The sequence below is a fragment of the Fringilla coelebs genome (genome assembly GCF_963513975.1).
Source record: "Fringilla coelebs genome assembly, chromosome: 1".
NCBI classification, from domain to species: Eukaryota; Metazoa; Chordata; class Aves; order Passeriformes; family Fringillidae; genus Fringilla; species Fringilla coelebs.
Window position 1 is genome coordinate 93,609,264 of NC_140028.1, and position 144,179 is coordinate 93,753,442.

Consider the following 144,179-nt stretch of genomic DNA (forward strand, 5'->3'; position numbering starts at 1 on the left):
GCTTTCCAGTGCTTTGGCCTGTTGGATCATACATAGCAGAGTTTGTATCAGTAAGAAGTTATGTCATCTTATTTCCAACAATTCTGTTGTCTTAGCAGCCAGAAAAACAGATGAGCAAAGGAAAACAAATAGATCAACCCAGCAGCTTTTCCCTTTTTTATGAGGAGTGTGAAATGTCAGCTGTGTAGGACTTTCTGCACATTCATTAAATGTAAATTTTTGGCAGATATCCTTTAGAATGCTTCCCTAGTTTTTGCATTCCAACATGCAGAGCCAACATAATCTGCCCTTAACTTCCAGCAATAGTGTGCACTGGTTTCCTACCTTCCTGAGGTATTGTCTGTGCTGTCTGGTATTTACAAATATTAAGTATCACTGACATCCTAGAGATTAAATTAGTGTTGCACATACTGCCACCTGCTGAGGTTAACCAAAACTAGAGCTAAAATACTCTGTTTAGAGTAGATTTCAGCTTTTTCAAGTATGAATAGGGACAACATTTGCAGACAGGTGTGGTTACCCTTTAACTGAAAACATCTGATGTAGGCTTCAGTCTACATATACATGCTGTCCATGACTACTGAGGAACTTTTTCATTGAATTACTTCCTTGTGAGGTCAGTCACCTTTATGCAAGGTGTGTATAAGCCATCCTTCAGATTCTGTACATGTCAATCCACTTGGAACAAAGGCTCATCTATGTATGTTAATGTATGCATGTATGTACACACAAACATACAATTGCACAGGTCATCTGCTGCAGGAAAGAAAAGGAGTTGTAATAAATATACTGTTGTTATAAATATTCTGATAATATGATTGATTTAATCATATAAAAGAATTCTGAATACAAGTAGAAAATAGCAAAGTATAAGGTATAGCAATGTTAGGAGTGCTGTGTTTAAAATATGCAGCCATAGAAACTTCACCAAGAAGTCACTGGATTTCTTGTGTTCCAGAAACTACAGAGACCATCATGCAAACCAGATACGCTGCTTGGAAACCCCATACCCTTCCCATCTTGATTTGAATGTCAAGGATTCCTTTCAGTAGAGCTCAGCAGAGATGATCAATGATCGTCTTAGAGTAGGAATATTATTGTAAAGGTTAAATTTAAGAGCAGATGTATTACGCATAGTACATAAAACAACTTATGTAATGATGACTTGGCAAAAAAAGCGTATAAAATGGATGAATTTTGTTTACTAAATTTTGTTTACTAAGCGGAACATGTTTGGAGGAGTAATCCTGTGTGTTCCCAGGGCTAAAAAAAAAAAAAAAGTGTCTGCTTATTCACATCAAATTTGGTGTTGGGTAAGTTTCTTTTGTCCTGTTTGGTGACACCCTTGTTTTTGAAACTCTGACCGGTGTTTAGATTTTTGCCTTCCTCTTGGAGCAGCCACGCATCATTTCATTAATCACTTCCTTTTTTACTTCCCTGCTGAGGATTAATGAGTACTCTAAGTACATTCTGATAACGTGTTCCGCTGCAGGGTTTGGATGCAGGCTTTGCCTCCAGGCTGGCTCACACACTTCAGCAGGACTAGCCAAAGGACTCCTACTACCTGCATTGCATTTTTGCACATGAAAGCCGCAGTTTCAAAAGAATATACAACAGTGGAAGCTGGTGCGCTGCTAATGAAACTTTTACATCTCAACCACCTTGACTGACTCTATCTTAGATACAGAAGTAGGGCAAGGAAATTTAATTCCAAGACATTTGCTGGAGACAAATCTGTACTTCACTTGGAAAAAATCCCCGTCAGAAGTGGCAGAATGCGGCAGGGAAAATCCCAGCCCCAGTAAGGTGTGCTCACATTATGAGCACTGCTGGAGCTAGGATTTTAAGAACACATGTCTTTGGGAACAGTTATCCATTTAATTGGACCTACTTCATTAGAGGAGCTCACGTGAGCTTTATGGGGTGCCTGGGTTTTTTTTTTCCCATTCTCACAAATCTTCATGTACAGTGGGATTGAACACAGGCTGGGTGAGGTGGTGAGAAGGATCATGGCTCTGTGCATATACATGTGAAAAATGCCAATCACTTGTTTTTAAAATTTTAAAAGTTTAATAGTAATAAAAGGGTTATAAAAATAGAAATATAGTTAGAGTATTAATAATTTTGACGATTTTGAATTAGGACAATATGGACAATAGAAACAAAGAGTACAGACATCCGGGTACCTTTTTCTGGGCAGCACAAGCCCGAAAAAGGACACACGTTAACACAGGATTAACCCTTAAAAACAACAGCCTGTTGCATATTCACACATCTCATACATGATGCATAAATTCCATTCAAACACAGGATCCTGTCTGGTCATCGTCAGCTTCTTCCTCTTAATCCTAACGGCGTCGCCTGTCCGACCGAGGCGGGAAGAAGTTCATTTCTTCTGATAAGGGAGCAATAAATTCTCTTTCTCTGAAAGATTTACGTGTCCTGTGGCTGCTATTTCACTAGGAATCCTTTCTTTAAAAAAAAAAAAAAAAGTATCCTACGTAGCATAGTTTCTATTTTAACATTTTGCTATAACCTAAAACCATATTTAACAGAATTAACATATTTAAGAGAATTAATACAGCATTACTTTCTAACACAACACATATAATATTCACTTTAATATTTGCGAAAAGCCAATCATAAAATCCGCATTTTTCACATACACAACTGGACGCCAGGACGCCACCGAGATTATCTCAGAGCGTTTAGAAATACAGAAGCGGGTCGGCAGGACGCACCGCTCTGCAGCCAGCGAGGCACCACGTCCCGCCGTGGCCGCTCTCCCCGCCGGCCGCGCCGGGGCTGCCGTCACCCCGCCGGGCTCCTCCTCCCCCGTCACGGCCCGGGCTCCTCCCTCGCCGCGGCTGCGCGCCGGGAGCGGTGCCGGGCCGAGGGGCCGAGCGGGGTCGATGCTGCGCGGGGCCGCGCTGCTCCCCCGCGCCCTGGGCGCCGGCGGCTGCTGCTGCTGCTGCGCGGCCCGCGGCTGGCCGGGCGGCAGCTCCCGCCCGCGGGCCGCCCCGGGGCTGCCGCCGGGCCGCGCCTGGCACCGGCCCGCGGCGGTGCCGCCGGGCGCCCGCGGACTGCGCTGGGCCGGTGAGCGTCGTGTCGGGCCCCGGGACACGGGGGCGGGGGCAGCTGCGCTGCGGGCGGCCGGGCCGCGCGCGTCGGGATCGGGATCGGGATCGGGATCGGGTTCGGGGGGGCCTTGTCGTGACCGGCGCTTCCTGACGTGTGTGCCGGAGCCTGAGAGCGGGGCGCCGCGCAGCTCAGTGCCAAGGGCGGTGTGCTGGAAGTAGAGCTGTGTTCTCTCTCCGCAGGTAAACTTTACCAACTTGTCCCCACTGAGACCTCCCAAGCCACCCTAGCCAGCGTGTCTCCTGTTTTTGCCGTGGTACGTACCTGCTGGCATTTCCGCCAGCGAGGGCAGCCGGTGCAAGATGATGGTGCTTTTCCGTGTTGTTTGTTTGGTTGTTTTTTAATCTTAAGGCGTCATAAAAACAGATGGATTTGTGTCTCGGAGAACGTCCCTAAGTTCTAAATTGTTGTTTTGAGCTACTCTGATTTGAGACTGCTTTTCTAAAGCCCAGCATCTGCTGGAAGTTCTCTGGCTCTAATTGTGAAAGCAAGTCAACTCTTGGAAGTGCTGCAGTCAGAAGTTTGTTCTTAAGTTTATCAAGGCTTGCTAATACCTTATTAGTCTTGTATCTTTATAGCTGCAATTCTAAGCAAACATAGAATTTGGTGAAAACAAGCTCTCTCTCTATGTTGTCTTTTTAAAGACAACTGAAGGCTGTTTGCAAGCTGCTTGGTTTGCACATTATGGTTTTCTTTTAAATATGTATATTGTGAAAAATCTCATCATTAGTGCCAGTGAAGGAACATGCGGTCTCCTTGTTGATAATGAAAAGCAGTCATTCTGCTTTTCAACAAGGTGCTGTGTAACTGCCTTGTAGCTCTACTGGAGTGAATGCTTATGTAGACTTAATTCACTGAAAGTCTAAAAGTTTAAAAGTCAGTAATGTTGGATTAAGCTACACTGTTTATGAGGAAAAACAACTTCATTATTAATTCAGAATAGCAGTCTTTCCAAGAAAATAATTTTACTAGGAAATGCAAGCATTAAGTGAATAATATGAGTGACAGATGCTAAGACAAGAAGTATTTAGGTGCAGGCTACAAGCTAAATAGTATGTCTTTGCAATACTTGATGTGGGCACAATGCCTAACCGTACAGTCTGTGATAATCTTTACTTTTTAAGTTTTATTTGTAAATTTTTCAGAGTGTTACAGAGCAAATAGCTGAATTTTCAATGCCAGATATAAGATGCCTTGCTGGTCTCCTCTCCGTGAGATCCAGTGATGCCAGGTTTAGACTGGACATTAGGAAGCAATTATTTACCTAGAGGGTGGTCAGACTCTGGAATAGGCTTCCTAGAGAGGTGGTCAGTATCCCAAGCCTGTCAGCATTTGAGGCATTTGGACAGCATCCTTAATATCAGGCTTTGACTTCTGGTCAGCCCTGAACTGGTCAAGCAGCTGGACTCTGATCATTGTAGGTCTCTTCCAACAGAAATAGTCTCTTCTAAGTCTGATCCTCTGTAAATCACCTCAGCAAGGTTTGTGTAGGAGCACGGTCATGCAGATGACACTGGTCACAAACACAGTGAAATGTGGTTTATTCATGCAATTATTTTGCTTAATTGTGAATAGAGAGCATAAAAGTTCCTTTCTCTTCATAGTGTTTTCCATTTGGCTTCTAGGGAAGTGCAAATAATTTTAGAAATTGCTTTCTCTTCATAGTGTTTTCCATTTGGCTTCTCGGGAAGTGCAAATAATTTTAGAAATTGATTTCTTGTTTTATAGTGGTTCTGTGAACTTATTTTTTTTTTCCATTCCTCCAGATGAAGTTTGACAAAGAGGGAAATACTACCTATTTTGGTAAGTTTTCATTGTGGTTTTGTTTGGGTTTGTTTGAGCTTTTTCCTTGTCCAGTACAGAAAAGCCCAATTGAAATCTACTTGGTTAAAAAAATTATGTTTCAGCTATTTCACTGTGTTTATGTTTGAGATGTTGCAGCATTTCTTCTGTTTTGCTGCCTTCCATTGGGCCTTCATAGCATCTCTATTGTTACAGTTTTTGTACATTAAGTAATATTTTGAAAATAATATATTACCATCTCTCAGGAAGGTAATTTTTGCTTTGCCTTTTTTTTTTCTGACCACCCTGCTACTTTTCTCGCCTTGTCTGACCATGTAGGATTACATGTGCTTTCTCAAAGGAGTCACTTGTTTCTGATGTGAAATTATTGTCATGGCCAACTTTTTCATTTATATCTAGAATTTTTCCACTTAAAATACAGTCTTTTAAATGCTGTAGAAAATAACTTGGATTGAGACGTCAATAGGAGGAAAACCTTTAAGAATAGCTGGGTTGTTTTGTTGTGGGACTTGGTAACACACTTAGGATGTAATTTTGGAACATACATGCTCGTCCTCTAAATGTCTTCATCTAAAAATATTTTCATGATAGAAAAGAAGAAAACAGAATTGTACCAGGAGTTGGGTCTTCAAGCTCGAGATCTAAGATTTCAACATGTGATGAGCATCGCAACCAGGAACAACAAGATCATAATGAGAATGGAGGTAATGGTTTCCCTATAGCTGAGTGTAAACCCTCTCTCATCCTTGCACTTTGATTTTCTTGCACAGCCAGAAAACAGCAGCTTTCTGTGACATGCAGTCCAGCAGTAAATGTTTCTTTGGAGCTCTGCCTAACAATCAGCTGTACACATTAGTGAGCATTTTCCTTGTTGAACACTGGAGAAACATTACTAACATTGTCACAGAAGTAAAGGCTGGTGCAGAGCCTCTTCTCAATCCCTGGCACAATGCTGTGTCTGAGTTTCTTTGCAGTTAGCATGAGATTTTGTTATTTTCTTACCTGAAATGACATTTGAAGATTGGTTTTATCAAAGCCCAAATCATCAAATGTGCTGCAGTGTTACAAAAAATCTTCAGTGAGTTTTTTTTCAGACTCCTTACATGTACTGTCTTTTTCAGTTCTTGAAGGCTGTCATAACACCAGAGTTTCTTCTGATACTAGATTATCGTAATTTAAGTCTGGAACACTGGCTCCTCAATGAACTAGCATCTCAGCTGGCTGGGGAAGGTCAACTAGTCACATATTCCCTGCCCTTTGAATTCCGAGCCATAGAAGCAATTCTGCAGTACTGGGTGAGCTATCTCATTTTTTAAAAAATGTTTGGGAAGTTCTTGCTACACAGAAAGGGCAGTATGACTTTAGTCTTGTGTTAGTGTTTACATGTATATATTTTTAAATGTATTCTGCATTTCCACTTTCTCTTTTTTTGTTTTGATCCCTTAGTTCTTACGGTTTTGTTGTGTGCGTGTGTTTTCATTCCCTTTCCAATAAAGGAAATTTTCATTCCCTTATCCAAATAAATATTTGGATATGATGGCTTCACTACCATTTGAATAATGAAAAACCAAGTCAGAATTTCTTTCTAGAGATATGTTGTAGTTGGAATGAAAATCACACAAAATTGCTGAGGTTTTGGCCTCTTAATCAGGGGTCAGATGAGATTTCTAGCTATCATTAGAAAGCTGTGCTTGCTAATTCTAATATAACATTTATAGACAATAGTGTTTTAGCTTTATTAGCCTTATTGGTGTGGTTGTCACTGGGTTTCTGTTCACTTTCTATGAAATACTATATTGTGCACTGGCTTTGTGTTTATGGGGTATCCATATAGGAAGTATTTCCCAGGCACTGGAAAGCAGGTTGTATTAAATACCTATTACTGTGAATTCTGTGTTGAGAGACAGGAGTCAGTTGCCCAAATCATTCTAAATGAATTATTTTAATTCTTATGAAGGATCATGTTGTTATCTAGATCAGCAAACTGCAGGAAAGACTTAACACTTTGCAGCCTCAGATCCTTGAGACACTGGAAGCCCTAGTGGATCCCAAGCTTTTATCCGTGGATAGGAGTAAACTACGCATTCTTCTGCAAAATGGCAAGAGGTAACTAAGAATAAGATGTGAAGACACTAGAAGATGATCATAGAAAATGGCACGCATTAAAGTGTTAGAAAAATGGTATCTGATATTAATTTCCTTAATTACTGTAGTGCTGGATTGTGCACCTTATTTGGAAGCATAAAAGTCAATATATGAATTATCTGGTGATACAGTGGGAAAGGGAAAGAAATTCTGAAGAGTCAGAAATAGTTTCATGATTCTTAAATAGCATCTGACAAAACAAAATAATACCTAAGAGAATCAAACAGTGGGAAAATGTGAACCTTAAAAAACCTTCCCTTTAATGTAAACCTTTGTAAATCTACCTACATCTGTGCTTTGAGGTTGCTTGTACAGTGCTACCTTCATGTATTGGCCTCTCTCATATGATAGTGCAAACATGTGCTTGCTATGTGCTCAAAGAGTGCTTGTTTTTTTGGCTTACAAATACTTCCAGAAACACATCTGGATGCCATTTAGTGTGTGTCTGTACCTCACTGGTCTCCAGAGAGATCACTGCCACAGCTAAATGTGTGGTTTGTAGAGCATGTTTTGAGGAGCTCTTACAACCCTGCAAGGAAGTCTTCCCTGGCCACTCTGGCTGGCAAACTCATGTAGAGATTACCTTTGGGTACTGGTGCCACTGGCTATTATTTGACCTTTTGCCTGTTCTTCTTTCAGCTTATCAGAACTGGAAACAGATGTTAAAGTTTTCAAAGAAACAATTCTGGAGATCTTAGATGAAGAAGAAGTAATAGAAGAACTCTGTCTGTCTAAATGGACTGATCCACAAGTATTGTATGTATAGTTTGAAACCACATACATTTTTTGAACAGTGTATTTTGTTTGAGGAGAAGTTGAAGACTAAACTGGATGTTTACTGCTAAAAATCAGAAAGAAAAAGTCTTTCTAATTTTTTTAAACTCTAATGCTTGCTACTTCAGAAACGATTGTAGTTGCCATTTTGGAGAGGAGCTCCATTGTTACACAGTTACAAAGAGTTCTTGACATAACAGGCTGGATCATCTAGTATGTGATGGGACAGGAGCAGGATGGCAGAAAAAGCAAATGTTATTTTTCTATATAAATCAGCACATTCTGGGAGCAATTTCTTCAGTTTCACCAAAATATGGCAGGTTTTAAAGCTTGTCTTGAGTAGGTCAGATTCCACACTTCCTTTACTAGAAATTTTCTGAATGCCTTGCTCCTAGTTTTTTGCTCAGCAGCAGAACCTGAAAGAAAGAGGCCTTGGAGTAACCTTGGGCACCTGAAGAACAGCATTCCAGGAGATGTATGTGCAGAGACAATCCTATTGCACTCTGGGGTTCTGGTGCAGGACAGCACACAGCAACAGCAATGCACTGGTCACTTTAGTAAAAACTAAAAAACAGAAAGATATTGTATACAATTTCCAAATGTTTTGGGCTGAATTGTATTTAAATCTTGGGCATAGAGATATGTTTTATATATAAGCAGACAACAGAAGTTACCTTCCAGGCTACTTTGTGAAGTTGCTGAATGATGCTTTTGCCTGACTGCAGTGCCTGTACATTTTATCCTGTTCACATGGTGTGTGGGTTTGAAGTCTTGCCCTGCAGAGCTTAATCTAAATGTGCAGCAGAAACTCAGTGTTCCAGAAGTGGGACATGGTTTGCATTTCTAAGGCATCTTCTGGAGCAGTATCAGAGGTGGCTCTAAATTCCAGCTGCTCCTGAGTCAGCAGCTGGTCCTTTTCCTGGTTTTGCTCACAGCCTTCCTTTAGATTTAATACAGTCTGCTGGCAAAGCCTTTGTTGCCTCATGGTAGACAGTGTGTAAGGGATCTAAGAAAGATCCCAATGGCACCTTATGCTTGTGTCAAGAGAAACACACAGTCATCCCTTCTTTCAGACACCAGTACACAAAGGTAGGAGAGGTAGTAGGGGGTTGTGTGAAGAGCTGTGCTGCAGGATGCAGTGAGGCAGTCTGTGCACAAGGCACACCAGGAAACACAAGCCATGACAACACATTTGGAGGCACACTGGCCATGTGTGAACAGCTCTTTTTGGATCCAGGATTGATACAACTGATAGGTGGTATTTGGTGAAGTCAAATTTGAGTTCATCCTAAAAGGATGTTGAGGAGCCCAGTTAGGCAGATGGGTGCCATCAGAAATCTTTTGCAGCAGAATGGTGAACTTAGGTCAGAGAGATGAGGCAGACCTGTTAACTTTGTGTGAATGAATGCCAGAATGTAGAAGAGTCATGAGACAGATGGAGATTAGTTGATGAAAGCACATCCAGTGGCACTTATTTTCATGTCTTTATGGCTGTCTTTATTTTGTATATCCCCAGAGGAGCTGATGTAAATGTAAAGATCCTCATCAAGTATGACCTTGAGCTGAATCTGTAATACTGCAGATAGTGCTCTAAGACTTTCAAGTCTGCAGCTCCTCTCATCTCCATGCAGTGAAAACCTCAAGGTTTGGAGGGCTTTCAAATCAGGTTGGCTAACTCAGTTTCTGCCCCAGAAAGAGAGAAACTATGCGCTCTGTTAAAGGTCCTCAGGGAGCTTACATGAGTTGATTTGTAAGACATACCACTTATTTTCATGGAAGACCATTTCAGAGATGTTCCTTTAGCAGTCAGTAATGCCAGGAGGAGATTCATTAAAAACTTCAGTCTCTCTAGAGAAATGAGATCATACCACAAAACAAAAAAAATAGGAACAATCTTCCTGGCTTTGCTGCTTAGTTTCCAAGCTCTTAAAGACCTCAGATGCTTCAGGTTCATCTACACAATGCCAGAAACATGTATTTCAGAGGAAGACTGCTGCTTCAGCAGTAGCACTCTGAAATAAGATGAAAGTCTTTCAAAATTCACTTCAGAGAGGAGCATCTTTCATTAAGATAGTCACTCCTTGGCTGCCTCAGGATTGAAGAATGCTTTGCAGCAATTGCTGTGGACAGCTTACATGCTTTATTACTAAACCATTTTAATATAACCTAAACCATCTCCATCACTGTGTAATTGTTTGTGGATTGAGTTTGTGTATTATTGTTGGGAGTTTTTCACTACACTGTTACCAGCTCTCACCACTTGAGGGCACCAAAAAGTTCTGTCAAAATAGTTAACATTTTATAATAATTTAGTAATATTTAAAATGTTTGTAACTTTTAATCTTTGTAATATCCGAAAAAAATTAAAATTTGTGGTGGTGTGCATACTTTGAGCACATCAAATGTTAACTTCACTACTTAAAATAACTGATTGCCTCTGCTGAGGTGCTGATAAATATAGAAGTATTTCTTTTATTTTATGCTGTTGGAACTGATGGAAATTCCTCACCAGAAGGTTGGATTTTGTGGTGTAGTCTCTAACAGCATTCTTGTTCCCCACAATTCTTACATGCCTTAACATACCAGTAATACACTTCTATACAACATGTATGTATATACATACCTGTATATATAACCAGCAAAATATAAATTGTTGCTCACAGTGAGGAGAGTACATCTGGGATTGACCATGCAGAGGAAATGGAGCTGCTGTTGGAGAATTATTACAGACAAGCAGAAGATCTTTTAAATGAAGCTCGTGAACTCAGAGTACTGATTGACGACTCAGAAAGTATCATCTTTATCAACCTGGACAGGTTAGCTACCATCTGTTAGATTACCAAAATCTGGAATTTAGATTTTCTTGGCCTAGACTCTCTCAAATTTTACTACAAGGAAAGTTGGAGAATTCTGTCTTAGTGAGGGTTGAACAGACTTGTAGTCACAGCAGCTGTATTGTGCTTTTCTAGTTGTGAACTGGATAAAGCAAGGCAAGAAGACAGCCTAATGAGTGTGTGTAATTAGTATGTAACTCTGTAGCCAGGCATCAGTCTTCTCTAGCAGTAAAACCTAGCTTCTCCTAGACCCTTCAGGGGAGCTATCCAATACAGGAAATGTCTGCAAATTGAGAAACACATTAAAATTCTGTTCAGAAAAGATAACTAGTCAGAATCTGACTAGGCTACTCAGGTTTTCAATACAAGTTAAATTATTACTCTGTAGAGTGATACAAAAATTAATAGCTTGGGAGTAAGTTTCTCTTTCTCTCTGTATGCTACATTTTTCACATTTAGTCAGATTTCTTACTGAAAAAGAGTTGTAGCTTGCATTTGCATGAACATGCCACTCTGAGGTTAGTGTTTAATATTCTTTCTCCTCTGCACTGAGGAGTTACCTGTAGAAACACTTTGTGATGCTGTATCAGGAAACCACAAAAATCTTTGAAATTCACCCAAAAGGACTGAAGTTTGTGGTCTGCAGCATTTAGCAACTCCATTTTTTGTAAAATGTATTAATTTGCAAGGTAACAAAAAATTTTTGTCCATTGTGTATACAGACGTAGAAATTGTAGCCAGATGGTGGTGCGAGGTTACAAATTTCAGCAGAAATTTCCTGTTACTCTGTATATACACCTCTGAGAAGTGAGCAATACTGGAAAGCCTGATGATGGTTAAGCAGAACCTGCCGCCTTTAGAGGTGTCCAGATGTAGCAATGTCAAAATGATAGTTTCTTTGTACTGTTGTTTCATGATCATTGCAACTGAGTTACATAATTTCAGCATTACTTCCTCTCTTTCACTACTCTTTTTTAGTGCATTTTATATGGAATTTAAGAATTTAGGCAGCAAATAAATTTTTGGGTTCCCCTTACAGATGTTTCTCCCTTCTTTAGCCACCGTAATGTGATGATGAGGCTGAACTTGCAGCTGACCATGGGGACTTTCTCTGTCTCTCTCTTTGGACTCATAGGAGTTGCATTTGGTATGAACTTGGAGTCATCCCTTGAAGAGGTAAGGAACAAGTCCTGCGTTTATCATAAAATGTGCATCCTGCTCTTGCAGCTTATTTCATATTTGGTACAACTTCATTCTTTCCATGGATAAAGCTCCAGTGAGTCATGTGCTCATACAGTCACTTCTCTTGTAAGCAAATTACTTCATGGAAAACTGCACAGTATTGTATTGTGGCCTTTTTTCTGTGTCATGTCCATGGAAAAGAAATGGGAAAACAAATTTTTGGTTGTATAAGTAGTTGATTATAAAGTAGTATTAAAGTTTTGTTAATGATCGTCTATTCTGACAAGAGCAGCTTTGTGTTCCAGATACAAGTGTTACAAGTGTATCTGTTGAGCAGCCAGGGCATTTCCAGCACATCAGAGGAAGTGCTCTACTGTCAGTAATTGTTTATACCTAAACTGGGGAGATAGGGGTACCAGCTGTGGGGGGGGGGGGGGGGGGGGGGGGGGGTGCAACTTTAAAACTGCACATGCTGCCTTTAGACTTCTCCCTTTTCAAATCAGTTAAATATAAGGATTGAACTTTCAAACTTCCCAGTGAAGGAAGGAAAACTGCATGGAACAGTAACAGAATACAGTACAGTGATCCTAAATAAAATGCTTTGCTGTGAAACAGCCCTTTTTCTAAGGAAGGGTTTGGCTGTTGATGGTGAAGAGTTTACTGCTTCCTCTTCTAAAGGAAGAAAACACTGGTGGGGAGTGAGAGATTATCTTTGGGTAATCCCTTTTCTGGAGAGATAATTGGATGACTAATGAGAGTGTCCTGTTGGTAGGACCCCAGGATATTTTGGTTGGTGACAGGGATTATGTTTCTGGGAAGTGGACTGATCTGGCGGCGCTTACTTTCCTTCCTTGGGCGGCACCTGGATCCTCCGCTACCTCCTCACGTACGTATGGCTGGCTGGGGCTCCTGCCTCACACTCTGCTTGTACACTCCGTTCCTAAGGCAGAAAATGAGTGGCTTAGATCTTAGGGTAGGCCACAAAGCATGGCAAAATTCAGCTCAGCGTCTGCTCCATGACAGAAAAGGTGCTTGCTCCCTAGCTGGACTGAAGGAGATGGGCAGCCCCAGCACTGGCCAGAAGTGAAGCTGCAGGCTGTTCCATGAGAAGTGATGTATTTACTTTCACCTGGAAGCCCAAGGAGAGCTGGGGCTAATGGTAGAAGCAGTCCTCATCCTCCTACCCACATAATAACTCTGGATCCGTAGTCCCTGACTTGTAAAAGAGTAAGTAGAGCTAAAAGGATGATGAGGATGAGCACTAGCTGTAGCCTCTCTTTGGAGAATGATGCCGTGGTTGTGATGTCCTGACTCTCAGTCTGAAGTTTGTAATAGTCTCTTACATATGCACCAGTTATCTTTGTCATTGAGGGTACCGAACTATAGGAAGATTTCCAAAGAGAGCATGCTCAGATTAGCATGTTTGGGTCATTTTCCCTATTGACTACACTTGCCAGGACTTGTGGAACTGTGTTGTCTACCTCATCTCTGCACTGTAATATTTATAGCAGACGTATCAGTAAAGTCAAAAGTTAAGTTGCTACAAGTAACAAAGAGAGGCTCAGATAAATTCCCCTTCTTCCCTCTCCTCTTTTGCTACTAAGAATCAGCTGGCAGTAGTTGTGGATTCTTGACTATGGCTACAGTTTTCTAGAATATCCTGAAGTGTAGTTCAAAATGAAGTCCAGCACATACTGACTGACTTGGAGAAAGATATTGGGAGGTATTAGGGAGGGAGAAGCCAAAGACACTGTTCTGAAAATAAGGAGAGCAAAATCAGGGTTCAAGCATCTGTGGAGCCTTCCTTCTGCCACATGTAAAGCAGCTTCTCGTGTAATTAGGCTGTTTTGTTTCTTGCCTAGGTTCCTGCAGCTTTGAAAAAATCCCAGCCAGCAGCTGGAAGAGTGGACATGAAGACCAATCTTAAAGGAGAAACATTTGGGCTGAGCAGAAGCACGTTAACAAACCAGTAGGAACAGCAGGAATGAAGAGACTTTTGTTGTTACAGGGTGGACTTTGGACTCTTTTCCTTGTATTTGTTCTTCCTTACTGAAAAGTGCAAGAATTTCTAAACTTGCTAATTTAATATATATTTTGTGCCAAAAACCTACAATGAAATTTTTAATGCTCACGCACATAAGGAGAGAAACACGAGGGCAAATAGCAAAATGCTTTCTGTAGTAGTTTCACCTCCACCCCGTGTATGTGCCTGTAGTTTTCTGTATCACATACATGTACTTACTTTTTGGGCATTTTCATTTGTAGTGTTTCTGTCAAATGCTGCTTTGCTTAATGGCCTTTCTTACAAAGAACAGAATTTTTGGCTTAAAGAAGGAAGCAGTCAGGACAGAACGAGAATTATTGATCTGAACTGCAGATTAGGAATCTGACTTCAAAGAAAAACCCATCCCAAGAGTGACTTCTTGAATGGATTTTTAAGGCCCTATTTAATTGCAGAGAACAGGTTTTCTAAAGCAAAAAGCATACCTGCTTCTCTTGTGAAGCATGACTTCTAGATTGGCGGCAATGGGAAAAAAGGAGCAATAAAAGGCTTTGAAATGTAGCTGCTAATCTTGTATATTCATTAACAATTAATTTTAGGCTCCAAACAGCAGTTCTAGGCACAGGGCAAGCGGGCCTATGGATAATGCCCACTTGAGTTTTCCATCTCACACTGTTTCAACATACATTGATACAGCTGCAGTTTAACACGTCCTTGTGTTGCTGTAATTCAAATTCTGGTAAAAATCATCAGACAGGTTGTTGGTTTTTCTTAAGGTGGGCTGTGCTTTCTCTCTTACCTCCAAGACAAAGCATGGACTACCCTGCACCACAGTAAGTAGCCAGGTTAGTTAAAGGTGTGGAAGCCTGATGTCCTGTGATAGGCTGAAGGAAGGAATAAAAGCCTTAAGGCAACTATTTCTGTTTGTTCTTAGGACTTCTCTTTGAAGGTGCAGTTCTCCACTGGTTTCTCTCAGGTTGTAGAGGGAGCATGAAATGTGTCTAAATCACGTCACACTGTCCATTTCTTCTTTGGGATTTTTAATCTATCTGTAACACAGTGAGCAGCTCCTTAGGCGCTACCATGTAAATCATTGTACTGGCAGGGTTGAAAAGACAGCAGCTGTAGCTGTGAACATTCTTCTCAGGACTAATGAGTAAAAGATGGAAATAAAAAGGTTCATAAATTAAAGTTGTCCAGGCCTGTGATTCTGGTTTGGTTTAAGTCAGTTGTATGTGGTTACTTTCCAACAGTTCTGTACGTGACTTTTAAGTACAGATCCTAATGGCATGGGAAGGTGAGAAGGATAATGGGGCTTGTAATGCTTCTGAGTTTTTTAGCTGATTTTTTTCTAGCCTTTAAGCTTAGCAGGTAAAGTAGTAAAAAAATTACCCAACTGAGCAGTCCAATTGTAGAAAACAGTTGCAAAAAACCTTGGCTGATAAACCCCAGGAATCTCAGTATGTGAAGGGAGATAGATGCTGGTATTTCCAAATGAGCTGTAGTTTCTTTAGGCCAGAGGTGATACTGGTGCAGCTGTTAGGGAAGCTTTCTCATTATTTTTTTTACAGGGAGGCTTCTGTGAACTACTTTTGACTCTTTACCTGTACATTACTGACTGAGAGCACAATAAAAACATAGAGCGAAAGACATGTCTTCTACAAGACTGCTTTTTATCTTTAGAAATATGCAAATGTTTGAAGTTTTTCTTTAAATTCAAGTAATCAAAATGCAGTCAAGTGCAATAAAATTATGTGGAGGTCATACATAGAAAAAAGCCAGTGGAGAGTGTACGCTCAGAATGGAATTGCTACAGAACATACTGGTTTTGTCAATTTTGATTTGAAGAGAAAATTTTTATTCTGGCCTTAAAAGGACACTGCTTGTTTTGCCTCATACCACAGTTAACAGATTTGTAACATAAGTACTGCAATCCCAGTTGTAGCCAGTTACTTTTTTTCACAAAGTTCAGATTTAACTTCTTTTTTAAAGTGTTCTGCAATTTGGGCAATTCCTCAAAACAGATGCCAGAATGCATTGTAAATCAAGCTAATGTTCATCTTGCCTTTTTTGATTTGTTTAGAACAACATCCTTGAGAGAGAATTCCTAGGAAGGTAGGTTGAGGTGTTTTAGAGTATGACGTTTAGAATTCTGTGCAATTTTATTTAAAATAAAAATAATGCCTTGCCTTTGTGAAGGAGGCAAGAGAGAGAAAACACACATATGTGTCTACAGACTAGCATTGGTAATAATTGTATCAACACATTCTGCTGCTCAAGTTGTTTAATAGATAATTGATGCACACTGTTAAACCTGCATCATACAAAATTAGTGTTAATTAGTTAAAGACAATACTGTTAACAATAAAAGCCATTAACAACTCTATGTTACCATGGTCATGGAATTTTACACAAAAGCAGAAAGGATGTCAAGAGTAATCAGCCAAATTGCATTTTCTCAAACTTTATCAGTCTTGCTTGTTCTTTTTTTCCTGGGAGAGCTGAGCTGCACTACACCCTCAATGCACACCTCAAGACTTGAGAGAGAGAAGAGAGAGATCAGCGTCCACATTTCTGTCAGTATTAAAGCTGTCCCGGCTCCATGCTTATTATTTTGTCAGTAAGTTTCCATAACTTAGAATCCTTAGCACGATATGTAAGAATTGTAAATGCTGTGCTGCAGTTTCCCAGTTTTGTCAAGAAGATACTCAGATCTGGCCAGTAAAGAAGGTGGCCAGTGAACATTCCTTATACAGCCAAATACTACTACCAAAAATGCAGCTGCTTGCTCATTTCAACCTCTAAAACGTTTTCAGACCAGCTTGCTTGTTCTAGATAAGCGATGCTGCTGCCCACCACAATTCACCAAAAGCTTGCTGACACAGTATGTTGGTTTGTGTGGGCTCAGGAAAGTAGCACAAATACTACAGAGGTTCTTCACTAGAAGACCAGGTGTGCCCTGGTCTTTAAGGCTACTGTGAACTTCTAGAGTGAGTACACAAAAAGCCTTCCACCAAGTCGAGCTTTCGCAGAACTTCTCTCTGCTGCCACTACAACTTCTTTCTGCAGGGATAAAGAGCAAAGGTTAGCAAAAGGCAACTGCAGGTGCATGGCTGCCTTAAGCTTCCCTCGTGGATTTTGATCATCTCATTAGTGTCATATAGAAATGTGATGGGAAATGAGAGAGCAGCCCACCTCATCGGAGTAGCAGTTAAGAAGATAGTTTGGCAAAACAGACTATTTAATTTGGGGAACTGGAGCAAGCTGGAACCAAATGAAATGAGTCTCTTGCCCATATAAACTGTTTCTCAGGACTAAGACCAGTAGGGATGAAGGGGGAGTGTGGACTAGATGGTACTATAGCAAGAGAAAGCAACTGCTTGGAGAATGGCCTCACTTGCACTTAGCAGTGCCTGTGTTTCAGGTGTTGGATTAATCTAGCTGAGAAGAATTTCCAGGTGTTTCTCCACTGCATGTTTTAACACAAGAAGTCAAACACCATTTGTTGAAGACCTCCTCAGCCTGATACTGTGGCTTCCTCTGTACTGACACAGAGAACCCCAGTCCTCATGGAGGTGATATTAGAGTGAGCAGAACATTGGACCTCAGCCAAACAAGCACAAAGTAACCTACCAGCTGAAAAAAAAGACTCCTCAGTGCATCATACAAATGTAGCAATTGGTGTTTGGTAAAAAAATGGGCATCTGAGGGAAGCAAAGAGAAACAGGCACACAAACACATCCTAAAACAGTCAGGCAGGAGCTGGACCTCTGTGCTTAGAAACACATGACATATGAACAGCGTTCACTGCAGGTGATAGCCAGGACAGCAAGCCTGTAAAGACTAATTGAGAGGGATGGTCTTGGGTGCCTGGTTTGCTCCACAGCTGAGCATCCACTTTGCATACGGCTTGGCATGAAGCTGGGAAGCACCTATGCTGCATTTCCCATGGAACCTTTCAGCATACTCTTAAGCAGCTTCGAATTCAGGCTGCTTTAAAGTGATCCAAATTTTTTAATTTAGGTGCCAAAATTTTAGCAACTCCATAGCTCATCAATCTATAAAATGGGTTTAATTATTGGTTCAGAGAGTAACTTAACTGTGTAAAGAACTTAAGACTTGAAAATATGTAAAATACATGTGAGGTGTTAGCTAGTATATGCAAGTGAGGTAGAAGGATGATGTGAAACAACCAACCACAGTAATTTTTCTCACCTTTCTTTCAGATTTCACAGTGGTAATGGAACTCCCAAATCTTGATAGTTCCTGTAAAATAACATTGCTGGTTATCATGCTGCTAGGTTTTTTTAAGTAGGACTTTTTAGTTTCTCTCAGTAATTTGTTTTCTGGTTACTTACCTCAGGAGAAATCAGGACATACTGTGCCTAAAGAAGAAAAAAAAAGAGGAAATAAAAAGTCAGTGGAAGAGAGTAGGAGACCAGTATGATAACCCTGGCTCCTAAACAGCAAAGTAATTTCAGAACAAACAGGAGGAACCTGACAGTTTTGCCTGGATTCAGAAGCCTGAGAAAACCTTTTGTTTTCTGGAACGAAGGCAGAACACACTTGGTATTTGAACTGGGTGTAATTAATTAGTTGTCATTCTAAACTTATGTCCAGAATTAATTTTCATGTACTCTTACCCAGTCCTCAGGACAAGGAGATGTCCATGATGTGCAGTGGCCTGTCACATTCCCTGAGGATGCCTGTCTGCCATTGAAAATATAAACACGGCCAGCAGCCCCACCAGACAGGATTGAGGTGACACCGTTAGTTCTCAGTGGGGATGCCACAATCATTTCATCTGCACATATTTCAAAGAGGATATAAGACAGCAGAAGTGAATTAATGGTAGACCAAAACATAGGAGAGCTGGCATTTACATACTTCTAGATGTCAAAATTCCTATTAATGATGGCAACTAAAATGTTTCAATTTCTGATTGAGTTGTTTGGGATTTTAGAGAGGCCTCCTTCTAAGGCACAATGGAATACCAGTACAATTCAATTGAGCTGTGTATAGCACTTGTATGAATATGAGGGTGACCAATTTTCCCATTGCCCAAAGTCAAACACTTCACTTCTGGTTTAGAGTCATCAAGCTTTACCTAGCCCATCGCTATCCAGATCACTTAGGTAAATGTCTCCTCCGAAACGAGAAAACCTCCTGTCCCCACTGAATGCACTGAGCAGAGAAGGCTTGGTGCTGTTTGACAGGTCATATACCAGAGCCAGTCCAGCTTGATGCAGCACTGAGGACATAAATAAAATCCTAGACAGGCTGTCTGGAAAAAAAAAAAAAACCCAAACAAAAACCAGATACTGAGCATCAGACCTATGAACTCAGGTTTAATACTTAAAATTATAGGTAATACTGGCTTTACATAAAATGGACAATTAATATAATGTATCAAATGACATCAACAATTATATGGGATTAACACTAATTAGCATAAGAAAAAAACTTTTAGTCATAGTACCAGGGGAGAAATCCATTCAAGTTAGACTTCAGCAGTTTGACATCCTCAATTCCTTGCTGTCTACTGCCACAGTGTTGTTTCAAGTCCGAGAAATATGCAGTCTACTAGAAAATCACTGTTACATAAATAATGCAAAGTAGTAATGCTGTTAAGCCTATTTCAAGGAAGGAAGAAGACGCACTGAAGATGAGGGACAGTAAAGGGGACTCTACATATAAGGCATATACAGGTGATTGCAGTGATTTCTATTTTTTTTTTAATTACATAGAAATTTAAAGGTCCCTTTTCCCTTGAACATTTTATCTCTACTCAAGTCATGCAGAAACAGACATCCTAAAGCAGAAATGGTCTCCAGTTTTCAGGACATACCTGCAGTAGGTGCACCCACCACCAAAACTTTCCTTGCATTCCCAGCCACAGACAGCACACCACTGGCCAGAGACAAACCCATTCTGCCCATCTCCTGTTAGATTTTTAAAACACCTATGTCATTTCTACAGAAAGTCACCGAACTTCAAATTATTCACAAATTATTCCCATCTAAAGAAGCAGCCCTACCTTGTCTCCAGTTATCTCAAACCAGCGCTCTGTACTTGGTGGGTTATACCCGTACACCTTCCCAACACTCTGTCTGACATCCGGCAAGAGGGGATTGCAGCTGCAATTACAATGCAAAATAAATTTGTATCTAACAACATATTATTGTACATGTTCTCCCCTTTTACTTTGGAATAATAATGCCTAAAATATTCTAGAACTCTACTTTAGTAATCCCATACTTGTTCTAACTAATTACACATTACTTAGAGTGTAGACTTGGTCTGTCTATCCACTTTTTTATCATCCAATACATTTTCATGTTTAATGTGCTTTTAAAAATGCTATCTCGAAGTAAGAGCTATCCATATTGTTATTAAAGGCACATTTACCCATCAGCATTTTTGTGACCCCTCTCCTCCCTCCTCAAGGAAACCCAAGAAATTCTTAGGTGTCTTTAAATAACAAAGACGTGCTCTAGACAGGGTCTAAAAATCCTTGTCTTCATAAAGAAGGGTGAAGACATAAAACTATTAATTTAATAAAAATATTCTAAGCAGAACAAAAAGGAAACTTCCTAAAAATCTGGAAGTCTAATCTATTGCAAATCTTAAACCTTGCAGAAGTAGAGCTGAGTGGAGAAGACAGCAAGCTGTCACATGCAACACACCTAGAACAAGTCTTCCATGTAGGGCTACCAATCAGCAGTAATGTCATATTCTCCAGCTGGCAGCTGGCAAGTGAAAATCCAAACCAAGCATAGTTTTCTTCCCCCTGCACCATCCAGTTGGCATCCTGTACTGACAGAAGTCCTGAGAACCAGAAAAAATTATGAGTTAAATCTTGCTGTGCCCTGACATTGAAAAACCGATTTGCAGCCCTCCACTGATTGATCCTATGACAACAAGTTTCTCTGTGCAAAGTTACACTGTTCATGACATGGCATCAGTAGTTGTTGACTTTGCTTGCTCGCCGTGCAGCTCTACTGGCTGGTGAAAGCTTTCATTTGACACAGCCTGTTTCTCAATCCTTCCAATAGCCCACATAAAGTACATGAAAGCTACCACTCAAGCCTGCCCTAAATTACTTACTGTTTAACAGAACTTGTAATTCTTCAAGGGTGCTGGGTGGGAGAGCTTCAGACCATCCTGGCTATAATTTAAATAAGTAATTCTACGCTTTCATTTTACAAAAATGTCAGTTAGCAGTGTTTTCAAACCCATGTTCTTGTGGTTTCTAATTTTACATTAATTAGAACAAGCTGCAAAAATTAAGCAATATTGTAATAAAATCTCAATTACATGATGCTGCCCTAGCTTTATTTTTTAGTTCCATAGATGACATTTCCTCCCTCATTCACTAGAAACCTCATCACCTGTGTTCATTAACTGTATTCACTTGTAGCATTCCTCTTTAGCCACATGAAGGAACATACAGAATGATAAATATTCATTTGTTGAGGTTCATTTGCAATTTTCCCAGAAAGAGCAGTGAGCCTATCCTAGACTCACAATAGACGGTTGAATCCATTTCTTTAGTAAAGTTCCCAACACAGTTTGCCACAACTGTTCTTATATCCAAACTGGGACATTGCAGTCCGGATGGACAGAAAACCAGGTGGGAAAAAACTGGTAGAGATTATCCCTCTGACAAGAGCAGAGAACCATGTGATGTTCTCTGAATGCCTGCAACAAGAGGAGTGCCTTCAGGGATCAATTTTTCGACTCATCCTGTTGGACACTTTATTATAAAATATTTAGACAAGGCAACAAGATGCCCTTTTTTGAAGCTGGCAGATAACAGGAGATTACAGGGGGGTAATCTCATTCAGAGGCACCTAGGCAGGCTGGAGTAACAGGCTGACAGGAACCTCACAAAATTCAGTGAGGACAAATGCAAAGCCTGACTCTGGGAAAGGAGATGCCCTTGCACTGATACAGCTGGGGACAGACTGGCTGAGGAGCTGCCATGTGGAAAAGGCCCTGGAGATCCTGGTGGGCAGAGACTGAGTGTGAATCTCTGACAACAGACAGCCACAGTGCCTCAGACAATGCAAGCAAGAGCATGGCAAAGAGACTGAGAGAAGTGGTTGTTCCCTAGATCACACCTATAATATGTTGCTCCCTAACAGGAAAGATGTTGATAAACTGGAGCAAGTTTAGTAGGGATATTCCATGCTTTCTGTGCCTGTAAGGTCACTATGCATGGTGGGAGGACAATAGACAATGAACATAAACTGAAACAAGAAAGGTTCATACTGGCTCATAGTTTTTTCCCCTATGAGGACTGCCAAGAAGTAGAACAGCTGCCCGGAGTGTCTCTGCAATTTCTACCACTGGAGGTTTTAAGATGGAGCTGCACAAAGGCCTGAGCAATTTGGTCTGGCTTCACAGCTTGAGTAGGAGGGAAACCCTCTGAGATCACTTCAAATCTGAATTATGCCATGATTAATAAGAAACAAATAACCAGTCACATAAGCTATGGGAGGGTTAATTTACTCAATAAATATTACCTTGGTGACTCCTGTTGAAATGAGAGTAAAATGCAACCACAAATCCTCTCTGCTTCCCACCACCGGGTGCATATGGAGAACCCACAACCAGATCAGCATTTCCATTCCCATCAACATCAGCTGCCAGGAGGGACCAACCAAGATTACAGTAGGAATACTGCAATAAACAGTTAGTTTAAGCCTGAAATAGAACTGAAACCATCAATTCTGTAGCAAAATAGAGCAACTTAGTTCTAAAGACCTAAACTTGCTCTTGATCAAATTACCCTCCCACTCCCTGGCTTCAATTTTGTTTTCTGAGGTTTTTTGTTTGGTTTGGGTCCGGGTTTTTTGGTGGCTTTTATTGGTTTTGAGAGCTAATGCACCTTTCTAGTCATCCTGCTGCCTTCCTTGACTGGGGTATAAATTTCTTTCCCAAATAAAACCAATCCAACCAAGCACCTGCTTGCTCCATCCCCATCAGTCTAAATTTCCTTGCAATGATAAAGTTGAATTTTAACATTCTTTTTTTAAGCCCATAAGCTCTTTTCCCCTTTATCTCACCTCCTGCCTGTGTAGCCCTGTGCTAACCTGGCTAACAGTGTAGTATAAACAGGACATTGCATTATCAATATACCTGACAAGTAATGGTAATGTTTGGCTGAGGTGCCAAGCCTCTTCCCTCAGTTCCAAAGTAGACATACACAGCGCCCTGAACAGCAGAAAAAGAAAATAAGGCGTGAGAGCACCTGCATGTCAGTATCAAGTATGAAATGCAAGGTCAATCACCACAAGTGGAACAGTTCTGCAAGGGCTATTCATACAACTTTGTTTTCCCTCTCAGAGCTTTCCCATAATACTTTTGTTCCCACTTCAAACCTAAGAATATCCATGGGTAATTGGTACTGTTGTAGCCAAGCAACAAAGTAGAGAAGTACATGTTCATCATGCTGTGTGTAAGGAACAAGGGCAGCATAGTGTATTTGTGCTCATAATACACATGTTCAGATGGTTCAAATTTTGACAATTATTATTTAATGCGATGGCACAATAGATGCACACAATTTTCCAAATGGTGAGTCTAAATAAAAGCGACTTAAAATCTTATTTAGACAGCTAAATTAGTATCTAAAATTCTGAATAGTTTAAAGCTTAATGAATATAGTCTAAATCAAAACATTTTGCCTCTCAGTTTGCATGGCCTAAAAATATTCAGGGACCATTATATGGGCTTATCTCATAAGCTGCAAGTCATTAAACCTCTGAAACTTGATTATTTTAGCAAGTCTGTCTGTGTTCATACCACATTTTAGATATCATTTGTTGGCCTTGTGACAGGATTCATATGACAAAATTCATTGACACATGAGGCTCATTCCAGACTCTCTGTTCCTAAGCAAAAAGGGTACGTTTGTATTTCATTAATGGCTCCTTACATTTCCAGCACGTCAGTGCTGCAAAGTGACAATCTGGTTTAGATTTCTAATGTGCAAAAAGGCCACTGAAAGAGAACTACAGGTAGCTGTCATTGCTGTAGTCAAAGTAAACACAAAGTTTATAAACTTCTGTTTAAATTACAATGTCACCTTGAGCAACAACAGGAATTCTCCTTTTAATTTCAATGTTTAAAAATTATGTATAAATAAAAACATTCAGTTTGGAGAATTAAAAAAAACCCCAGCAACTCAACAAACCCATGTTTGTAGCTTACTTTGTAAGTAAGAAACTGAGATCCCACAGAAGGTGCTCCAATTGCCAGATCTGGCACTCCATCCTTATTGAAGTCCAGGACTGCCAAGGCCGAACCAAATCTTCCGGAAGGCTAAAAGAAAAGGGATGGCTCTCACGTTTTCCAGTCAAAACCATGAAAACCAAATGTACATTTGCACAGGGAATAACTGGCAACAGATGACAAATGTCTATCCCAACAATTCTTTTTCTTCTAAGTAATAACCCCCACGAGAACACAATTCAAAGTCAACTGAGTTAAAATTAAGGACAACTGAATATAATATGGTGCTGCTTTGCTATTTCCTCTTCTGAGTCCTGTGCACCATTGATGTCAAGTTTATGGTCTTTCCTGTTGACAGCATTATGACTGGGAACCACTAAAACACTCTGTAAGAAGAGAGAAGCTGCTACTCCACAGTTTATAACCACAGAAACAAATTAAAAGTAAAAGTATCTCATTTCTCCTTATTAACTTCTTTATGAATAAAGGTATTTCCTACAGAGGATCATATTTAACACCCAAAAGGGTCATTCGCTCTTACTCCTTGGTTACAAACCAGCCACCATCATGTCTAAGAGTTTTCTCTTTTTTTTTTCAATACTCTTACTACAGACAAAATTATTTGGGGAGAAGTTATCAATTAATGAAGAAATGTAGACTCAAAGGAATTAAAACATATAAAATTAAGAATTTTATATTAAAAAGGACAGGAAACATTTCTTAAATGCAGGCACCAGAATTAGCTATACTTTGACTTACAGAGACACAACCTGAATTTTATTAAGGGCACTTTATAGTCTAATACTCACTTATCTGGTACAGTAATGGAATTGAACCTAAAGATCACCATCACTTAAAGTGTTCCTGGGACTTTAATAATGATTATTTTTCTTGAAAAGCATATGACATCATATGACATCAGGAGGAGTGTTTCATGAATAATACTCATACACATTAATGATACTATTGCTCATTCAAAATTCACCAATTTTCAGGCTAAAAAAAATTAAGTGACAAATTTTTGCCTTGACCCCTTACCTGATGACCCTGTAGTACCTGGTCAGCTTTCCCATCCAGATCCATGTCCTCTGCTGGCAAACCTGACTGGTTGCCATAGACCACATACACCCTTCCTATCTGAACCTGGCCCATGGTGCTGTACCCTGGTGCTCCAGCCACCAGATCTTCATATCCATCCTGGTTTAGGTCAGCTGAGATCAGTGCCCTGTACAACAAGGGAGTATACAAAATCAGCATTAGTTTCCAGACTACCACAACATTAGTGGAAAAAAACCCCATAAATCAGATAAACCAGGACTTGTGTTTCCCCATATTTATTTGTAAAGATCTATACAGCATTTTAAATATTATATATTTATTTGTGTTTTCTTGAATTAAGCAAAACCAGAAGAATCATCCTCCCTCAATGCATCTGAAATCTGCAGGAAGTGCTTTTTACTGACATTCGGCACCTGAGAGCAATCAGAGCAAGGAGCATTAAAAAGGGCTGTTTGCATATGACAAAGAATACAAAAAAAAAAAAAAAGGTAAATATCTTTTAAACTGAACATCTGATTTAATCAATGGACTTAGGAGATAAGCAAAAGGATCCCAGGTCTCAGTAACATGCTGGAGTTTATAGAGAAACTATGGAAAGAACTAATTACTGTTAATTTAGCCAGTGTGAAGTAAACTCAAGAATTAAATCCAAATTTTGAGATAGCATAAGGGAAGTTAAATAAGCAGCAATGCAAATTTGTTTTATTACTCTTCCTTGTTGCAGGTCAAGGAAGAACCTCATAGGCAAGGAGAGAGAATATGCCTCTCTCTGTCCTGAATCTATCTTTGAACTCCCTACTAGTGTAGAGTATTTCCAAGAGGTCTTGCTAGACATCATCAACCATCAACTCATGACAGATGATTAATTTTGCACAAACATTATTCAACATCGAAAAGTGGGTAGCAACATTTTTTTACTGTTCAGAACTAGAGACAATGGTAGTTCTAATGTTGGTTCCTTCCATTCTGACCTTGATCAGCACCTGAAAGAAAAATCTTATACATTAATTTGCTGTTCTGGTCGTACAACATAAGACATTCCCTCAGATTTGTACCTTGTACCAATTGATTTGTACTGTCACCTTAGGAGAGTAACCAAAGGATCAACAATAATATTTTGGTAGATACTCAATATTTTCAGAAATTAAGAGGAAAGTGGGATGAAAAAAATTACCAACCATCCAAGCCTAGCATACGGTGAAGTCAGAAAATATGAAGCTGCTGGCTTGGATATGTGCTTAGAAGATTTCTGATGTGTAGCTCCTAATGCTCTCCAGACATTGGTTTTAAAAGCATGGTTTATCAAGTGGAGGGATTTCTGAAATAAAAATAATAAAGGGACACAACAGTGGTTAAAACTCCAGAGGCTGAAAGTCCAGAATGTTTTGGGACACCTCAAAAATCAAGTTGCCAACAATGGAAATCACCACACGGATTTAAGAGGAGTCTGACTCAGATCATAAGCACCATTTTAGAAAGACAAAAATCTGTATGCTTTAAAGGGAGCACTACTAATCATTCACTGCTATGCTTTGCTGGGAGTTCTTAACCCAAAAAAAGCCATCATATGTCTGTAAAATGCAAATACTAAATATATATTTTGTAGTTTCTGGCATTGCAGGATTTGTTCTAACTTTGCTATACAATGAGCAGAGTTTAAAAATCGAGTATTTATGATGTACACATATACATTAACGATGGTACTGGGATGTCCATGAAGTCAAAGACCATCCAGACACCCTGCTCCTTCATGCAGCATTTCAGACAGAAAAAAAACCAGTATTATATAGAGATGACTTTTACCTGACACATCTGTTACTTCTCACTTACTGTTGCCCAAGGCTGTATGTCAAATCGAACTCCTCTCTCTGTATAGTTTATATTCTTCTCAAGTGTTTCTGAAAGCAAAGAAGTTGTATTCTTGTGATGTTCATGTTTTGATTGTTTGTTTCTGCTAAAATAAAGAAGGCAGTGATAAGAATTAATATAACTGAAATAAAGACTCGAGGTAAAAGCCTCTCTTAGATTCTGCGCAGTTCCTTTATACAAAACTTAGTTATTCATGCTAAGAGAATCTCAAATTCATACACAAAAAGATCACCCAAAATATCTCTAATTTTCAGTAGCTCACTGTCCACCTTAGCAGAAGACACTCCTTTCATCACTGAAGCTTAAACCATCAGAGCTATACTTACATGTTGCTGTCCTTGTGCTCCTTTGTGCAGTTTATGAACAGAGGGTTCTCAGGCAGGTAGCAGTCACTAAAGAAGAATACAGAGAATGCACTTTAAAGATTTTAACCCAATGGAAATGAAACTAAAAATACAACTTTTATACTTACTGAATCCTCTGTTAGAAGCCATCAGTTTTCTCAAGAAAATCAAAATCAGAGCATCATCATTACCCTTAGAAACCCCATGATGTTTATTTGGTGACCTTGATTAGATTCTGTATGAATATCATGTCTTTATAGAGCTCTTGAAGGAAACTTTTTGCAACATGCATGCATATGAATCTAAAGCACTTTTAATCAAAGTGTTACAAAGAACATAACAGATTGTGCCATTCTGTATTTCAAGCATAATTTCCCAAAATAGCAACAGTGGTGTTTTCCATATGAATGGATGGATTAATTGCCACCATTGGTCTTCTAAAGAAGAAAGGTTGTATTTGTTATAGAGCTGTTCTAGGTTAAACTTCTATAAGAATATGAAATTGTGAATAGAAGCCTGAGCTTAAACAGTAGAATATATACTCCTAGTCTTTCTAGTCTTTCATCCTAGTCTATTTCTAATCCTTTCTAATCCTTCAGAGTCTGAAGGTAATATCTGACCTCTCCTCAAAAGGGACATCTTTGCTGAGTGATGGCAGCAGCCAAAAGGTGCAGACTCAGATTGCCAGTCCAGGCAGAACCTCAGGGCATGGCTATGCAACATTTAAGCAAACCCTTGCATATGTCTTAAAGAATGCCCCATGTTTTCCCTGGTAAGTATCACCCGGGCATGCCAGAGGCACGCTAGGGCAAAGGAGCGTGAGCACATAAAAAATACAAATGCAAGGCCTGCATAATCCTGTGCACCCAGGTAAAAGGCAGACATGGAAATCCCCTTGTCCAAGTGAGGATCTAAATCTCAGCACCTAGTCTAGGAAAGATCCTGCCTTAAGAAGAACAGTTAAGTGAGTGTCAGCACTTGACTAATGCATTTCATAGTTAAGGACACACACTATACCTGGTTCCATTCTCTAGCATATGGCTCGTCAGCTCAAAAATGTTGTTGGTCCAGAATGCCATGTCATCCACTCCCCCAAGGAAATATTCGTGGAACTTGTCCACCAGAAATGGAGATTTACTAGCAATTGTTGGAAGAAGCTAAGGGACAGGACACATACTCAGTAAGATGGATCACATCGTCTCCATGCTAATTTTTATAAAGAAAACAGAAAACCAACCTTGCCAACAAGAAGCCTTTCTCCATACCTGAAAAAAATCAGAAATGAAACTTGCTTAATTTAGTATTTAACAGTTTAAATAATTATTTTCAAAAGTCCTATATGGTAAATACTATGCAAGTCATATTTCCGTGTTGATTGTTAATATATTTTTAAAGTTGTAATGTAAAACAATACAATCTTTATTGCCCTTAATTTTGAAGGATTCACAGTTTTTGTAGATGTTGAGTGACTATTGGTAATTAACTGAAATACAGGATACAGCTAAGCTGTTCAGGATATTCAAAAGCAGACACTGCCAGATATCCAAAGTCTTTAATGAATTATTCTTGGACTTGAAGGGATCTACATAAGTGTAGATAAGAGACTCCTTCAGTACATGATAATTTTACTGCTAACTCACTACAGTGCAATGGTACTTGAAGACACAGCTGTTCTCAAATAAATAGACATAAATACGTTAAATGTATAAATGCATGAAACAGCCAAGATTCACCATCTGTGGTGTAATAATTTAGCAGTTATTATGTAGTACAAATTTGAATCCTAGTCATTAAAAAAATTCAGATGTTCTGTGATTTTGGGGTCTAGGAGGGAGTCTTCATTGCTGACATAAATACGTAAGGTGTTTAAAATATGATTATCATATTTCCCCTACATATGTTTCACTTACAAAAGCTCAGGCAGACATATTCAACTTACAGTTCAAAAAACAGCAGGTAAGTACATTCAGCAATTGTGCTTTCAGTTATTATCTCTTTTCCATAAAATTCCTTATAGATAGCAGCTAGGTCTTTGACAGGTACATACCTGAAAACAAAAGGAATGTATTACAACAATAGATGGTTCACATCACCTGATAAAATATTGCAGTTCTTGTAATAACAACAGATAATAAAACATTCCAAACTTCAAAAGACTACATAAGGTCATGAAGATCTACAAATACCAGGATTGCACAGGCAACTGTGAGGAAAAAAATAGTGGATATCTAAGTCTTCTGCTCATTTTTATGCTTTTAAAACTGAATTCAACATCCTCAACTTCCCAAAGTTTAAATATATCTCACTGAGATTGTCACTTAACTGAGTTATTTAACTAGCTGCTAGGACATTCCAGCAAAAGGTTTTCACTAGTTATTTTACATATAACTACTTATAACTTAAGACATAAATAATTTAATCTTTTTTGCTGCATTCCTGTACATAAAACTCTCTTCTGTCCTTCCAGTTTTTATGTCAAAGAGCATAAATATGCATATAAGGAATACCAAACTCATAACATTTAAAAGAGTTCCAAGGGGTTTTTTGAAAGAAAAATAAAGGACAGCATCTTTAAAAAACATATTAATACAGAATTATGTGATATTATAGGTAATTTTATTAAATATGATTATACAAAAACTCCCATTTAATATGAAAGAAGGCAACCTCATTATCTTACCAGCTCGATGCCAGGTAACTGAAGTCCAGCTCAAACTGACTCACTACATCTCCTCCTGAGGATGAAAGAATGAAAAACACGCCACACAGTCCAACAAACAAAACCTGTTAGGTATCTGTAATGGGTAACAGTGTGCATGAAGCTATGTATGGCTCTTCTACATGCATTTATATGGCAGATCTTCCAGCTGCATATTTAGAATGCACAAATGGTTCACCTGAAAGTATGCTGCACATTTTATACCTCCGGAGAATAATGTACAATTTAAAATCACAGTAGTGACTCCATCCATATCTTAGCATCCTTTGGTCTGCATTTTGGCTTTAATCCAAATGTCCATATGCCTTATCACATCTCCTGAAACCTGAGGACAGGTACAGCAGGACTTTGCAAGCCATGGGGGAGGGCAAGCATACAGTGTCCATATGCCATCCTTAACTCCTGCATTGCACAGGACAAGAGCCAGAATCAACCACCATGGTTTTGAAGAGGACTTATTCCAATACAAGGATATATGATTGGCAAACAGAAACATTACCAAAATCTCCAACACTGTGAGCTTCTGAGTATGAACCACGAAAATCAATCTGAAGAAAGAGAAAAACAAGAGAACTGCCTGTTTCTTTTCATATGAGCAGAAACAAACTCTCCAAGCAACACTAATGGTTACAGGCCCCAAACCTGACCAACTTCACTCTTATGAAGTTTGTGACATTGTGTTTCTACAAAAATCTTCCTGAAACAGGGCTCCAGCTTTTCTCTTTCCTCCCCACCACAGTCCAAAGCAAAGCTATCCATTCCAATAAATCCAGTTGTATGAATAAATAAAATGATACAGGCTTACTTCTCCCATGGCCTTTAGAAATCCTTGGTCGATGCCCAGGCTATGCCAACTAACATCTGCCACCATATGTGAAGCAATTCCAAACAGGAAAGCCACCAGCTTCTCTGTAGCCTACACAACAACAATCCATTTGTCTGTCATTTTATTCCTGTCTTTAACAAAATGTTAGCATTTTCTGTATATGCATTAAACAAGGATACAGGTGAGAAGCTGGTCCAAGAGTTTATCAAGACAAAGTGCTGACCGCTCATTGCTTGACGCTGTGGTCAACTTTTGTAACTTGAGAAGATTTAAGCAGTTTATACAGCCCCAGGCCATAGAATTACATAGTTGATATGAGGGTAATTTGCATACTTCAAGTTAAATGTGTACCAAACTGTTTTCTGGACCAAGGATAAACACTTCCACTTCCAAGGACTGAACTCCCTCTGCCGCCATGGTTGTTGTGTGGGCAGACAGAGGAGAGAAATACATTCCTCTGCATGCTCACTTTTGACAAATTGTTCTTCATTTCCTCCTACATAGCTTACAGACCATTAACAAGAGTAAATCCAGACTAAGTTCAAGATTTCACAAGTAAGAAATCTAAAACATGTCTGGTTTTCAAACGGCAAACCCAAACCAGATCTCACAGGAATGCAAGACCACCAATTATATTTAAAAGTTTGGACCTATGAAATATATGCGCCAGACCACAGTGGAAATAACTGACAGACTTTATATGGAAACTGTAAGTTTTTTGTATGGTAAAGATTGAAACATTAAAGATTAAAATTTCAAGTGTTACTATATAAGCAGAGACTTTAATATAAAAATGTTGGGTTTTTCTACACCTCACAAATGATGAAATTACAACTAGTGGAAGTGAAGAAAACAATTGAAAACAAAGTCAATCAAGCAAAAGTTAATCAATTTTCTTACCTCTTCCCAAGGTTGAGGATAATTCCTTCTGATGTAGTCAATACTTGCTTTGAGAAATGGTGACCAGTGAGTGTCTTCAGACACATCATGGAACATTCCTATTGCAATAAAATTATCTCAGTATTTGATTTATTCTTTGGGGAAAAATTAAATAGAAAAAACCCCCCATTTTTCTCCATTAAAAACCCCACAGACTTTTGTTCAATTTCATGTCAGACAGATAATACATTTTGCACTCCAGTTCATGAAAAGAGCCAAAAGTTACTTACTTTTATCTGATTCATACTAACAAAACAGATACTAGATTTACCTTCTATGATTTTGGTTTGAAGCATCTGAAAATTTTGTGCCTGCTCCTTTTCTCTGTGCCTGTGAGTAGGTACAGTTGCCTGTGAGTAAGAAAAGCTGCCTCCCAAGCAGAGAGGATAAAGAGAGCTGACAGAGAACCTGTTGACTAAAATAATGCATCCACTTGTATGGCAGAAAAGCTGTAGGGAATGGCAGCCAACTCAAAATGTTATGTTTTCTGGCAGGTATCCACAGGGCAGAGACAGGCTATGTCATCATTATCACCCCAATCAGTTTCAACTAGGCTAACTAGCCAAGATACAGTCAGAATAGGAGGGGAAAAAGGGAGGAAAGCATAAATAGGTTTCATTTAGAAGAATCATTTATTGCTCTTGCCTGAATTTAGGCAGAAAGATTGTGTAGGATCTAACAGATCTACATAAAGCTAAGTGCAAAGGGATGTTGACATAGAGAGATCAAGCAGCACACAATGTTAAATTCTCTAAGGGGGAAGAAGGTAGGTGGGAGACTGTTCAGACCATCAGTACTCTTGGAGGAAGAGTGCGTGTTTGTTGACACAGCAATGTGAACCTGCACAATGTCAGGGTAGATTAAACACGGAGAGAGCAGACCTTGGGGGGAAATTCAGTTACCTTTTGGCCTCCTGACATATTACAGTGCAGCTAAACTAGATAAAAGAAAGATGGTTCTTGCTTAGCAAAACCAGAGTAGCCTTCTACATCTAAGCTTGTCTCCTGCCCAAAGAGGCAGTCTGGATGTCTTTGTTCTTGATCTTGTCACACTCAGTTAAAACAGCTCAGGTCTGAAGAGGTACCTATTTCTTCCATATTGACTAAGGAAATTGCTAACAAGTGGTCCAACTCTAACAAGGCAAGATGGACTCCAAGGTTAGTGAAGGAATGAAGATTGGATACTGCAGATAGAGAAGCTCTGACCTGGTATAAGACAGGTCAAAGCAGTTAGAAGGGAAAGATGAGGTAGATAGATAAAAGCAAGCTGAAGTAGGAACTGAAAAAAACCCCAGGAGAACATCAGTCATGAAAACAAGGAAAGCAAGACTGAAGTTTGGGACAAGAAGTTAGCAGAGCCAGGCAGAAAACCGGGATGAGTGACCCAATGAGTGACAGAAGATAAAACCATTATTAAATGCCAGAGAGGTGATTTGGATGTGAACTGAGCCCATCAGGATATGAAGCAGCCTGTAGTTAGCATAACCAACAGGCAGCATCAACAACCTCTGTCTGAGAAAAATGAGAACTTTGGCTGCAACTGTGTGATTTGGCTCTAAACCAAACAAAGATCCTAACTACCCCTCAAATTCCGTGGAATTTGCATGGCCCACTAAAATAAGCTACTTCCAACACTTTAAACTTGCACTAATATCTCAATAATATTGAAGCCAGTAAGGCCAGATATCTTCACACAAAGATATCTTGCCTTACTGGCTGCCCTGCCTCTGGTATCTGCCCTGTCTCTGGTATCTACCTAAACACCCTAATAGCTTAATAATAGGCTCTTTATCCCATTTGCTAACTGCTCAGATTTACCCTTTCAGTAGCAAACATCCTACAGCAAGGCCTGGCTGGCTCTTTTATATCTCCAATGTTGTTGAAGAAGCTGCTTATGATCAAGAGCTGACCTTTCAGAGCTGAGAAATCAGGGGACCACTTGCAAGTCAAGACATACTTTTTACAGCTATTGCAAGAGGTGCTAATTTTATACTGCAGTCTTTTGATCTGCAAGCAGCAAAATTAAGACTGACATTAATTTCCAACAGTAAGAGTAAAAGGCAAAAGACTGCACTCTGGAAAAAAAAAAGGCTTTGAACTAGGATGTTATTAACACTTGCCCATCCACCCCCAGCAAGTCCCACACTATTTTGTTGCTGCGGGATTTTTAGATTGTCCTATCCTCTTTTTTACTTATCTGATAGAAACTAATAATTTTTAATGCAGAAATAGCTTTAGGCCTTCCCTAAGATTTATAAAAAAACATCATTTTGTCCTCTCTGTACTTAGTAATCTGACCTAATTTAGTCAAACAGCATCCTTCTATCAAATTGTCCTACCCACTAAATAGTTAAATTTACCCAAGAGTTACTTTCTAAAACATTTTCAAATGTGTTACTTCATTATAAATTTCTACAAAAAGGCTCTAACAAAAATGGTGGATAGTTTTTGCAGGAAAGCATTTTTGGCCATACTTTATTTCTCACAATGTAACCATCTTCAACCCACTAAATTCTGTAAGATTTCCACATAAAAATGTAGTTGTTATAACATTGGACTTATAAAGCTTCTCTTACCACGTTTGCAGATTGAAGGATAAAAGGCATCAGGATAAATGCTTCCAGCCTGAAAAGCATCTTGGTGATTTAGTAACAACTGGGGAAAGGATGGGGGGGAAAGGAATCAGAATGCTATTGCACAGCACAAAATTACATTTTACTGCCAACATCAAAGATACATTCTAAATGGCCAGCAAAATACAACTAGTATATTGGTAAAATACACCATGTAGTGCACAAAACCTTGCTGTCATTTGTTGTCCTTAGGTTTATTAAATCTGCTTTCCCAAAGACCTCTACTGATTCTTCTAATACAGCTGCTCACAAAGAAGATAGGAAAACATGCAAGAAACCACACAAAGTATATATATACACACACTGGTATAATTGCTATATTTCTGTATTAATATTTGGAAACAGTCAAATTATTTTGAATAAAAAAGGTAAAAAATACATTCTGGGCACAATATTGATGCACACATTACTGAGAATAACAAAGAAAGGCAAGAAGACAGAAAGAAAAGCATTCAGAAGAAAGCTGTACAAAATTAAGGAATAATATATTTCCTACCTTTCTATAATTAACACTTCCTTCATGCTTAGTGAAAAATTCCAGAGCTCTATGTGCTGAAAAACAATATATTGAAGTGTTGATTTACAGGTACTGTGTCCAGGCCCACATTTTGGTAGAAGCAGTAGCAGAACCAGAAGACACCCCATTTTCACACCTAAGCCAAGCACAAAGTGCATGAAACACCATTTCTCACAGAGCTGTGAGAAGGTGTGTTTTCTCACCTGGGGAGGGAGTTACTAAGGAAGTGCTCTCTCTGTGGCACATTTTCAGTCTCCCTCTAATCCCTATTTCCCTAGCTGACCAACCAAGTTGATCACAGGGAAATGAGCACCACATGTCCAGAAATGAGCTACAGCAGTGATCTGACTGGACCACACACAGCACATGTAAAGTTTTAGCTGTATTCAAGCTTCATTGTTACCCTTAACAGTGAAAAAGGTATGTTGGGAATCAATGTGAGTGTTTACAACTTGATTAACTTTTAACATGCATGGAAAGTCACAAAAATCTAAAGGTAAATAAGCAGGGTAAATAATGCTACTTATTCACTGAATTGGCCGATATTCTTACTGCCAAAATCTTTATTTAGCTGGCATAAAAAGTGAATGAAATGAAATTACATCCTTTTCATTAATGAGGTCTCGTAATTAATATTAGATCCCAGGAATAACCTATCAACACTATTCTAAAAGTACTTAACATTTCCTCTAAAGCTATTTTCAAAGATTAATTTGTTCCTTATCAAATAAATCACATCACAAAAAAGCCCCAAAAAACCAAACAACAAAACAAACAAACAAAAACTCTCCCGACCAAATCCAAAACAATCCATTACTATTCTGGAATAAGATCTAGACAAAACTGTGTGGGTTTGAATGATCTTTCACTTTGAATTTTACCCAATAATCTAAATCATCCTTATACAAGTAAGATACCTTAAAGACCAGACTTGCACCAGAAGAGAAACAGCAACAGAATAGTAAGTAATACTCTAAAATTTTCAGGCTCAGACATTTCTACACACATCTCTGATTCCAGTGTGGGAGAGCCTCAGTTTGACAGTTTGCTTTTTCTGCCTCACACCTCCCCTGCACTTCTCTCACTACTCAAGTGGGCCCAGGTTCTACAACTCCACCTTCACAAGGAATTTTATGCCAGATCCTCCAGTCCCACAGAGCCTCACAGTCTGACAGGAACCCCCAGGGCAACGAGCTTCCCCACTAGGACCTGCCTCCAGGCACGGCCGTGCAAGTAGGACACAGCACAGCTCTGCCAAGCACACTGAACACCATCAACATTCTGAACAGGCAGAGCTTTTCACCATTTTAAAAGTACATTCAAAACTCTGTCCAGGATTTCTTTGGTGCTGGCTTTGAGTAAGAGGAATTCCTTTCTATAGTTTGTTGTTTCGTTTTTCGGTTTGTTTTTGTATTTTTGTTCTTGTTTTTTTTGTTAGTTTGCTTGCTTGTTTTTGTTTTGCTAGAGTACTCAGTGTTTGAATTTTGGAAATGTTTTCATCTTATCATCATAGACTTTTATGTGAAAAACAACAAGAGCACTCATTTTAGCAGCATCAGAGCTGATCACAGTTTAATGTAATTTTTTGACACGCAGACAAAACCTGTTGTACACTATAACCTGATAGTTCAGTGTACTCACAACTCCTCAGGCAACCAACATCGTTATATTATATGAACACAAGTTTTCTGCAACATGCTCCCTTGATTAGGAAAAGAAAAAAAAAAAAAGACTGTTTGGGACAGATCTGTAAACTTCTCTTTGCAGATTTTTTTTTTTTCAAACACACTCTATTCTGGCAAATCTGTTATTTTAAGTCCTCAGAAGCTCAGTACTCAGTAATTAGAGCCCTGAGCTTGCAGAGTGGTGTGCACTTGCCTAACCTCAGGCAGCGTGGCTTCTCCTACAGATTATTATGGGTTTCTTGACACATTGTTAGGAAAAGCAAATTGTTCCAGGATGCTGACCATGGGTACAACACTCAGTAAGGTAACACACTCCAGTCTCAAACACCATGAATAATCCCAGTCTTTAAATTGTTCAAAGTAGCATGTATTGTATTCAGTACTTAAAGTCTGAGAAAATTACCTGAATAAAGGCAACATTCTACATTTTACCATCTGTTTGAGCAATGGATTTAGAAACAAAACCAGAAGAACAAACAACATAAACTGTCAATTATTATGAGTTACTCAGAATAACCTCACACTGCTCGTGTTTGTGCTCGCAAAACAGCGGAAGAAACCAGATTTTAAAAATAGCACAGGCAAACAAGAAATTCAAAACAGAAATATTTCTCCATTTTGATGTTCACTCAGTTCTCTCCTTCATTCTCTACAAATCTAGGCTGTTTTGGCTACAGAGAGTAACGTATCAGAAAGAGACACAGAACAAAACTTTTATGCTGTTAGTTACAGACAGAAACACACTACAGAATTTTATCTATTTGTGCAGGTATGGCATAATGAATACAGAGTGATTTAAAAATAAAGTTACTTCAAAGAACTTGTGCAATTATTTAATTTTAATATAACAATCTCACAAATTGCCTAAAGCATTCCTTTTCTTTCTCCAAACCAAACTCTGTCTGCGTAGGACTCACAGACAAAAACATTCCAGTTACATAATGCCTGTGTCTTAGGAGACGGAAAAATACGCAACCCAAGTCAACTCAAGCATTTTACTTATAAAACCAGGAAAATTTCTAACTACAAAAATTAAATTGCTCACTTATTCTATCTGTTATTCACATTTTTAAAATTATGTAAACTGCTTGTTACTTTAACATTATTTCCTCCCTCTGCTTTCCAGCTGAATCTGAATTTACTTCTCTTCACAAGAAATTCAAAACACAAGACAATCCATTTTGAAAATGTCTTACCTATTTCAACATGTGTTGAAATTCCACATGGGATACATCTCTGACAGAAATGGTAGAGTATAACCAGCGAGACAGACCAAATCTTCAGACCAACCATGATGCTGGCTCCAACTGTGGTTTTCAGAAGCCTGGAGCAGTAGCACTGTGACCTTTGAAATGTAGGTTACGGAGCATGCCTTTTCTTTCACACATATTGCTGACACAGCAAGCAAATGACTGCCAAATTTGAAAGGCTATTTTATACCAATGCTTTCTTTTACTGCAAATAAAGTGATTTTTATAGAGAAAGAAATAGACTGTGGATATTCTCCCCACTTGAACTCTGTAATATCTCTGGGATTTGATCAGTGCAATCCGTGCATCACTGCACAGCCGCAGTGAGATTTTTGTCAAATTCAACAGCATGGCAAAGAGCATCCTCTGAGCTCGTCCAGCTCATGGAGTGCTTGCCTTACAGCAACTACATCCCATTGCACAAAAGAAATTAAAGCCAATTGCCAAAGCAGTGTTAATAGAAAAACACTAGCTCCTGAGCAGCAGGTGATACAAATTCATAACCTTTGGTGAGCTGACAGGATGTTGCGCACTTAAGTCTGGGTCTTACGGTCAGTATTGAAAGCCCAGCTGAAATGTGGGAGACTCACAGAAGTACCCCTGCCAAGTGCACTGCTATGAACTCCTGGCTGCAGAGGCCGGACGCCCTGCGCTTCCCAGCCACCCTTCATGCACATGCCACAGCCACACCAGTCCCCAGCGACACGGTGGCACTGGCCAGGGTCTTTGCGTGGCCCTTGTGCCACAGACTGTCATGGGACCCAGGGGCCCAAGGCTCCCAGGAGCCCAGTGTTCCTGCGGTTAAGCACAAGTTAGCCTGGAGGAGACGGAGAACCCCGAGAACTTATCACAATCTGCAACTTCCTCACGAAGGGGAGGGGCAGACACTGATCTCTGCGGTGATCAGTGACAGGACCCGAGGGAACGGCATGAAGCTGTGTCAGCGGTGGTTTGGGTTGGGAATTAGGGGAAGGTTTGGTGCTTTGGCACTGGAACAGGCTCCCCGAGGAAGCGGTCAGACCACCAAGCCTGACAGAATCCAAGAACCATTTGGACGACGCCCTCGGGCCCATGGTGTGACACCTGGTGCGTGTTGTACAGGGCAGGAGTTGGATGCGACGATCCCTGTGCGTTCCTGCCAACACAGGGCACTCTGTGACTCTAGGCCTCCTCTCTCCCTACGAGGCGGGGGTCTCGGTGGGGCGCGGAACAGGAGGCTCCGGGAAGCAGAAGCCCCCTCCCGCCCCCAGCTCCCCCGGCTACTCTCCCACCCCTGCCCGGGCACACCGGGCGCCCCTGGCCGGGTGCCACGGGCCCCCCCGAGACGCCGCTCCTGGCCCAGCCCCTCGGCAGCAGCTCCTCCTCCGGGGCGGCGCGGGCGGGCCGTGCGGGGCTGTGCCGGGCCCACCGCCTGTCGCCGCAGCGCGGCCATGGCCACCCTCCTGCCGCGGGGCGCCGCCGCCGCCCGCCGCCGCCTCCTGCTGCGCCCCGCGCCGCCGGCCCGGGGGCCGGCGCGGGCCCCCAGCCGGGCCCTGTCCGCCGCCCTGCTGCGCCGGGGCGGCCTGGTGGGCGGCCGATGGGTGGAGACGGCCGCCGCTTTCCCCGTGCAGGACCCGGCCAGCGGCGAGGAGCTGGGCCGGGTGTCCGACTGCGGGGCGGCCGAGGCGCGGGCGGCTGTGCGGGCCGCGCACGAAGCCGGTGCCGCCTGGGGCCGCCTGCCCGCCAAGGTGAGCGGCCGCGGGAGGTGGCGGCGAGGGGGCCCCGGGGCGGTCCGGTCCGGTCCGGTCCGGTCGGGTCCCCCGGGGCCTCGCCTCCCCGTCCCTGCGTGCGGCGGCCACGGCAGCCTTGTCTCTCCCTCCTCCCAGGAGAGGAGCGCCCGCCTCCGCAGATGGTACGAGCTGATGATGGAGAACAAGGAGGAGCTGGCGCGGATCATCACAGCCGAGAACGTGAGTGGGGCGGCGGGGGTGGGCACGGGCAATGCTCCGTGCTGGCACTCGCGCTGGGAAACCCAACACAGACAGGCGAACAGGGACACAAGTAAAAGTGACAGCCGTCAAGCCTCTCCCTGCGCGCTTCACCAGTTTGGCCATCCTGTCCTTTTTAATAACTTTGGGCATATTGTGCACTCACATTGCTCTGCTAGGTCAGTGGCTGACGTTTCAAACGTTCCTCCTCCAGACATACATAAAGTGAGTTGGTTTGATAACCGTAGTACCTAATCAGAGGAAACCAAACCCATGTTGTGCTTCTTAGCATGCAAAAGCGTACATCCACCTAAACCATGGTCCCCGTGGCAGAAATGTTTGTGATTGGGAAAAATCATGCAAGTCTCCAAGTTGGATTCATATAGTCTGTATCACTGAGTAGTCTGGGAGCTCACAAACTGGTGTCCTTTTAGACAAAACCTTGCTGGAAGATACTTCAGCAGCTCCTCTGTTGTGTCACAGCTGCTAATGGTCCTGTAGTCCACTGGATCAGACCTGGGGGTGGTCCAAAGCAGTACACCCAAAACAAATAACCCTGGAATAAACTTGTAACTGTGTTGCCATGATTTGTGTCTTTCTTCAGAGTGGTAATAGCTGCTAACTTAGAGTTTGTAAATAAATGCATACTACATTTGCTGTTTCTCTTCCCTGTCCTAGGCAGGTATGAATCCAGGCACAGCATACAAATTATTGGCTATACAATGATGGGATATTGAATCCACACAACTATTGCTGCTGCAATCATAAAATCCTTGCTGGAGATCAGAGTGCATGTCAGAGGGAGGGGATCATGAAGTACTCTGAAAAGAAGAGAAACTCCAAAATTACTTGAATTTGTTTGTATTGCTTCCGTTTGCTGCTTACAATGTATCTTCAATCTGATTTAATCAAAGGGGAAGCCTCTGAAAGAAGCACAGGGTGAAATCACATATTCAGCCTCGTTTCTGGAGTGGTTTGCGGAGGAGGCTCGACGGATCTATGGTGATGTTATTCCAGCATCTGCAAAGGACAGAAGAGTCCTGGTGCTGAAGCAGCCAGTAGGAGTGGCAGCCATTATAACCCCAGTAAGCATAGCTGAACTCTTCTGAGTCACATGAAGGTTTTCAGCTCAGCCCCCAGTTCAAAATGCCACTTACTTCTGCAAACGCAGGAGGCAAAATTTTCCCAACTTTGACTGTACTATTTTCTCTCTTCCTAGTGGAATTTTCCCAGCGCTATGATTACCCGGAAGGTTGGTGCAGCTCTGGCAGCTGGCTGTACAGTCGTGGTGAAACCTGCAGAGGACACACCTTTATCAGCATTAGCTCTTGGGGAGGTGAGCTTTCAGTACTAAGCTTTACCTCAACAATGGACTGATACTGGAAACAGAGAATCAGATGGGCTTGGAAGGTAGCTCTGGCCAGTTTCATGTGTGAAGAAAGGGCAAACTGACTTGATGCGGGTATTTTAGTTTATTGAGAATCTTTGCAAACTGCTTCTAATATGGTCTAGAGTCTCAAAGTGTATCGGGCCATTTTGATACTCAAAATATCCTTATATCTTTAATTTAGTTCTTCTGAACACAGACAGCTTAAACTGGAGCAAAGGTGCTCTCTCAAGCACCTGTGGTACCTGTTCCTGGTTGTGCTGAGTCCTTTTGTCTTCCATTGACTTACAGACTTTTCTTCAAAACAGTGAACAATCATTAAGTGACTATTCCTCTTACAAAATGCTCTAATTATGCAAATTCTGTTTTTCTTTTGTTGCAGCTTGCAAACCAGGCTGGAATCCCAGCAGGAGTGTATAATGTTGTCCCTTGCTCCAGACAACAGACAGCAGCTGTAGGGGAAGTTTTATGCACTGATCCATTGGTATCCAAAATATCTTTTACTGGCTCTACAGCAACAGGAAAGGTACATACGTGGACAAAATATCCTTGAAGATTTTTACTGTGATTATGACTAGAAAGGTAGGGGGAAAGCGTGTGCCTTTATACAGAGCCTGCTTTTCTGGCTACTGTACACAGATTGCCCAAATAATTGTGTACCTCTTGAGATACTGCTTATATGTTTTAGCATCAGTACTTCACAGAAGAATGCCTGTCTGTAATTCTTGATAACTGCCATTTATTAAACCATAATGTGAGCAGTCCTGTACACAATGTTCTTGGTTTATATTGTAAGGTGACAACATACTAATAAGAGCACTGAAACTGAGTTTTAAAGGTGCCATTCAAGAATGGCTTCAGCAGTTGAGAGAAAGTATTAGAGGAGTGAGGCCTGGAATCTCTGCTATCAACTGTAGTCAATAAGCAATCTTGTCACCATCTCTAATTGAATCACTAAAACTGCAGAGTGTGGCTCAAAATGACAGTTCTCTAGGATGGCTGTATGCAGAATGAAGCAAAAGTCTGGTATCAAGGCAAATCATAATACCAAATTCTGTTAGATCTTGGAAAACTTTCATAAGAGTAGTCAAGATTTTATTACCAAAAGAAAACAAACAAAAAAAGGTTGACAATATTAGTGTATAAAAGCTTAACCTGATCTGAAGTTGATCAAAATCTTTCTCTCCATTAGTCCTTGATCAGAATTTCATCTTTAAGGATTTTAATGGATGAAAGTTGCTTTTGTCACAGGAGATGGTCTAACATTGTAGAGAAGATGCCGATTATGTCCTTTCCAGAGTTAATTTTTCACTCCCTTGCATCCATGATTCCACTGTTCACATCTGTTGGAGGTACAGATGTGTGTGTCTCTTCTTTGCCTACAGATCTTGCTGAAACATGCAGCTGGCACTGTCAAGAGAGTTTCCATGGAGCTTGGAGGACATGCTCCTTTTATTGTGTTCGACAGCGCCAATGTGGACCGGGCTGTCGCAGGAGCCCTTGCTTCTAAGTATAGAAACTCAGGACAGGTGAGAATTTTTGTCCTTGTTTCTAGACAATGAAGAGCTGTACATAAAGTTTAAGCTGTAAATAAGCTATTTTATGTAAAAGGAAAGCACAGAACACTTCATTGCAAAGAGAAAGGTGCTGCACTCACAAATGGTTCTGGGCACTAAAGCAAATTACCAGCAAGTCTAAATAGCAACACTGAAATCTCATATATTTTTGTCAGAGCAAAGGGGTAGCATAAATAAATCGACCATTGAAAGCACTTACAAACAACTTTCAGGAAGAAAACAAACTCAAACTCAGATAATAAAGGAGTAAGAAAAAAAGACCCCCAACCACTAAGTGTGATTTGAGTTTTTGCTGCTCAGTCCAGCATTCTGCAGTTTAATTAGAAGGAATTTCATGCAGCTTCTGGACCTTGGTTAATCCATGTATCTGAGTCCACAGAACTCACAAAACATTTCCCCAGTATAAGCAACTTGGCAGTGTGACATATTTCACACACCCACTGACAGCTTGTTGAAATTGTATTTCTAAAGTGAAATGGGTGGTGAAAGAAATGGCACAGCTGGGTAACAGCTCAGGATGAGGGAGGAGAGGCAGGGGACATCAGTGTAGTAACCTGATTCTGTGGCCTGAAGGCCAGAATGAATTAATAGATGGATTAAATACAATATAAACTAATGGGGTTTTGTCTTACCTTGTTTGTTTTCAGACTTGTGTTTGCACAAACCGTTTCCTGGTGCAAAAGGGAATTCATGATGAATTTGTGGAAAAGTTTGCTAAAGCTATAGACAAAGAACTACATGTTGGAAATGGATTTGATGCAAAAACTACCCAAGGACCACTAATAAATGAAAAAGCAGTGGAGAAGGTATAAGTAAATATTTAATTTTTAACATTCTGATTTTCTTTTTATGATCCATAAAATAACTTTACATTTATGTTTTACCTTTTTTCCCTTGTTTTATTAGAGCATATTTGCAGTGTGGCTGGAAGTGTGTTCTGTCCCCCAAGTCCATGTGTACATATAGACAGATGTGGACAGTTCATGTATCTTCCCTCTGTTTCCTTTAAGGGAGAGGCCTCCTTTAGGAGAAACTGATTCCTCCTGATTACTCTCTAGCTGTTCTCAAGTCCATTCACTGAAATTGGATACACTGTGAGAGCTGTACAGTGATCCTGCAGTTCTGAAGCACTGTGATTGACAATTTCCTTTGAGGAACAGTGTTTCTTTTTGGCAAAAGCTAGGCAGAATAATTTCTCATGGTTAAAAATACCAGAACTCTGAACGTTATAATTACTTGAAACTTTGTGTGCATGGTTTGGGTCTTCTGTTTTGGGTGACCTGCAACTCCAGGAATACTTATTATTTTAAAAAATCCTAATAAATCACATATTTTATAATACTTCACTCTTCCTAAGGTTAAAGATTTTTGAGTCAAGTCGCCCATACTTTGTAAGATATTACAGTTCAGTTGCATGCCAGTTTGGTTGAATCCATTATACATGAATGCTGCCAGATTCTTTATAAAAGAATGGGAAAATATTCAGTTATTTGGGAGACAAAGGATATAGTCCTTGAATTTCCTTCCTTCACGTCTTCCTTTCTTACATCACAAAAGTGTAGTATGTGTATCAGGTACAACTATATGTACAAATAAACACTGTATATAGTCACTTTCTGTAATTTCAAAGGACAGTATTCTAGGTGGGGATTGCTACTTTAGTTTTCTTATTGCTTTGTTGTCTTTAGATTAATTGTAACTATAGGGGGTAGGTAGAATCATAGATGTAGGAAAATGTTCTCTCCAGTTCCATCTTGAGAGTTGTTTCTCTTTCCATGGCATACATTTCATTTCCATAGTGCTTGATCACTCCTAGAAGATTCAGTTTTTAGTCCTGCAAAGATTTTTTCTCACGTTAGGTGTAGGCTTTTAATTTCTACAGAAGAGTGGGCTGGGGACCACATTCATAATTTATCCCTTTGAAATTATGTCAGACTGAGAGAAACAAGAACTGAAGAGAAATTAGATAATATTGCAAATGATCCTCTGCAAGGTGTAAGCCTCTCTTAAAATTTTTTCTTAAATATAGGGAGAGTATTATTTCTTCAGTGGGAAATAGAGTATTGCTCATTCTTAAATGCTAACTTTAACTTTTTTATGCATATCTCAGGTAGAGAAACACATTAAGGATGCAGTTTCTCAAGGAGCATCTATTGTGACTGGAGGGAAACGACACAGCTTGGGGAAGAATTTCTTTGAGCCAACATTACTTACTAACGTTACAACAAAAATGCTTTGCACCCAAGAGGAGACATTTGGCCCTTTAGCACCAGTTATAAGGTGAGATTATTAATTCCACAGATTAAAATTAACAATTAAAAAACAATGAAAGATTATTTTGAATAAACAAAATTTGAAAGACAAAAAAATATTTTTGTATGATCACACAAGTCTTGTAAAAATACTGGGGTACACATGTGAAAACATACTTTGGAAATGTAGCCTGTTTGTTTTTTTTTCCTGACCTGATCTTAGCATCTCTGCAACATTTTGAAAATTAAAGTATCTCAATGGTTAAGCAAGGCTAGATAGCAGCAAAACCTTCATTGGCTTCATGATCTGTGGTATGTAAGAGGAGATGGCACTTTTGAGTTTGCCATGTGATTTGCTAGTCCTAAGCTATTCTGACAGAGGATGAATTGGAGCTGTCTGTTCTCCTTAAAGCCTTCCCTGCCTTTGTGCAGACCAGTTGGATATGATTGAAGAACATACAGTTATCTCTCAGACTTGAGAGTGCTGTGTAGTTGGGGAAATAGGTGAAGTAAATGTCTTGGTACCAGCTAGCTACCTCAGGGGGATAAAGGCAATCTTAACTACTTAACTGCAGTTTAAATTCAGAGAAGAGGTAGACACTTCAGTGTTTAAAAATGAAAGTTAAATTGGCTTTTTAATGTACACTTTTGGGAAAAATAAATTGACATTTTAATTCCTGATAAGACTGCTTCTTGTCACTAAGTCAGCAAGACAGCAGGTGAACTGCAGGCCTCATCTTTATTTTTTCTCTTTCTATTGACAGGTTTGAGACTGAAGCAGAAGCTGTTGCTATAGCAAATGCCGCTAATGTGGGTTTAGCAGGTATGCTTCTCTGTCAGATACATGTATTCCTGCAGTTTTGTGAGCTTTAGTGCTGTGGAGTGATGATTTTGAATGTCATTAAGTCTCTTTTTCAGTCTTCTGCAATTGTTCTTACTGATTTTCACTCCTGTATCTCTGTGTCTGCATGACAGGATATTTCTACTCCCAAGATCCAGCTCAGATCTGGAGAGTTGCAGAACAGCTGGAAGTTGGAATGGTTGGTGTTAATGAAGGCATAATCTCATCAGCAGAGTGTCCTTTTGGTGGGGTAAAGGAGTCTGGTTTAGGGCGAGAAGGCTCAAAATATGGCATTGATGAATACTTAGAAATAAAATATGTCTGCTTTGGAGGATTATAAAAGCCTTCAAACAGCACAATCCCCACAATTTGGGAAACAGTGCTGTTGTTTTTATAAGCTTCTTGAGCCAGAAATATGTATGAATGCAACTTCTACCTTCATTAGAAGTAATCAGCCCTGTCCTGTGTGTGTGTATAGACATATCTACGGTATTCTGTGCTGCCAAATGTTTTTACACAGTCTTTGTTTATACATCCAGTTTTTCAGCAATGTGATCACAATGTCCATTATTTTTAGTAAAGAGTAGGGATGTACATTTACTGTTCTTGGATTATCCCTGTGTAACTGGGAGACCTTTGAGACTTGTGCATAATGAAAACTGATTGTGACCTATAGCAAGGGAAACTAGACCACCAATTTTTACTACCTTTAGTATTTCAGTGTGGATAAGGGAGGCTTTGGGATGGCATTCTCCCTTTAGAATTTTGTGTACTCACACTTTCTAATGTGGTTATGTGACCTCCTTTAGAAGCAAGTGTGTGGTTTGGGGTTTTTTTTTTGTTCGTTTGTTTGGTTTTGGTGGTTTTTTGTTTGGTTGGTTTTTGGCTTGGTTGGTTTTTTGGGGGTTTTTGTTTATTTGTTTTTTGTTTTTTTTAAAATTGTGGCAGATATCTGCTTCTTACGAAAGGTGAGGAATTGTTTTGAGCTATATCTAGGCATCCACACAGGCTAACAGACAGCTTTTTCAGCACTGTTAATGCTGACTGCAGGGCTGCTTTAGGTTTTTGAGCAAAAAGGTGTACTTTGAGCTTAACAGCTTGCATATCTAGGATGAAATATAGCCCTTGTATGATGCCTGTTAGCCCCAGCAGTCCTGGGAACAGTACAGTCCAGGACAAAGAATTGCTGGCTTAGTGAGAAACAGGAGGAAGATAAGATACTCACAGGAACAACTTGCAGAATTATAAGGGGAGACTGTAAGGGCAGTGGGAAGAAAGCACAAGTGGTGATATGTTGATACAAATAAACTCCCTCTCTTCCATAAAAAGACCGTGATTCTCCTTGGGTAGAAGTACAGTCCCTGATGTAAATATTGCTCAGTGTCTAAAGGAACATAACTCACCCCCTTCAAAGAACAGGAGCAGATATCCATCCGTGTGGGCTTTGTGTCTTGAATTAGATTTGTGGCTACACAGGTGAAGGTCCATTAGGGAGGAAGGTTTAAAAACCTTTGAACATGGCTCATTTGTGACCTAGTAAAGAGTTGAATAGTGGTGGTTAGAGGTGAGGCTTTGACCTTTGGCTTGACCTCAGTATTCTGTCATCTTCAAAAGATGATGTAAGGCTTCCTTAGTATGACATAAACAATGTTGTTAAAAACATTTTAATGGCAGTCAAACAAAGCACTTTAAATGTGCAATGTTAATTTGGTGAATAAATCAGAATGGCAGAAGTGGAATAAATTTTGTTTCTTGTGTTCATTTTTAAAAATATATAAAAGAAGGCAACATAATTCTTCTTTTTATAAAGTAATGAATGTACCCTTTGAAATGAAATATTTTAAAATATTTTATCCTATCAGGCAAAGAGGTACCAGGTAACACAAGACTTGGAGAGGGAGGGGGAGAGCAAGCTGGAACAGAGTTTCACAGGGTTTTTGTTTAAAGCGCACATAAAGTAGCATTGACTGCTACTCCTTATTTTTAAATATTTTTTATGGTTGTATTTGTGTAGCAGTTGAGACCAGATGGGTCTGGAGCACATTATCTGTCAGTACTGTGTGCATCATGCCAACTGAAGGGCAGTTAAAGGGTATTTACTGCCCCTCCAGTAATTCCCAATGCACCAAACCCACATATTTGTGGTAGTGAGGACTTTAATACTGTTATCTGTGCTTGTCAAAAACACAAGAAGGATGGCCTCTGGTTGCAAGAAACTTTCCTATACCCAACTTTTGCGATAACACTGTTGAGTGCACAGGCTGCCTGAATTTGGGGAATATAGTGTTGTGGGAGAAAGCTGCTTGCCAGCCTTGGCTACCAAAGTGTTTAGTATTAGTTGGAAAAAACAACTGTGTAAAAGAAGGTCATGCCTAGGTTCCCAGCTTCCACAACCCAGTGATGCAGTCTTAGTTACAGGTACTGTACACAGGTAGAACATCTGCCACTGAAATTCAGTTGTATGTGCCTGTAAACTGTATAAGGTCAAAATTAAAATCATCTTACTTACAGCTGTATGACAGTGTAGTATTTAATGTGAGTGTACTTCTTGGGGACAGTGCAGTTGGAGGATAAATTATTTAACCCTTGCTCTCTTCACTACAAGTTACTGATGATGCATTGGTACATTTAAAATCTTAATGTCTTTTTAATGTGCTTTTCAGATAATAACACTTCTAATGAGTGTTTACTTTTTTTTTTTTTGCAAATAATACCTTTTACAATGCCTGATAACAAGCACAAACTATAATTAAAGATAATGTTTGTAAGAAACTTAAGAAATACTTTTGTCTAGATTGGATTGTGGTTGGATTCCAGCATAATATCCTCGTGTCAGTAAAGTCTACATCAGTTAAGCACAGAATAATCAAAGTTATCTTCATAGCAAAAGCTGGGATTGTTCAACAAAAGACTTACTTGAATTCTCACACCTCAGTTGTGTTGATTGCACTTGTGATAGTTTAGCAATTCCTGGATATTAAAACTGTGATTAAAAAAATGTTTTCAGTTAATAAATAACTTCTGTGAAAGCATCAGATTTTGTGGTTTATTACGTTATTCAGTGCTGAATTGACAAATTGAGAGAAGCCAGCCACATTAAGTTCAATCTCTCAGATTTGCAGAGATTTTCTCCTGACAGCTTTATCACTGTAAAAGACACCACTTCTTTGCATCCACATGTTCATATAGTGTAAGATTTTGGTACCCCCAATTACAGTCCCTTGAATCTAAATCAGATAGATGAGACTACTTGGACACAGTAATCTGCCATCAGTCATTTTGTATGCCAGTCTTTTATGCTGAGTCAAACATTTTTATCATGAAACAGATGAGAATGTCTTCCCTGCTTTTGTAATGTGATTACTTGCACAATTCTTTATTTCATTCATTAAGATTTAAAATAGAGTTTTGGGAGCTCTTCTACTTCTATTATTTAATACAGTCTTGAAGCCTGAGAAACTGTTTAAATTTCCAACTTGACACCGTCATGGCCAAGTTCCAGTTTATTTTCTTAAGTTACTCTTTAAACAGCTGTTTCACAAACATCCACACACCCCCCCCCCCCACACCCCCACTGTCTGACTTGTCTGTACAATAAGCTCTCAAGAAACTATGTTTATGTGTTCGACTAAATATTAACAACTTTGCTATCTTAAAGATTTAAGTATGGTGTTCAGAAGTTCTAAGTTACATTTTAGCACTTGTTTAAAGGGTTTCTAGGTCAAAACTTCCTGCTTAGGTCCTTCCAGCAAGAACCATGAGAAGTTGGTGGTTTAGTCACTTCACCAGTGAGTGCCAAAGCTGCTTAGCACAACTGGCTGAAGTTGTGTTGGAATCATGCCCATGATCTTCTGCTGCACCACTTATTCACAGAGGTGGGGGAAGGCTACTGCTGTTATCAAATGTTCAGTGCAATAACAAAGGGGCAGATTCCATCCTTCAACAAAGGACACACATATTTCATCAGCTCATTTAGCTGCCAGTCCAGTGGTAATGTTTTGTGCCACCCAGGCTGTGGCACTGTGTATCCAAACAGACTTAAACACTTGCTTTCATGCTGTGTGATTTTTTCCTTACAGAAAGACACTTGTATCTCATAGCACCTTTTATTATCACTATTTGGCACAAACTTAATACACAATGATGGAAGAATTTTTCTTTTCCAGTTCAGAAACAAGCAGCATAACCTACCCCTCTACCAGCATATTTTGGGTTGTATTGCACACCTGTATCTCTGATTACTCCTGAGCAGCTGACTCAAGTATGGACTGTTACAGAGTTAAGCCACAACACCTGTGAAACCACCACACTTGGCATGACAGCTGGTAATTACTTACACACAGCCAATTAAACCACCTAAGGACCAGCACCATGTGAAAATTTGTGAAGTGCAGTAAATAATTTTTTTCCTGCTCTCTGATCTACTGAATTATGTCACCTTCCTAGTAAAAGATGCTTCTGCCAGTAGGAAGGGAAGGAATCAGCTACTGCATTGCTTTTATGTTTGAGTATGGACAAGCTATGGAAGACAACATATGTCTATTAACCTGGCCTGACTGCGGGATCCAACACAGAATACCATGCTTAAAAGAGTACCTGACAAGTTTCTAAAAGGAAAGACAAAACTTTATTAATAGTTACAGAAATGTAGTAATTTCAGCTCAGAAATGGTTCCAGTTACAATACAATAGCATTTGCAATAAATAACATTTTCTAGAAACAAATTCCTAATATAAATTCTGTAACAGCTCACCCATCCACCCACAGGGAGAAGTGCTTTCATACTGAGACAAAATACAGATGTGCAGCTCATCTGCACTTGATTCATAGCCTGTACAAAAACCATTTGCCTTTGTTGCCTCCTTCTTAAAATTTTATTTCTAAATTTTTTATTTCCCTCCTTTGCCTTGGGGAGGTAAGGATATAAAACGTTCGTGAAATGGGTTTTTCTTTGCTGCAGAAGTATAGGATTAGTATTCAAGTTAGGGATCCCTGATAAGCAATAACTGACATTAAGAAACTTAATTCACCTGGATCCCATTTCCCTTCTCCTGGAGGAACATTTTCCTCTCTCAAAACTCACCTAAATGTCAGAAGACTACACTTACTGTTCTTTTATTACTACCACCCTGAAGCTCCACCTGACTACTGCCCATTACTGGTATAATGGGGGACAAAATTAGTTTCACTTGAGGTGAGCAGGAATAGAACAGGAATAAAAGCAGGAATAGAACATTTCCTTAGGACCTCAATTATTTCAAGAACATCAAAGTATCTGAGGAAAGTTTGCACCAGCACAGAGAACACATGCATGGACTCACTGTCTCACTTTTAAGTTCCTTGCATGTCTGTGAACTTCTGATTGCCCAAAGGAGACAAAGGAAAGGAAAACTGATACTGTATAAGCAAACAGCTGACAGCACGAAACAGATGCTTGAACAGTACTTTTATCTGATGCATCTGACAGAGGGAGAGTAAGACTTTACTAAAAAGACAGAATTGATAATTTATTCTTACACACAAAACAAGAATAACCTTTTTTCACCTATGTAAATAAACAATTGTCTGTAATTAGACATACTGCATTTTGCTTTGTTTTTTTCTACTTAATATGACAGGTTGAACCACAGGACAGAGAATTTGGATGTGGATCTCAACAGATTTGCCAAGGTAAACTTCCATACTGCAGTATTATTCTAGTTAGGAAAATAAAATCCACAAGACAATTATCTGTTTGCAGCCATGGCAGTTTCATGCTGTCTATGTACTGCATTGAATACTACAATTGGATACTGAACCTGTTTAATACTTAGGAAGTTTTTCCAAAATACAGTCCTTCCTTAAGATGCAAACAAAGGCAGTCCTTTTACATAGCTGGACAATCCCTTGTGCGTGTAAAATCAAGATGCAAATGAAAATCCAGTGCTTAGACTTCAAGGCAATGAGGCACTGTAAGTATCACCACCACTGCCTGCCTTCAACAAGAGGCAGTACCTTAGCAGTGCCAAACTGAACTATTCTTTATTTTCAGTAGACTGTAAGCCACACAGGACAAGCTCTATCTGATCTCCTCTGCTTTTCAGTGCAGAAGAGTCTTGTGGGAAGTTTACAAACCAGCTGCCAGTACTCTTTCTGTATGTGAAGGAAAACAGTGTGCAGAAGTAAACATGAGGACTGAGAACCTGTTTGGAATCTATAGTAATCTGAACCAAAGGGTTAGAATCCAAATTCTGCCATTGTGTTTGCGCCATTACAGCCAGTTTTCTGACCCTTCATTCAAGGTATGAACTGACATTCTGCAAGAAAGCAGTAGTTCTAGAAGTAACAATTACACTGAATCAAGATACAAGGCTTGCTGTAGTCCCTCCTAAATTCCTGACACAAGCATATTTGCCCAAGTGACACAAACGTGATACCACAAATTCACAGAGCCAGAAATTATTGCTTTCAGCTTCTGTGCAAGTGCCACATATTAAAAGCAAGCCTGCTCTTATGGTACAAGGAATAACTTCTCCTTACAAGCAGGCGGAATCAATCAAACTAGAATCAGAAGCAGCTGAAAATTTTTAACTATATTCAACTTTGAAAACACAGCTAAAATACTGCTAGCAACAAAGATGTTCAAGTATCATCAGAGAATTGAATTTACCAAGCAACATCCACTTGCTAGGGCCTTATACAATGAGAAATTGGTCTAATATTTCTTATTTGTTGGAGTGAGAAACACTTAGCCAAATCATGCATATGTTCTCATGGCCCATTACAAGAGATCCAAAGATCTGGGCCCACCTGCACCTGTGGGCAGGAGAATAGTCCTGGAAATTCTGCAGCATTAAGGAATGCAGGTTTATGATTCCTGGAGTTGTTTTACTAGAGAAACAATTCCTCATTTTGGTGGGGTTTATATGTTTGTTTGTTTTATAAAAAAAGATATTTCAATACCTCCAAGGAAGAACATCCTAAAGTTTCAGCACTGGCTTTAAAAACATAAAATAAACCCAAAAGACATAAGTCACTAATTGCACAAAACTGACAGGTGCTGCAGACTGCACTGACATGTCCTAGAAGGCAAGCTTATAGATAAAGGCACACTGGAGACAGTATTTAGCAGAAGCATCAATGGCAGCACAGCACGTACGAACTTGAAATTATTTAGGCAAATTATTTCCTTGTTTAAAAATGCATGTTTTCAAGAGAATAATTCCTGCTAGAACATTCTGTCTAGTTATCCATAATGGATTAAGCCCAACATTTGGATTTCAAAGGAAAGAAATAAATTACTGTTTTGAGTGGGCTTTAAATTTTTTCAGGAATGCTTTAAAGTGAACGCTGCTTTTATTATGTTAACACATCTGGAGCAGGAACTGAAATACTTTAGAAGCTGACCTTGCTTTTGTTGACCAAGATATTTAAAAATACATATATACATACACACTCACACTCTCAAGAAGAGGGAGAGTGTGATAGATTTGTTTCAAGAAATAGCCTAAACTCCCCATACACAGAGTTGAAACTTGGTTTCTGAATGAAGCAAATCATACCATTCATACTGCACTGCTTATGGGGAAAACATAGACAACACCTGTATTAGCCCTTTTTAGCTCTTCACAGCCTCTCCCACCCCACAATGACTCCTGCAGCCACACAAAGATCTCCAGAAAAATGCAGGACTGGACACAGGGTAAATACTCCTCAGTGCTGAATTAGTAGCCTTAGGGACTGTTGGTGACTGCACTCGATAATCAAAAGTATGAAACAAGTTATGAGCACGCTATGTTGCTGCAACTTTTGACCACTGATTTCTTCCAGCCTAGACAGTTCTGCGTGCTGCCCAAGTCCATTAACAAGAGAAGCACAGAAGCCACAGTGTTCAACCAGCTACTCTGTTGTGTCAGACTTCAAAAAAATGATGGAGAAAGCCCCAAAATCCTCAACTAAATTATTCCTCATGATGGAAATGGGCTATGCACCCTCCCTGACCCTTCTACAATCCTCCCCTTGATCTCTATACTGCTCCATCCTCTGATAATGGGTTCTCTACCACTGGATTAAAAAAATCCAAAGCAACAAAACAAACTCCCAAAACATTAAAAAAAAAGTCCTCCTCAAAAATGCTCCCTCCTCAAAGAGGAATGCTTTCTCCATCAAAACACATCTTTATCTCAGCCCTAGACTTCAGTACATCAGTAGAGTACCCCCAGGAAAAGCTGATGTCATGGCTAAACAGTACCACTGATACAGATGCTCCCACAAGTGAGGCCTGAGTCAAGCCTTCAGTTAGGGATTTCAAAAGCAGTACTGGGAACATGATTTCAAAGCCTAACAAGCAGACTGTGGAGAAATTACACAGACTGTGAACAAGAATGTCAGAACTGCAATACACCTACCCTTGCCAAAGACCAAAAAAGATCACTTTAGTCCAATACATCCAGTCACTCAATAGCCAAAGAGGAAAAAATCAAACAATCTCAAGTTCAAGCTAAAACATTGCTCAATACCGATTACCACAACAAGAAAGTACAATGAACCTCCTGCTCCACACAGGGTTTTTGCCACAAACATTTCACTGCACAAGTGCCCAGCACATCCTTTAACTGAGCACTTGATGCTGACAGATGAAAACTCACCTCAGCTGAGCATTCAGTCTTAAAAGGTCCAGAGCTCTTCATAGTGATCTAAAAAGGTTGTTTGGGATGCTCAAAATGCTTCTCAAGGTGCATCACACCAAGTCCTTCCTGCTAGTTTCCTGGATGGACATGGCAGAGCCAAAGCAATTTGATCATTACAGAAGCAACCTAAGGCTGGATTTCCCTGCAGACATCACACCTCCTATGTGAATACAGGGAACGTTGCATCCCAGAGGACACCATACACCATGTTACATTATAGCTGATCCAGTGCAACTGCTCCAGTTTTTAACTTTCCCTGAAAACAAGAATGTTTCACCCAATGAACACTACCCTAGAAAAGGAAATCCCAAACTACAGATGGATAAAAACATTGCACTAAAAATGCCCTTTGTGTTTCCATCCTAAACTAAAAATTAAGACGGAGCTTGTGGCCATATATTGCTCTCTATAATTGTAAGGGACTTCATCTATATTGGCTTTTGCCGTTGCAAATCACACCACTTCTCAAAGAGAGCATTAGGAGCACATATGAATCTGTATGCCATTGTTAGTTACCATAGTTTGTAGCAGAACAGCCCTGGCTAGTTTTGTAGCAGTGATATGGAAACAAAGGCCTTCTGAAGTTGAAACGTTCAGCACAGAACATGCAAGAAATAAGATGTGCTTTTTCTTGTTCCTATAATGGTGACAAAAGGAGTTAGCTGACCATCTAATCCTTTCTCCCTCCTTCTGCCTTCCCCTACCTGTGCTAAAAATTTACCCTCCAATCTGCAATTAGTTGATATTTTAGGAAGATTTTAGTTCTGGAAAAAACAGAAGCGGGCCAACATGTTTCAGATGTGTCGCAGCAGTGTGTTCTGTGCTTTTACCCTCATTCAGTTATCTGTCTTTGGAGCTGTAGTTGAAGGAAACTCCATTTCTGACGGACCCATTTATAAGTGTTCTAGAATTCTCTCTTTCAATCTTTTCTCTGCTGAAGATAGTGTCCTGATCACTGTCAAACTCTGACTCAGAGACCATCAGACTGGAGTTGTGTTCTGTACTTCTGTGTTTTATACCTGACAATAAAAAAGCAAAACAAACTCATTAGAAGGCTTGGATTTTTAGTAGTGTATTACCATCCTCTCCCCTGCTGTGATATGAAAGGTAAGTGAAAACATTCTCTGAAGTGCAATGTAACAGCATACACCAATACAAAAACTGACTTTAGAAGTATCATATACCATTTCAGATCTCTTATGACTTCATTGCAGGACCATTAGTTTACGACTCTGAAATGTGAATATATGCATTTAAATTCAAATGTAGTTAAACAACTAGATTATCTTAGTACATACCCAATATATTTTTAATATCTTGAATCTGGAATCAGTCTTTCAACTCAATGACCTTATTAACATAAGTGGCAATGAAAAGTCATGATTTCTACAGAAACATTATCTCTGTCTTTCTAGGACAGCAATTTCTCAGAATGATTTTGTTTCCTTGGATTCCAACACTTCCCTTGCTAAAAACTGAAAGTCAGGTAAATTAAAAGACATGTAAACAGCAGCTGAAATCTACTGATTTTTAACAGGGATGGATAGGTCAGGAGGGAACTGTTGTGCAGCCACAAAACCAGCTCCAAATTAAAGCATGTGCAGAGGAGGAAGGCTTACATGGAGAAAATCTGTGGGGCAATTTAATGTTCTAAATTAGATAAACTCTGAAGCTCAGAGGCTGAGTCCAAGGCTTTATTAAAGAAATTAACTGATTCTCCCCCAGCCACTTCACTGTCTGTCTCTGCCATTCCCAGACTTGTAGGTCTGCTTCTGGGCTCCTCCTGCCTACAGGTATCAATGCAGACACACTGGCTGGGTGAGCTCCCAGGCTGCCATACAGCACGTACCATATTTGGGCCGTAGCTCCATTCTCTCCTGTTCGTCTATGTTATCTAGGATGGTATATTTTGTTTTCTTTCTTATCTTTGTTCTCTTCCTGCTAAAAAGATAGTAACCAAGAAGACATTTAATTCTCATGTACACACAGAAATCTGCCCCCTCCTTCCTTTTCATGTACATACCCCAATATACAGAATGTAATTGCACTTTCTCACCTCCACTTAAAAATATTGCTAGCTTGTACCTGAATAAGGCAGTTTTACAATATGGACAAGACAGTGTTGCTAATTTTCACTGATATAAAAAGATGAAGAAAGCAAGGCAGATTGATTTGATCTCCTAAGCCACAGTTAGTTCAATTTCAGCATAGTAACTGCACACATGGAAGATGAATATTCATGTGCCCCCACAGTTCACAGTGGAGAAGCTACCTTACTGCTAAGCCAGCATTACAACAACAGCCAGCCTTGGCCTTCCCTCCACGAGCTTCTGTAGAATTCCTCTGGCAACTCAAAGTTTTTAAAAACTCCAAATCTCCAGCCAAATCTTGAGTCTACACTGTCTTTTTCACGTAGTTTCCACAAGGCAAAGGGAATCTCTTGACATTCTGTCCCATGCTGTAATTCTCTCATCTTTTTCACGTGGATCTGTATCAACCAGCCCTCACTCTCAGGCACAAGCCATGTGAGGACAAAGGACAGAAGCAGCTGAACTTACAAAAAAATCCCTCAAACAATCATCCAATATGCACAAGCCTGTGAGGCTCCACCCCACACTGTGGGAGTGGAATGGGACACACTTTACTATTTAAAATTTTCTATTAACAGCGCTGTTCCCTCAACCATAAAAATAAAACTGGTATCAACTCCTACACATCCTTTACATACTGCAAAGACACCCTAGAAAAAGATGAAAACCCAGAAAGATTTTGATGGCATTTTATTTTTGCTAACACCTGAACAAGCTATCTATTTGTTGAGCTGTTTGAGCTGCAGCAAAAACACTTGCTCTAGCGACAGAACTTGCAGGGGCTTGTCACTTGAAAGAGAATTTCTTATCAGCTCACTAGGAAAGACTGGAGGGGAGGCAGGGAGGGAAACAACATTCAGTACTATGAATGCTCCTGTTTAAGGAAAGAGGAAGCAAGAAGTCTGCATGACTGAGATCACTAGAGTACTCCTTGCCTGTAAGCCACATGTAGCTTGGGCACCAACCCTTCTTGTCCAAAGCATAAAACAGATTGGGAGCAGATCCTTTCCCATGGCCTAGAACATTCTTACATCAGTGATCTTCAGGGTGTGCCTTTTGTTTTTTTAGCATGGAGTACCTGCAGGACTCAGTAGGAGACTGAAGATCTGCAGCATACTCTCAGCATTTTAACATCAATTATCACTTAATATGAAGCACACTGCAACATTAACTTTTTTGTTTTCATAATGCAGAAGAGCAGGGACACACAAATGGATACTCCTTTTTTTTCAAAAGTGTGTCTACAGAAACAGCTACAGGAAGCTCCTCACATGTCCAAAATGAGCTCAGTGGTTTAGTGCTATGGACTGGACTAAAACATGGCAGTTGTGTGCAATTTTTGTGTATACCCCATCAAAAAGAAACACAAATCATGTACCTTTTACAGCAGCAGATGCAGAACCAGGCAAGCCCTACCATGACCACAATCAAAATAAAAACAGATACAGTCACATAGAGTATACTCCACTCTGAAAAAAGAAACACAACAGGGCTTTGTAAGGTCATATGAATAGAATAATTTCTAATACAACTCCAATAAAATCACCAATCCTGAGGAATGGGGAGTGGCAACAGGAATGTAGGAAAACTCAGCACCAACATATTCTTAGATGAATTCCTAAAAATCTTTAAGCTTTAAGGTTAGAAGTGCACATTAGATATACTATTAGATATTAGATACTCTCAAATACCTTTTACCATCCCAAGACATCTGAAGTCTATGTGGGAACTGACAGTCCTGCAAAGGGTCATGGTTATCACCTCAGTTATCATTCCCTAACTGAAAAAAAAGAGGTGGTCTGAGTCTGGCACTTTAGTAGTGTTTCAGAAGAGGAGCTGATTAGATGTAGATCCTTCTAGCTGCACATTTATATTTATAAATCCAGGTAAACAGGAAAGGACACAGAGAGATGTGCAACCATCTGAACTCCAATATGTGTATACTCACAGTTGTCAGTGTTATCAGGTTCTAAAGGTCAGCATTGGTCAGTCCAGAAGACTGATGTCTTTGCTTAGATCAGATCATATTCTGGCACAGAAGCATCAATCACCCACTCAGAGAAATTGAAATTGTTGCCTCTTTTCCAGCTTTGCAACAGTCCTACTCAAAAGCTTTGCAATGCCCATGATATTCAAGAAACCCTCCAACTGGCTCCAAATTGTTGCAAAATCTCCCTCCCATTACCAAGCTTTCATCAAATAGTGATTTTCTTCAAAATTTAGGCTACTACTGTCAAGATATCATTTCAAGAAATTATCCAAATATCTATCGATAGAAAGGTACTGTTGAGCTGGAAAACACAGACTGTTTTAGTCTCCCCTCAGCATCTCCCCATTCAGAGAACAAATAATCAACAGTCTCACATGACAAGCTACTCTTGAAAGACATCCCCCAACACCAAACTCACCACAATTACTCTCTCCATCATTTAGATAACGATGAATCAAGTTTTCCATCCACAGCTGGTAGCAAATGCAGCGCTTTGTTATGGGGTCACAGTGCCCATGTCCAGAGCATTTCAAAAGACAGGCTAAGAACAGAACCAAACACAGGGTCTGTTGTATAAATGGACAACTTGTCATACATCCTCTTAATGTTAGACCAGATTGGTGGCAAAGCATCTGCCTCATTACACTGTGATATGTTTTGAAACTCCCTTTCCTGTGGGTTTATGTGTAAATAGATCTACAGTCTAGCAGACTGCTAGCTGTGCAGAGAAAGAATGTAATCAGAGTATATTTATAACAGAAAAACAACCTTTTCAACCAGTAAATAAAGACAGAATTTACTACACAATCAGTGACTATTTTATCACCAAAGCTTGCTTACTTTGTTTACTTGTTTACTTGCTTACTTGAATTGTTATGTCCCAATTTTAAATTATGGAGAAGTTATGACTGTAATACCTAAGGATCATAAAGGGTTGGCATTACTAGTGAAGCTTAAAATAAGCTTAGACTTTCAAGCTTTTTTTTTGGGCAAAACAAAGAGTTCATTATAGGAAACCCCAGTGGCCTGTGTATATTGCAAAGATTGGAAGACTAGGTGGTAACACAGCTATCACCCATTTTGCCTGATACAGGCAGACAAGAACAAGTTAGGTTACAAGCCTATTTACTGAACACTAAAAGACCTGAAGGAAACATATCTATTTTATGGCTATATTAAGATTTGCACATCTTCTAAGAAAAGGTATCTTTACCCTCATATCCTCATAATACTTAAATACACCTTTAAGGTATCTTTATCCTCATTCCACAGGCCTTCTGATGCAGACCAGATTAAGATGTGCTTTTGCCTGCTGAAGCAGATGACGTCTTTTAAGAGTGACTGACACCAGTCTACCTACCACAAATCATGAAGCATTTTAAGTATTGTCCTCAACATCATCTTTTGTAAAGCTACACCCACGGAGCCTAGACACCAGATGGCAGACAGAAAGACTTCATGCAGTGCTCCCAGGTGCTGTGTTAGCCAAATGCCTGCAAAGTTCTGAGATGGGCAAGCACAACCCAAAACATACCAGCCGTGTCAACTCGCAGGACTTTAAACAGCAGGAAGTCAGCCTTCTGTTTCAAAAGCTGCACATGCAGAGTCCGTGAGACATCTGATGCCTTGATCACCGTGGAAGGATGCCCATTCTGCACGTAGAACACAACTGCAGTGCTGCAGAAAGAACAGCTAAGGTCAGGACTGCTGTCACAGGCCACTTTTGTCAGGAATTCAGCAATAAAGTATAAAGGCATATAGTGTTTAGTCTTTTTTGCTTCTGGAAACTCACAATCACCACTGATAAAGATTAGAGAACTCTGTCTGTGGAGCACTCAACTGATCTTCATTCTGAGCTGGGAACACCAGCTGTTCTTGGGATTCTCAGTTTCACAGAAGACAGATGAGGATAACAACAAATATAACTCCCTCCTTGGTCTTCCTGACTTTTGCTTCAACTATGTATACATTTGCTTTCTCCACTGTCATATAAAGCCTGTCACAAAACACTCTGAAGCAATTTCACTAAATTTAGGAAACTGAATTTAATAGGAGAAAAAGCTCAGAAGCAAGGGATCCAGAGAACTTCTTGTGGAAGCCCTCCTACCCTGTCATCCACAACTTGTAAGTTGGGTGGTGTTGATCTCACCCTGTATCAAACACTTCAGGGATATTTTAATCTGAAAAGCTGTGATTAAAAATATCATAGCTATAAATGATAGACTTTCCACACTGTGTTTTTAAATTTTAAGAAGCTCCCCAAAAGCTAAACAAACATGAAAATGGGTTTTAAATTACAAAGTGGTTGACAACAAGTAATTTAAAGCTAACTCATGTAAACAGGTTCTACCAATCTACTAAACATGTACCAAGTTTCTCAGGGTACACACAGCCATCTCTAGCATTCTACACCACGTGGAGGGAGCATTTCTTCTTCACGGCAAAATATTGCATTTAAGAGAATCCACTGTGGAGTTTTCTGTGCAAAAAATGGATTTTCATCACCAGTTACCTGGGAAAATGTTTATAAAATATTAAGAATATCAAAACCATGGAGAAGAAGTAGAAAAAAAAGGGGAAATAAAGTAGGTTTGATTAAACAGAGCTGGAACATTATTTTGAAATACAATACATGCTTCACTATGAGAAAGTCTGTTTATCTCACTCCATCAAACATTTGGAAAAAACAGCAGCAAAGACACTGAAATATATATGCATGCACTTTCTTTAAAGGAAAAGAAAAAAATTGTACAGAAGAAATGGGATTTTTTGAAATAAAACATGTCTGTAGTTCTGAGCCTCTACAGAGTTTACCTCATCAATTTTCTACCACAGAAGAAATTCACCTTTTAAAGTACATTCTGTTGAGAAGTAGAGCATTTTCTGTCATCTTAGAAAAGATTATTTTTATTTATAACACTATTTATAATTACAAGCAGTGAGAGAGGCAAAGCAAATCACAAGTCTTTCTGGCACAACAGGACATCTTTGTACCTTATATCTGAATAGGCTTGTATCTTCTGGACTTTGATATCTGAATCCAAAACATTCAGCAGTACAGCCAGCTGTCTCACCAGAGTGTCCTTCTGCTGCTCACTTAGCTGTCCCACTCCAACCTGCAGGATCAGCTCCACCAGACCACTCCTTTTGGGATCTGACAGAAGAAGAACATGTTGTTCCTTCAGAGCCTGAAAAGTATTTCAGTACCAACATGCAGTACTTGAAAGTATTTATTAACACTATAGTTTTCTGCATAAGACCCATTTCACTGATAAGCCAACATCTTTTGTGTTCTTAGAGAAGTACTCAGCTTATTTTGTCATATTATCTATGAAACAAACCTGGTGGGTCCTAAGATAGTAACCCATCTTATCAATAGAAATAAAGTACTTCAGGGTGCACCTTCAGCATTTACACATTTCCATGCAGAAGAGCAACTTCTGCTCTCCTAAATGCTGCCATCCTAAAGTCAGAGGTAAGCACTAGATGAGTCCAATTATCAAGTTCCCTGCTAGTAATCTACTGCTGACAACTCTGGAAAAGGGAGCCAAAGATGGACTCATATTGTAGCACGCAAGCGAGTGAGCAAGTCTAAATGAGGATGGTAAATTTGAGAAATATCAGATATGTTTACCCTGCCTACCCTCACAAACTGAGATTTCTGTTACATGGTGTTTCAACTTCTTGAGTGCCTTGCAAACAAAACAAACTTCACAGATATCTCGTGAGAATCATAATCCAATTACTATGACTACATTCAACAGTAAACTGAGGAACAAAAACAAAATCATTGCCCAGAAGCCAGATAAACTAGGTATCTCTGACAGATACCTGAAACTTCAACTTCCATAATTTAGCTATTTCACCTGCATTTATAACCCCCTGAAATTCTTGGAGGAATTTTTTGGTCTTTCAGGATGAAAGGAGAAAAACAAACAAAGCCACACTTTCAACCATTAAACAGCAGCATTTGTACTTAAACTTAATGGTCAGCTCCCATCTCTTTCTATTGGCCAAACTAATTAACAACCAGAAATAGAAACAAAAAACCTACAATTAATGAGAAGCAACAAAAGCCTAATGAAAATATTAACTAGTAAGTATAATTTTTATCTATTTATGGTCCTAACTGTGGCAACTGTAGTAGTTAAGAATCCCTATGTCACCTTTTAACACAGTTAGGCCAAGTCACAGAACAGTAAGAAGGCAGAAAGAGAGAGATCTGTTTGCTCTGTGTTTTAACTTGAGAGATTCTCATCAACATCTGAATAAATAAGTGAAGAGGAGAACAAAGATGTGGTATTCACAACATGTTGATGACCTTTTAATTGTCATACCAGGCCGCACTTCAACAGTTGCTGAATCAACATCTGAGTCTCCCTTAGCATCTGTCACTTTCAAGTGGAAAATGTAGGTTCCTTCCACAAGGTTAGTTAGCTGCAGTACTGCCTCGTGGTCTGAGCCATGGATCACATCCTGCAAAAACAAGGTCCAGAAGAATTACACCCTCAGAGAAAGATGTCATTTGCAGGTTTCATTATCAAGACAGCTATCTGGTGTGATGCTGTGTGTTCTTGCTTTGACTTTTGGGACAAATGTGACCTACCCACAGTTTACAGCAGAGTAATGAAATCTGAAAGTTAATGAAGATGTCTGCACACTATGGATATTTTCATTAAAAATACCCAAAGACAGAACAGCTAACAATGTGAAGAACTCATCTTCTTGAAAATCCAAGACAGTTACATTATTATTTCTCAATTTTATTCTGTTATCCTTAGTTCTGCTTCCTTAACTCCTAATTTCTTCTCCTTGGAGTTCATGCATTTTCAACTATCAACTCTGCCAGCTATATTTAAGCTAAACCTCTTCAGTTCTTCCAGACTCATGTGAATTTCTTCTAGAAGTCTTTTTTATGACTTTGCTTCTTCTCCTCTCCCAGTACTTGCTGATTTACTGATCTTGCTGATCTTCCTGAGACCAAAGAGCTGTCCACAACACTTTTTGCAAATAGGGAAAAAATTATCCCAGTTTTATTAGCTGACACAAAACTGAAGTTTATCCTCAAGTATTTCTGCTGTCTGCCCCACTACCCTGCCCTAACCTTCCAGGCTAATTGTCTGCCAGGCTAATTGTCTGCCTACACATGCAATGCCAAACACCATTTTTACCTTAAACTTTACCTCATATGCTACCAGGCAGGATTCCTTAACTTTATTGCTACTTGTTCTCTCAGACCCTTCCTCCTTTGGAATATCTGGATTTCAGATTTTATTTTTCTCTCAAACACATTAGCTTCATACTATCACCAATTACTCTTCATTGCTGCAGTCCTTAGTTACTATATTCTCCAGCTGTACTGAAAAAATATCACCAGCCTCTTGAACCACAGCATTACAGAGAGCAGAAGAGACAAACCACAAACAGGCAGCACACCTGAGAGCATCTTATGGGTCATACCTGCTCTCCCTGCTGCAGTTACATGCATAACAAAAGCCAAATTATGTTACAACCTTCAAGAAACTTACCCCAGCTGCTGGGCTTTGACCATCCCGAATCCACAAATATGACACAATCCCCTGGTCATCAGCAGACCCTGAGCCATCCAAGGTAACAGAGTTGTTTGGAAGCACTAGAACGTGCTTCCCACCAGCATGTGCCCGGGGTGGACTGTTGTTTTCTAGCCATAAAAATAGTGGAGATGGATTTGCTTTCAAAACATGTGACATGCCATTGCCAATACACCCACACTGCAATTCTTTACCTGACGATTACAGACAATAACAACAGAACCTCATATCAAAGCTACAAGGAAAGGATGAGTGGGCATACAATATCTGGCTCTGAGGACATTGCAGTTGAGGAGAAAGATCTTTTTCAAAAAGCATTGTGGGATATTCTATTCATAGTCCCACAATAACTTAAGCATCAGATCTTTTCACTCTAGCAAAAAGATTTTCTGCCTACTTAGAAACACAGCACAGAGTGAGATCACCATGCTGGGACCTTTTCATCTGGAAAATCACTTATTACCCAATAGAAGGTTGTGCAAGATCTTGTATCTTCAAAACACCTGTATTTAGACAAAATGCAATCAGGAAACTTAAGAGTAAGTCTAATTCCCAAATGTTTTTTGCTCACCACTAGCAGTGAAACTAAGGCATGCATTGGGCATATGGTGAAAAAAAACCAAAGAAAGATGAACATGTTCTCTTTTCAGAAACTAGACATCACTGATTTTTTTCAGAACACAACTAGTAAGCGGGGTCTCAAGGAAGCTGTGGGGCTGAGTGAAATACCTCACTGTACACAAATAGTTGGACATAAATAATTCAGTCCTAGGCAGATCTCAAGGGTGTTGTCTGTTAAGAACACAGGGTTGTGCCTCTTTCAAGTAAAATCGGTTGACTAAACTTGGCTATTGGAAAACTGTGTATTTTTAATATCAAACCCACGCCTGTAGACAGAACTTAATGTGGCCACACTTCACAGCACAAACAAGACCATGGACACATTAGGGCCACATACTTCTAACTGAACACGAACTGAAACTCTGAAAAAGTTCAAGCAATGATGCACATGAGCAAAACAAAGTTCAGCTTCTTCTCCAAGGCGCACATGGGTCACAGCAATGCCACTCCCAAGTATAAGTTGGGCAGAGACTGGATTGGGAGTAGTCAGCATAATGCCTCTAAGCCTTGAAGAGAAGGATTTGGGGTGTAGATTGACAAGAAGCTCAGCATGACCCAGCAATGTGCACTTGCAGTCCAGAAAGCCAACTGCATCCTTGGGCTTGCTGAAGTCAATGCATCTCTGGAAGTGTCCAAGGCCAGACTGGATGGGACTTTGAGCTACCTGGTCTAGTGGAAGGTGTCCCAGCCTATGGCAGGAGGTTTGGAACAAGATGATTTTAAGGTCCCTCCAAACCCAAACCCCTCTATGATACTGTGACTATCCTAAAGCCTCTTCTACAGCATGCATGTTGGGAAAAAAACCCACAAAATGTAAAATACCACACACTACAGCAACTGTTTCTCTGTATAATTAAAAAAACCCAAACAAAACCAACAATCCCAACAAAACCAAACCCACCACAAACACACACCACCAAAAAACCAAACCCCCCAAAAAACAAAACAACACTACAAACAACCCAGGTCTTTTAATATTAAATTTTTAAGTGGGACTTGGTTCACTGAGATGTCACTTCTTGGATGTTACTTTAAAATCCACAGTAAAACTGCTTTTCTGCTCAAAGCTTAATTTCAAAGATAAAATAAAAACATATCTTCTTAATGATGTAGACATACAATTGTCAAAAAATATTATTTTGGAGCATGTTGATTATAACTAATTTTGCATATATCGAATATTGAAACAGCTTGCAACAAAGGAAATTAATTCTTCAAAGGAAATTAATTAATACTACTTCACTACAAAAGAGCAGTTTTCTTAAACACATTTGAAATATAAAAAAAAATATGTTACACCTTTCTGTTCTGATTTCCTTCACATTCCGTCAGTGCCTGAATGAAGTGTCCAGCTGCCCACCATGCCCTAAGAGGCAGCAGCCAGGCTTACCTTCCTTCACAGTAATGGAGAGCACAGATGCACTGCTCAAGCCCTGCTGGTCTTTCACAGTCAGCCTGAAGTGATAGGTACCAACCTGGAGACCAGTCACAGTTGCTATGGCCTTGTCAGCATTTTCCATCTGTACAGAGCTTGGCCCACTGAAACAAAACATGTCACAAAAATAACTGTGCCCAGCCAGCCAAACTGTGAGCTTAGCAGCATTATTGCTCAGGCCTTTTGATTTTGTGTGTTATAGATCTACTGCTGCTGAAAGAAGGCTAAAGAACTATTTGAGACATGAGTTTAGTTTAGAGAATTCATTAAGGCCTTTTCTCAAGACAGTCAAAGCACCCAAGCACACATCCCCACCTATCAGAAGAGTAGAAAACACCTCCTAGAAGTTCAACCTCACCACAGTTCTATCTCATGAGAGCATGAAAACAGAACTATAACTAATGGCTATTTCATGCAAATTATATTGCTCTAGGAGCCACTCACACACAACCTGTACTGTCTGCCAGCATAACTCTTCCTGTACCAGGTACAACAGCTGCAGGAGCTAAAATACCTTTCACTTTTATTAGGGATCAGTTAGGTTTGCACATAAACATCCAGTTATAAGCTTTAGTATGATATTTTCAATTATCATTCAAAGTGATTTAGTCACCTGCTACTGGAAGTTCAGGGCAAAGTAACTGACACTTTATTTTCAATAAACAAGTGACCTAGAAACCCTAGTTCTGAGCACAAATGGAAAAACTTGGTATATTACAGGATGCAACCCAAACCTGCTGCTTGCTTTTTAACAGGAGACACAAAAGTTCCTATCATTTTCTCTTAAATTTTATAAAAGTAGGCCACAAAATGAAACATTGCAAAACATAGGCAGAGACTGTCTGAGCTTTTCAAGTTCAGTTTAAAATTGCTATTTCTTATACTATTACTTACCCATGTGGATTTGTCCTGAAAATGCTTTTCAAAATAATTCACGATTCATCCTTCAACAGGATTGGATAAGAGGCTCTAGACTCAATCATTTTCACTTTGGTCTCTATTTTACTGAGGATAAGTAAAATCTTTGGATACCTGATATTTTCCCAGTGATAGAAGACAATGCCTTGGTCATCTTGGCTTTTGCTTCCATCCAGTGTAGTGCTTTCTACTGGGAAGGTCAACTCCTTGTCAGGGCCAGCCACTGCTACTGGAGGACTGTTATTTTCTGCAAAATTAGTATTTAGCACATGACATTTTCGAGGTAGTCACTGGAAATGCTTGCCAATCAGATTTTTCATAGGGTATTTTAATAGAAATTTGATATATTGGCTCAAAAGGTACAAACCACAAGTATGACATGCACAAGCCAGCAGGTGGGAGGTGAGGTACGCTCTGCAGCAAGCAAAATCCCACAGCAAGTACTTCCCTTTTTCATAATCCTATCTAATGGCACAGTCACACTCCCAAAAATCTTGCTGCATGCTCAATGCATTATATGAAATGTCAAAAAACGTGAGTGGTGGGGTATTCTCCTGGTTCTGCCAGTCCACCCCTTTCAAAACCTCCCACACAAATGTGATTCTTTGCCCTCAGAGAAGATACTGACCCATTCTATCTGCTGCTCAAGGCCACTAAGTCAATGCCAATTGAGAGCCTTTGAGAATTTATTGAAGAAACATAACCTTTTACTCTGTTTTCAGCCTCTGCTTTTGTGACATGCTAAAACTGGCAACACTACCGTTTTTCTGCATATTCATTTACCCTTGAGCCTGACTTCAGCAATAGCATCTTTCCAATTCCACACTATAACGGGTTCCAAAAGGCACCACCACATACCACACTTCCAATGACTGCTGTAAAGTTGCCCCAGAAGGGACAATCTACAAAGGATGCATATTAAGCAGCAAAAGGAAGATAGAACATTTCCCCATGGTGGAATGTGAGACCTGCACAGGGGCAGAAGAGGCTACTGTGGATGTAAAAGGCCAACATAATGTGAAAAAAAAAAAGGCATTTAAATAAAAATCGCATGAGGCCCAGATCATTTTGGCTTATTCATCATTTGGCTTCCAATCCTAAATAAACATGTGAAAGATGCAGTTTTTGAAAAGTCCTTGGTTGACACTTCTTCCTGGGAAACACAAGGCAATTTGTTTAAGTGAATTCAAATCACACAAGGACTCTTGCAGGAGAATTGCAAAACAATAAGAAAACTGAGCAAAGCACTGATTGATGCTCTGAGCAGCTTTCAAAACAGACTCTGTAGGACATTAAACTCAAGAGCTAAAATTTAGGTTTTAGAAGCAGATTCAAACAGACCTCTGTTGCCTTACATAACCAGGCTGGTGTGAGCCCTCAGGATCATCACCTGGATTTTGCTTGATTGTGCATTAGATTCTACACTTAACTGCCTGCTTTGGCAGACAATGGAGGTGGACAAGTCACTGTTCCAGGGGTACCAGGCACCTGGGCTGCCATGTCAGTGGTACAATGTGGGAGAGGAGGTGCTGGAGACCAGAGCCAAGGCAGCAGGCTGGTCCAGCCCTGAGGGAGCCAGACGTGCCTGCAGTGACTTACCAGGCTGCACGATCAGCGTCACCTCGGCCGTGGAGCGCTGCCGCGCAGAGTCTGTCACAGTCAGCTGGAAGGTGTAATCTCCCTCCTGCATTGCAGAGAGCTGCAGGTACGGCGTCCGCACTCCCTGCGCAGCGCCGCCAAGGACAGGGCACGGGAATAAACAGAAAGGGTTGTGGGTAGGGAAAGGTCTTACAGAGCAAATGTAAGGAAAAAGAAATGCTTAAAGTCATAAATATACTGTTTGAGCAAGGAGACTATGCACCTTGCAGATAGAGAGGAGGCTTAAAATTTGGCACACAGACAGAGATAATGTGTTTACTATTCCAACTCTTCCTACCAACCCAGAGAAATATCTGCAGGCAATAAATCCTATTTTCTTCTGTTGGTATTACCACTGCATACACCACATCTCCACAATAATAATTGTGAAAAACATGGAACACTACCATTCTCAATTAAGAAAATTAACATTTGTGAAAATTCCTACAGCTTATTCCATTTCCTTAGGGATATTTTAAAAACAAACATAATGACATCATTTAGTACTTATAAAAACTGTTAAATGCAAAACCAAGCTTGACTTGAACCCAGACAAGCAGGGTTATGGAAGAACCCCTCATATTAAACAAGACAACTCTGTTCTGAGTTTACTCTCCCAGCAGCATTTTGCTGATACCTGTAGAAGTCATAAAATGACTGGGCCCAGCTATAGGTCCTTTCACTAATAAAAGCAACATTTGTGGCATCTCTCATATGAGGAATACCAAATCATAACACAAATAGGTTTGGCTTTCTTTTTTTTTTTTTTTTGGATAAAGATGACAGTAAGAACAGAGACTTGATAAATGATTAACTAACCAGCAGAGGTACTTGTTCCATTGCACTCCAACAGTGGACATCATATAATACACCACAGACCAGCATCCTCTGGCATGGTCGAAAAAAGGGCCATGAAGATGGGTCAGAGGGCTGGAGCACCTCTCCAAAAAAAGGCTAAGAAAGTTGGGGTTGTTCAGCCTGGAGAAAAGAAAGCTCTGGAGAGACCTCATTGCAGTCTTCCAGAATCTAGAGGGCTTCTAAAAGGAGGGAGAGGGACTTTTAATATGGGCATATAGTGACAAGACAAGAAGGAATAGTTTCAAAGAAAGAAGGCAGGCATAGATTATATATTATAGAAATTATTTACTCAGAAGGTGGTGAAGCACTGGCACAGGTTGCCCAGAGAAGCTGTGGATACTCCATCCCTGGAACTGCTTAAGGCCAAACTGGATGGGGCCCCTAAACAATCTGGTCTAGTGAGTGACATCCCTGCCCATGGCAAGGTGTTGGAACAAGGTGATCTTCAATGTCCCTTCCAACCCAAACCATTCTATGATTCTATGATCCTCAGCTTCAGGCACATGAAAAAAACTAGTCTGTTGAAAAGACACTGTAACATGCACTTGCATTTCCGCATTAAATACCCAGTGAATCCATTGGATCATTCAAGCAGTCATTCCCTTCCTTCAGAAAGGTTGCTTTAAGATTGAACAGCTCTCAAAAACTACAAGTTCAGTTTGCTTGGGTGCTTTTGGAAAGTTTTTGTCTTGGTGAATGATCAGAGAAGTCATCACGCTGTAAGTCCTTCCATAATTTTAAATTTCCTCTACACAGTAGTCTTGCATTAATAATATGACTTCTTTCCTGAATAGATCTACAGCGATCTCTTTTCAGTTCTGAAGGTCTAAAGCATTTGCCAACATGGCAGAAATCAAGTCTCATAAAAAATGGCTCCTGAGTTTCAGCTGGATCCATTACATTCATTATCTCAACCGCCTACAGAGCTGTAAGAATCTCCAACTTAACAAATGCAAGCCAATGAAAATATTTATTAACTTCTCAGATTAAAAAAAAAACCCTAAACAACAACAGAAACAGTCATGAAAATAAGAGAATAAATGCTCCTAAGCCCTCACTGGAAACCCATGTTTTAGTGAGGATAAAAATCCACCACAGAGCATGGCTGCATAAACACCATCAAAAGGTCTTGTCATCTTTCACTCAGAAAATGAAGTTTCTATTTGAGTTCTACTCTCACAGGGAGAAAGTGTTTCAAGAAAACTCTGACTATCCCCACATTCTCCTATAACCAGCTTTCAGCCTGCCCAGAGCCTCAAAAGATGGGAGTATGTGAAACAGCTTCTAGGGTTCAAGGACCGACAACATGATCTTGAAGCCTTTCCAAACCACCAGGGAACAAGCAAGTTTGTTTGGCCCCAAATAATTTAAAAAAATGAAAAGGAATTAAAAGCAGTATCTAAAATAAGAGCTGAATACATGTGAAAGAAAAACAAAAAAATAATAACATAACTCGAGGTATTTCAGTGCTTCTGAGCAGTTACTTAGGTATGTGTTTGCTCATGTTAGAGGCAAAGATAAAAGGGCTTTTCCATCCTGTGAAAGCAGAAATACACATACCTGCATTGCTACAACCTTGCCTTTGCTTTTGGGACTAAGTGACCACTCATAGCTGACAATTTCATGGTCATCACTGCTCTGGTTTCCATTCAGAGTGATGAAGTTTTGGGGCAAAGTGACTGCCTGATTTGGTCCTGCATTAGCAATAGGTGGGTAATCCACTGGCTTGTTGACAGTCAGAGATGCAATGGTAGAGTTGGCTGCTCCATCTGAATCAATTACTGTGAGTCTACAACAGGAAAAACAGTATCTGTTAAGATGAAGTTCTGCCAACTTCTAAATTGAAATATTAACCTTTTTCTGGCACTTCTCCAACCACCACGTAAACAAAAGCCAATGATTATATGATATGAACTTCTGCTTCAGACACACATATCCCTCAACTAAGGCAGGAAAGAAATTCAGAAAACTTTACAAAGACAACTTTCAACATTTGAAAAAAAGCCTATATATTCTGAATCCCTTTACCTGCTGTCAACGGCAACTTCACCATTCAATACAAACTCTTTTAGAAATGTACTCAGTAAAAACCAGGGATTTTATTCATCACCTATAGTGAAATAGTACAGAGAAACCTGTAAAACTACTCTGAATGTTCAGAAGCTCTGCTTACAGAACAGCAGCATATCCTCACTTCTTATTTCTTTGCGGCACATCATTACTAATTCTAACAGAACTTAATGTCAAGTTGCAAAACAAAAAATGTACAGGGTTTTAAAAAGCCTCAGATATTACTGCCTCTCAGAAGCACAAAATAATCTTAAAATGAGACTACTGCAGGAATTTCAAAGGTGACCAACTAAACTGTAATCCACCTCTGTTATCAAAACTGCATACAGCTGACCACATGGAAGGGAACCTGAGCAGGAACAAAATTAGTGCCCATTACCTCAGACATTAAGGAACACGTACATTTTGCAAGGGGTGCACATCCATGTGTATCAAGGGCACTGGACTTTTTTGCTCAGGTAAGTCAGTCTCCCTCAAAGGTGCAGAGATGCAACAATCGACTTCTTAATTCCCTAGGGTTTGGAATACACTTGCTTGTAAGCCAGACTCTGCCCTTTTTAACATGGAAAAAAATTAATACTCATTTCTGCTACTGTCTGATATGGAACAATTCCAATGAAAAATAAAGAATTAAGAAGCAGAAGCTGTAAAACTTTTGGTGGAACTTATGTGAAGCACCATAGTTAATGTATATGCAGGCTGGCTTCAGCAATCTGCTGATGATAGATAATACATTGACTGATAGGCAAGCCACTGACAGCCAAAGAACCCAACCTGGGTCAGTGGGAAGTCTGCTTCTCTGTAGACTGGGCTTTAACTTAAGCAGTTTAGAAAAAGGACTGATTTTTACTAAAGCACCTTGAACCACAAACATTGCTTCCACTATCTGGGCAGCCCCCAGCTTTAACAATGCATAAATAGAGGAAATCAGTAGCAAGGTAAATGCTTTTATAAAGAACAGAATGACTCATAGTAAAACCAGTGCATAACAATGCCTTGTGAGGACCAGTCTGCCAATAATATTCTGTCTGCCACCACCCTTCAGTGGATGATTTTCACAGCCTGACTCATAGTTTCATTCAGGGCACTAGCCAACTTCTAGGCTAGGAAAAAAAATTAGTCTGTCACAGTTGTTATTGCTGGAAGTGGAGACATAATTAATTTATGATACCTTCCTTTCTGAAGTTTTGAGTTATAAAGGATCACTGCAAGCATTTTAAGCATTTCTTGATAAAACCACTCCATATGTTTCTCCACTGTGCAAAATGAAGAGTAACAGCATGCAGAAGAAAAATTAAGTTTTTTTGTTTGAGGAGATACATGTGAGCACAGAAAAAATGGAAACTTAGCTGATATCACAGATAAGCCCCCAAGAAAATAATCATGCAGGTACCTGAAGGTGTAGTTTCCAGGAACAAGGTTAGACAAGTGCAAGACAGGTGTGTCAGCAGATGCCTTCTGCTCTCGCAGGGGACCTTTAATTTCCTCCCAGTGGTAACTCACTATCTTCACATCATCTATGCTTTCTACATCCATTACAGAAAAACACATCAGTTTCTTGTAGCAACTGCTGGAATGAATATTTAAGTAATTCCTTTGTTCATCCCTAACTGGTTTTCTACAATTGTCTCTACAAGTGTAATTGAACAAGCTTCATTAACCACAGAGTCATACCAAGTTACCTTTGGTATGATTTATCTAAACAATTCTTCATACACGTGAATTAAATAAAAAAATCAGTCTCAGACTCTACACATTCTGACTAGTCTGCATTCAGCAATTATGAATATAGTTACAACACCTCATCACACCCTATCTGACTCTGCTATGGCCCCAGCTGTACTGGCACAGACACCCTCTGAGCAGGACAGGAAAAAGCTGTAAGAGTAGCTGCTGTCTGGATGCAGCAGTCTCTGACACACTGCATATCTATCTCCACATGCAAGGTTTTGTTTTATAACTTTTTAATTTATTAAAATAATTTATAACTGGACACATATTCCCAAAATAAGTCATTATTCAGGGAACTTCTGAAAAGAGTGAGAATAAGAAATTTCACTTGAAATTGACAAACAATAGTGTTGTAACTGCATATTAAAAATATAGGATATAAGCACAGGATTCAGTACATACGACTGCCATCAATGAAGGTAGAAGTTGTAGGCAAGGAAACTTCTTGCACTTTGGGTGAAGCAACAGCAACAGGTGGCTGATTAATTCTGACTGCTGTGAGAAAGATGGGGGCGGAGGGGGGGAAAGGGGAAATAAAAAAAGATTAGTGAAAGCCCAGGCAAAATTAATGTTAAGTCAACAGATCAAAAGTCCCCAGTGATTAAATTTAGGACACACAGCTTTGCAGCATCTGCTGTCCTTTCTGGACAAGGCAAAGAAGAGGTTACTGATGAGCAGTGTGCTGACACAGCAGTGTTCCACTGCAGTGCTCCTGCGCGGTGTAATTCAGATCAGAGCCGTGCACTGTAACTGCAGATAGAGCCAGATCAGCACATGATTGCTGTTCCTAGCTGGAGAACAGGACCAGGAAAGGTAGTATGATGATATCTCAGGCCTTGCCTGAGGAGGGGGAAAGACTAGAGGGCACTTAAACACAGTGAGCAGGATCCTTAGCTCTGCTTTCTTAAAACCCCTTAGAGACACCAAGATATGAAACACAACAGCATGACTGGACTGCCAGATGTCCTTGACAAACAGTAACTGAGAGACTGTTTGATAAGTATGCTGTATTTGTGGCGAAGAAATTTATTATATCAGGCAATTGATTTACCTGGTTTGACTGTGACATTTACAAAACCTTCACCAAAGGCATTTTCACCAGAAACTGTCACTTTGAAGGCATAAAGTCCCACTGATAACTGAAACAAATACAGAACAAAAAGGGTTACATGTTGAATTATACAAAAGTATGCTTAAATCTGACAATCATATCAGAAAGAGTATATATGGATGTCTGAATCCTCAAACTACTTTTATAAACACATACATAAAAGGCCACTAGCCACTGCCTGGAATTGGGGAATATGAAGCAAACACTGAGGAGTTTTTACTTTATCTTAGAAAATTATTAGAGCACTCCAAGATACAGGCATAAATTTGGTGACAGAAACAAGTGAAGAGGCTCAGGATGGCTTAAGCCATTTGAACTCCTTGAATCAAGATGCCCTTCCCCACAGGTTACAATTCTATGAAAGGACCACACAAATATAATGAGCCTGAGCTTACAGCTCACTTACATGAGAGAGCTTCAAAGTCTGGCTGTGCCTGCGCTCCATTTCCCCACTATAGTCAGCAGGGTGACTGATTAAGCTCCACTCATAGGTGTAGGCTGTTTCTAGAGCAGTAACACAGCGTAAGAACAATCAGTTTTGTGTTCAAGATAAGCCCAGAAAACAAAGAAATCAAGTTCACCACTCATCAGATAAAATGCTACAGTATGAAATCATGACTGCTATTGCCTAAGCCTGTAAAATGAAGCAGTATGACCACATGTTAAACTCTCAGTGTGTTCCAACATGGTAAAGCAGCAAGGATGTAATGGACTTCACAAATAATCAACTTCTTCACAAAAAACAGCTTCATGTGAAGCCAACATATTTTACATAGCTACTTATGAAATGTCTTACACTTGCTCCTGCAGTTCAGAAGCTGGCAGTTTTAAGGCAAATGTTGCATTCAAAACCTCCTTTCCCTCCTCCCCTGAGCTTAACAGCAAGATGCTAAAAACTAGGCCTCATCATATTTTGGTAGAAATTACAGGCTTTCTATTGAACCATCTGGCTAATGAGTTCAGGTTCTGGAAGGAAAAGCCACTTTAAAAAAATTCTTCTTTAAAATCCAACAGAGGAAATCCTTTCCGCAGTTAGAGCCACAAAAGAGGAAGCATTAGAAATAAGAAAAATTGTTTTATCCCAAGTGGTGGATGTTCACATAATTCAGAACTTGTCTGCATTTACAAGTTGGTAGTGTTTGCATCTCCTTGCATACCAAGGCATTCACCTCACCTGTAGATGGTGGTGGGACAGCAAAGGCATTCAGTTCAACTTCATTTTTGGGTAACATCACTTGTATGTTATCTCCAGCAGACACAGTAAGTTCTTTAACTGCATATAAGACAGGATGAATACACTATGTTATAACAGATGGAACTGATATAAACTTAGTATCGTCAAATATTATTCGCAATGGATTAAGTAAAATTTGACAAGTACTCTACAGAGAACAGGCAGCAATAATTAAAAAGAAAATTCTTAATGCATTATAAAATAATGATATACTTAATCATGACTGTAATTCCTTCACCTTTTACCAAACTAAAGTTTTTTTCTTCTCCAGCTATGATGTTTAATTTTCCCTACTTCTGTTTCAGAGAAAAGCATTCTCTTTCTTCCTTTATATCAGAGGTAATAGTGATCTGCATAAAGAGTTATGTACTTTTGTCAGCAATTGGAAGTGCAGGAATTAAAAAAAACACAGTTACAGAAGACAAAAAATCATAGTAGAACTTTAACATCACACTTTCCTTCACTGAGAAGTACAACTTCTATGTTTGTGTGGCACTTGCAAAGCAGGTTCCAATGTCCATCTTGTGTTCCTTTTAAAAAATCTACTTGCATAGCAGGGCAAATGGTTATTACCTATCTGAACTGCCCATTCAATCCACTTGCTATCCAGTCCTTGTCTGTGAAAACTTTTCTCTTTCAAAAAATGCCAAAGTACACAAAAACAGCCCCCAGAAAAAATATACCAAAGCACAACTTAGTCCTGTATTTCAAATGTTTCAAATATCTTCCTTTTAATACTGGGAAACCACAGAATAAAAGTTCTTCCACGGCAGCATTCACTAGTGTCTAAATGTCCAACTTCCAAATTCAGAAGAGATGCCAAAGAAGCTACTCAGCAGTGGCAGCTGATGGCTCTAAAAATGATGAAATGAAGACACTGACAACACACTTTCTGTCACTGCTACTTAAATTCACCCAAGGCTTCACAATTGATCACAGAAATTGCCCTGGACACCTGTGGAGCGAAGGTTTGCACTTGGACCTTCACATGAGATGATAATAAAATGGCTAGAAGAGGGTGATAGCCAAAAGAGAGAAGGAGGGACTGTCACTGAGACTTTCTAGACAGTCTGGCTGAGAACACACAAACTTTAGGCAATCCTTGTATAAAGCAGTACCTACTGTGAGATTCATCACAACCTTCCCTTCAGCTTCTTCTTCCAAACTCCTTTTTGGGCCGTCTTCAACCTCCTCCTTCACAGGAGGAGGACAAAGAGCTGCCTAGCCAACAGTCAATGGTAATGACGATCCATTCTCTTGGAGAGGAATCTCTTGTAGCTTATCTCTTCCTCTTACCTTCTATTGCTATCTTGGCTGGCAGGTTGCATTTTGGTAGAGGGTTTCAAGAATGTCCCAAACCAGACTTCCTGTACAGGAAGCAAAGGGCTTAGCTCTCCACATCCCTCAGTACATTAGGAGTGCAGAAAACACACATCTGTGCTTCTCTGCTTCTTGTGGTCCTTCTAACCCTTTGTCAGTGTGCACAGGGAGGTAGAAAACTCAGCAGGAGAAAGGAGATACAGGAACATACACAGAATTTAACACAACTACAGAGGACATGGCAGTCAGAAGTCCTTTTCAAAATAAAACCTATTGTTCTGCAGCTGTAAGTGCGATAAATTTCCCCACAGTTTTAAAATTAGAGCAAAATTTTGTTTTCCCAGGATTTGAAGGCCATGTTCTCCACTGTTAAGGGCTGAGCTTCCTCAGGTCTTATCTATGTTGCTGCATGGTATCTGGCACCTGTGGATAGACTTCTACTGCAGAGTTTCTGAGAGAGAATAGTGTTCTGAAGAGCCACACCAAAAACAACAATACGGCTACAAGAGACTATTCTGAACCCCCAGAGAGCTAAACTAAAACATTTAAAACAGGTCTTAATCTCTGCTTTTTACATTGCTGTATTTCTTTGAGTTGTCATTTCCCACTAATGGTGGACTTGGTCAGGGTTTTGCCTCAGAATTAAGTGACTACAGGATCAGCAGTTTGCAGTGTTACTGTAGGTCTACAGGTTTAAAGTGGGATTATGTAACATTTGGACAAAGAATGAGCTCTTATTAACAACAGATTGGAAATCTGACAGTAGAAAAGTCATCCCCACCCTCTGTCCAACCTGCAGGTACCCCTCAGATCACCAGTTCTGTTGAAACATTACCTGCTTTAGCAGCAGTAGCAGGTGGTGTGAACAGCTCCACGGGCTCGGACTGTGCAGCATTAGTGGGAAGTAGCATGATCCCACCTTCAGTAGCATTCACTGGGGCCACTGTGGGAGTCTGGGTTTTCTCTGACCCCCCTGGGGAGAAATCTGGTTTATCTGAAGAAGAGTAAGGTGTAGCAGCCTGAAAAAAGGAATTATAGGGAAAGAGTTGTTGTGAGACATTTTTCACATTTCTAGATTTAGAGGTATGCTGGTTTTTAAATAGCATGTAGGATGACCCTAGTGATTTATGTTACTAGATTTTATTCACATACAGAATACCCACTGAACAAGGACTGGGTTTTTTTCCAACCAGGTTTGTAACAATTGCTAATAATTTTCCAAGTTGCAGATGCAGAACAGTCATGTGGTAACCTGGAATACAACTAATGCTACCAGTTACCAAAATATTAAAGAAATCAGTACGGGAGTTCTAAATACAGTCATAAACCTTTAAAAGCCAATGTCAGAAAGTCTCTGTGGTATTACTCTTTGTGCCATACATAAACATAACAGAGTCCTTGCTTCTTACATCTGCTCAGTACACAAGTTGCTTGTGCCTTTTTATCTCCTCAACAGTAATAAAACACCCTACGCATCTCTACTTCAGTCATCAAGCAGCACTGCCTCACCTTGTTAGTAAATCAGAACTGCTTCAAAGGACATGGCAAGTGTGGCACAAATAACTTAGCACTGGGTTAATCTTGCCTTTCAATGACACATTACCCTCAATGGGCCAGCAGGTTCTCCTTAATATTCTTAATATTATTGCTGATTCAATGATATGGGAAAAGCATTTTTCTAATTATGGCTACTGTGTTTGGCATATGAAGGTACAGCAAAATACTATTATTTGTACATCACCTATTAACTGAAGAATAGGATTATGAAGGTTGGCAAAGTGTACACTAACACCACAAACAGCTGAGGTGGAAAGGGACCCCTGGAGGTAGCCCAGTTCAGCTGCCGCCTCCAAAGCAGGGTCAGGTACAGCAGACTGCTCAGGACCAAATTCAGTCAGGTTATGAGTATCTCCAAGGACAGAGAGTCCACCTCTCTGGAAAACCTCCAATGTTTGGGCATCGTCACAGAAAAAAATATGGGGCTTAGTGTTTAAATAAAATTATCTGAATTTCATTTTGTGTCCATTGTATCTTATCCTGCCACAGAACAGAACTGAGAAGAGCCTGGCTCCATCTTCTTCACACCCATAAGAGTTATTTATATGCATCTATAAAATCCCCTGAACCCTCTCTGCTCAGAGCTGAACAGTCCCAACTCTCTACTCTTGGCATTTCAGGCACTCTACTTTCCCTTTGGGGTTTGCCTCCCTAGGAAATAAGAGCAGCCCTGCCTTCTGGACAGGAGAAAAAGCTCCTTGTACAGCTGGGAATGTGAAAGCAATGCCAGGAACTATTCCTTCCCAGCCTACAAGAAAAAAGAGCATGGAAGTCATCTGCAACTTCATCTCAACCTTCAACAATGGACACAGAGAACAAATCCCTGTGCAGTGTCAGGGATTGCGGCTGCCCACCCTTGAGGACGCTGAGGACAACACCAAGAGCTGCACTTTTGGGTGAGTTCATAACAGAGACAAGACAAGCACCTTTGTGATCACACCTCCAGCTCTGCTCCATATGCAGACAGTACTGTCTGAGCAGCTGGACACTGAGAGCAGGATCAGGGGCTGCAGCTCTCCTAAAGTAGTGCCTTCAGGAGTCTCACCCTTGACAGCATCATGTACAGGGAGAACGTCAAGCCCATCCTGCTTTGTATCTTGACAAAAGATCTTTCCTCCAGATAGGTATCCTTTACATACTCACTCCACCCCTCATCTTAACAAAGGATTTTCTTCCCACACTTGGGCAAACCACAGTGTTCTCTCGCCTTCTGAATTTGGGGGAAGTCTACTTTCCTGAGCTTCCTCTGGCTTCTCTCCTCTCCTCATCCTTTGCCAATCTAGCAGCTGAAAAGCAGCCATCATGGCTTTGTAGGACAGATGGAGACAAAGTCACCTCAAATGTACCTTTCCAGGGTGCCTCTTCTGCAGTGGCACCAAACATCACTTCAGTCAGCAAGCCTAGGCAAGACACTGCAGTCAAAAAAGGTGCCCTGTGGCACTGTCGCGTCTGAAGCGGTGTCACAGCAAAAAAGAAACTAAAAATGTTAGCAGACAGCAGACAACTGGGACAGGGACAATATCAGAAATTAAGCTCTCAGACAGAAACTGTTACTGAGAGATTTGCTGGAACAGATGTGGAGGGCAAGATTAACCTAAATTCCAGCTTGGGAAGTGAAAGTTAAAGGAAAGAAGAGAATTCTTCCTGGGAGTGAGTCCAATAGGCAGTTCTGCTGGTAGGGACTTTGTGGGTTGTTTGCTTTTACCCTTTTTTACAGCCACTATTGCTTGATACAAACACACCAATGGTGAGGGCCCACATCCTCCAGTTCCCTGGGCTTGACTTGAGTGCAAATCTCTTTAGAATTCCAACACAAAATAAGAACAACCATATAACATGAACTACATATTTCAAAATAGAAAGAAAGGTTAATATAAATATCAAAATATCTTTCAGGGGTTTTATACATCCTCTATGGATCAAGTCAATGTATTTTTAAGCAAACAGAACTGTTCAGCTTCTGCAGGCATCAAAAACTGAAACAAAGCCAAAACAAGAGATGAACATCTATGTTATTCATCTGCATTCTAAGTCTTAAATATGAATTCTGAAGGCAAGCCAATCAGACACTAAAAGGCTCCCCATCACATAGAGTCTGTCAGCCATCTTAAGGTTTCTTAGGTAGAGATTTATGCATTTTGACTGCACCATTATCCTACAAATACAATAAGCACAAGAATTAAGTCAGGCCTTATCTATTGAGTAAATGTTTGGAACATTTCAGCATCAACACAGCAGCAGCTAGACTCTGGCTAAGACCTTAAAAACCTTACTTGGCTTAGCAGGTCAGCTGGAAATTACTGGAAATTTTAAAAAGAAATTTTAACTAGAAAATTTAAAAATAATTTTTTTTTCCAGATATCTTACTTTGAGGATGGGCAGCACTGCAGATTTCTGATCTGGGCAGCTGGACAGCACACACTCTGCACAGGTCTCTGAATGCACTCATGTTATTGAGCTGCCAGAGACTGACAGTCCATAAGATCCCTCTGAACTCTGATGCAAACCAAACAGTCAGGTGACTCATTTCAGTGACAAACCCCATATTCTCTCTCCCAAATCACATACAGAAACTCCCTGCATTTGACTGCATTTATGACAAGGATGCTCCAAGGGCACACACTCCAGAGGACTGTGTTTGGTTGATTTCTCAGTTTAAAATCTCTGTGCAGGTCCTTGCTCAAAGAACACAGCACCTGACACCACATCCTGCTGACTACTGTGAAGGGAGGGAATCAGGGAATTGCATTTTTGCCACCTTGCTCTGTCTGGCTTGTCAAAACAGCTTTGTCTGGAAGCTGCAGAAGGGAGTGCATCAGCACAGATCCAGGAACAGAGATATAGAATTGCTGTGGCAGAACTGAGAGGATGATGAGAAAACATTGTATAATGTGCAATAAACAGGGCAATTCATTAAACTTAGTAGCAAGCATGATTTTAAGACCTTCATATTTTCATAACCTATACAAGACCACCACAGTTTGAGAGGTTGTTTGGATTATATACCAATGAAAAAACTATTTGGAGACCTCTCAGCATTTTTAATCCAGAGTAAAAATTTAAGATTTCCTTCATAACAAAATTTTCAAAAAGCAACTTTTTTTTCAGAAGAAAACACAAATATGTGCTAAAAAATCCGTATGAGATTTGATGAAAATATCTGCTTGCTGGAGAAAGAGACACATAAGAAGGAAATCCTATCACCACAATACGCTACAGGCAGCTAGGGTCACAAGTAAACTTCCCAAACCAAAAAAAACTTGAAGCCAAGCTGAAAATTTGTGTTGGGCATACCTGGCAGGGCTTAGGTGGCAGAGGACTGGCTGCAGGGGCCACTCTGGCAGTGGATGGAATCAAGCCACCATGCAACACCACCATAACCTCTCAAACCTAGTCAAAAAGGGCAAAGCCACTGTGGGCAGGGGACACAGGAGGATGCGGGGCATGCACAACAGGAAAGATCTGGAAGCAAACATTATTGTGCACAGGGCTGGAGACACCCTTGTGGAAACATGCACTCCATGGCACCTCCCAGGGAAATGAGGCCCACAGAGAAGTCACAGCAGTGCAGATGAAACAAAGAGGAAGGAACAGTGGCAGGAAAGATAAAGAAATGACAAGTGGCAGAAAGGAGACTGCCATGCACTGACCCCAACCTCCTGTGCCACCTGTTTCCTCATCAAAGCAAACGAGCATAATCTGCAGTGAAAGGAAGGGGAGTGGAGACTAGGAAGGAGACGGGAGATGTGTCTGGAATTGAACCTGATTCTAGGAAAGGTCAGGGAAAACCATTTGCTAAAACTGCTCATCATCTCCATTTCTCCATGCATGTCTAAATTCAAAGGAATTCCCACCTAGGAAACAAAGGTCACTTAGACTTTAGCAGTTTCTGAAAGCCTTCTGCTTCCCTAGATTCTATCTTTACATTAATAGAGAGCCTTAAGAGCCATTTCTCAATACATGTCATGAACAGCTTCTGACGTTATCCCATTAACATGCTTTCTACAGCTCTGCTCACAGAGCACGTCCCAACCTCCTTCAACTACACTTGTCTTACCAGTTCTTCAGCATCATTATCAGCTGTGGCTAAAGACTGACCCACGTTTGGCATTTCATCCTTTCTGCACGGAAAGCAGCAATCTCATTCCTCAGCCTTTTTATTGGAATTTCAGTGGCTCTGCTAGCATAATGTTAGCATAATATAAAGATCACACAAAAATAACTTTGTGTCCCAGTGACAAGTAGGTTTCTCTCCATTTCACTTTACAATAAACTCTCATCTACAGTCAGTGTAAAAAGATAAAGCAAAATCTTTATATTCTGGCTGGGGTGGGAAAATCAAAGTAGAGATCTACAAAGTAGGCTTGGCCGTATGTATATATATATCTCTGCTGCAGGATGTGAAATCTCAGCTTTCGTAAAATAGTATTCACATGATCCCTTAGAGACAGGGAACAAACTTGCTCAGCTCTGACACATAGTTTAGGTGAACTTGAAGTTTTATGACTCCTCTCACAATTGGCTAAAGATTAGCACCAGGCTAATGGGTCTTCCATTAGATAGCAAAATGCAATGGAAACAAGTTTCAAGTCTTACTGCACACCTAAAGTGCATAAATATGGTGGAGCACAGAGCTACTGCAGGTTCTTGGTGTGGCTTGAATTCCATCACACTACAGAGGCAGCGACTAAAAGATGCTTGCAAGTTTTCCCTTGCAGACAGAAGGAAATATGGGAGATGAGCTTAGTATAGCAGTGGTTGGATGTCCTTTATTTTAGCTCAGCTGTTGCCCTGTGCTAGAACTAACTGCACCACTAGTGCATGACAGAATGTCACTCTAAATGTTATTAGCAGTGAGAGTCTACTTTGGTCTCATACTCTTCAAATGCATATATAGACATACTTTTTGCATACTAAGAAAAAACCAACCAACACTTCTCACTACTCTTCTCACCTAAACCCCCATGTTAATTATGCTCCTTTTGATGTGTGCGAGGAAGGAACTTTTAAAAACAAGTCTCCCATCATCAATTCTGCTTGCAGAAGCAGTACCTAATTTTCAGCTTGCCACAGCACTTGTTCTGTTGTCAAGTGTTCTTCCATACACATGAAAATGAGTTCTAGTCTCTTCTCACATGTGCCAACACACTCCAGACTAACTTAGTCAGTCATAAAAGTCACAGGCTACCTTGACTCTACAGGAGATGGTCCTCAAAAAGCAGCCTGCTGTTATGGCCCCCCCTTAACTCCAGGGCAATCTCCTTTGCAATTCTTCCAAGCAGATCCCACAAATGGCCAAAGACTGCTCTACTGCAGCCCATGGTTGTGACCCTGCTTCCTCACTTATTCCTGCCCTTCTTAGGAGCTTCTACCTCATGCCTGCATCCCTAACCAATCCTTTGTTTCCTGCAAGGGTGAGGTCCAGCAAAGACTCTCCTCAACTCTTGGAAGCAACTCAAAGCAATAACCTTCTTGAAGTTATCATCAATCTTCAGAAATTTTCTGCACAGATTTTGCCTTGCTCTTTTGCCCTCCCAGTAGGTATTGGGGTGTATTAAAACCACCATGAGGACCAGGGCTCTTAATAGCAGGCTCCTTCCAGTTACCTGAAGTCTTTATCTGTTTCTTTTGACTTGCTGCTCTCAACACATCAGTCCTCCCCTCCCAGAACTGCAGTTGTCACAGATTTAACGCAACTTTCTTATTTGCTTGCATTTTACTTCCCTACAGTAACAACAATAAATTACCATTTTTACAGCAAGATATATTTGCTAGTTACAAAGTCTTGTGATATTTAGAGCAAGTCAGCTAAAACTGATCAATTTCCTCTTTCCTCTGGCAAGGGGAGTCAAACCAAGGGAATGCTGAACTTACAGCCTGTCTAAACTTTCTAACTGAACTGTTATTAAGAAACCAAGGCCCCTTTAGTCTCAACTGAGCAATCTACTTGGCATAAATAGAGAACAGGTGCACCTTACGTAAATAGAGAACAGGTGCACCTCACTTACACTGACTTACTTATTGGATTTTAGGTAATTAACTTATTTTTCTAATTATCAGACTCAAGGATTCTGAGAACAGAAACACCTCATCCACTTTATGCTGCTGCATATCATGGTCCAAAACCGCTATCATCCCTCCTTAAGATTCATGCCCCTCTCATGTTTTAAAAGCATTATAAAAATTAACTCAGCACTTACACCTGTAACACCACACTGTGCATTAGGAGCATGAAACCATGAAGCAGGCCTAATTTAATTGATGGAGGAGCTTATGTTCCCTGATCCTGACCTTTGGATACCAGGGGGTCTAGTAGTACTGCTCTGCTAACTTCTTCCAGTGAGTCACCAGGGGTCAGAAGTGAAGACCACTGTAACACTACAACACCAGGTCCAGGTTCACTCAGTTGTACACTTTCAAGGAAACCTCACAGTGCCCTAAAGGGAACTTAACTCCTTATCATCTGATGAAAGAAAAAAAAAAAAAGTCCTTTAGTGATTCACCTGTCTCTTAAAACAATCCTATCCCCTTCAGTCTCTTCTACACGATAACACGATTGTAAGTCATTTGAGAGTTGTAATATTATAAAGCAATAACCAAAGATTTTCAAAGATTTGAAAACTGAAATAATTGCCAAGTAGCCTCACCACAGCCTGCTTCCTTAGGGGCAAACATACCTCTTTGCGCAAAGCATCCTCAGGTTGTGAAAGGAGTGGAACTGCTGCTTCCCTTTCAAATGTCTTCCCAGGGAGTGGTGTAATCTCCAGAAGGGATGACCTCTCTGTGGGGTGTTCATTGACAGAAGCCAGTTCAGAGCTATTTTTATTCAGAAGGCTTTCCACCTTCCCAGCCTCCCCTTTCTTTTCAGCAAAATCTTCCTGGTTGTCTCCATCATCACCCGTGGAAGCGTTGAAGCCATTTTCACCTGCCACTATCAGGCCCCAGTCAGCATAATCCATACCGTCCTTCTGCTCGTGTTTGATGCCCACCTGAAAGGGGTCCTGCTCCAACTCTTTATAATCATCAATGTACTCGGGTATCTCCTCAAGGCTGGGATCTTTGCCAAGCAGAGACAGCTTCTTCAGGCTACTCACTTCCTCCGACGGCTCATTCTGGAGTCCCACAGAGTGGACCATACTTGGGATCACTTGCCCAAATCCTAGCAGTGAGGCTGGCCTCTGAGAAGGCCTCAGCACAAAGGTAAGGTAGGACTTGACAGTTTCAATTTTTTTTGGCTCACAATTGTCCTTGTGTTGGCAGTTCACGATGTAACAGCGCCGTTCGAACATCCAGGACAGGTCACAACCAGAGAGGTCACAGCACGCTGCGATGCAGTCAGACACCGACAAAGCGTGAGGAACTCGCATGATTTTAGTGGTTTCTAAGTTGGGAGATATTACTGCACCTGAGTATGTGGCTCCTTCTCTGCACTGCTCACAACTGGAACCTGCAACAACACCACCAGCATAAGGCACAGCACTACATCCAAGTCATAATGTAGTTTACTGTGACCATAAATAGCTTTCAAGATAGAGGCACGTGGTATCTTGTTTAAAAAAGCTCATTTCCTTTCACATCACCACTACCTTTTTAAGCATGTCCCTTTGCAGTAATATTTGCACTTTGGAGGATTTTCCAGTGTAGGACCTTGACATATTTTGCAGAAGTACCTTTTACTCCTGTGCTACAAATTCAAATACATAGAGATGAAAGCAAGTTGCCAACACTTAAAAACAAGAAAAGAGCAGAGAATAATAAAAAAAAAGCAACAAAAAACCCAAACCAAACAAAAAACCCCCCAAAACCATATGGTACCTCCATTACTTCCGCAGGATGTTCCTACTGGGATCTTTAGAAATATGTTTTAAAACTCAAATCAGATGCTTTAGCATGTCCTTTTTTTCACTTGAAGGAGAAGGAAGCAAACCTCTAAACAGGAGAGAGATTTGCCATCTCATTTGAATGTCACGAAGAGTTCTTCACTCCAACAATACTTACTGGTCTTAATATAAAACCAATTTCTCAAACTTCTGCTCCTTTACCCACAAGTTCATGTGAAAACCCAAGAGCTTGCTCCAGTATGGAGCTCTTTCCTTCATTTCCATTAAAGCTGAAATTTTTTAACAGGACATCAGAATTATTTTCATAGCACATTACAGACTGAGTGTGAAACAGTCAAAAAAAGCATGAATCAACATATATATTCCAGTCAGTTTTTTACATCTTTTCTAGGTGTTTTTTCCCTGCTTATAACTGCTCTTCATAATCCTTCTCCCTAAAATCTGATTATGTTTCAAGAAAGTTGAGTAAAACCAGAAAATTATTCTCTTTGGTTTTCAACTGGACTTGCTATCTCAATGAATGAAAACAAACATGCCCCCACTGTGGGGCTAACACAGGAATGGAAGACAAATCTGACTTTGCTTGCTTTGTATGTCATTTTCACAATAAGAGAAATGAAATCAAGGAGTAGGAATAGGCTGGCAGTGGGGGTTAGGTCTGAATATGAGATGCATAGATTCTCCAACACATGCAATGTGTCCAGCACCACATTACAGTTCCCATCACCTCATCTGGGCTGAACTGCAGCACACTCCTTCACAATACATGGTCTGAATATAGCTATCAAAACATATGTGGGGAATCAAACTGCCTGGGAAGAATGTAAAGCTTGCAAAGTAGGTTAGTTCAATGCAAAAAAAAAAAACCAAAAAAAAACCCAAAAAAACAAACCAAAATCAAACAAACAAAAAAATTGCACCATATACTGAGGGATAGAGAGGGCAAGACAGTATGATGGTTTTGCAGAGCTGGCTGGGTGGGGTAAGGAAGAACATGAAACAAATTTTAAAGAAGATGTATATGTAATGCAAATGTATAGCTGAATAGCAAGCTGACAAAAAAGATAAAGAGCTTCAAGTACCGTTTTTCTGACTGCAGCTGCACTTTCACACAGAACTAGGATACTGTCAACTGTTCCACTTTATACTTTCAGTGAAAAAAATCTATCTAGGGAAACATGCACTTAAAACAACCCATCCTGCTCTTATACAGCCCAAACATGAAGTAACCTTATCTGTACCCAGAAGATGCTGAAGATTTCTGCATTTTTCTTCATTTGCAGTAACATTTTGCATATGGTACACCGCATATTAACATTTCCTCTACATTCCCTTTTACCTCCAAGAACATAAGACGGTGGCAGAGACTCAGAATTACCATCACAAGTCTTTCCTTTAAGTTGTCTGCACATCTTAGAACAGGGGAGCCAGAAAAACTGGGTTAAAATGAAGTATAAGAGTCAGGCATCCCATTCAACCATTCTGTCTTTTTGCAACTCAAATGCATTTAGTTAATCCCATAAATCAGTAGAGAGATGAGAAACAGGCCTTTAAAAAGGGAAAACAGAAACCTGACTCTGTGCAAATGTGTAATATCAGGTCAGTAACAAATCATTGCAATGAATACTTTAGGAACAGCACTATTAATGTGGGCCAAAAAGCTCCTTTGACAGCTGTTTTCATCACCCCCCCTTCTTTTACTTATTCCTGAAACAGAAAGTGAAGACTGTGTTAAAGAAAAACAAACTAAAGGTTTCATTATTTATTTGTTCAGAACAGAATGACCAATAGTTCTTGTATTAGAGACAGGCCTACACAACTTGGACACTCCACAGCTCTAACCTGAGGCCAGACTTCAAGTCCTCAATCAGCTTCAAATCTCACTCCACCACTTTCAGTTATCACACTGCAGAGTCAACATCCCTCAAAATTCATGGTGCTTCTTTAGCCACAGAGAGAAACAAGTCCAGCACATTCCTAAGATTATACATGACTTTGAACCTAGATCTCCCAAGTCTGCAACCTAGCCACAAACCTTGGCACCTGCTTTTGCAAATGTCAGAAGGCCTTGCTTTCATCCCGACAGGGAACAGAAAAAATCTCAAAGTAATGGAAGTTTCACCTCTTGCTTTATCTAGAGTTACATTTGAGTTGAATTGTAGCAGTAGGTGTACAAGAAGGGATGAATTTATCAAGCTATTTAGGTCTCACACTGGGTGTGTCCACTTCACGTGAAAAATATGTAAGATCTACTTAAGAGCGAACTTGAGCTGATCTCTAATTTAATATTCTCTTACATCTCATCTCCAGTCTGCAGTGGACTCAGAGATAGTGAGGTCTCTTATTTACAGAAAACTTACTGAAGGTGTGCAATAGCTCACTTAGTAACATTTGTATCTGCCACAGTAGTATCCACTGTGTGAGGTCATAGCACAGCTATTTTATTTTAGTTAACTGATCTCAGGAATTAAACCTCTGTTCTACTCCGACCAGTAATGGCAAAAACCAGCAACATGCAATTCTCTATTTCAGAAGAACTCATTTAAGTTACCAACTGGAAGACTGATTCCCTTTATTAAAAGCCCTGAAAACCCTCTGGAACACGAGTCAATAGCCTAAAACTTCTGCAAGCAAAGTGTTTCCCTTCCTCTTAGCTGCATCTGTTACATCTACAGTAGGACAACACTGACATATCCAGAGACCTAGTCAGGCAAGTTGGTTACCATGAAAAAAAATCCCAACCTTTATCCCCTACCAAAATCCTAACAGAGTCACAGTGTGGAATGCAGTTTCATTTTAAAGAGATTCCCTCCTTTAATGAGGGAACATCCACACCTTTCTTTGAGCTTCACACTTCTGCTCCTTCACATCTTGGAGCATGAGTTCACTGACGTCAAGAGCCCATCAGGAACACAGCTGTTCCCCTGTTGCAGTTGGCTGGAGACCTTTCCTCAAGTGGACATGGAAACCCAAGAGTCTCTCTGCCCCGTGCTTACACAGCCATGAGCACTTAAAAGATTTGGCAGCAAGTATTCTTTAGTCAGTCAGTAGAAAATTGACCGTGTACTAACACTGAGGCTCATCCCCCCAGCAGGGAGCCCTGCAAGGACAGAACTATCCACTGAACCTGCTTTCCCTAGCAGCAAGCACTGTAAGAAGCAGCAGAAAGAAGTGGCAAGAGGGAATGTACAGTAATAGAGAAAAGCTCAGATTCAGACCTTGCACCAAGAAATGTCACATTTGACCAGAATCCCATTACCTTTTTGCTGGTAGCACAACATTGAGAGCCCACACAGCACATTATTCTCACAGCCTAAAAGCCTCTGAACTACCTGAGCATGGAGGATCCTACAGCAGTTTGCTACAGGAAGAGTAGGATTGTCCCTGTTTTCTTGCCATATGCTCCATGTACTCTCTTTTAGCAGCAAACTAGTTCTATTCTGTTTTTAGGCTTAGTGATCTTTTTTAAAATCTATTCAAGTAACTTTTACCTCATTTGATGAATTTTGAGATGAAAGACATTGCATCAGTAAAAAATAAGTTTCGTTTTTTCCTACTACCATTATAACACACAGAAACAATTTTGGTAAGTTTCAGGAAGCAAAATTAAAGTAAGTTTTTAATTTTAGTTACAGTCATCTAAGAGGAGAAATTAAAATTCCAATTTTCAAGCTAGAGATAATTTCCACAGCAGAGCTATAAACCCCTGCAAAGCACACTTCATATCATAAATGATGAAAAAGGCTTATAATCAATCAGCTTTGGTAATGCCCTACAGAGGGTATTGTCCTTGAAACCAGAAAAGCATAGAACTGACATCTGAACATTTCAACATCTGAAATGTCACTGTATTAGTTAGTCTAGCAGCAGCTAACATCTCTGCACACCATGAAAGCATTTTCATTTTTTTACTTCAGGCTGCCCTGAGGTTGTCTCTCAGGTCTTTAAACACAGATACATATGTGATAACAAAGGATATCAACAGTAAACATCTAGTAAACATCTGCAAATAATGATCTGCAAAGCCTTTAGGGTCTGTACAGCAGTCTTCACTCTTCTTTTGTCCAGAATCTGTCAAGGCATCATAATCAGTTCAGTGGGTCTGATGATCCTTTCCAAGCATCTTCATTCCATCAATTGTCATTATCCCTGTTTGTCACTGATAAATCAACTAAGTGCTATTTAAAAAGAAAGAAAGAAAAAAAAAGAATAAGAAAAAAAGAAGGATAGATGCAGAGCTGCAGCTACTGCATCCCTCCACAAGGAAATACCAGACCACTTCCAATGAAGGCAAGGACAATGTGAACTAACCTGGCACATGGCATAACTCACTATGATCTCAGAGATTGTAATCAAGCACTACACCATCTTGTATCTCTGGAAAGACCTGTGTGAACCAGGACACTAGAACATCTAGGCATGGTAGTAAAAGTAACAAAGAATGCACCACGACCCCAGGGCAGTGGTTCCACTGTCATTTCAAAGGCACACCCACATCATAAAGTGTTCCTTGACACTCCTGGCCTGGGCTTTACATGTTAGACATGTAGGAAGAAAAGGTATTAATATTTTTCAAAGTCCAAGACCAGTAGTAGTGAAATGTGTTGAAAATTGAGGGCCTGTAATATATTTAGAAACACCTTCTGCTAGAGTAAAGAAAAGGATGCTGGTGAAGGCTATCAAGGAATCTGGGAGGTCATATAATCTCCATCTGGGCTATGTGGAGTTGAAAACAGGAGACTGGATGACACAAGACCTATGACTGCAATTACCTGGTAATCGCTGTTTGTATTTTTGTTGGAGTGGCTAATCTCAAAACAAAGCACACAAACACACACACACACAATATGACAAAACCAAGAGTCAGCCATGAGAATGCTATTCATAATATTTGCAAAAATGCATTTTAACAGCAGTATTTGCAAGGTCTGCCAATGCCAAATTAGAATATGCCTGCTCAAGATGAGAGCTAGACTTAATTGCTTCCAAGATACTGGACTCCCAGTTGCAAAGTAAACTCACTTTTCTGTGCTGCAAAACAATGTCTTTTCTCTCTCATAGAGAAAAAAAAAATGATAAATTAGCAAAAAACATTAATTAATGGCCAGAATAATTGAAATGTATTTCAATATATGCTGCTTTTATCAGTGAATTGATTCAAAAAACTGATACAAGATTATAAGCATGCTAAGGAATAAGTATAGGGATAAATTAGGAGCTGCATCCAGAGATTTTGGAAATCAATCACCCAAAATACATGAGATGTTGAGTGACAGAGGCATGGTACCCACTCATACCTGTTGCTACACTCAGCTCAAGCCTCCTGAGAGGCATGAACTCAGTCAGTGATGGATATCTGTATCAATTAGGTTTATGTGGCACATCTTAGTAGCTGGGGGCAGGGGGAAATGGACTGCCAGAATGTCTTTGTGAGAAGACACCAGAAAATGCCCCATGTGAAGACAGAACCTGTTACAAGACTGACTCACAACTGGCCAAAGTTGAGCCAAACAAGGATGGTGGCAGGTCCTCTGTGATAAGGTTTTAGAAAGAGGCAAAAAGTCTGGAACAAGAGCAGCAGGCAGGAGAGAGGAGTAAGAAAATGTGAGAAAAGCCATCCTGTTACAGCAAGGTCAGTGAAGAAGGGGTAGGAGGTGCTCCAGTGCCAGTGCAGGGATTCCCCTGAAGCTGTGGTAAAAACAACAGTGAATCACTGCTTCATTGTCCTGCTGCAGTCCACGGAGATCCACACTGAAAGCAGATACCTACCCCTAAAGCCCATGGAAAACCCCACCTCAAACCAGGTGAGCAAGCCCTGAAGGAAGTTGTGAACCCTTGAAATACCCAGGCTGGAGCAGGCTCCTGGCCTGAGCCCCAAGCCAATGAAGAGGAGTCCACACAAACACATCTTCCAGAAGGACCTGTGACCCCACAGGGGATCCACACTGAAACAGCCTGTTCCTGAAGGACTTTCATGGGAAAAGGACCCATGGTGGTGTAGTTCTTGAAGAATTTGAGCCTATGGGAAAGACCCCATACTGGAGTAGGGAAAGGGTGTGAGGAAAAAGGAGCAACAGAGTGGAAGCATTATGAACTAATTGCACCCTTCATTCCCCGACTCTCTGAGCTGCTCACAGAAAGAAGAAAGAATAATTGGGAGTAAAGTTGAATATAGAAAGATGGGAGAAGTGAGGGCAAAGTGTTTTTATAGTAGTTCTTACTTCTCATTATCCTGCTCTGTTTAACTGACAATAAATTAAATAAATTTCACTAAGTCAAGTTTTGTCAGCTCTTGATTGTAACTGGTACATGAACAAGACATGACCTGTCTCAATCTCAGTCCGTGGAGTTTTTAATCTTATTTTTCTCTCCTATCTTGATGAGAAAGGGAAGTGATAGAGTGACTTGCTGCACGCCTGGCAGCCAGCAAAGGTCAACCCACATGTTCATTAAAAGCAGTAAAACACTATTAGTCAAAAACTATCATGCACAAAATAAAACTAATTAAACATCACCTAAACAGGACAGAGCAGCCCACCTCAATTTCTTTTATTGACCCAGAGCATATTTTTCAATATCTTTCCAACATTATTCATCAGTGAGGCTGTTTCTCTCTTCTCTCAGTGATGCCTTTCTTTCCTATATTACGTCAGTTTTCTCATCTTAAATTAAACAAGTGTTGAGATAACTTGGGGTTTTTTTAAAGAAAAGGTAGCCTTTAAAAGCTGATGTGCAGAAAAAACCTGCAGAATGAACATCTAGCAAATTCCTGAGTCTCACTCAATTCACTTTAAAGCGTGCATTGAAAATAAGTCCTTTTAACTTAGAAGAGGTAAGCATTTACTGATATATTGTAGCAAAGAAATCCTGGAAATTAGCAGAAATCTCCCAGTTTAATTTAATATTCATTGTATTAAAATACTGAAATTACTGAGATAGAAATAAATGCTAACTTATTATTTTCACTAAAATAATATGAGCTATTAGATTATATTATCCTCTAAACACTGTGAACTGGTAGTTGAGATACAGGAACAGGCTTGAAATACAGCCAGCATTTTGACAGCGATGGTCTTGTTCTCAGATAAACAAGAGAGCACAGCAAATTTGCAACTAAAAAGAGATAACTTCCTATATGCATGTGGAAGATGCTCTAATCTGCTAACAATTAACAGTATTATCAAAGACATGAAACTGTGACATTCTCTACAGGCAAATTTCAGTATTTACTGCACATTACTGTCTTCTGCTGAAGTTGCTCTGGGTTTTTTTTCTAAAGATGCTAGCATAGACCCTACAGCAGGTACTCAGTATCTCATAGCAGAGGATTTTATTTACAAAAGGCACACTTCTTCACTACAGCAACCAAAAACTCAGCTCCATGTTCTCTTTAAAAAGCTTGGCACTATGAGAACCTCATGGTGATCTTGATGACTACCTCGAACACCACCTATGAGCTCAGACATAGTTAATGACTATCCCCCTCAACTGTAGGCTAATATCCATCCCCTTTAATCCAACTTTTCCAAATTCAGCAGTCAATTTAAGCTTTAGCACATTATTCGAGTCTCTCCCTCATGAAACAGCCCATTCTGTTTACACCACAAGAAGTGAGAGTCAGACAGTGGTGTATTATTTTCTCAGTTTCTGCTAATAAGGATCCTACCAGTACCACCACAATATTTTTTTAAGAAAATAAACCCCACTTCTTAATATATTTTTCTTCAGTTACCATATCAAAACTACCTGCACCAGATTAAGTCTCTCTCTGACAGAGGCAATATTAACGATCATTTTTCATCTGTCTGCTTATGGAAATAAATTACCTATATCTGTGGCTGAAGCAGAAACATACAGGACTTTCCTGTTTTTTGAAAGGATAGATATGTTTGTAGAGAGTATGATGAGGTGAGATATGTGAACCAGTAATCTCATGCTACTCATATATAAACCACCTTATGATAATTCAAAACAAAAATGTAGCTCATAATGCAAGCAACACATTATTCTTCAGTTGCTCTACTGCAAGCAAAAAAGAGGGGAAGCTCTGAACTCTCCCACCACCCACTCTTGCCCCATGCATGTCCCCCAAAACAGCCTGATGAATTTGGCTTCAAACATCTACTCACAACTGCCTTCCTCCATTGCAACTTATGAAGCTGTAACTTACCAAAGCTTTTTGCACTGAGGAGTCACAAGATTTCCCAGCTTTTGCCTTATTCATATTTATTTCACAACTGTACACACACTCCAGGAGTATTTAATTCACTTGTTCTATCTGGATGATTCAGACACAGGAGAAGTACTCCTACCTGTTATTGTCCATAGGAACAGGCAGAGTAGACCAGGTCCAAATGCCATGCTGCACCAGGAAGGCAGTGACAACTGTTTTTCCAGCCAGTCGTGTGGGAATTACAGGTCTTAATGACAGGGTTCTTTTCTAATATTGTTTAGTGCCCTGCTGTGGCCATCGAGCACTGAAACAGACAGCACAGGAAAAAATAGGTCAGATGTGAGCACTAATTAAAATGTCACAGTTAGAGACAACAGACAGGTGACATGCAGGCTTTATCATTACTTCCTGACTTCTTGATGGATGCCATAGTAGATCAGGCAAGCTGAAGATACAGAACAAATCACGCACCTTGAAATCTCTTTCTCTAGAGATACAGAAACACCCCAGAAATATTTGCACTCTTGGCCTCCAGTACCTCAAATCACACAAATACTCTGTCTGCAGTTATCCAGACCCTGGTTTAGCTGTGACTTTAAACTAGCAGGTACTTTTAACCAAGGAATCACTGACAGCGTTAAGTCAGCTTTTGAGGCAGTGCTCAAGCTATTCTTTCCTAGCTATCAAGGCAATGCAAGCAGATACTACTCCAGAATTTCTAGGGAGACATTCCTTGTCAGGACACTAAATTCTCCAAGTAAGGTATCCTGAGCAACAAATAGATGTAAGGAATGAATAGTTCAAAGCAACATTACTCATGCAAGACTCATGCAACAAAAAAACCAATTTAGCCAAACTCCCCCCACATAAAGGATCCTAAATGGATGCTTGACCAAAAAACACTTCTGTAAATGAAAACACAGGTAATGATTTTTTTTTTCAGTGAACAGCCCTTCTCAAGGCAGAGTATCACATTCTCATTACATGGCTTTCATATTTCAGCTCCCTAGATCTACATATAATAGAAATGCTGCTAACTGACTGCTCTTGGCAGGTTCCTTGCCACACGTAATTTTATATGATGAAAAACTGCATAGGTTTTTTCCCTTGCAAAAGGAAAAGTAAGTTACTTAGACAAGCCAGGGCTGACTGAGTTAGAGTAGAAACCCTAGCAGCTCAACCTCTCCGAAAAGGGATCATTTATAGGAGGCATGTCTCTAAGTCACAAGAACAACTGGACCCCGATCTGCAATTTGCACTTAATGACTGACCACACCTTTTGCAAAGCAAGACATGTATTTATCTCAAGATAAAAGGGACCAGATGTCTGTTTTAGATGTTAAGAGTTCTATCAAAAGCTGAGTGGATCAACTGATGGAATAAATATTTCCCCCAGTTAGTTCACTAAAGAGTGAGGCTGACTCCTTGAGAAAGCCAGACCAGTACAAGCCAAGTAAACAGGTGGCTTAACCAGATACAGAGTACAAAAACTACACAACTAACAAAAAAATTTAAAGCTAGGATTGGGCCTGAGCTAGCTTCAACCCACATGTCCCATTCCAGTGACAGAGGATGCCCACTGTTGTCATGCTGGGATTGTAGAAATCAGTGATGAGAATCATATTGGTATTCTGATAGAACTGTATATGGCCACTGCTACATTTTGCCAAGTATAATGGATATTTGCATTGTGATTTCAGCATACTCACTAAATCAGAAATCCCATGTCACAGTAAGTATCTCCATATAATTCAATCTGATATTAGACATTGCATGCTGTACATATGGAATATGTAAATGAGCCTGGTCAAAGAATATTGGACTCTGACAATTTTTCCTCAAGCCTATAGTACAAGCACGAACTTAGCTCAAAACACAAACAAAATGACTACAGAACATGACTAGAGCAAGGACTGTCCCAAGTACAAAAAGATAACGCTTTAGGAAAGCTCCCTGTAAAACTAGGAGAGACTATTACAAACTTCCCAAAAGCCTGATACTTGACTTCTGTGACCTTTGTTCTAGCCAACATAAAACAAAATCTCCTCCCTAAGGCAGCTGCCTTCGTGAAGAGTAAGCTGGTCTTCCAACCTATTCCTATCCTGCACAAATAGAAAAATTATCTCTGATAACATAAAAAAAAAGAACAAAACAACAAAAAAAACCAAACACACAACATAATACTGCTTCTATGATGCTATTTTAATATCTGTAGTTAAATGTTCCTGCCAGAAGAGCTGCGCTCCTCTGTAGCAAATTTAGTAAGGCTTGACCTAAGAAAGAGCAAAAGATTGTCTGGATGCTTCCAGGTACTACTTCCATGATACAAAATTTTCATCAACAGGGCCATTTTTTTGCTTTCTTGCATTACTTAATTGCTCTTTTGTCCTTTCATCACCTATAACCTTATTCAGTTTTGTAGCGGACAAAAAGACCAAAAGTTCTTATTTTCTTTAAGCCAAGTCATTCTAAATGCTCCACTTATACAGTCACTGAAATAGCCACTGAGCAGAGTCAGGGTACAGAATCATTGGCAACTGAAGAGAAATGAGCACTTTTGCACAAGAGGGAAAGTGTCAGATGTGAAGGTCCCACAACATGGAGCCTTGTATTTTGATTTCACTGTAAAGGTGAAGCAAATGGAATTGCCTAATTTCACAATGAAATGAACTATGGAGATTAACACAACCCACCCACAGAATGGTTGAGGTTAGAAGGAACTTCTGTAAGACACCTTATCCACACCACTCAGCTCAAGTGGGGCAACCTGGAGCTGGCTCCCAAGGACCATGTCCAGACAGATCCAGTATCTCCGAGAATAACTCCACAAACTTCCTGGACAATCAGCCAGTATATGGTCACCCTCACCATAAGAAGGCCCATTTATCCAGATCTCAGTTTTGCAGACAGGGATCTCCAGGTGAAAAGAGATGGCTTCTTAAGCCTTTCCTTAAGCTGAATGCAGCAGCATACACTTGCCCATGTACGTTTATTCTAACACATTACTCAAAGTGATTATTTTTATTTGGTGCTTTATTTCAGACACTCAAACTAAACCAGAGAGATGTACAGAGCATACAATCTTTACAGGCTTCATCTTTCAATGGTTTTTGAAACATTCCTGTGGATTTTGAGAAAAAAACAGAGTAGCAGAATATGCTATGTTCCTACTAAATATCCCCATCTTATTAGCACAAACCCCAAATACTTCATCCTTGAGGTATAGAAGAGATTATTATGGTATGATCAAAATTTCACATACAGCTTTTTTCTTGTTTCTATGGAAATCCTTCTAGACTCAGAAAAGTTGTTAGCCACAAAAAAATCACGATTTGCAGAAGAACTTACTACTGCAGATAAAGGTCTCTGAGATATTATGCATTTGCTGTAACCTTCACCCATTCCCAGAAACAGCCAAATGGACCAGATGCCTAAGAGAGACTTTTAGTTCTTTAGCCTAAGGAAAAATGTATCAGGCTTGGTATCAGAACATCATGAGGCAAAAATTAACCACAACCAGAGGCGGAAAAATATTTTATTTATTTTACAGGCCTTTTCCTCTGCAAGGACAACTTTACAATCTCACTGTCACTAAAAAGAGACAAGTAGCAGCTTCTTTTACCATAGAACAGTTCCCTGAGGAGTCCACATGATAGCAACACTGACATGATAGTCCGCATTTTAGCAACACTAAGAAAAACACTGAGAGATTGTGCAAATGATCCAGACTTTTTCAATGTTACTTGTCCCGGGTTCAGAAACAAAAGCTCCTGAAGCAAATGGTCATGGATTTGTTTGTTTGTTTAGGAGTGTTTCTGTTTGTTTGGATTTTTGTTTGGTTTGGTTTATGTTGCTGTTTGTGGTTTTTAGTTTTGGTTCTTTTGGGTTTGTTTTGGCTTTTTTGTTTTTGTGGTTTTTTTTTTTTTTAATATATATTAAAAAAACATGACTTAACAAAGCTGCAAAATGCTAGACTTTGGACCACATGTACAATCTTCACTGAATCCTGATGGGACACACCATGTGAGGATACAGTGAATGCACAAAAGCAGCACTGTGTCCTCCCATGCTCCTTTGTGGCTCCACATCTATTGATGTTTAATTTCCACATAATAAAAGAGCTCGCATTCACTGCAACACTAGCTTGTGCTTCCTGATATTAGGATCAAGCTCAGCCACAAAGCATACCCAGTCACAATTCAGTGCACAGCTTCTGACCCACAGATGAGAACAAAGCTACCAGACACTGTGTGCCTTCTTAAACTGTTAAAACAGTAAACAGTGCTGCAGTGTGTGCATGCAATGCTCCTCTTATCTTCCCCATGATACTTTTCTGTTCCACAGAAGTGCAAGTTTCATCACACAAACACAATAGACATTAAAATTTAAGGTGGCCAGCTCTGAGATCCTGACAATTAAAAATAACTAAGGCCACAAGATCAATTTGATAGCTAAATCTCTATCCTTCACATATAACACAAAGCCTGTTATTTCTGTAACAACACAAGCAGATAGCATTGCTGGTAATTACTCTGGCATTTCTTGGCTCTCAAAAGTTCAAGTCTGACTTGCACTCTTAGCTAGAAGAGGGATGGCAGCCTTGAGCAGCAGGTACAGTCAAAAAAGGGTATGTATTATACATATATTGCCTTACTCTGAAAACTGTGGTTTTTTGTTCCAGCTGGCAGCTTTTGGCAGTGCTTTAGCCAGCAGGATAAGGGAAATCTGAACTGATCCCTCTATACAAACATTTTGACTCCATGACCTTTTAAACATATGCAGTTTCTGATCAGGACCACAATATCTTTTATTAGATAACACATGAACTACAACAGATTTTCAAGGGAAGGAATTACCTCCATATTCCTCTTCTCCTCCACACCGAATCTCACTCTGCATTTTGGTTCACCTTAACTTTAATGCAGACTCAAGTAATTTTCTCCCATAGGGAGAGAAAGGGGTCAGCCAAGCAGAACTATATTGCCACTTCCTACACATAATTAGGCCAGGGCCATTAGCAGTAAGAACGTGTACAGACTGAATTAGCTGTGTCTGGGAATACATTCAAATCCTTCAGCTGTGAAACTGCAAATAGAGCATAAGGTAGTATGCTGGTGCTCCACAGAAGGCGTAGCAGAATCCCTGCATGCCAACAAAATCAGAGACAGGGACAAATGGTGTCATGAAGGCAGTCAGAGAGCGCTGCCTGGCAGCAGAAACCTCCAGGAGAATGAGGGGCCTGAACACTGGGCCCAGACACACTGGCATCAGCGAGAAAGGCAGGCAGGAGGTCCTTACCTCCTTGCCCTTCTGGTCACTAGCACAGCTAGGGAACATGCCAAAAGAAATACTGAAACAGCATCCAAAACTCAAGCCACAGTAAAGCAAATCCCTATTTTTGAACTGACAGCATTTCCTTTATAAAGCAGGCTGGCTGAGTAAATGAACATATAACCACACTTAATGAAAGTGTCTATACGCATAAACACACACACACACACACACACACACACATATATTTGTCAGCATTTCTATTAAATGTAGTACAAAACAATCCCTCAGGAAATCCACCTCCCATGAAGAATTCAAATTAGTTATTTTATCAGTTTTGAACCTGCATTAGTACCTGAGACAGTTACTTAATAGCTGAGCATTAACATTGCATAAATACTGCAGAAGGAAAGAAAATTAAACTTCATACCAGTAGCATTTGTCCCTAGTAACAGAGAGAAATACTCACGACATATGCAGCCACTAGGACTTCTAACAATAACACGTGTTGTCTGAACAAACATCATCAAAACTGCCACAGGTTAGGCATCTAAATAAAGGAGATAATTTTCAAGCCCTTCAGCAGATGTGGAAGGTATTGCAGAGTCATCAATGCTTATGACCTGTGCAAAGTCACCTTCCTCTCACACAACTTGCTAACAAATATAGGTACCTATACTTGAAAACAAAACCGTGACTTCTAATAGAATGTTATTGCAGCTGCAGGATATAACTATAATTGAAAATGTCTCTCTGCTTTATTAAGAGGGTATCCCACAGTTCTTAGTGAAGGCTGACATTAAATTGGTATTACATCCCAACTCTCTATCAACTTCCTCAGTCAGGTCCAGGGCACAAACAGCAAGGTAATGGTGACAAAACAACAAACTGAATACCTGAATATGTCCAGCCATGTTAAGCTGGATTGGGTACATGCTCAACTAGCTCTAATGGTAACCACAGCTCTGTCAACTGCTAAGTGACACCAAACAGCCAGAGAAAGAGAAAAGAGCACTGCTGCACAGAAAGAGCAATTTTATTCTACAAGATTTCAGCAGCCTTCATTACAACTGCAGTGGAGAGTGCAAACAATAGTGGAAATCCTAAAGCTGAGAGAGTTAGCAGGGGTATATGGGGTGAAGAGCTACTGACAAGGAAGGAAAGATTTTGAACCCACCAATGAATGGTGGAACTACTCTGCTAAGGTATAAAAACACTATAATTAGTGTCAGGATTGACATCTTTCACGATTGTTACTACTTAATTTTCAAAACAGACATTTGCATAGCCCTGAGGTCAGACAGCCCAGCAAGGAGGGAAGGCTAATCAAAAACTAACCTTTAGGAAAATTAATAGCACAGAGTGAGATCAGTAGACACCTGAGAGCCTTTCTCTCCCCACAACAGGCCAGACACATCAAAATACCTCTCTTCAGAAGGCAGCTAAACTGTTGGACAGCTCCTCTACACCATTATACTCTGTTTCCATTTGTTTTTCACTTTCACAAGGACATTGAGGAGAGAGAGAACTGGTAAGTGAGGCAATCTTCACATACGTACTCCACAATGAAAATTAAGCTCTCTCACAATGAAATAAGCTCTCCATAAAGGGAGAGCTTGAAGGAACAAGATGATATCTTGTGCCTTCCACAGCAGAGGCAAGACAAAGCAACCTTGCATAATCCTCTGGATTTTCACCTTGCCTGTCATTAGCCTTCCACAAAGGGTAGCTCAGAATCTATCTATCTATCTATCTATCTATCTATCTATCTATCTATCTATCTATCTATCTATTTATCTTCTAGTATTTAAATACTTTTTTCCCAACAGGAAAACAGGTGACAGAAGAAAACTATCCAATGGGTGCACATAACATCAGTTTTGAGCTTTCGTTGGAAAAAGCTAAACCAGATTTAGCAAATTGCCTGCAAAAAGACACGTACAACTGCAGAGAAGGTGGTAGAAATCTTCTTCAGTTTGCAGAATCCAAATTTGCTACTGCCCAACTGCTGACTGAAGGCCTGTGTGACAAAATCGTGTGGTCTCAGTCGACTGCCTGGTTCCTTCAAGGGCCATTCTGGCAGAAAGCAATTACACACAGCAGGCTGCACTGCACGGCACAGCAGGCTTAGTACTGAGGCATCTCTGTACAGCTCAGGGACAATTTGCAAGTGCAGGTTGATGCTTCTGGAGAAACTTGAGGAAATTAAAAGGAGAGGTGAAAGAAAGATTCTCACATGGACAGTTTAATCTGGATCACATAATTGCAAGGAACACAAGAATATATTTATATTGTACTTGCTCAAGGTCAAAAACTACTATACTAAAACTACGAAAAGCTTTGCTATAGCATTGAGCTGCAACTAAGAGCATTTTTTTCCACTAATGTTCTTCATCCTAAAATTAAAAGGAAAAATTAATTGATTCAAAATGCCATTATTGAATTGCAGTTCTTAGGATTTTGACTAATTTTCTTTAAGTGCCATTTCCTGAACTACAGTAATTATTAAAAAAGTCCCAATCTTCAGATGGGAAAAAAAAAAACCTCTCTCTCCTGAAGAGAAAAATCCCACAATTTAAACCCACAAGATTCATAGTTTTCATAGATTGGTCAAGACTTAAAATATTGACCTTTTTTTTTAAGAAAAACTTCAGGGGAAAAAGTCATGACCACATTTAAGTCAGTGCTAGGATTTACATGATCTCTTTTATGATAACTTGAACTGTTGCAATTGTTAATACTGCTATCTAGTATCTAATACTTAAAAAAAAAAAAAAAAAATTACTCTTCTTGTAACGTGATCTCTACCTAAGCATCAAAGCTAGTATTTCCAGAATGGAGACCAAATTTTCAAACATACTATGCAGGAACCCCAGACACTGACCTCAGAAGTGCTGAATACAGAGATGATCACACTTCAAAGAAAATGGCAGACACTTTCTATCTTTGAAATGCAGAGGACAGCTGTCACATAAAACATGAGGGTGTCTCAAAAAAACCCAAGTTTGTAACCTCAGCCAAAGCAACACTAGCTACAGAAAGAGTTGCAAAAATATCTGTGTTACTGTCCAGTGCAATTTGGTGCACTTAAATTAATGACTACATTTTACTTTGACACTCTAGCACTAATAGCACTCACAAGGCAAACACTGTAGAGAAAGACAATGCAAAACTACTACAATAAAATCTAAGTTTTGCTGTAGAAGTGCTCTGAACCCACTTCCCTTACAGGAGATTCAAGATTCCTGATTTATGGCCTTCAGGTGATAAATACTACTTTCATTAATGAACAAAGCACTGTACAATAGAAGAAATAACAGTCTGACACTTGAAGTCGAATGGATGCACTAGGATGTTAGGTAACGTCTTTTGTATCATGCTATGCTATGATAAAACCAGACTTAGAGGTGCATCTAATTTATGAAAGCTTTCCAAGCTCTTCACAGATTGATTGGCAGAGACTGGATCAAGAAATAGATGTATTAATGTCAACTAAGTTAATTGACCATTCTGAGATTAGAGTACTGAACCCAGCGACTGCCTGAGATAAAATAACAAACACAGCAGGAAAAAAAAGCTTGCATAAGGGGCATGGATACAACAGCAGATAGCCAGAAAAGCCCAAATCTTCCAGATGAAGTACACAAACATTCTCTCCATTTGTCTTGCTATTTTATCACCTTCAAGGAAAGAGCTTTAGAGCAGTTGGATGCTGCAAATCCATTTCTAGACATGGGGAAATCTTTTGACCCACATGACAAAGGCAAGTTTTTATGCCCATTGTTAGTCTGCTGTCCTATAGTGAAAAATCTTGTCTGAAAGATTTTTTCACTTATGTACCCTTTAAGCCATTCATTGATTTCAACCGGAGAAGAACTGATTACCAGAAGGTAATTAAGTTCTCATGACTTTTGTAAAATAAGCTAGGCCAGAGAAAACAAAACTGCAATTTGAACATCTTTAGGCTCAAACCTCATAAAATGTGGCATGCAGTTTCCATAACTGAAAATGGTGGCCCATGTGTTGTGAAATCAGTCCAGTCTGTGGAAAGAGGAAGCTATGTGGCAAAAAAATGCAGAGGTACAGGAAAAGACAATGAAAAAATCAGTTTTTGACCCCAATACACAACTTTACAGAAATTTTAATTAACTCAGTTGTTCAGAAAATCACTTGCTTGTAATAAACATCTAAAGCACATGTGCACACACAGACTACCCTCAGATGCAAACTTCTGGAGCCCAATCTCAGATAATGGAGTACATTTTATTTCTCTAAAATACATCTGTATTTTACGAGGGGAACTCCTTGCAACACACAACACAATTAACAAACTGTACAGAGAACAGATTTACCAAAGAAAATGCATCAGGATAGGAAATAACCTTTGAACTGCCTCTTCATCAAGGTTAAGTAGCCTGAAAACTGGCATTAGCCGTACAAGATTTGTATTATCACCAACTGGACTGACTCAATTCCAACCTACTCAGTAAAAAGTCACATTATCCTGAAAAATACTCAGTGGTCATACCCTGGCATAATTCAGGAAGAGATTAGATGCTTAAATGGAAAAGCAACTATATCTGCCGTTAAATTAGATTATAAATTTGTACAGAAAGATACCTTGTGACAGAAATTGAAAGCTAACAGCCTGACAGTAGAAAAGATTTCTCCCTATGGGTACAATATCCATTACAATGGTTTTCGCCTTCTCCACTGCCCTGAAATTGGAGACTGCTGGATATCTAGCACTTGTTCACAGCTCTACCTTTAATCACTGGTTTTCCATTAAGGATATACCTAACATACTAACATCTCAAAACTAGAATACATATACCTTCCCCACACACTTTCTTAAACGAAAGAGCTGTAAGCAAATCTGTACGACTGGCATGCGTGGAAGCCCACAGAAAGCCTTTTCCAACATTACAGGAAATACAGCTGGGAAGGTTTAGAAAGATTTCACCTGAAACAGATACCGTGTCTTTGCACATGGGTAGGAGAGAGAATAAACTGTTTTTAAATTATTCCTGATGGAGATTTCACTAGAAGGTTCAGAAACCTGTCCACAGTAACTCCTCCATCTCCATGCCACTGAAATTAGAAGCCAGCTCAGACAGCATCCAAAACCTAAGTGGTGAGAGGTCAACACAATGCAAAGCTGAACCAAACTACAGCATCTCCAGGTCACCAAAACTTCGTCACTTCATGCAGTTCATTAAAATCGACAGAATTACAGCTCACTGATAAACAGCTAGTGAAGATGAAGCAGATTAACAGTTGCATGTGCTCTCTGTGGAACCTGAAGTGTTGCAGAAGTACTCCTCCAGCCCTCCACCACAGCGGAAATTCCCCAAAGGAAATGGTAGGGAAGAGACTAAACTGGGCAAGCAATGCCTGCGCACAGCATCCTCAACAGACCACCATGATCATGATTCCACTTATCTTTAATAATGTAAAATCCAGGCTATCCTGCATTCTCCACTGCCTTGTGCTTAGGGAAAAGCATCAGCCCAAGAAGCTGGTACACACCACTCTTACCTTACCTGCACCAATCAGACCTACAATATGCTGAACAGCTCACCTCCCATCATCTAAGCTACCAAACTGAGTATAGACAATATCACCTATTAACCCTGTAATATGCCAGGTTTTTAGAGATTCAAATTTGGCTCAACACAATGCCTAACTGTGAAACATCAACTGCAACAGTCAAATCTTGTAAAACACAAGGATACTTACATGATACTTACATGATACATGAAACAACACCTCTCGAAATTTTGTGGCTGAGGATCAAGCTCCAACTACAAGATATTGCAAAGACAAAAACAGATAGACAACCTACACCAAAGAGTTAAATATATCAACTCCACTATCTTGTCATGCAGTCAGTGTGAGGAACATGAGGGTGTTCCTACAATATAAACAGATAAGGGAAGAACAGAGGGCAAAACAGTTTGCATTTCATTTTGTTCCCTCAACTATCTGACTATTCTGCAATAGGTGCCTGAAGGGGGTCAGGAGAATGATGGAAATGTTTCTGTATAGCAACCATAATGCAGATAACACCCAAAACTGCAGTGATATGAAAATCACACATAGCACTTTCTCCCGTTTAAGCTCTGTTCTACTGCTCAGAATGCAATACAACAAAGCATTTCACATACTACACATTAGCACCGTTCTCAGCAGGCACATAAATACGTGTCTGGGCTGCAACAAAAACACACTTTGACAGAAGACTGGAGGGCAGCTTGGTGAGAGCAATATTCTTACATTCCTTAGATATATAAATATCAATATATACATACACACACAGAACAACATAAAGACATGATTTCTGATCTCGAATTGGACACAGACAAATGCACATGAATACCTAGGAAATATCCTATCAAAACTGATCCTTCATACATAAATCCTTATTTTTCTACACGTACATAAATAAATACATCTATCTGCCAACACGCACACACGTTTCCCCAAAGCTGCCCAGTGTTGTATCTCCCCACGCTCCCGGCCTAACAGGTCGCACAGGATACACACTTTGCTTCACGCAGACGGGGGAGTCATGGGGTGAAGGAGAACTCCCTGGAAGACCGGGTGGTTCATCGCTATCGCTGTCCCGCAGCCTTCCAGCCCGGCATCCCCAGCTCCCTCCCCCGGAGCCCGGGCTGCGCCCCGCCGGGAGCCGAGGCCGGCTGCCCAGCGTTCAGCTCGGGGAGCGCCTCACCCGGAGCACCGGCTCGGCTTTCCGCCCCTTCCCCATCCTCGCCCAGGCCGCGGCGGCGATCCCATCTCGTGGCGACCCTACCTAGCGGAGGGCAGAAGCCGGCGCAGCCCCGCCGCCCCTCCGCGCTCCCGTCCGCGGGTGCTAGGCGCCGGGAGCCGGGAGCGGGCGCGGGGCCGGGGCCGGAGCCGGGGCCGGGGCCGGGCCGGACTGGGCAGGGCGGGAGGTGCCGCCACCTCCTCCTCGCCGCTGCTGACTCAGGAGCAGGCGCCGTCCCTCCACGCCGCTGCCGAGGGGCGGCCGCCGCGTTCCGCGCAGGATCGCTGCCCACAGCCCCCGCCGGGCACGCACCGCCCGCCGCCGCGGGAGCGGGCCGCACCTGTGGGCAGCCCTGGGCACGGCGGGGGAGGGCTGGGAGGCGGCCCCCGGGCGGAGAGCTGGGGTCGGTCCAGCTCCATCCCTAGAGGGAGTGGTTGGGGTGGGGGAAGGGGGTTCCTACCGGCAGCAAGGCGAGGAGGTGCCGCCTTGCTTGAGGAGGGGGCGAGCGGGAGGCGCAACCCCTCGGCACGGGGTCCCGCCGCCGCTGCTGTCCTCCCCGCCCGGCGGGACCGCGGTGGCACCTTCCACGGCATTGCACCGACAGGGCTTTTACTGTTCCATGGACGCGACCCGGAGACAGAGCAGCGAGAGGTCTCCCAGGTCTGAAGACCTTCAGCAAAGGTCTGGAGGTGTTGAGCCAACAAGCTGTGGCAGGGAGGCAGCCGAGCTCTCTCTCTGCCTCACGCCACTTTGGGTGCCAGCGTCCGAAAGGCGACCACGGAACTGCTGTTGGTCTGCCAAGGGGCCTCGAAGGTGGGATCCCACACCAAATCCCTGCGTGCAGGTCTCCCTACTTTTACCACCTGCTCGGCTTTTCGCTGCTCTGTTTCCACGTGCAGTGTTTTGGGGACACTGTTACTGCTGGTAGGGATTTCCCACAGTGACTGGCTTCACAGCACGACTGCAGCACAAGGCCTGCACCTGTCAGGCATGAGATGCACTGGGGCATGCTCCCCAGCTCACACATCCTCATTCCACCTTCGTTCTAATACTTAGCTTCCCAATTTTCTGATGAACGTTGGGCTGGGGAGCCAGTGCTGCTCGTCTGGCAAAGTTACACATCCTAATGGCAAATATCTCTGTTGGAAGCCTCTGCAAGAGAACCCATAGCTTATTCAGAATAGCTTTTCAGCAAAATATTCAGCATTTCTCTGTCTTTGATTTTGCTCTATTCTTGCCACATTGCCATTTTCTGTTTGCAGTCAGAGCATGCAGAAATGTTTGATTGCTTCTGTGATTTTTACAGCTTTACGCCAAAATAACAGACCAATTTGATTTGGAAAGAGGCATTTTTCTACTCAACACCGAAGTCCACGTGGCATAGAGAAGCGATTTAAGTATATCCACCTCAGCAACACTGTAGAACAAGCAATTTCATTTTTAAGTGAAATAAAACAAAAAGAGCGGTGAATTTCAGACTTGCAAAGGTTTCGTGCTGTTTTGCACCAGCTTATCAAGGTCCCAGATCCTCTGTTCCACCTGTTAAGGATGCTACTGTATTGCCAAGTTCTGCTCTGTCTTTATTGAATTGCCAGTGCTTGACTTGGGGTAAACAGTGTTTTGCAGGTACTACAGGATGATGAAAAAATTAAAGCATTTTAAGGATGTAAAAATGTCATCTCTTGAGTGAACAACATCTTTTACCTCCTAGTCTGATTCCCACCTTACCAACTGTATTCAACAATGGTCTTTTATGATATTTCCTGAAGCTACTTAATGTCTTCCTCAGTATGGGAAGGTCGTGATTCATGTGCTTGCTCTCTAAAGTAAGGAATGATATCCTGGAACTGTAATAGCGGATTGCTTTTGAATATATATGAAGGAGCCTAAAGGAGCTGTCTGTTGACATTAAAAAATTTTTTTTTTTTTGCTGTGTTCTTTTGCCAATTTTGATTCCACAGTTTCTGTGATTTCTGCGTGTTGGCTGTTTTGGCCAGCTTAGGGAGACGGAGTCTACTCATTTGAAGTAAAAAGTATCATGTGAATTCCTGAAACGCATTCTAATAACAACACAAAAATGAAGAGAAGACTTATTATTTCCACTGTTGACCTAGTCTACTTGGAAAAGGATGTGTGCACAGAGAGAGGAAGCCTGGATATCTTTCCTTTGTGCCAGCCCCATTTCTCATGCCTTGAAGCCTTCCTGCCAGCACTGGGACTCGATTTACTCACCCAGTGGGAGAAAAAAATTGACCTCCAATGCTTCATATAGTTATGTGATCCTAATTTTACTGACTGCCACCAGATACAGATACAGTGGCACTTTTTTTTTTTTAAATTATTTTCTCTGCAGGAATGATTATTCACTCAATGTTAGCATGTTTTGAAGGATCTGTGCAGGTATGCAAAAGGCTCCTTAGCACAGCACAAGCTTAGGGATACAAGTCTTCTGCATGTCCTGTCAGGAGATTTTTCCCACTGTCTTAATTAAAACAGGGTGAAAAGGATGAGAGCAGTAACTGTCCCTATTTGCTTTCCCTGCACAGGGGTAGCTCATCCAGTGCCCTTGGCTTTCCAGATTGCCTTCGCCACGAGTGATCAAGATGCAGCCACTCCTACGCAAACACAAAGGAATCGGAGCAAACAGCTCCTGTTCAAGAAACCCAGCAGCAGCACCTGGTGCCTGTTCTGCTGCCAGTCTGCAAACTCCAGAAATGCTATGAAATGGCTAAACAGATTGTGAAGGCAGGCTTGCTGCAGATGGGTGAGGCTAAGTAGGTATTTTCTTGCTCAGCCTTTCTTGCCTTTCATATAATTGATAAATTAATAGGCTTAACCCTCCTGAAATAATAGTCTTAGCATGCTGTAATGCTATCTCAAAATCATTAAAACTTCAAAATATAGCCTTCTAGGTAAATGCTGATCTGGTTACCTCCTGCTGCCTTCCCACAATAAGTGCTTTCATTTGATCAGACAAAAGTCTTGTGAAGCTGTCATCACCCAGGACAATTAACTCAGCACCAGATATCCAGGTTCATTTTGGAGTCTGCCTCTGACATGCACCTCCCATCACTGCCAAGTGGACCTTATGAGCAGCTTCTTGCTGAATCAGGGAAGCCCTGACCTGAGACATAACACAACATTAGGGTGATATACAGGAGGTCCCTCCCACCACAGGGGCCTGGCACGGCCCTTCCAGTCACCCTGCACCCTACTCTCCTTCCCCTTTTCAACTGGATTGCTAAACCAGCTGCTCAGAAGGTTTCCCTGTGACATCTGTTTCAAAAGAAAGAGGTTTGGGGCATATCCCACTTAGGTCACATTACTTAACCCTTATTAGATTGTGTTTCACTTTTCTGAAAATAACCTTTTCCCACCTCCCATTTAAATAGTTAGAATAACTTCATCTGTTTCAGTTCAAGGAAGTGCCTACTAACACTGAAAAAGGGGGTAGTATTCACCTTCAAGTCACCTGAGACAGATTTTTTTTTTTTGATTCATCAGTAGCTGTAAAAGTTTTTGAAAGCTGGAATGAGGTGAGTTCCCCTTGGCCACATTTGTCCACTTGTTCTTACATGTAATTTCTACTGCCAGCCCACGTAAAGCTTCTGCATTGACCAATTGTGTCTGAGTAGGTTTTTACTGGCTTCTCTGTCCCACCAGTGACAGTATCAGGAAATCTAATAAGAGTGCAAAAGGTTAGAGTGACATGGCATAATCCTTTCCTTCTTTCTGTTGTTGAAGTATGTTATGCTTCATTGAGGCAGTCTATACTTTTTCCATGTTCCTTAATAAAAACTGTAGTTTTACAACATTTCTGCATGTTTTTAAGTCTATTTATTGTCAAGTACGCATAAATCCGTAAATAATCACAGAGTAATGATCTTACCATGGGTTGTTGCAGATGCAATATTACTTTCATTTCAATTGTAGTGTAACAGCATTCCTGCCTACTGTATCTTCCATTTAAGCCTCCCGTTTTCTTAGCCTGACTGAAATGACAGCCTCTTTATAAACAAAGTTTTGTTACTTACAGTTTCAGATTATTTTCTGTAGTTAAGATCTGATTATTTTCAATAGCTAAGAGCATAAATGTTCTTTAGATGTATACTTTTAGTCATGATAAAATGATTTCCTGTTATTACTCTGGTTTTGCTTCTGCCCCTTTTTTCTTTTTAAATCCATCTAATTATTATTTACCTCACAGGTTGTTTAACATTTCTTCTGTTTCAGTAATTTCAGGCTATTTTCATGTAGAAATGTTTAAAGCTTTGCCCAGCTTCTCAGAAGAAGTTGCTTTTCTTGACGCGTAAATCAAAGTATTAATAAAATAATGCTTCTGACCATACGTAATTTTCTCAACGTCCATTGTTGTTTCTCATTATCAATAAGAGATAACCACTGCATTTTCTTATATTCCACGTTCATGTAAATACTTTTTCATGGATAGTTTCCATAACATCATATCACTGATTCAAGAGAAGAATTCAAATTCTAAGTTGTAGTCTAATAATATTTTGTTAGGTTTTACATTCTTTGTTTTTCTAATGTTAAATATTTTTGTGTTTTCTTACCAGTTTGAGTTGCCATATTCAACAGTTACTTTGCCTTTTACATCAATGTAAGAGGTTAATTAATATAAGGTCTCTGTCACTTTACTGTCAGTGATATCGGTACGTATTAAGTGGTTTAAAATATATTTAATTAAAGATGTAATGCTTGGTTAATATTCAGTAGTCAGTAAAACATTTAGCATTTATGCTTTTTTTTTTCCTTAAATATGATTGCTTTATTGTAGTTTAAAAAGATTTTTAAAAGCTGTATGCAAGATTTTCTCAGTCTGGAAGAATGACTAACCTCTTAATTGCACCAAATATAATTTTCTTCTTGCCTGTCTTTGCAATTAGAAAAATGAATTGTCTCTTACAAAGTGTTATGACTTTGCTTGTACCTAATAAAAATATTACATACTCACTCACTCACTCACTCAACTCACTCACTCACTCACTCACACTCACTCACTCACTCACTTTTTCAAAGGTGAAGAAACACTACTGATCAGAGGAGAGAGCAGTTAGTCAGTTCTAGAGATAGATCTGCACCTTAGGCGTAATGCTAAGTCACTCAAAGTTCTGAAACCTTTTCTTTTCTTTTCTTTTCTTTTCTTTTCTTTTCTTTTCTTTTCTTTTCTTTTCTTTTCTTTTCTTTTCTTTTCTTTTCTTTTCTTTTCTTTTCTTTTCTTTTCTTTTCTTTTCTTTTCTTTTCTTTTCTTTTCTTTTCTTTTCTTTTCTTTTCCAAATTAAAAACCTGTCCTACAATGTCAGCCATTAATAGCATTTTTCCTTTCTTTCAAAACAGTCCTGAAGGTATGCAGAGAAACAAAAGTAGTCATAATGTAGAAAGGTGTGTAAACTGGTGCTTCTTTGATAAAGCATGAGTTTATGGTGCTTTCCCTTTCTCAGGGATCCTTAGGAATGTTAAATTCCTACTCCCTGTCTTCACCTTCCCCATGAGTCCTTTGCCTGCAACTCCCAGGGAGGGATAGGAGATACAAGCAATGAAAGCAAACCTCATGGTTTTTCTTTTCTCTTAGCGAGGAAGAAGAGAATGTGAAGCAAATCAAAAGTTGTGAGCACTGTTTGCTTGTGCTGGCATTGTCACTCACAACCAGATGTAGGAGAGCAGGGAACACTTGCTTTGTTAAAGTTACAGATGTAGAGGGACAACTGGTGCAGAAGGAATTCCTTAAAAATTCCAGTAAATATCAACTGAGGTTGTGAGTCTTATGTAGACTGCCTTTTTTCTGCATTGTATGACCTTAATAATTAGACTTCCAAAATTCATACCACTGTTATCACTTAAATTACAGTCCCAGTTCTTAGCACTCAAACGCTCCCAGTCACTTAAGATGGAGGGAGTATTTTAATTTAACATCAGATTCATTCCTTGTAAAAAAACCCACATAGGTTAAAGGTGTATAAAAGACAAATATGAAAGACGGTCTGGCAATGTGGGAAACCACAAAAAATGTTGTACACACTTTTCTCTATCATCATAATTTCCTTGAAAGTCTAAGCAAACAAAAAGCTTTTCAAAATGAAAAAAAAAACAAAAAACCACAAATGCTCTCTATTGCTGGTGTGTTTGAGAGCTGTTCCATAAAAATTAGCATGCACCTGAGGATTTTATGAGCTTTTAGTTATTTGGGAACATAAATGAATAAATCAAATACTGAGTTTTCTGCCTTAGCTGTCATGAGACTTTACAATGATGTTTCGAAGCCAAGTTACTCCTGAGAAGCTTTCTGGGTATGTTAAGAATAGGTCCTTTAAAATTTTATTTCAGTTGCCATATCATGGTATCCCTTCATGTAGCCAAAAATAATGAAAAGCTGTGTCTAGATGTGACTTGACTTTACACCTGGGCAGCTCATTGAGGCCAGGAGGTGACCAGGGCTCCTGATCATAGAGGAGGGGCTACTTCTCACTGTCTATCCCTCTCCTCATTTTGAATGTCCTTAGTGATTTCATGTCATGCCATGACCTCCTGCAGCAGAGAGGTACAACCATGATTGTGGCTGTAGGGCATGAGCACCCTTGTCCATGAGCAGGAGGAGCCCCCTGCCCCAGCTCAGGGCACAGTGCAATGCCCAGCAAGGCCAGGCCAGCAGAACCCAGGGAGGGTCCTCAGGTGTGATGAGGACCATCTCATCTAGAGTGATGTGAGAGGAGGAAAGGGTGAAACAGGAGGTGAGACAGGAGCTCTTACCTCTCTGACCCCTGCAGCTGTCTTCCCCTCATGTTTTGAAAGTTTATTAATATTGCCTGCAGTAGCCAGGTCCTGTAGCATTAAGCAGGCCTTATAAACAAGCGAGCTATAGAAAACAGGGGAATTAAACACACTCACATAGGTTGCACACATCAAGTTAGAATAAAATGACTGGCCTTTTTGGCCTATGGTGACAAATTGTACTGTGATATCAGCCTTCCTAAAAGAAATAGCTGACTGGAATAGGGAAATAAAAGCAGATAGAGGCTTTTGAAAAAAAGAAATGGTGTCATCATGGTCCATTTTTATGGCCATATCACAGTGCTGTTTATAGTTACAGAGAGATGTGTAGGGCTCAGAACAGAAAATCCAGGCAATTTCCAATTATCCAGATGAGCTTCAAGTGTTTTTGTAGCTCACAGTGTAGTTTTATCTTGAGCAGAATCTTTCATGTAACACTCATACTTACTGTCTTTTATGCTGGAGAGCTGATTGTTAAAATTACATGTCAAGGATTTCTTACATAAGCACAGTCAACCCAAATGTTCATTCAGTGCAGTACCCTGTCCTATATTGTCGCCAAAATCAGGCAGCTAGGGAAAAATATATGTGGTAGCTTTTACATTTGCCCAGCATCCAGCTAGTTTTGTCTTTGTGAGCTGACTGTAGTGTTCCTGTGTATTTCTAGTCCATGAGCATCCAAGTTCCATTTGACCCTGTGTTAGCTCTTAGTTTTCATACCATCTGTTGGCAAGAAGTTACAGAGCTCTAAGGCTTCAAACACCTACAGCTTGGTATCCTCAAACAAACTCAAAGCATAGGGGGGTTGAATTGTCAAATAAGTGACTCAGAACAGGCATCAGAAAAGCCTGATAACCTGAACCCACCCCAGACAAGGCACTGTGCATCATATTCTTGCTTTACACATTGTTTTTTTCAGTATTACTGAAATTCTGCAGTTTATTTTTTCTGTTTCCATGCACCTATTTTCAAACACACAGAAGCATGTTCCATGGCCAAGAATGCAACTCTCCTAGAACAGTTATTTTGGCCAGTTCTTGAAAGTCACATGAAAATTCTGGACTCAAAAGCTTGCTAATGTTTGAGCTAAACATCCCAATTTAATTTTTGTGTTCAGGTCAAGCCTAAAGATTTGACCTGAACATACTGAACATTTGACGCATATTTTGCATCTACACTTTTGACAGTGTTAGTAGAATGTTTTCTGCTTGATTAGCAGATTAGTGCTTTGAGGACCAGCTTTCACATAAACTTGCAGCATCCTAGTGAATTCTGCATGTAATTTTAATGCCTTTGGTTTGTAACAGTGGTAACTTAAGAAGTCATTCCTCAACTACAGTTAATATTATTTAATTTGGTCCTAAATTAAGTATGATGAAGATGAATTTGCAAATCTCTTCATGGAGATGTTACTTGGCTGACTACTAGCATTCTTAATCAGCTAGCAAACTCAAAACTCAAACTTTGACATAAGTTGTGAAAACCTGTTTAAAAGAGAGGAAAGGAGAAAAGGAGGCAATTCAACAGAAGAAAAAGTATTACTAACTTTATTAAAAAAAAAAAAAAAAAACCAACAAAACAGGCTTTCTTCTTCTGCAGCTAATCAGACTCCTGCCACAGATTCTGTAATATCTTAGTATAAAAATGGTCAGCCATCTAAAATTGCAATGTAATATTTGAAACAGCAGACGCTGGGTCTCTAGAATTTATTCTTGTGTTTCTAAGCAGATTATAAGGCTGTCCATTAACTTTATCCAACTTTAGAAGGATAGTGTATGTTTCAGAAATGAAAGCCATTTCTATTTTTTGCCCACATTTTGTACATTTAAAAAGTTACTGTCAATAATGTACAGTTAATACTAGAAAGAAAGTACTACAAATTTCCTGTATGGATTTATTCTTGCAACTAGGATGATATATTGTGCTATAGCAACCTGTGACAATTTTTGAGTTTTTACAAGATCAAAAGTTAGTAATATTCAGCAAGTTGTTTGTTATATCTGAAAAGTATAAGTATTCTTATTTTTTGTCATTTGAAAGAACTTAAAAGCTTAGATCTTAGTGAACTGTTCTAATGAAAATTCAGGTTTATTTTTTAATATCTGTGCACTGCAAAATTACAAAAAGCATCTATTTTATACATGTGTCTGATGGGGGTTATTAAAGGCTCAGTTTTTGAATATAGGTTAACTGTGTCTATTGTGTATTTCCATGTAGTTTAGACACAGACATACCAATGCCCACATAAACCTCTTCTTGCAATTTTGTGAGCAGAAAAATGTAAACCCAGTTCGGTGCACTTCCTGTTCTATCTCTTTTTACATTTATAGGCTGTTTGGTCTTGTTTTGTGAGTTTACATCTTGCAGCAGACATTTGAAAATACTGTGGATTTTTTACACAAGTACCTACTGTACAGTGCAGGACATTTTCATTGTTGATAAGATAATATTGACCTTAACTGTAGACAGCACTCTGCTCTGATTTAGTTTCTGTTGGTCTGGGTTGGAATTTTATAATACAGTTAGGATCAGGATATTCCTATCTTTTGCCAGAAGGTGCTTAAGTACTTTATTTCAGGCAACGTAGCCATGTCATATCCATTTTATGTTTGGTAAGCATCCTCTCCTTTTATAACAAGTTTATTTACTTGGTTAACTCAAAGAACTCCACTGATTATGCCCTCAGGATTCAAATGCTGTGTCAAACAAGATATATTGCATATATATGCAGCATGCAGGAGGACTATACCCATGCAATCTTGACTTGTAGCTGCTGTATTTTTTGACTTGTATCCCTGGCAACCAATGGTGTGGAAGAAGACACCAGAATCACCTGAGTAACCATGGAAACCAAAACAATGTTTACGGGTAATTGCTTAATCTAACCTACCTACCTACACAAAATAGCAAATAATTAATATTTAATACCTGGAGACACTAGACTGAAATTAATCACTTGAAATGAGTTATGTCTTCTCATTATAATCATTATAATCATTATAATTTTTATAGATATATGTTTTATCATTGCAATCATTATCATTGGGGGTTGGAACTAGTTCTTTAAGGTCTTTCCAATCCAAGCTATTCTACAATTCTATGTTTCCAACACATGAAGCAAAAAAAAAAAGCTCCATACAAAACATATGATAAAAAAAAAAAAAAAAGCTCCATACAAAACATATGATAAAGAAAATGAGATCACCTCTCTGGAGTCTTTTCCTTTCTGATCACACCTAGGTCAAGTAAAATACCCTTGCACTGTGAGGATATTGTTTAGTCAGTATTTATTTTAGATGTCATACAAGGGTTGAATTGAATTGCTGAATTCTGATCTAGCCTTGACTTGTCTTTGATATAAAATATTTATTCTCCCATGTCATTCCAGAAAAAAATGTCAAATCATATGAATCACTTCCATTATGAAAAACTATCTATGTTGCTGTTTTGAGTAAGATGTTCAGATCAAGACTGAGAAATGGGGAAAGACAGTTTGAAAGGACTGTGAAAATACTCTGATCGGTCTGGTCTTGACTGCTCTCTAGAGTTTCAATAGAAAACTGTAACTGCCTTCAGCTGTACTCAGGGAACTGCTGTGGGAAGCAAGTCAGTGTAAGCCCTGCTAAAAAAAAAGAGTTTTTACAGTGTACTTTTATCTAGGAACAACACAGCGTCCTTTGAGAAGAAACCGGCATGGAGGAGAGGAGATCTAAGACTCGATGTAGGAGGCCTGATCCTTTTTCTTCCTTCCCCTTGAATTATCATGCTGCATCTTTTGTATGGGTCTGGAGTCCTTACTGCTGAGCCTGGTGGGAGAACATTGCAGGGTCAAAGTAGAGGGCAGTGAGGGTAGCTCAGTGAAATTATTACACTTGCCGCTGAAGTTTTCTATCTATGAAACTGCCTTTGCCTCATAGTGGCCAGCTACTGCCTCCAGAAGGGAAGTAAAAAGCAGTAGAAGATATATTCATGCTAACTTACTGCTCCAGGCTCATCTCAGGCTGTTAGGAAGCAGCCCAGAGAATGTATCTGACAAATGTATTAAATCAGGGAACAGGAAAGAATGCCAATAGAAGATACTCAGTAAGAGAACCTTGGAATGTAATTGCAGGGAAAGGAGAAGGTGCTGTAATAAACGACAATTATACATGATGTCATTGAGCTTATTGCAGGAAGAGTCACCAGCACTGATTTAGGGTACGAAAGCTGCTTTAATCAAAGGACAGAACGGTAATTACAGTCAGGGACTTTTACAACAAGAAATCAGATACTGAGATATCTAAAGCAAAATTAACTGCTAAAAAAGACTTTCAATTAAATAGGTGACAATGGGAAAGCAACAATGAAGGTCATTAGCAAGACAAAAGAAATGTCTGAAAAGTGAAAGGTAAGAGAGAGCATTGTGAGTGAGTGGTCTAGGTCACTTACAGAAACACCGAGAAAATATCGACAAAAGCAGGTTTAATATAAGTTTGCAAAAGCACAAAGCTTGGTGATAAGGTTTATTCTATTATTATATGAATAAACATACAAAGTAAAATCAGTTTAGAATCAGTCTAGAATGGTTTACATGAAGACCAAGGGTGCTCTTCGTTAGGAAACAGGACTTCATTAGACAGCAGGAATTCCTGGGAGCAGAAAGTGTTTCCAATGGTCTCAGGGGGAGCTTAACTGCCTAAGAGGCATTAATAAAGGCTTGGGCCTAACAAGCATTCCTGAAATTGTAAAGCAGCCGAGGGGTGGTGGGGATATGCGCCTCAACAGAGAAATGTGATTACTTTGCCTAACAACAGAGAAATAAGAGGTTTATTATTCCTGGGTTGAAAGTGAGGGGTTTTTTTTCGATACCCTTTCTTACTAGGAAATTATATGACATTTGAAAACTCCCAAAGCACAGCCACACAAAAGGATAGCTACTGAAAATGACAGTCTGGAGAAACTTGCTGGAGAAACACTTCATGTTAGCAGAAAGAATATATCAATATCTACTACGGTAATTTAGTAGGGAAAGACGGACAACAGGCCATGTCTGAATAACAACATATTAATGTTGTGCTCTCTTTCTGAGTCTGCTCTCAAAAGCTCTGTGATTGACTAAGATAAAGGAATTTTAAGAGCTGTTTTGGTTATTTCAGAGCAAGTTTAAAAGGGAGAAGGGATTGTAGTTATTAGGAGGCTGTCATTACCTATGATTTTCAGTGCTGTCTATTGTTGCAAAAATGATAAATGTGCCCTGCTGGTGTTTAGATTTTCTGAGTCCCTCAGCTGTTAGTTGGTCCCCCAGCTGTCAGTTGGTCCCTCAGCTGTGAGGTGGTCCCTCAGCATGCTCTACTGCCTGGTGCTTGCTGGATGTGCTGGAACAAAGAGCTCGGCCCTTTATGAAAATGACCATAAATGAGTTCATTGTGATTTATTGGGCTCAGAGTAAAAGGGACAACATTCAGGTTTGAGATAGAAAATATTCCTTTCCTGTGAGGGTGGTGAAGACCAGGCACAAGTTGCCCAGAGAAGCATAGTAAATAAAGTTTCAGAATTCTTCATTTCTGTCCCATTCCTATTCCATAAGTTCCGCTTTGGTTTTCAGAGTGCCACCTTCTCAGCTGGTTGCCACTTGTGTCCTGCTTTCTCTCCTGCCTTCCTTTGTCTGCTCTTTTTCCTTTCCAGTGTCCCCCTTTACCTGTGGCCAGCCAAAGACCCTCCCCTGATTTTTTCTTTTTCCTTGCCAATCCAGGTGCTAAAACAGCCCTGGATGAGGCTATGGAGGCTGGCAGTGAAATGTCATTGCAAGATCTTGCTCCACTTGGGTCTTGGTCCCTTCAGAATTTTGCCTTGAAGGGCAGGAACATATTTTCCTTGCTGGAAGCTGGAATTCCAGCCCATTGCAGTGTGTGCCAGAGATCTCACAGGGCAATTACTGATGCTGCCAGGGTGCTGCTCCAGCTGTGCCTTCCAAGGGAGCTGCACAGGGCCAGGGTCAAGCTCCAGTAGCTGGGTGGGCCCCCAGAGCAGACAGCAAAGGGGGCTTTGCTGCACATTCTCCAGCTGGAAGCAGAGGGAAGAAGGGAAGGGAGTCCCTGACAGAATCCTGGAGTGTTGTGTTGGAAGGGACCCTGCCCATGGTTCCATCCAGGGTTAAGATGCCAGGAGGGAGAGGTGCCTCTGGCCCAGGGAAGGCACAAATGAGACCATAGGAGAAAACCAGATTTTATGTGACATGGATTTTATTAAACAAGAAATGGGAGCTAGGGACGCAGAAGTAGGATAGAGGTCTTGAAGAGAGAGATCAGAAGATGATCAGTTGGAAGTAGATACTTTTTAAGGTCCTTTCTTGCATTCTGGGATTCTAGAAGATGTGTAGATGTGCATTTTGATTTAATATTCTTATTATTATTATTTTGTCATCTTCTTCTTATTTCTTCTTCTTTCTCTTCTTCTTTCCCTTCTTCTTCCTAATTGCTACTACTATTCTTTCTTCTTCTTTAAAATATTCTTCTTATTCTCATACTAATTAATCTTAATTAGTAATTCTAATTAATTCTCTTATTATGCTTACAGTCATTATTATTTTTTTAATATTCCTATATTAATTATTATTTTTATCTTCATCTGCCTATTCCTATTCTTATTCTTATTATTCTTACTAAATTTACTACTACCATTATTTATTCATCATCTTCTTATTCTTATTATTTTTTAAAAAATTTTTAAAACTACTTTTTGTGTAAGTTTTTAAATTTTTTTTTTCTTTTTACTACTACTACTATTTCTTAAACCCAACTTGAATTTGTTTTGGAAGAATGGTACGAGTCAAAGTCCTGCAGTCACATCCGTGAAACAATACCTCCCGTCTGTGCCCATTCTTCAGGGATATAATCCCACAGGACCAGCACGGAATCCTCTCAGGATGAGATGGCCTTTGGCGGCACCAGGGGAGGTTCAGATTCAGTATCAGAAGGAATATTTCTCTGACAGAGGGATGAGGCATTGCAAGAAGTTGTCCAGGGAGGTGGTGGAGTCGCTGTCTCTGAAGCCTTGAGGAGTGGTGGGGATGTGGCCCTTGGGGACGTGGTTTTGCGGTGCTGATGGTGCTGCCAAGGTGCCAGAGGCACTGGGCGACCGTCAGGGTCTCTTCCCACCTTGATGACTCTGCGGATTCAGCGCTGAGCGCTCTGGCACCAGTTGTGTCCCACGCTCGCTGTTTGGGGCAGGTCACGGCAGTGACTGTGGGTGTTGGGGAGGTGCCCCTGGGCTGCTCCAGGTTGGCCGGGGCAGCCGAGGCTGCGGGGCCGTGTCCGGGCCAAGGCCACCCGTGCGGCTCCCCGGGCCCCGCGCAGGGAGCAGCCGCCACCCGCAGGCGGGCGCTACTCCTGCGGCTGCGGCCCCCGGCAGGGACAGCAGAGCAGCGCCCGTAGCGCCCGCAGCGCCCGCCTGAGGCGGCCGGGCCGTTTGCTGCGGGCAGCCGGCTGCTGCCTGGGGGCCTGCGCTGCCGGCCGGGGAGCTGAGGCGCCGGGAGTGCTGTGCGGGGCAGGCCCCGGGCTCTGTGGCCCTGCCTCGGGCCCCTGCTGGCCCACGGAGGCTTCGCTGTACAGGGGGGCAAGCGAGGCACAGAGTGACTGCGGTGCTTGTCCCTCAACCCAGGGCTCCTGAGGGTCGGGCACTGGCAGCCCGTCAGCTGCAAGAGCTGGCAGCCTTTGGGCCCTGCCTTCTCCTCCGTACAGCTCGAGGACGCTGACTGCATCCCAGTCGTTGTAATTGTCGTCCTCCCACAGCACGGAAGTGGGCCCGAAGCTGAAGTTGCTGATGCGTTCAGAGCAGTCCTGGGTGAGGTCTGTGCTGCTGCTGTCTTCCTCTGTGGTATCCTCTCGGAGCTCTCTGAGCTCTGGTTCGCTGCAGTCTTCCAAGCTGGAGTGGTCTTGGGAGCTGCTGATGTCTCCTTGGGACAGCTCTGCCTCTGCCTCACCTTGGCACTCTTGGGAAAGCTCAGTCTGGCTGTAGCATTCCCAGTATTCATCATTTGCAGCTGAGCTCCCCTCCTCACTCTCCTTCTCAGCCAGCATGGACTCTTGCTCTGCCTCTGCCTCACCTTGGCACTCTTGGGAAAGCTCAGTCTGGCTGTAGCATTCCCAGTATTCGTCACTTGAAGCTGAGCTCCCCTCCTCACTTACCTTCTCTGCCAGCACGGACTCCTGCTCTGCCTCTGCCTCACCTTGGCACTCTTGGGAAAGCTCAGTCTGGCTGTAGCATTCCCAGTATTCGTCACTTGCAGCTGAGCTCCCCTCCTCACTTTCCTTCTCAGCCAGCACTGACCCCTGCTCTGCCTCTTCCAGCTGCTCACTGGGGGTTTGGGCTCCCAGTGGTGAGGGAGGGGGGCAGCAGGGGCTGTATGCAGCAGGGTCTGGGCTCTGTGTCCCTGCTGATGGCACCTTCTCACTGGGGACAGGAGAATGTGCCTGGTTCTCCCTGCTGTTCACACTTCCTTCCCCTTGCTGGCTCAGCTTTGGGTCAGTCCCCTCCTTTTCCATTTGGGCCAGCTCCTGGACTGTTGCCCTTTGTTGCCACTGGTAAGGCTGTTGCTGTCCCCCATCTCCCCACAGCACCCTCACAGCCGCCTTCCACTGGTGCCACTCGTGGGCACTCCTTACTCTGCATGGGGACGCTTCCTTTGCTGTCATTGCTCGGAACAACTGGTAGAATTCCCAGCGTGTTGCCTCTTCCCCAACATCTCCCCACTTGTCATCTAGGTCAGGTTTCTTCTCTTCTGCCATGATGACAATGGGTTTTTCCTCCTCCTCAGTGCCTGCTGTGGCCAGAATGATGCACCCACTGGCCCCGCCAAGTGCCCGCTGAGGGCCTGGTCTTGCCCCCAGCTGGGCAGGGGGCTGGGTGACTGGAAGTTGAGGTCTGTCTCCTTCTCTTCCTTCTCTGAGGTCCTGTAGCACGGACAGATCCCGGGAGCTGCTTCCTTCTACAAGAGTAGCTCTCACGGGACTGAGCACCCCAGGGCTCTGCGCCCCTTATCTACCCTCAGTCATGGTGGGGCTCTCTGATGTCACAAGGGTCTCTGGGCACCACCATGTCCTGCATCATCAAGGGCCCTTTGTCTCAGAGGGCCACACCCAGCGCCCCTTCAGCAGCTGAGCCCACTGGAAACTGCATGGGGAAGCCCCTGGACTTGGGCACTTGTAGCCCTTGGTGTGCCCAGGCCCACCCCACAGTGCCATAGTTCACCCACTGTGCCACAGTCCCACTTGACAGCCTGACCTGCACCCTACAGACCCTGCCTTTGGAGAGTGGGCTGCTCTGGGCACAAGCCATTGGCCAGATGGATGCAGCCAGGGACTTGTGGGCATGGCTCCATGTGCAGCTGCAGGCCTGGGATGGGGGGTGTCTCTCAGGGCACTGCCTTGGCCCTGGGCCTCTTGTGGCTTCCCCAATGACACAGGCAATGGATCTATCTCCTCCTCAGCATGTTTGCAGGGGATGGGGGAGCTGAGTGGGGTAGGGGCACCATGGCAGGATTTGGACATGCACAGGAACCTGGACAAGCTTGACAAACTCATCTGGCAACCTCATGAAGTCCCACAAGGCCAAGTGCCAGGTGCTGCACTAGGCCCACGGCAATTCCTGAGTCCCGGATTCATCCAGGCCGTAAGAGACCTTTAGATCTGTCCTTTTGGTGCCGCCTCCCTGGCTGCTCCCAGCACCTTCAGTACCAGCACTTGGCTGGGTCTCGGCCTTGGCCTTGCCCACTTCAGCAGGGCTGGCCAGAGGGGAGCACTCCCAGCCTGTGCCTCTGCCCCGCCCCAGCCCCTGCAGGCAGTGTGTGGCTGACATGGGTGGGCTCCAGAGGGAAATGTCCTTGCAGCAGAAAATGCTAGAAAGAGCCCAGAGCCTAAGAGTCTCTCCCCTACAGGCACTGCTTCTTCAGTGCACTGAAATATTTCCAGTGCTGGAGTGGGCTAATGGGTGTTCCTCCTCCCACCCAAAAAGATGCTGATGACTGGATATTATTTGAGAATTTCTCTCAAGTTGAGCCTGGCAGGGGGTTATTTACAGGGAGAAGCTGCTACAATAAATACCCTGATGCCTCCCCCAGGGTCTGTGTGTTTCAACACTCTTGGCCTTTCTTTTTGCCTCTCAAATGAAAAGAAATTCCTGGGGCAGCAGCAGTATTTACCTCTCACAATAAAATACCATTACATAAGTTGGTTTTCCAGTCCGTCCAGCTCTTACACTGGGTATCCTGGCATGTGAGGAATTTTGCATCCTTTTCTGTAGCCACTGTGTTCTTGTGCATCACCCAGATGTGCTCTTTGCGTCTGGGGTGGCAGTAAATATCAGCTGCTGCTGTGGTCTCAGGGAATGTTCTGGCACTGTTTCCCATCGGAGCATTCTCTTCAATAAATTCTACCAAGCCCTGTAAACTTTCAAAAGAATCTACCAAGTCATTTTATTGCTTTGAATTTCTGTTTGTCAATTGTGGACTTTGTCAGGCCATTGTTCCCCCTTTGCTTTCCTTCTGAGGGCAGGGTCCTGCACAGTCCATCCCTTCCTAGCTCCAATGTTCCAGTTGGATTGGTCTTTATTTTCCATCCCTGGAGAGTCTGGGCTAGAGTGATGTGGTAAATAGGTATGATTCATGCTGATAAAATTGAAACAGTAATCAATATTGATACAGTAATTGATATTTGGAAATAATAAAACAGTTAAAAGAAGTCATGCCAAGAAAGAAAGGAAGAGGAGGGGTTCCACCCCCCCCCCCCCTTTTTTCTGCAGATTTTCAAGGCAGGAAAAAGCAAGAGATAATGATTACTAAAAATTAACAGAGAGAAGGAAAGTCTAGTTGGGTCCCAGGAAAATGTTAATTATATGAGATTTATTGCTTTGATGCTTAAATATAATATTGGCTTATATTATGTTAGTTTTGGCTTACAATATACTTGCCTGGTGTGCATGTGTAACCCAAAGGTGAATTAAAGGACATCGAGGAAGGGGAGAGGCCTTCATCAGTGACAACCCCAAAAGAGTGGTGAGACCCCCTAAAAGAGTGATGGAGCATTTGCACTAAACGAGGTGATGGGGGCGGAGGTAGAAGTGTGATGAATTGAAAATGGGAGGAGATGGCATCGACATATGGCATAAAAGGGAGAATGTTCATTTAGCAAACCTGTACGGGGGTGGCAGGGGTCCAAGAACCCTGCGCTCCGTACCCCACGGTTATTTCTGCTTATGCACTATTATTCGAACCAAATTATTCCTTATTTCAACCAAATTATATTGTCAATATTTCAAGTGTATCTGGATTTTACATATTTTAAGCTACTCAATTAAAATTGCTGCTACTTTTAATATTGTTTGGCTTTTCTTGATGATGGGATAATTGGGCAAATATAACAGTAAGAACCCCAGCTCTGGTGACTGGTTTTTGTTTGCCTTAACTACAATTAGCAGGTTTTCCCATCAGTCAGAGGAGACACACCCCAAAGCTAACTTTATATTATTTCAGAAACTTGAGTACATAATGCTTAAACACAAATGGCTTTTGGAGATTTGTGTAGGTTAATTTGGTCATTGTTGGGATCTGATGGTTGTTGGTGCCCCAATTCACAGAACAGCTGATGCTTTTTTCTTTTTTTTAACCACATGCCTAATTATTTTTCCTCTTCTGACTCTCATTTTAAATGAGGGAAGAACCTTGTCAGCTGTAAAAATATTTGACTATACTTTGAGAATATGTTTATTTGTTCAAACAAAGAAATACTGCCTCTAGAAAAAGGCTGAGTGGAAGATGAATGTGAATGATATATTGTGGTATTGAGTCATATTGGGGGCTTTTTTTGTGTCAAGGGTAAGCAAAATTTTAAATTATTCCACTTGTGACATTTGTAGATCCTATGACAAGACCTGTTTTACTTTGTAAGCACAGTATTTTAGTGTCTGGGCTGAACTGGGAGAGTTACAGGAGAGCTGGAGAGCCAGGGGGTGCTCAGGAATTTCGGGATGGGGGCACTGGGATATATTTTTGTGCATAATGGGTCTTTGTTTAATCCAAACTCGCTGAACTGCTGCCATTCCTTACTTCATTTAAGCACTGTGGATCCTGCTCTGGGGAGGGAGGATCCACATCCTCTGTCATGTTTTCCGGGGAGGAATTGGCACCCCATGGAGTGAACCAAATCTGAAATGGCAGTGTCTTTACTTGAATTTTTAGTAACCTCGGTTGTGTAAGCACCATATTTGTCATAATTGCTCTCAGTTTTCAATATTTATCTGCTACTTGATGGCTTCTGGCAAGTGATTAAACCCTGAATCTGTTGGGTGTTAGAGATCCCCTTGTTGCATCTCACAGGTATTAATCCAGATTCACTGTGTAGGGGAAAAGTGTAGGAGAACTTGCTGCTTAAAATGGGAAAAAAATATGTTGTTACTTATGTTCTAGCAACATTTGCAATAAGGCCTCGTGAAAGGTATAAGGCACTCTGCTGAAATAAAACCTTTCTGCTGAATAATAGCTTTTACTTTTGTAATTTCATAATTCTCTTGTTAAATCTAAGAATTCTTTTTTTAACAATTAATGGAAGTGGTTTAAAGGGATTCCCTCACTATAAGAGATACCTGATAGCAGTGGTGAGTGGGAAGCACTAACTCTGATTTGCAGGTATCCTCAGCACTGGCAGAAATAGATGCATTTAAAACATGTAAGAAAGGAGGAGAAAAGAGGAGGAAATGCTCTAAAGCCACATCCTTTTTAAAAATTTATTTGTTGCATAAAAATGCAGCTCAGAGCGTTATTACTGCCTTGCCCTGCCCTTCCCTGTGTGGCTGCAGAGCAGCCCCTGTGAGGCTGGAGAGCGGGAGCTGCATTTTGGGTGCCTTTCCTCTGGGAAAACACAGATCTGAGGGTCGCTGGTGCTGTGAACTGTGAGGTCTGAATCTCAGCCAAGAGATAAAACCATTGACACAGTGAACTGCTCCTTGACATCAACACACTTGTTGGGAATCCACTTTCAAGGCTGCGCAGGATGTGAAGGGTGTTGCTAAAGTGATCAAGGAAATGTCATATGGCTGGTTTTTATGAGACTGAATGTATTGAATAGTTATTTATTACCTACTTTTCAATGGTTATTCCCAGTGTTATTGCATTCTAGCTATTACAAAAAAAAGGTGCAGAAAAAATCGTGGCTGAAGTGACTCCAGGGGCTCCCTTTGTTAGCTCACACCAAGCTCAGAATTGTAAATGAAATTCCTGAAATTTTGGGGTTTTGTCCAAGGGCACTAAAGGTGAGCACAGGATTCGATCACCACACCTGTCCAAGGGCTCACCTTGCAGACAGGAATTGTTCCATTTCCTGGGATCTCTTTAGGAAAAGAGAGGAGGGTACACACAAACATATGGAACAGATTCCCTGGCCGGGCCGTGCCAGCTTTATTTGGATACATAATGAGCTGTGTGAGGGTTTGAATCCTTGCATTGTAGTGCTGGGACTTGGCTTTTACTGTTTTTTTCTTCTCTTTTTCTTTTTTATCCTGGGCCATGTGTGGGTTTAGCTACACCGATTTTCTGGAGCCATCAGAGTTGTGTGGAGCAATTTTAGATCACTTGAGCAAGTCCATGAAGCTGAGTTGGTGTTGATCACTTGAAACATTGGGGTTTTCTTGCAGTTTAATGGGGCAGCCTATATTTCCACTCAGGGCTGAGGCTCAGCATGACACATAATATACTGCTCCATAAATGTATCATTTAGCAAAACTCATGAAAGAGGCGGGATTATTTATCTAGAAATTATTGACAGAATTGGCCTTTTCTGAAGGGATGGGGTAGTCTCATTCTCATTCACAATGAGGTTTTCCTAGAGACCTTCTGAAGTCAAACAGTTTTTGACCTTTCTGAAGAATTAGTCTGTGTGGAAGCAGAAAAGGTGTTGATAAAACAGATTTTTATCTTGTTTTGGGGTTGGTTTTGTTCCAGCTGCTTCAAAGCAGCCTCTAGAATTCCTGCAACTTCCAGAAAGGTGGATCCATCCTGCTTTCCCCTACCAGGCCCTTCTGCAGTGGACTTTTTCTTCTTAATTTCTTACTTCACCAGAGCTGCATTTTACAAACAAAAAGGAGGCTTTTCCTGTAGAGCAAATCCAATTTTACTGGGATGGCAACCCAGGAAGACTGACAAGATTAAGGCCTGCTGGCTGAGGTGTAGATTCATTAGGCAAACTGCCCTTGGAGGTACATGGAATAACCCTTCTAGTGCAGCCTTGGCAATACTGTCCCCTGGAAGCTGTGTCCTTATATTTATTGCAATTCATGTTGTCTGATAAGCATTTCTCAAGGATTTTAAGCATGGCCAATTGCTTTCCTGGCCCTGAGAATAGTGTCTGTAGGTACTGAGATCCCTGTCATCATTTCTCGAAACTTGAAATTCTGCTGCTGTTATTTTGCTGCAAAAAACCCCCAAACAAATCCTGGAGATGAAGACGAGCACAGTGTTACTTTCACTATAAGTTTGCAGGACAGGCCATGTGCTCAATTATTGCATTATTGCTACTTTGCACACTCACATTTGGGAAACAAGTGCAAAAGTGTAACCTGACTGTTGGATTTCACCCTCAACTTCCATAGCTGGAATGCTTCATGTGTCTAATGCCTAATCACTTTTCAATATGTTCTTGCACAGGGCACCTTCCACTGTCCCAGGCTGTTCCAAGCCCTGTCCAGCCTGGCCTTGGACAGTTCCAGGATTGAAAAATTCCTCAGGATACCTGTTTATTCTCAATATCTACTGCTGTAATTTAGTAGGGAAAGACAGACAACAGGCCGTGTCTGAATAACAACATATTAATGTTGTGTTCTCTTACTGAGTCTGCTCTCAAAAGCTCTGTGATTGACAATAATAAAGGAATTTTAAGAGCTGTTTTGGTTATTTCAGAGAAAGTTTAAAAGGGAGAAGGGATTGGGGTTATTAGGAGGCTCCCATTGCCTATGATTTTCAGTGCTGTCTATTGTTGCAAAAAATAAAAACGCGCCCTGCTGGTGTTTAGATTTTCTGAGTCCCTCAGCTGTGAGTTGGTCCCCCAGCTGTCAGTTGGTCCCTCAGCTGTGAGTTGGTCCCTCAGCTGTGAGTTGGTCCCTCAGCTGTGAGTTGGTCCCTCAGCATGCTGTGCTGCCTGGTGCATGCTGCATGTGCTGGAACAAAGAGCTGGGCCCTTTATGAAAATGACCATAAATGAGTTCATTGTGATTTATTGGGCTCAGAGTAAAAGGGACAAAATTCAGGTTTGAGATAGAAAATATTCCTTCCCTGTGAGGGTGGTGAAGTTCTGGCACAAGTTGCCCAGAGAAGCATAGTAAATAAAGTTTCAGAATTCTTCATTTCTGTCCCATTCCTATTCCATAAATTCCGCTTTGGTTTTCAGAGTGCCACCTTCTCAGCTGGTTGCCATTTGTGTCCTGCTTTCTCTCCTGCCTTCCTTTGTCTGCTCTTTTTCCTTTCCAGTGTCTCTCTTTACCTCTGCCAACTCCCAGCCAAAGACCGTCCCCTGATTTTTTTTTCCCCTTGCCAATCCAGGTGCTAAAACAGCCCTGGATGAGGCTATGGAGGCTGGCAGTGAAATGTCATTGTAAGATCTTGCTCCACTTGTGTCGCTGTCGAGGCGGTCACGACACAAAGCAGAGACCACAAGCAGTCTCAGTTGGCAACTCTTTATTTCTGAACATGGCTGATCTTTTATACACTGTTCAGTTGTTTATGGTTCTTCTACCTGTACTATTGGTCACTATACATCAATATGATTCTATTGGTGCAACGTAGGGTGACTTAACTAACTTTCTAAAAATACTTTGTCCAGCTGCAAAGGTGTTATCATTCTTCCATTCCTCTCTTCTCTCGGTCTCCTTGGTGATAGCCTTGGAGAGAGCTCCTTATCAGCTTTTTCTTGCTTCTTCTCGCTCCTTTCTTGCTTCTTTTCGCTCCTTTAGCTGACAGGCCCGCTGTCAGCCCCTTCCACAATTCCCCCTTTTTGTTTTTGAACTGTAAATACAGCTGCTATGGATTTTTGCAGGGCCCTTTGCAAAAATCCAAGCAGACAGGGGAAACACAAAACCACAATCACAACCATCAATAAAATTAACATCCCCATTCTTAATGCAATCATTCCTGTTCGTCACCCATTTATAAATTTCTTTACTCTATTCTTAAGACTGATGAAATACATGTCCTGATATATAGTCTTAGCTAGTGTCATCCACATGTTCTGCTTCCACTGCGGAATCATTCATCCTGTCCTTTCCTGCGCGCTCCAGATAGGGTTTTACACAGCGAGCAGGAACCCATCGAGGACCATTATCTGTCAAAACACAGGCATAACCCCTCCCCCAGGTTATTAGTTCCACTGGACCAGACCACATACCTGTAATTAAGTCCTTGACCCATACCTTGACATTTCTACGAAAATCTGGTTGCTTAGAATTCAAAGAGGAAAAATGGTAAAAGATTGGAGATAACTGTGAGTCAGGTAGGGGACGCAAAAAGTTTAACACATAAACTGCTTTATCCAATCTTACTTGAGGTGACTCCTGTTGCATTCCCCCTTTTTGTTTTTGAACTTGACGTTTAAGAAGACCGTGAGCTCTTTCAATGATTGCTTGGCCCGTGGGGACATGTGGAATGCCTGTTGAATGCTCAATGCCCCAAGCACGAAAGAATGCTTGCATTTTCTGCGAAGCATATGCTGGGCCATTATCTGTTTTCACATGACATGGAACACCTAAGATAGAAAAGGCATGATAAAAATGACGAATCGCATCACGAGTTTTTTCTCCTGTGAATGCTGAAGCAACCATTGCATGAGAAAAGGTGTCAATTTTGATTAGATGGTGTTTTCCGGGCAGTACACTCTGACTTTACATGCCCTTGTTGACCACAATTGTAACATTTTGCTGGAGGTCTTAGAACTGCAGCAAGAGCTGCCATTTTATGTTCGACTGAACCAACTTTTGAGCAAGCAGTAACCATTTCAGGCAATGTGGGTTCCCCAGGCAAAGTGTCAATAATTTTTTTGCAGTCTGGGTTTGCATTTTCTTTAATCAATTGAATACACAATTTGTGTCGCAAAGTTTCATCCTCTACCTGTTTTTCAATAGCTGCAGCAAGCTTTTCTACAAATTGCAAAAATGGTTCTCTCGTGCCTTGTTGAATAGTGACATATCTCTGTTTTGGAGCTGCCATTTCCATCGTTTTGATTAAAGCATTCATGCCAATTTGCTGAGCTTGTGCCAAAATTGAAGGATCCCACCTTGCCTGTAAATCTGGGCTAGCAAAAGGCCCAGTGCCCAGTAAAGCATCAACACCAACAGCATGACGAGGGTCGTGCTGAGGCAACTGCATATTTGTTAAAGCTGTGCGCTCAGCCACTCGCCTCCAAGTATCTTGGAATACACTATATTGTACTGGCTGGAATAAGATGGTTGCAAGATGCATGATGTCATAAGGTGCAAGCAGATCTGCATTGATTACACGTATTAATTGCATTACCTCTGAGGAATTGATACCGTACTGAGCCACTTTTGACTGGAGATCTTGCACAACCCTCCAGGCAAAGACGTGATGACTATCATCCTGTCCTGCTCCAGGAGCTGCTTTAAAAACTGGAAAAGCCATAGGGTTATTACAAGCAACATTTGCATTGACACTGTTCTCCTGAGGTATTCTTGGAGCACCTAATTTTTCTATGACGTCCCAATTCTTTTCTTCAACTGCTTTCCTTCTAACAAATTCCCAAAACTCCTGAGGATGTCGAGGAAGCACAGTTACTTGACATGGGGGCAGAGTCCATGGGGCAGTAGGGCTAGAACTATTAGAAGATGAACTGACAAGCCCCATCTCAGGTGTTACTGCAGGCGTCTCATCAGCTGACTCACTGCTGCTGTCACTGTCAGGTAACGGAGGATACGACATTGCAGGTTGTTCAAGCAACTCAGAGGGAAGCGGGGGGGCAGATGGTTGGACTGGAGCAGAGGGAAGCGGGGGGGCAGATGGCTGGGTTTTTTTCTCTGTTAAAGACATTTCAGCTAACTGGCGTAATGGTGTGGTATATACAGGCATCCTCGCGAGCTGCTGCGCAGGTGTGAGATAAGAAGGTTTAGGGGTCTGATAAGGACCCACTATGGCAGGTTGCCCAGATGTTTTGGCAGCCTTCCCAGAAGCCTTGGCAGCCTTCCCAGAAGCCTTGGCAGCTTTCCCAGAAGCTTTGGCAGCCTGCTTGGTAACTTGCATGGCACCTGGACTTTCACAGAGTTCCCCATCAGAGGCCCCCTCTGCCTCATCCCCCCCATCAGTTTCTGTTATCAGCCCCGACTCTTCGTCCGCGCCCCGCTCTGCTTGCTCTCCCTCTGTTTTCCATTCTTTCAATACCTCAAAGAGCGACCCCCAAGTCACCGCTAGATCGACAACAGTCTTATCTCCCGCTCGGATGACTTCCCACAGTCTGTCCCCGACTCTTTTCCATTCTTTAACACTGAATGCTGTGTCAGGATCAGTTCCAAAATCCTGTGATTTAGCCCATAGCAATATACTACGAAGGGCATAGTCTGAAGTATTAATTCCCTTATTCCTTAAGAAGCTTTTCCATGTAGCTAAAACATTTTCTTCCTCTTTAGACAAATTATGTCCCATTATTACTAGTTGGTGGCTCACCTACTTCCAGGTGTCTTGATAGGAGAAAATCAGGTCCGGACCTCCTTGTGGCTTCAACCTGCCACTCTCAGCTGCACCAACGCCGCCTCCCCCACTACGTCCCAGTGGGTCACGGTTGCCAATTGCTGGGACCCCGTCTGAGCTCAAGGCCAAGGGTGTTATATCACGTCGGCGATCACCAGATGTCGCTGTCGAGGCGGTCACGACACAAAGCAGAGACCACAAGCAGTCTCAGTTGGCAACTCTTTATTTCTGAACATGGCTGATCTTTTATACACTGTTCAGTTGTTTATGGTTCTTCTACCTGTACTATTGGTCACTATACATCAATATGATTCTATTGGTGCAACGTAGGGTGACTTAACTAACTTTCTAAAAATACTTTGTCCAGCTGCAAAGGTGTTATCATTCTTCCATTCCTCTCTTCTCTCGGTCTCCTTGGTGATAGCCTTGGAGAGAGCTCCTTATCAGCTTTTTCTTGCTTCTTCTCGCTCCTTTCTTGCTTCTTTTCGCTCCTTTAGCTGACAGGCCCGCTGTCAGCCCCTTCCACACACTTGGGTCTTGGCCCCTTCAGAATTCTGCCTTGAAGGGCAGGAACATATTTTCCTTGCTGGAAGCTGGAATTCCAGCCCATTGCAGTGTGTGCCAGAGATCTCAGGGGGCAGTTACTGATGCTGCCAGGGTGCTGCTCCAGCTCTGCCTTCCAAGGGAGCTGTGCAGGGCCAGGGTCAAGCTCCAGTAGCTGGGTGGGCCCCCAGAGCAGACAGCAAAGGGGGCTTTGCTGCACATTCTCCAGCTGGAAGCAGAGGGAAGAAGGGAAGGGAGTCCCTGACAGAATCCTGGAGTGTTGTGTTGGAAGGGACCCTGCCCATGGTTCCATTCAGGGTTAAGATGCCAGGAGGGAGAGGTGCCTCTTGCCCAGGGAAGGCACAAATGAGACCACAGGAGAACACAACCAGATTTTATGTGACATGGATTTTATTGAACAAGAAATGGGAGCTAGGGAGATAGAAGTAGGATAGAGGTCTTGAAGAGAGAGAGCTCAGAAGAAGATCAGTTGGAAGTAGATACTTTTTAAGGTCCTTTCCTGCATTCTGGGGTTCTAGAAGATGTGTAGATGTGCATTTTGATTTAATATTCTTATTAATATGTTTTTGTCATCTTATTTCTTCTACTTTCTCTTCTTCTTCTCCTTCTTCTTCTTAATTGCTACTATTTGTTCTTCTTCTTTAAAATATTCTTCTTAGTCTCATGCTAATTAATCTTATTCTCTTATTATGCTTACAGTCATTATTATTTTTTTAATATTCCTATATTAATTATTATTTTTATCTTCATCTGCCTATTCCTATTCTTATTCTTATTATTCTTACTAAATTTACTACTACTATTATTTATTCATCATCTTCTTATTCTTATTATTTTTTAAAAAATTTTTAAAACTACTTTTTGTGTAAGTTTTTAAATTTTTTTTTTCTTTTTACTACTACTACTATTTCTTAAACCCAACTTGAATTTGTTTTGGAAGAATGGTATGAGTCAAAGTCCTGCAGTCACATCCGTGGAGCAACACCTCCCGTCTGTGCCCATTCTTCAGGGATATAATCCCACAGGACCAGCACAGAATCCTCTCAGGATGAGATGGCCTTTGGTGGCACCAGGGGAGGTTCAGATTCAGTATCAGAAGGAATTTTTCTCTGACAGAGGGATGAGGCATTGCAAGAAGTTGTCCAGGGAGGTGGTGGAGTCGCTGTCTCTGAAGCCTTGAGGAGTGGTGGGGATGTGGCCCTTGGGGACGTGGTTTTGCGGTGCTGATGGTGCTGCCAAGGTGCCAGAGGCACTGGGCGACCGTCAGGGTCTCTTCCCACCTTGATGACTCTGCGGATTCAGCGCTGAGCGCTCTGGCACCAGTTGTGTCCCACGCTCGCTGTTTGGGGCAGGTCACTCACGGCAGTGACTGTGGGTGTTGGGGAGGTGCCCCTGGGCTGCTCCAGGTTGGCCGGGGCAGCCGAGGCTGCGGGGCCGTGTCCGGGCCAAGGCCACCCGTGCGGCTCCCCGGGCCCCGCGCAGGGAGCAGCCGCCACCCGCAGGCGGGCGCTACTCCTGCGGCTGCGGCCCCCGGCAGGGACAGCAGAGCAGCGCCCGCAGCGCCCGCAGCGCCCGCCTGAGGCGGCCGGGCCGTTTGCTGCGGGCAGCCGGCTGCTGCTGCCTGGGGGCCTGCGCTGCCGGCCGGGGAGCTGAGGCGCCGGGAGCGCTGTGCGGGGCAGGCCCCGGGCTCTGTGGCCCTGCCTCGGGCCCCTGCTGGCCCACGGAGGCTTCGCTGTACAGGGGGGCAAGCGAGGCGCAGAGTGACTGCGGTGCTTGTCCCTCAACCCAGGGCTCCTGAGGGTCGGGCACTGGCAGCCCGTCAGCTGCAAGAGCTGGCAGCCTTTGGGCCCTGCCTTCTCCTCCGTACAGCTTGAGGACGTTGACTGCATCCCAGTCGTTGTAATTGTCGTCCTCCCGCACCAAGGAAGTGGGCCCGAAGCTGAAGTTGCTGATGCGTTCAGAGCAGTCCTGGGTGAGGTCTGTGCTGCTGCTGTCTTCCTCTGTGGTATCCTCTCGGAGCTCTCTGAGCTCTGGTTCGCTGCAGTCTTCCAAGCTGGAGTGGTCTTGGGAGCTGCTGATGTCTCCTTGGGACAGCTCTGCCTCTGCCTCACCTTGGCGCTCTTGGGAAAGCTCAGTCTGGCTGTAGCATTCCCAGTATTCATCATTTGCAGCTGAGCTCCGCTCCTCACTCTCCTTCTCAGCCAGCATGGACTCTTGCTCTGCCTCTGCCTCACCTTGGCACTCTTGGGAAAGCTCAGTCTGGCTGTAGCATTCCCAGTATTCGTCATTCGCAGCTGAGCTCCCCTCCTCACTTACCTTCTCTGCCAGCACAGACTCCTGCTCTGCCTCTGCCTCACCTTGGCACTCTTGGGAAAGTTCAGTCTGGCTGTAGCATTCCCAGTATTCGTCACTTGAAGCTGAGCTCCCCTCCTCACTCTCCTTCTCAGCCAGCACTGACCCCTGCTCTGCCTCTTCCAGCTGCTCACTGGGGGCTTGGGCTCCCAGTGGTGAGGGAGGGGAGCAGCAGGGGCTGTATGCAGCAGGGACTGGGCTCTGTGTCCCTGCTGATGGCACCTTCTCACTGGGGACAGGAGAATGTGCCTGGTTCTCCCTGCTGTTCACACTTCCTTCCCCTTGCTGGCTCAGCTTTGGGTCAGTCCCCTCCTTTTCCCTTTGGGCCAGCTCCTGGACTGTTGCCCTTTGTTGCCACTGGTAAGGCTGTTGCTGTCCCCCATCTCCCCACAGCACCCTCACAGCCGCCTTCCACTGGTGCCACTCGTGGGCACTCCTTACTCTGCATGGGGACGCTTCCTTCGCTGTCATTGCTCGGAACAACTGGTAGAATTCCCAGCGTGTTGCCTCTTCCCCAACATCTCCCCACTTGTCATCTAGGTCAGGTTTCTTCTCTTCTGCCATGATGACAATGGGTTTCTCCTCCTCCTCAGTGCCTTCTGTGGCCAGAATGATACACCCACTGGCCCCGCCAAGTGCCCGCTGAGGGCCTGGTCTTGCCCCCAGCTGGGCAGGGGGCTGGGTGACTGGAAGTTGAGGTCTGTCTCCTTCTCTTCTATCGCTGAGGTCCTGTAGCACGGACAGATCCCGGGAGCTGCTTCCTTCTACAAGAGTAGCTCTCACGGGACTGAGCACCCCAGGTCTCTGCGCCCCTTATCTACCCTCAGTCATGGTGGGGCTCTCTGATGTCACAAGGGTCTCTGGGCACCACCATGTCCTGCATCATCAAGGGCCCTTTGTCTCAGAGGGCCACACCCAGCACCCCTTCAGCAGCTGAGCCCACTGGAAACTGCATGGGGAAGCCCCTGGATTTGGGCACTTGTAGCCCTTGGTATGCCCAGGCCCACCCCACAGTGCCACAGTTCACCCACTGTGCCACATTCCCACTTGACAGCCTGACCTGCACCCTACAGACCCTGCCTTTGGAGAGTGGGCTGCTCTGGGCACAAGCCATTGGCCAGATGGATGGATGCAGCCAGGGACTTGTGGGCAGTGGCTCTATGTGCAGCTGCAGGCTGGGGATGGGGGGTGTCTCTCAGGGCACTGCCTTGGCCCTGGGCCTCTTGTGGCTTCCCCAATGACACAGGCAGTAGATCTATCTCCCCCTCAGCATGTTAGCAGGGTATGGGGGAGCTGAGTGGGGTAGGGGCACCATGGCAGGATTTGGACATACACAGGAACCTGGACAAGCTTGACAAACTCATCTGGCAACCTCATGAAGTCCCACAAGGCCAAGTGCCAGGTGCTGCACCAGGCCCACGGCAATTCCTGAGTCCCGGATTCATCCAGGCCGTAAGAGACCTTTAGATGTGTCCGTTTGGTGCCGCCTCCCTGGCTGCTCCCAGCACCTTCAGTACCAGCACTTGGCTGGGTCTCGGCCTTGGCCTTGCCCACTTCAGCAGGGCTGGCCAGAGGGGAGCACTCCCAGCCTGTGCCTCTGCCCCGCCCCAGCCCCTGCAGGCAGTGTGTGGCTGACATGGGTGGGCTCCAGAGGGGAATGTCCTTGCAGCAGAAAATGCTGGAGAGAGCCCAGAGCCTAAGAGTCTCTCCCCTACAGGCACTGCTTCTTCAGTGCATTGAACTATTTCCAGTGCTGGAGTGGGCTAACGGGTGTTCCTCCTCCCACCCAAAAAGAAGCTGATGACTGGATATTATTTGAGAATTTCTCTCAAGTTGAGCCTGGCAGGGGGTTATTTACAGGGAGAAGCTGCTACAATAAATACCCTGATGCCTCCCCCAGGGTCTGTGTGTTTCAACACTCTTGGCCTTTATTTTTGCTTCTCAAATGAAAAGAAATTCCTGAGGCAGCAGCAGTATTTACCTCTCACAATAAAATACTATTACATAAGTATGTTTTCCTGTCCATCCAGCTCTTACACTGGGTATCCTGGCATGTGAGGAATTCTGCATCCTTTTCTATAGCCGCTGTGTTCTTGTGCATCACCCAGATGTGCTCTTTGCATCTGGGGGGGCAGTACATATCAGCTCCTGATATGTGCACTAAAGGAGGTGATGGGGGCGGAGGTAGAAGTGTGATGAATCAAAAATGGGAGGAGATGGCATCGACATATGGCATAAAAGGGGGAATGTTCATTTGGCAAACCTATACGGGGGTGGCAGGGGTCCAAGAACCCTGCGCTCCGTACCCCACGATTATTTCTGCTTATGCGCTATTATTGGCATAAGCAGAAATGCGCCATTATTCCTTATTTTAACCAAATCATATTGTCAATATTTCAAGTGTATCTGGATTTTATATATTTTAAGCTACTCAATTAAATTTGCTGCTACTTTTAATATTGTTTGGGTTTTTTTGATGATGGGATAATTGGGCAAATATAACAGTAAGAACACCAGCTCTGGTGACTGGTTTTTGTTTGCCTTAACTACAATTAGCAGGTTTTCCCATCAGTCAGAGGAGACACACCCCAAAGCTAAATTTATATTATTTCAGAAACTTGAGAACATAATGCTTAAACACAAATGGCTTTTGGAGATTTGTGTAGGTTAATTTGGTCTTTGTTGGGATCTGATGGTTGTTGGTGCCCCAATTCGCAGAACAGCTGATGCTTTTTTCTTTTTTTTAACCACATGCTTAATTATTTTTCCTCTTCTGACTCTCATTTTAAATGAGGGAAGAACCTTGTCAGCTGTAAAAATATTTGACTATACTTTGAGAATATGTTTATTTGTTCAAACAAAGAAATACTGTCTCAAGAAAAAGGCTGAGTGGAAGATGAATGTGAATGATATATTGTGGTATTGAGTCATATTGGGGGCTTTTTTTGTGTCAAGGGTAAGCAAAATTTTAAATTATTCCACTTGTGACATTTGTAGATCCTATGACAAGACCTGTTTTACTTTGTAAGCACAGTATTTTAGTGTCTGGGCTGAACTGGGGGAGTTACAGGAGAGCTGGAGAGCCAGGGGGTGCTCAGGGATTTCGGGATGGGGGCACTGGGATTTATTTTTGTGCATAATTGGTCTTTGTTTAATCCAAACTCGCCGAACTGCTGCCATTCCTTACTTCATTTAAGCACTGTGGATCCTGCTCTGGGGAGGGAGGATCCACGTCCTCTGTCATGTTTTCTGGGGAGGAATTGGCACCCCATGGAGTGAACCAAATCTGAAATGGCAGTGTCTTTACTTGAATTTTTAGTAACCTCTGTTGTGTAAGCACCATATTTGTCATAATTGCTCTCAGTTTTCAATATTTATCTGCTACTTGATGGCTTCTGGCAAGTGATTAAACCCTGAATCTGTTGGGTGTTAGAGATCCCCTTGTTGCATCTCACAGGTATTAATCCAGATTCACTGTGTAGTGGAAAAGTGTAGGAGAACTTGCTGCTTAAAATGGGAAAAAAATATGTTGTTACTTATATTCTAGCAACATTTGCAATAAGGCCTCATGGAAGGTGTAAGGCACTCTGCTAAAACAAAAGCTTTCTGCTGAATAATAGCTTTTACTTTTGTAATTTCATAATTCTCTTGTTAAATCTAAGAATTCTTTTTTTAACAATTAATGGAAGTGGTTTAAAGGGATTCCCTCACTATAAGAGATACCTGATAGCAGTGGTGAGTGGGAAGCACTAACTCTGATTTGCAGGTATCCTCAGCACTGGCAGAAATAGATGCATTTAAAACATGTAAGAAAGGAGGAGGAAAGAAGAGGAAATGCTCTAAAGACACATCCTTTTTTAAAATTTATTTGTTGCATAAAAATGCAGCTCAGAGCTTTATTACTGCCTTGCCCTGCCCTTCCCTGTGTGGTTGCAGAGCAGCCCCTGTGAGGCAGGAGAGCAGGAGCTGCATTTTGGGTGCCTTTCCTCTGGGAAAACACAGATCTGAAGGTCGCTGGTGCTGTGAACTGTGAGGTCTGAATCTCAGCCAAGAGATAAAACCATTGACACAGTGAACTGCTCCTTGACATCAACACACTTGTTGGGAATCCACTTTCAAGGCTGCGCAGGATGTGAAGGGTGTTGCTAAAGTGATCAAGGAAATGTCATATGGCTGTTTTTATGAGACTGAATGTATTGAATAGTTATTTATTACCTACTTTTCAATGGTTATTCCCAGTGTAATTGCATTCTAGCTAATACAAAAAAAAGGTGTAGAAAAAATCGTGGCTGAAGTGCCTCCAGGGGCTCCCTTTGTTAGCTCACATCAAGCAATGTCATCTTCAGCTCAGAATTGTAAATGAAATTCCTGAAATTTGGGGGTTTTGTCCAAGGGCGCTAAAGGTGAGCACAGGATTTGATCACCGCACCTGTTCAAGGGCTCACCTTGCAGACAGGAATTGTTCCATTTCCTGGGATCTCTTTAGGAAAAGAGAGGAGGGTACACACAAACATATGGAACAGATTCCCTGGCCGGGCCGTGCCAGCTTTATTTGGATACATAATGAGCTGTGTGAGGGTTTGAATCCTTGCATTGTAGTGCTGGGACTTGGCTTTTACTGTTTTTTTCTTCTCTTTTTCTTTTTTATCCTGGGCCATGTGTGGGTTTAGCTACACTGAATTTCTAGAGACATCAGAGTTGTGTGGAGCAATTTTAGATCACTTGAGCAAGTCCATGAAGCTGAGTTGGTGTTGATCACTTAAAACATTGGGGTTTTCTTGCAGTTTAATGGGGCAGCCTATATTTCCACCCAGGCCTGAGGCTCAGCATGACACATAATATACTGCTCCATAAATGTATCATTTAGCAAAACTCATGAAAGAGGCGGGATTATTTATCTAGAAATTATTGACAGAATTGGCCTTTTCTGAAGGGATGGGGTAGTCTCATTCTCATTCACAATGAGGCTTTCCTGGAGACTTTCTGAAGTCAAACAGTTTTTGACCTTTCTGAAGAATTAGTCTGTGTGGAAGCAGAAAAGGTGTTGATAAACCAGATTTTTATCTTGTTTTGGGGTAGGTTTTGTTCCAGCTGCTTCAAAGCAGCCTCTAGAATTCCTGCAACTTCCAGAAAGGTGGATCCATCCTGCTTTCCCCTACCAGGCCCTTCTGCAGTGGACTTTGCCTTCTTAATTTCTTACTTCACCAGAGTTGCATTTTATGAACAAAAAGGAGGCTTTTCCTGTAGAGCAAATCCAATTTTACTGGGATGGCAACCCAGGAAGACTGACAAGATTAAGGCCTGTTGGCTGAGGTGTAGATTCATTAGGCAAACTGCCCTTGGAGTTACATGGAATAACCCTTCTAGTGCAGCCTTGGCAATACTGTCCCCTGGGAGCTGTGTCCTGATATTTATTGCAATTCATGTTGTCTGATAAGCATTTCGTTCGGATTTTAACATGGCCAATTGCTTTTCTGGCCCTGAGAATAGTGTCTGTAGGTACTGAGATCCCTGTCATCATTTCTTGAAACTTGAAATTCTGCTGCTGTTATTTTGCTGCAAAAAACCCCCAAACAAATCCTGGAGATGAAGACGAGCACAGTGTTATTTTCACTATAAGTTTGCAGCAGAGGCCATGTGCCCAATTATTGCATTATTGCTACTTTGCACACTCACATTTGGGAAACAAGTGCAAAAGTGTAACCTGACTGTTGGATTTCACCCTCAACTTCCATAGCTGGAATGCTTTGTGTGTCTAATGCCTAATCGCTTTTCAATATGTTCTTGCAAAGGGCACCTTCCACTGTCCCAGGCTGTTCCAAGCCCTGTCCAGCCTGGCCTTGGACAGTTCCAGGATTGAAAAATTCCTCAGGATACCTGTTTATTCTCAATATCTACTGCTGTAATTTAGTAGGGAAAGACAGACAACAGGCCGTGTCTGAATAACAACATATTAATGTTGTGTTCTCTTACTGAGTCTGCTCTCAAAAGCTCTGTGATTGACAATAATAAAGGAATTTTAAGAGCTGTTTTGGTTATTTCAGAGAAAGTTTAAAAGGGAGAAGGGATTGGGGTTATTAGGAGGCTCCCATTGCCTATGATTTTCAGTGCTGTCTATTGTTGCAAAAAATAAAAACGCGCCCTGCTGGTGTTTAGATTTTCTGAGTCCCTCAGCTGTGAGTTGGTCCCCCAGCTGTCAGTTGGTCCCTCAGCTGTGAGTTGGTCCCTCAGCATGCTCTACTGCCTGGTGCTTGCTGGATGTGCTGGAACAAAGAGCTGGGCCCTTTATGAAAATGACCATAAATGAGTTCATTGTGATTTATTGGGCTCAGAGTAAAAGGGACAACATTCAGGTTTGAGATAGAAAATACTCCTTCCCTGTGAGGGTGGTGAAGACCTGGCACAAGTTGCCCAGAGAAGCATAGTAAATAAAGTTTCAGAATTCTTCATTTCTGTCCCATTCCTATTCCATAAATTCCGCTTTGGTTTTCAGAGTGCCACCTTCTCAGCTGGTTGCCATTTGTGTCCTGCTTTCTCTCCTGCCTTCCTTTGTCTGCTCTTTTTCCTTTCCAGTGTCTCTCTTTACCTCTGGCAGCTCCCAGCCAAAGACCCTCCCCTGATTTGTTTTTTTTCCCTTGCCAATCCAGATGCTAAAACAGCCCTGGATGAAGCTATGGAGGCTGGCAGTGAAATGTCTTTGTAAGATCTTGCTCCACTTGGGTCTTGATCCCTTCAGAATTCTGCCTTGAAGGGCAGAAACATATTTTCCTTGCTGGAAGCTGGAATTCCAGCCCATTGCAGTGTGTGCCAGAGATCTCAGGGGGCAGTTACTGATGCTGCCAGGGTGCTGCTCCTGCTGTGCCTTCCAAGGGAGCTGTGCAGGGCCAGGGTCAAGCTCCAGTAGCTGGCTGGGCCCCCAGAGCAGACAGCAAAGGGGGCTTCGCTGCACATTCTCCAGCTGGAAGCAGAGGGAAGAAGGGAAGGGAGTCCCTGACAGAATCCTGGAGTGTTGTGTTGGAAGGGACCCTGCCCATGGTTCCATCCAGGGTTAAGATGCCAGGAGGGAGAGGTGCCTCTTGCCCAGGGAAGGCACAAATAAAACTATAGGAGAACAAAACCAGATTTTATGTAACACGGATTTTATTAAACAAGAAATGGCAGCTAGGGAGATAGAAGTAGGATAGAGGTCTTGAAGAGAGAGAGCTCAGAAGAAGATCAGTTGGAAGTAGATACTTTTTAAGGTCCTTTCCTGCATTCTGGGGTTCTAGAAGATGTGTAGATGTGCATTTTGATTTAATATTCTTCCTATTATTATTTCTTCTTCTTTCCCTTCTTCTTCTTATTTCTTCTTCTTTCTTTTCTTCTTCCCCTTCTTCTTCGTAATTGCTAGTACTATTCTTTCTTCTTCTTTAAAATATTCTTCTTATTCTCATACTAATTAATCTTATTCTCTTATTATGCTTACAGTCATTCTTATTTTTTTTAATATTCCTATATTAATTACAATTTTTATCTTCATCTTCTTATTCCTATTCTTATTCCTATTATTCTTACTAAATTTACTAGTACAATTTCTTCTTCATCTTCTTATTCCTATTATTTTTTAAAAATTTTTAAAATAATTTTTGATTTTTGTGTAAGATTTTCAGTTTTTTTTTTTTTTTTTTTTTTTTTTTTTTACTACTACTATTTCTTAAACTCAAATTGAATTTGTTTTGGAAAAATGGTACGAGTCAAAGTCCTGCAGTCACATCCGTGGAGCAACACCTCCCGTCTGTGCCCATTCTTCAGGGATATAATCCCACAGGACCAGCACAGAATCCTCTCAGGATGAGATGGCCTTTGGTGGCACCAGGGGAGGTTCAGATTCAGTATCAGAAGGAATATTTCTCTGACAGAGGGATGAGGCATTGCAAGAAGTTGTCCAGGGAGGTGGTGGAGTCGCTGTCTCTGAAGCCTTGAGGAGTGGTGGGGATGTGGCCCTTGGGGACGTGGTTTTGCGGTGCTGATGGCGCTGCCAGGGTGCCAGAGGCACTGGGCGACCGTCAGGATCTCTTCCCACCTTGATGACTCTGCGGATTCAGCGCTGAGCGCTCTGGCACCAGTTGTGTCCCACGCTCGCTGTTTGGGGCAGGTCACGGCAGTGACTGTGGGTGTTGGGGAGGTGCCCCTGGGCTGCTCCAGGTTAGCCGGGGCAGCCGAGGCTGCGGGGCCGTGTCCGGGCCAAGGCCACCCGTGCGGCTCCCCGGGCCCCGCGCAGGGAGCAGCCGCCACCCGCAGGCGGGCGCTACTCCTGCGGCTGCGGCCCCCGGCAGGGACAGCAGAGCAGCGCCCGCAGCGCCCGCAGCGCCCGCCTGAGGCGGCCGGGCCGTTTGCTGCGGGCAGCCGGCTGCTGCCTGGGGGCCTGCGCTGCCGGCCGGGGAGCTGAGGCGCCGGGAGTGCTGTGCGGGGCAGGCCCCGGGCTCTGTGGCCCTGCCTCGGGCCCCTGCTGGCCCACGGAGGCTTCGCTGTACAGGGGGGCAAGCGAGGCACAGAGTGACTGCGGTGCTTGCCCCTCAACACAGGGCTCCTGAGGGTCGGGCACTGGCAGCCCGTCAGCTGCAAGAGCTGGCAGCCTTTGGGCCCTGCCTTCTCCTCCGTACAGCTCGAGGACGCTGACTGCATCCCAGTCGTTGTGATTGTCGTCCTCCCACAGCACGGAAGTGGGCCCGAAGCTGAAGTTGCTGATGCGTTCAGAGCAGTCCTGGGTGAGGTCTGTGCTGCTGCTGTCTTCCTCTGTGGTATCCTCTCGGAGCTCTCTGAGCTCTGGTTCGCTGCAGTCTTTCAAGCTGGAGTGGTCTTGGGAGCTGCTGATGTCTCCTTGGGACAGCTCTGCCTCTGCCTCACCTTGGCACTCTTGGGAAAGCTCAGTCTGG

At 41.5% G+C, this 144,179-nt stretch overlaps 4 protein-coding genes across 4 annotated transcripts; 2 read left to right on the forward strand and 2 right to left on the reverse strand.

Annotated features, from left to right (window-relative positions):
- Positions 1–2,912: 2,912 nt before the first annotated feature.
- MRS2 (magnesium transporter MRS2) lies at positions 2,913–16,184 on the forward strand (the record flags this gene model as incomplete). Its single annotated transcript, XM_084216367.1, has 11 exons — positions 2,913–3,096; positions 3,321–3,394; positions 4,905–4,941; positions 5,533–5,645; positions 6,063–6,236; positions 6,917–7,047; positions 7,726–7,842; positions 10,524–10,676; positions 11,753–11,870; positions 12,649–12,762; positions 13,739–16,184. The coding sequence occupies 11 exons, from the start codon at positions 2,913–2,915 to the stop codon at positions 13,847–13,849; spliced, it is 1,326 nt and encodes a 441-aa protein (XP_084072493.1). The 3' UTR covers positions 13,850–16,184.
- Positions 16,185–16,863: 679 nt separating this feature from the next.
- On the reverse strand, positions 16,864–38,000 carry GPLD1 (glycosylphosphatidylinositol specific phospholipase D1; the record flags this gene model as incomplete). The annotated part of the gene is made up of 25 exons (XM_084206031.1): positions 16,864–16,941; positions 18,094–18,144; positions 18,237–18,263; positions 18,522–18,682; positions 18,986–19,162; positions 19,727–19,820; positions 19,916–20,015; positions 20,565–20,706; positions 22,407–22,563; positions 23,023–23,097; positions 24,097–24,207; positions 25,156–25,342; positions 26,355–26,494; positions 27,007–27,130; positions 27,372–27,437; positions 28,407–28,546; positions 28,627–28,654; positions 29,329–29,436; positions 30,070–30,124; positions 30,608–30,656; positions 30,914–31,024; positions 31,835–31,932; positions 34,449–34,527; positions 35,002–35,057; positions 37,904–38,000. The coding sequence occupies 25 exons, from the start codon at positions 37,998–38,000 to the stop codon at positions 16,864–16,866; spliced, it is 2,511 nt and encodes an 836-aa protein (XP_084062157.1).
- Positions 38,001–39,372: 1,372 nt separating this feature from the next.
- Positions 39,373–48,991, forward strand: ALDH5A1 (aldehyde dehydrogenase 5 family member A1). The gene is made up of 10 exons (XM_084220792.1): positions 39,373–39,684; positions 39,823–39,906; positions 40,839–41,009; positions 41,144–41,260; positions 41,694–41,837; positions 42,697–42,840; positions 43,536–43,694; positions 44,999–45,168; positions 45,905–45,963; positions 46,116–48,991. The coding sequence occupies exons 1-10, from the start codon at positions 39,388–39,390 to the stop codon at positions 46,319–46,321; spliced, it is 1,551 nt and encodes a 516-aa protein (XP_084076918.1). The 5' UTR covers positions 39,373–39,387; the 3' UTR covers positions 46,322–48,991.
- Positions 48,992–55,490: 6,499 nt separating this feature from the next.
- Positions 55,491–94,995, reverse strand: KIAA0319 (the record flags this gene model as incomplete). The annotated part of the gene is made up of 20 exons (XM_084226068.1): positions 55,491–55,669; positions 56,500–56,591; positions 58,119–58,209; positions 59,149–59,271; positions 60,265–60,407; positions 61,725–61,884; positions 63,068–63,206; positions 64,259–64,410; positions 66,312–66,460; positions 67,389–67,521; positions 68,874–68,997; positions 71,331–71,559; positions 73,234–73,366; positions 73,974–74,066; positions 74,623–74,710; positions 75,089–75,186; positions 75,857–75,955; positions 78,072–78,255; positions 85,471–86,240; positions 94,947–94,995. 20 exons carry the CDS (start codon positions 94,993–94,995, stop codon positions 55,491–55,493), a joined length of 3,228 nt encoding a protein of 1,075 aa, XP_084082194.1.
- Positions 94,996–144,179: the final 49,184 nt, after the last annotated feature.

What these genes read in the sequence shown, in the direction of transcription:
- ALDH5A1 (XM_084220792.1), top strand. Translation starts at nt 39,388, where the DNA reads ATGGCCACCCTCCTGCCGCGGGGCGCCGCCGCCGCCCGCCGCCGCCTC. An exon ending in GCTCTACAGCAACAGGAAAG is followed by an intron (nt 41,838 to 42,696) that starts GTACATACGTGG and finishes CTTTGCCTACAG; the next exon opens with ATCTTGCTGAAACATGCAGC. An exon ending in ATGAAAAAGCAGTGGAGAAG is followed by an intron (nt 43,695 to 44,998) that starts GTATAAGTAAAT and finishes TGCATATCTCAG; the next exon opens with GTAGAGAAACACATTAAGGA.